The 144,179-nt window shown below is 35.6% G+C and overlaps 8 protein-coding genes, 1 long non-coding RNA gene and 3 pseudogenes across 34 annotated transcripts; 3 read left to right on the top strand and 9 right to left on the bottom strand.

The window, feature by feature from the left end:
* Positions 1–628: 628 nt before the first annotated feature.
* LOC122298785 (capping protein inhibiting regulator of actin dynamics-like) lies at positions 629–1,160 on the bottom strand. Its single transcript, XM_043108644.1, has 2 exons — positions 1,071–1,160; positions 629–946 (listed from the first exon to the last, which is right to left on the bottom strand). The coding sequence occupies exons 1-2, from the start codon at positions 1,158–1,160 to the stop codon at positions 629–631; spliced, it is 408 nt and encodes a 135-aa protein (XP_042964578.1).
* A 30,313-nt stretch (positions 1,161–31,473) lies between these two features.
* On the bottom strand, positions 31,474–34,431 carry LOC122299311 (probable inactive heme oxygenase 2, chloroplastic). Of its 3 annotated transcripts, none has more exons than XM_043109498.1 (4): positions 33,712–34,431; positions 33,139–33,362; positions 31,961–32,068; positions 31,474–31,862 (listed from the first exon to the last, which is right to left on the bottom strand). In XM_043109498.1, the coding sequence occupies exons 1-4, from the start codon at positions 34,247–34,249 to the stop codon at positions 31,770–31,772; spliced, it is 963 nt and encodes a 320-aa protein (XP_042965432.1). In that variant the 5' UTR covers positions 34,250–34,431; the 3' UTR covers positions 31,474–31,769. The 3 variants fall into 3 exon arrangements, 2 of the variants coding, with proteins under 2 accessions (XP_042965432.1, XP_042965433.1); XM_043109499.1 differs by having other exon boundaries at positions 33,143–33,362; XR_006239648.1 differs by lacking the exon at positions 31,474–31,862 and adding an exon at positions 32,407–32,507 and having other exon boundaries at positions 31,984–32,068.
* Positions 34,432–35,023: 592 nt separating this feature from the next.
* Positions 35,024–36,747, bottom strand: LOC122299314. 2 transcript variants are annotated; one of them, XR_006239651.1, is made up of 4 exons: positions 36,710–36,747; positions 36,004–36,088; positions 35,630–35,906; positions 35,024–35,544 (listed from the first exon to the last, which is right to left on the bottom strand). It is a non-coding gene; the product is annotated as an uncharacterized LOC122299314 (long non-coding RNA). The 2 variants fall into 2 exon arrangements; XR_006239650.1 differs by lacking the exon at positions 36,710–36,747 and having other exon boundaries at positions 36,004–36,262.
* Positions 35,026–35,111, bottom strand: LOC122300006 (annotated as a pseudogene).
* An 18,822-nt stretch (positions 36,748–55,569) lies between the features above and the next one.
* On the top strand, positions 55,570–59,118 carry LOC122299304. Its single transcript, XM_043109479.1, has one exon. The coding sequence runs from the start codon at positions 56,074–56,076 to the stop codon at positions 59,116–59,118; it is 3,045 nt and encodes a 1,014-aa protein (XP_042965413.1). The 5' UTR covers positions 55,570–56,073.
* Positions 59,119–66,255: 7,137 nt separating this feature from the next.
* LOC122299307 lies at positions 66,256–81,501 on the top strand. Of its 10 annotated transcripts, none has more exons than XM_043109489.1 (17): positions 66,256–66,401; positions 67,173–67,410; positions 67,702–67,782; positions 68,711–68,936; positions 69,028–69,054; positions 69,285–69,409; positions 69,526–69,586; positions 69,697–69,784; positions 71,065–71,279; positions 71,858–71,991; positions 72,177–72,376; positions 73,085–73,423; positions 73,529–73,630; positions 73,755–74,055; positions 74,953–75,128; positions 75,225–75,509; positions 80,764–81,156. In XM_043109489.1, exons 7-17 carry the CDS (start codon positions 69,567–69,569, stop codon positions 80,956–80,958), a joined length of 2,055 nt encoding a protein of 684 aa, XP_042965423.1. In that variant the 5' UTR covers positions 66,256–66,401; positions 67,173–67,410; positions 67,702–67,782; positions 68,711–68,936; positions 69,028–69,054; positions 69,285–69,409; positions 69,526–69,566; the 3' UTR covers positions 80,959–81,156. The 10 variants fall into 10 exon arrangements, 9 of the variants coding, with proteins under 9 accessions (XP_042965423.1, XP_042965421.1, XP_042965426.1 ...); XM_043109487.1 differs by having other exon boundaries at positions 66,357–66,507; XM_043109492.1 differs by lacking the exon at positions 66,256–66,401 and adding an exon at positions 81,163–81,501 and having other exon boundaries at positions 66,433–67,410; positions 80,764–80,980.
* Positions 76,119–85,213, bottom strand: LOC122299312 (probable inactive heme oxygenase 2, chloroplastic). Of its 2 annotated transcripts, XM_043109500.1 has the most exons (5): positions 84,489–85,213; positions 83,917–84,140; positions 82,666–82,773; positions 82,437–82,567; positions 76,119–76,369 (listed from the first exon to the last, which is right to left on the bottom strand). In XM_043109500.1, the coding sequence occupies exons 1-4, from the start codon at positions 85,024–85,026 to the stop codon at positions 82,475–82,477; spliced, it is 963 nt and encodes a 320-aa protein (XP_042965434.1). In that variant the 5' UTR covers positions 85,027–85,213; the 3' UTR covers positions 76,119–76,369; positions 82,437–82,474. The 2 variants fall into 2 exon arrangements, with proteins under 2 accessions (XP_042965434.1, XP_042965435.1); XM_043109501.1 differs by lacking the exons at positions 76,119–76,369; positions 82,437–82,567; positions 82,666–82,773 and adding an exon at positions 83,177–83,613.
* On the bottom strand, positions 76,119–120,383 carry LOC122299309 (probable inactive heme oxygenase 2, chloroplastic). 3 transcript variants are annotated; one of them, XM_043109496.1, is made up of 5 exons: positions 119,615–120,383; positions 119,034–119,257; positions 117,845–117,952; positions 117,612–117,742; positions 76,119–76,369 (listed from the first exon to the last, which is right to left on the bottom strand). In XM_043109496.1, the coding sequence occupies exons 1-4, from the start codon at positions 120,150–120,152 to the stop codon at positions 117,650–117,652; spliced, it is 963 nt and encodes a 320-aa protein (XP_042965430.1). In that variant the 5' UTR covers positions 120,153–120,383; the 3' UTR covers positions 76,119–76,369; positions 117,612–117,649. The 3 variants fall into 3 exon arrangements, with proteins under 3 accessions (XP_042965430.1, XP_042965431.1, XP_042965429.1); XM_043109497.1 differs by lacking the exon at positions 76,119–76,369 and adding an exon at positions 114,233–114,552; XM_043109495.1 differs by lacking the exon at positions 76,119–76,369 and having other exon boundaries at positions 117,310–117,742.
* On the bottom strand, positions 86,978–87,075 carry LOC122300005 (annotated as a pseudogene).
* LOC122299303 lies at positions 87,851–130,179 on the bottom strand. 10 transcript variants are annotated; one of them, XM_043109471.1, is made up of 10 exons: positions 129,146–130,177; positions 126,960–128,120; positions 125,643–126,785; positions 125,433–125,474; positions 123,991–124,067; positions 123,004–123,088; positions 122,823–122,906; positions 122,629–122,730; positions 122,445–122,543; positions 121,145–121,689 (listed from the first exon to the last, which is right to left on the bottom strand). In XM_043109471.1, the coding sequence occupies exons 1-10, from the start codon at positions 129,881–129,883 to the stop codon at positions 121,579–121,581; spliced, it is 3,642 nt and encodes a 1,213-aa protein (XP_042965405.1). In that variant the 5' UTR covers positions 129,884–130,177; the 3' UTR covers positions 121,145–121,578. The 10 variants fall into 10 exon arrangements, 6 of the variants coding, with proteins under 6 accessions (XP_042965406.1, XP_042965405.1, XP_042965410.1 ...); XM_043109476.1 differs by having other exon boundaries at positions 126,960–128,077; positions 129,146–129,282; XM_043109478.1 differs by having other exon boundaries at positions 126,960–128,073; positions 129,146–129,282.
* Positions 104,467–116,380, top strand: LOC122299306. Of its 2 annotated transcripts, XM_043109482.1 has the most exons (16): positions 104,469–105,447; positions 105,738–105,818; positions 106,899–107,124; positions 107,216–107,242; positions 107,470–107,582; positions 107,699–107,758; positions 107,869–107,956; positions 109,246–109,460; positions 110,043–110,176; positions 110,362–110,561; positions 111,533–111,871; positions 111,977–112,078; positions 112,201–112,501; positions 113,445–113,620; positions 113,860–114,000; positions 115,943–116,380. In XM_043109482.1, exons 1-16 carry the CDS (start codon positions 105,236–105,238, stop codon positions 116,123–116,125), a joined length of 2,598 nt encoding a protein of 865 aa, XP_042965416.1. In that variant the 5' UTR covers positions 104,469–105,235; the 3' UTR covers positions 116,126–116,380. The 2 variants fall into 2 exon arrangements, with proteins under 2 accessions (XP_042965417.1, XP_042965416.1); XM_043109483.1 differs by lacking the exon at positions 115,943–116,380 and having other exon boundaries at positions 104,467–105,447; positions 113,716–114,000.
* On the bottom strand, positions 121,965–122,039 carry LOC122300004 (annotated as a pseudogene).
* Positions 130,180–144,179: the final 14,000 nt, after the last annotated feature.

Below are 144,179 nucleotides of genomic sequence, written 5' to 3'. Positions count from 1 at the left end.
GAAAGCATGTGTTATTTTACATAATATGATCATTGAAGACGAACGTGATGATAGTGAGAGTCTGAACATTGAGTATGATCAACTTGATGATGATCTCCCGGAATTGTCACGCAATCATACAATTGAGCTTACGGACTTCATCCAGCGTCATCATTATATTAGAGATAGCTCGGCACATCATTAGCTCCAAGAAGATCTAATTGAACATCAATGGCTATTATATTCCCAACATATGCCATGTTGCATTCAAACTATGAGATTTCTTTCATGTTATTTACTTTTATGTTTGAGTTAATTTGCTTTGCATTTGTATTTCCTTCATGTTATTTACTTTTATGTTTGAGTTAATTTACTTTGCATTTGTATTTCCTTAATGTTATTAGTGACTATGTTAATGGTAAAACTCTTTTATTAATGTATTTCCTTGAGTATAATCGCGCAATCTATATTTGAAAATTTTATTTTTAATTATTTTTAAAATTACAATAACATATTACTTGCACAAAAATATTAAGGGACACTACAAAAAATGCTGAAAAATATTTACACATGCTTTTTACACATCTATCATTATTCAAAACATAAAATAAGAAATACAACTGGAAATGGTAATATTATCAATCAATATTCAATCTTTAGAAGTATTGCGTCTCGCCATGATTTCCCTCTGGAGTTGCTGGAAATATAACCGCTGCATTTCAGGCATGGCACTCACGTCCATCATCATAATGCGCTGATCTTGATCTTTCAATGCGAGCTCCACTTTCTGCGCCTCCAACCTCAGCCTTTCGTCCTCTTGACAAATTTTATTGAGCTCTTTTTCCCTCTCAATTACCATCTTCTCGGCCTCCAACCTCAGTCGTTCATCCTCATGGCGTAATTTTTTTTCCTCTTTTTCCTTGTCATACTCCAAATTCTCGGCCTTAAGGCGATAAAACTCTTTCTCCTAAGCGTGTGACTCCTCCAAAAGAGTATACTTCATCTTCCTGAGTTGGAAATTTTCCTCTGCCTTGGGCCTTTCGTTTTCCTTTCTCAGCTTTCCTTCCAATTGGTCGGTCCAATTCGATAACTTCATTCTCCATGACATTATCCCCCTCTATATCAAAAGCTGAATCAATTGTAGTGCCAGAACATTGAGTTGGGGTCAGGGATGGGGACATCGTCTTCATTCTCTTTGGATCCTCCTTTGTGGCGCGCCAAATCTACTTAGGTTGGTCCTTCAACAGGTGCCAACAATGCTCAAATTGGAAGGAGCATTTTTCTAGCGCTTGGTACATAACCTTGGCCTTGTCAAACTTGCATGGAAAAAAAACCAATGTTAAACCAATTAGGGGTGTAAACCGATGCGTCGGCGTCGGTTTCAGCGTCAAACCGAAACCCCACCGACGTGGAAAAACGACACAAATCTCGATCGAAACCGGCCGGAGAATGGGGAGGAAACCGTCGTCCTCGGTCTTGGCGTAACTCCGGTCGGTTCGTCGGCGTCATCGATTGCTGAGGGAGAGAGAGCGAGAGACAGCGATGAAGCCGCGGTGACTGAGATTTTTGAGAGACAGAGAGAGATAGAGAGAAAGCGAGAGAGACTGAGAGAGAGGAGGGGGGCGACGGAGCTGGCCTTGCGTGTGCCTTGAGAGAGAGAGAAAGCGAGAGAGAGAGGAGGGGGGCGGCGGCGACATTGATGTGTTAAAGAAGTTGAAGAAGAGAAACGGGGAAGAAGAGAAAGGGGACGGGCGCTGTGTTAACCCTAGGGTTAAACGGCGCCGTTCCTTTTATTATTTTTTTCAACTACTGAGTCCTAAAACGACGCCGTTTCACTTAAGTTTAAGTTAAACGGCGCCGTTCCATAAGTGATGTTTTTAATGCACAGGCTTTAAACGGCGCCGTTCCACTTAAATGAGTGAACCGGCGCCGTTTAGATAAGTATATTTTTTAAAAAAATATAAATATAAATAGTCGGCCGGTTCAGCAGTTTTTAGGGGGGTGAACTGCTGCCGAACCAACCGACTACGGTTTTGCATAAATAACACCGACGGCCGACCGGTTCCCTGCCGGTTTCGGCCAGTTCCGTGCGGCGGCGGTCAGTTGGAGTCGGCGACGGTCGGCGGGATCGGTTCCTGTACAACCCTAAACCAATGTAGGAGATAAGAAATTTTAGAGTAAAACAAGAAGGATTTCGAATTTTTACCTTGTCTTGGTCAGTCATGCCACTTTGATTTAACCCTTCAACTTGGGCTAGTTTCGCACAAAATTTGTTTGTAGCCTTTTGGATAACCGACCACGGATGAATTAAAGACTTTATTGTCTACTCATTTGTGGTTTCTTTAAATTGCTGGAAGTAATTAAAATTTTTTTTCCAAAGTTGGGAGGGTTTTTGATCTGTTCCTTGAACGATATCAAGGCTACAATTTAGCCAAGCGGAGACAAGTTGTGACGCCCCCAAATTCCGTTTGGGATTGGACGGATATTTGAAGCGTCGAGACATGCAACACCAGGTTACCTGCCCCCGTTCATGACATATAAGATGCAATGTTCCTAACATGCATCTAACATTATGCAATATTCGCAGCGGATAATTTTTTTCTTTAGCAATACTATGCACCAAATTGAAAATATCCCAAATGCTTAAAACATACTTCATACATAAAGATCCATTGAATAACTAAGATCACAACACTAGTCCAAAATAGTTATGATCCAAAAGTACTGGAGATGCAACTCCATCGTACAAGTAGTAATTTAACTACTATATTAACATTAACGAAGCACCGCCGTTCAGTCGACTGTGTCTATTTGGTCAGCTCCTGATCCTCCTTCAGGTCCTGTAACAAGATCTACCATTCGGGGGGAATGGTAGTTGGGACTACCACAGTGAGATTTGATTACAAATCTCAGCAAGTTAACAAAAAACTTCCACACAGACTAATGATGCATGGTTGACAGTAAAAGCATAAATGCATAATCAGATTCATAAGTAATTAAAGCATAACTTAGCGTACAACATAGCATAATTGACATAGCTTAAATTGAATCATAAACTGAACTTGACTTGACACGAACTTGATCTGAAACTTGACTTAGCATGAACTTGCTCTGAAACTTGAATTAACATGAAAAATACATACTCCACAGTTGTTGTGGCCCTATGTATTCTACGTGTAAATACATACTCCACAGTTGTTGTGGCCCCATGTATTCTACACAAACTTGACTTAACATTAAAAATACATACTCCACAGTTGTTGTGGCCCCATGTATTCTACATAAACTTGACTGAACATGAAAAATACATACTCCACAGTTGTTGTGGCTCCATGTATTCTATGTGTAAATACATACTCCATAGTTGTTGTGGCCCCATGTATTCTATGTGTAAATACATACTCCACAGTTGTTGTGGCCCCATGTATTCTACACAAACTTAATATGAAACGTGACTGGAATACGAAAGGATTGAAGCCCTGACGTAACATAACGTGACTTGAACATAACTTGAAATACATGACCAACTTGAGATAGAAACATTTTGTAACATGGCATACATACACAGTAGACTGCTAGTAAGTTAAAAGCTAACTTACCTCGATCTCCGCGTTTCTTATAAAACTTCAAGTGCGATCACGAGGAACTGTAATTAGTGATTCTAAAAGGTAGAACTAAATCACTAATAATTTGAAATATGGAAAATACTAATTTAAATAGTAAAATTTCCATTTTACTCTCTACATGTGGGAAAATGACCGTTGTACCCATAACTTAAGGATTTTACATACTAACTCCAAAAGTCACCAAAATTTACATGCCTCATGTAAATTTTATCCTCAATTCAAATATCAATTTAGAAAAATTTAAAACTAATCACAACTATTAAAACTCCATAGGGCCAAAATTCTCATATGCTATTTCTATTGATTTTTTTGTTTCCAACTTGTTTTGATCAACCTTTTGATCTATGACTTATAAATATGTGATTTTCAAACCAAACCATCACATGGTTTAAAAAGATGTCCTAAAACATATATAAGCTTCTAATTCAAGATCACATGGTTAAAAATTAACCAAAACATAAATTTAGCCAAGAACATCCACACTTTGGCTTATCTGAATATCTTTTTACATAAAATTTCATATCTTTGAAACTAACATCAAATATCTTCAAAATAATAATATAACATGTATATAATATGCTTAGGATCCTCCAATAAAATTATCAAAGTCATTAGAATAGGTTTAAACCACCAAAGAGTTAAACTTTCTCAAAACAGAAACTGTTTTTCCTCTTCCAGTTTCTAAGTTTCTAAATCTAAGAAAATCTTTCATCAAAACCTTTAATCATGCAAAAATCCTCAACCAATAGTCATATATACATGTTAACAATACTCCATAAAAATTTCGGACCAATATCTATCCATTAGCTTGGTCAAAAACTCCAAATTATAATATATTCTCCAGTTTATCTCCCAGAATGACCTTTCTATAGTTTACATAATATTTTACTGACCAAATGATCTTCAAATGGGGCAAATAAGATATCCATGTAAACTAGATTCAAAAAGGAACAACTTATATGAAGGAGACTTTATGATAAAACACTTACAAAAACTTCGAAATGGGCGTGTAAAAAAACTCCTAAAAGCTGTCCGAGAGAGAGTGTTTGATAATCTTTTATTGGAAGGTGTAATTGAAGATAAGTTCGTGGGTGCTGGCTGGAGACACTTATGGATGAGATAAGGGAGATGATAAGGCTGGAGTTGAGAGTTGAGTGTGGTTTTCTCCTACCCAAAATATCTATAAAAGATTATCTCAAAATATTCTATCCAATAATATCTATAAAAATCAGCTCAATATATTTTCCAAATGTGGAGTAGACTTGGAAGAGTAAGGTTGCTAAAATCTTTCCATATGTCCAAATAAAATTTCGCTAACCTAATTTGGATATTACACACTGTGATTTTGAAAACATTGTGCTTAGTACGTTTACCGAGGTTACTATTCACTCCAAAAATAAACGTAATAAACTTAGTACTGAAAAATCCCAAATATTCAATTAAGCCTATTGGTGTAGACTATAATGTATTCTGACACTTCTAACTATCTCAAATAATTAAAATCGCACTTCGGATACCATAGTAAATAGTAACACTAACTATGTAGTTAGACTAAAACCTATACGATTAATGGATTCGTGAAAACTTATGGGGTCTTCACGAGATTTCTAAAGTCAAAAGAAATTCCACAATTGAATTTCTAGCTGGCTGTTACAATCTCCCCTCTAAAAAAAAATTTCGTCCTCGAAATCGAAATAAGTAAGAAATAACAAGTTAAGGAATAGGTGTTGCTTACCAACCTGCTGTCTATCCCGTATATATTTGCCTTTGAGATTATGTTATTCCTTAACTCTTTTACTTTAATCAACAATTATATTATACTTCTTTCCACAAGGTTGGCCAAGTTGTATCGACACACTCTCCAAACCTAAAACTTCAAGTAAAAAAAATCTTCCGAAACTCTTCTTTAAAAAAATATAGGTGATATACTTTAAGTGTTCTTGCAAAATACCAAAATTAGTAAAGAATTCATCAAAATTAAACCGTTAACCTCTCTCTCTCTCTCTCTCTCTCTCTCTCTCTCTCTCTCTCTCTTTTAAACAAAATCGGTGGCCCTCTGTTTTAGACCAGACAACTCTGATCCGTATGATTTTTATAGGTTTTCTGTATCTGTCAGGCGCCGCATAGCTATGACACTACTTTGCTCTTCTGTAGTTGTCAGGCGCTGCAGCTATGATCCTACATTGCTCTTCTGTAATTTGTCAGGCGTCGCATAGCTATGACACTACTTTGTTCTTCTGTAGTTGTCAGGCACCGCAGCTATGATACTACATTGCTCTTGTCTCTTGTAGAGAAATGCTTCATAAGAGATGATTCGTCATAATTTTCTCTATAAAAGAATTATTCAGTTCATCTTCTTTCGCATCTCATCTTCTTCACTTTTCTGAAATTAGTCTGCATTCTTACTCTGCAATCTCTTTCTACTTACTCACTCTGCAATGGCTCAGCAATCTTCTCATTACCAAAACATGAGGTATTCTGCACCTCGTTCACCAATTGTTTATGCTTCTTCCGTAGGTGCTATTATGCAATCCAATAATGATCTGACTAATAAGTCAGATAATGAACTTATCTATGAGCTTGTGAGTCTCGGTACCCGATACTCATCAGCCATTGTCGCATATTCTCAGCGACTGCAATCCAGGACTGGTGGGGTTGACAAACTCCACGAGAATATATCTATCCTTCAGAGGCTTTTTATGGAATCCAACATGAAGATAGAAGCACTAAAGCGAGAGAACAGAGATTTAAAATCTTTGCTTAACTCTTCTTTTTGAGTGGCTACTCCTTTAGATAGGAAATGCATGCAGATTTTTGAAGAGCAAGAGCGTTTAAAGATTGAGGCAAAGAGCCTCAAATTTTTGTAATTTTGCTTTATGATAATAAAATAATACTTCACAAATATTCATATTTGTATTTCTATCTTCTGGTAAATGTTTTAAGTGCTCCATTTTATTTCTTTCAGGGATTTTCATATATATGACATGATCCAATAACTCATATAAATATGCATTTAATCATGCATATCCAAACTCTCAGTAATCTTCAAGTTAATAAAAACCTCAAGGAGTTCTACTGGTCTAGGACTAACTTACTTCTTTATAATCGCAACAATCAGTCCTCTTCCTAGGTGGTACTTCGATAACTGACCAGTTAATAACTTAAACTTGAGACTTTCTCTCTTATGATTGTCATAACTCTTCTATCCATCATGAGTTATCAATTATTCTAACTCTAAATGATTTGTTCCTAATGTTCACATAAATCCTCAAGACCAAGATTTTACTCCCCATATAATAGTCTTCAAAAGAAGATCGATCTATGTATACATAAAGGTAGTGCTTTGCCAGAAATCATTTACTGGCAGCGTGGTAATACTATTATCATAAATGAATCCTACCAAGGTTAAAGCTTCTCCTAATCAAATTACTCTACCAAACACAATTTCTATCGCATTCTCAGAATCAAAACAATTCTCCAAATATGTGGAATACCATTCATCAATCTTAAATATCTTTTCTTATATTACTAAAAGGTATTCTATATCTACATTGGTATGAACAATAATACTTCTAATGAAAATTGTTAGTCTTACCACTAGGGTAAAAATTCAGCTTCCAAGCTGAATTCTCAAGCACTACTACAATTAATAGAAACAATGACTCGTTTGAATCAAACAATGTACAATTTACCAATCCCAATAACTTGACCTACTCCAAAATACAATAATGCAATACTACCATCAATTGTAATCAGATCAACCTTAACTATATTTAACCACACATGGTCCTAGTAAAATACCAGTGATAATGCCAGCTCCTGCAGTTCTTGAGGCACCAGCATCTACGTCTCTCTGAGTGATAGCATATACTCTAATGAGTATGTGCACTTGCCGTAGTTGTGGATGTCTAAACACGTTAGTCAACAAACTTACCACCTCAGCTAATCCTCCATCCATCAGGGGATTCTCATTCTCTTAATTGTTATCTCCCTTAGGATTTCGAGGTATTCTACCACGAGTTATGTGTCCCTCCTTGAAACACATGAATACACATATTAAAACCACATACTACCTTTCATACCTTTAAGAAATTCAAGCCTAATGATGACTAAAATTTCAAGCATAATATTTGGTGCATTTTCGAAAGACATGTGGATTTACTGCCCAGAGACGTATTGCTCTGATACCACTCTGTGACGCCCCCCAATTCCGTTTGGGATTGGACGGATATTTGAAGCGTCGAGACATGCAACACCAGGTTACCTGCTCCCGTTCATGACATATAAGATGCAATGTTCCTAACATACATCTAACATTATACAATATTCGCAGCGGATAATTTTTTTCTTTAGCAATACTATGCACCAAATTGAAAATATCTCAAATGCTTAAAACATACTTCATACATAAAGATCCATTGAATAACTAAGATCACAACACTAGTCCAAAATAGTTATGATCCAAAAGTACTGGAGATGCAACTCCATCGTACAAGTAGTAATTTAACTACTATATTAACATTAACGACGCACCGTCGTTCAGTCGACTGTGTCTATTTGGTCAGCTCCTGATCCTCCTTCAGGTCCTGTAACAAGATCTACCATTCGGGGGGAATGGTAGTTGGGACTACCACAGTGAGATTTGATTACAAATCTCAGCAAGTTAACAAAAAACTTCCACACAGACTAATGATGCATGGTTGACAGTAAAAGCATAAATGCATAATCAAATTCATAAGTAATTAAAGCATAACTTAGCATATAACATAGCATAATTGACATAGCTTAAATTGAATCATAAACTGAACTTGACTTGACACGAACTTGATCTGAAACTTGACTTAGCATGAACTTGCTCTAAAACTTGAATTAACATGAAAAATACATACTCCACAGTTGTTGTGGCCCCATGTATTCTACGTGTAAATACATACTCCACAGTTGTTGTGACCCCATGTATTCTACACAAACTTGACTTAACATTAAAAATACATACTCCACAGTTGTTGTGACCCCATATATTCTATGTGTAAATACATACTTCACAGTTGTTGTGGTCCCATATATTCTGCACATCACTATGCAGTTAAATACATACTCCACAGTTGTTGTGGTCCCATGTATTCTACATAAACTTGACTGAACATGAAAAATACATACTCCACAGTTGTTGTGGCCCCATGTATTCTACACATCACTATGCAGTTAAATACATACTCCACAGTTGTTGTGGCCCCATGTATTCTACATAAACTTGACTTAACATGAAAAATACATACTCCATAGTTGTTGTGGCCCCATGTATTCTATGTGTAAATATATACTCCACAGTTGTTGTGGCCCCATGTATTCTACACAAACTTAATATGAAACGTGACTGGAATACGAAAGGATTGAAGCCCTGACGTAACATAACGTGACTTGAACATAACTTGAAATACATGACCAACTTGAGATAGAAACATTTTGTAACATGGCATAACATATAACAGACAACATATTTAACATGACATACTTGTAATGTACAGTAATACATGACAGAATATATTATGTAACAGATAAAAATTGATGACAGAATAAATTCTGTATAATAGACAATTACGTGATAACTTGGCATGGCATGACATATTTGATAACATACATACATACACTGTAGTTCCTTTACTTAGCACACATACACAGTAGACTGCTAGTAAGTTAAAAGCTAACTTTCCTCGATCTTCGCATTTCTTATAAAACTTCAAGTGTGATCACGAGGAACTGTAATTAGTGATTCTAAAAGGTAGAACTAAATCACTAATAATTTGAAATATGGAAAATACTAACTTAAATAGTAAAATTTCCATTTTACTCTCTACATGTGGGAAAATGACCGTTGTACCCATAACTTAAGGATTTTACATACTAACTCCAAAAGTCACCAAAATTTACATGCCTCATGTAAATTTTATCCTCAATTCAAATATCAATTTAAAAAAATTTAAAACTAATCACAACTATTAAAACTCCATAGGGCCGAAATTCTCATATGCTATTTCTATTGATTTTTTTTGTTTCCAACTTGTTTTGATCAACCTTTTGATCTATGACTTATAAATATGTGATCTTCAAACCAAACCATCACATGGTTTAAAAAGATGTCCTAAAACATATATAAGCTTCTAATTCAAGATCACATGGTTAAAAATTAACCAAAACATAAATTTAGCCAAGAACATCCACACTTTGGCTTATCTGAATATCTCTTTACATAAAATTTCATATCTTTGAAACTAACATCAAATATCTTCAAAATAATAATATAACATGTATATAAGATGCTTATGATCCTCCAATAAAATTATTAAAGTCATTAGAATAGGTTTAAACCACCAAAGAGTTAAACTTTCTCAAAACAGAAACTGTTTTTCCTCTTCCAGTTTCTAAGTTTCTAAATCTAAGAAAATCTTTCATCAAAACCTTTAATCATGCAAAAAGCCTCAACCAATAGTCATATATACATGTTAACAATACTCCATAAAAATTTCGTACCAATATCTATCCATTAGCTTGGTCAAAAACTCCAAATTATAATATATTCTCCAGTTTATCTCCCAGAATGACCTTTCTATAGTTTACACAATATGTGACTGACCAAATGATCTTCAAATGGGACAAATAAGATATCCATGTAAACTAGACTAAAAAAGGAACAACTTATATGAAGGAGACTTTATGATAAAACACTTACAAAAGCTTCGAAATGGGCGTGTAAAAGAACTCCTAAAAGCTGTCCGAGAGAGAGTGTTTGATAATCTTTTATTGGAAGGTGTAATTGAAGATAAGTTCGTGGGTGCTGGCTGGAGACACTTATGGACGAGATAAGGGAGATGATAAGGCTGGAGTTGAGAGTTGAGTGTGGTTTTCTCCTACCCAAAATATCTATAAAAGATTATCTCAAAATATTCTATCCAATAATATCTATAAAAATCAGCTCAATATATTTTCCAAATGTGGAGTAGACTTGGAAGAGTAAGGTTGCTAAAATCTTTCCATGTGTCCAAATAAAATTTCGCTAACCTAATTTGGATATTACACACTGTGATTTTGAAAACACTGTGCTTAGTACGTTTACCGAGGTTACTATTCACTCCAAAAATAAACGTAATAAACTTAGTACTGAAAAATCCTAAATATTCAATTAAGCCTATTGGTGTAGACTATAATGTATTCTGACACTTCTAACTATCTCAAATAATTAAAATCGCACTTCGGATACCATAGTAAATAGTAACACTAACTATGTAGTTAGACTAAAACCTATACGATTAATGGATTCGTGAAAACTTATGGGGTCTTCACGAGGTTCCTAAAGTCAAAAGAAATTTCACAATTGAATTTCTAGCTGGCTGTTACACAAGTAACTTGTCTTTTTCAGAGGTGAAATTCGCACCCCTGACTGATTTCCTAACGCCGATAGGCTCGTTAGGGGGTAGGGGTGGAGAGTCATCAAGGGTCAACGGAGAAGTTCCACTTTGCCCACCGTAAGTGGGGTCGAGTTGAGGATCTTGACTAAGGAGGTTGGTGAAGTACATATGTCCAGGGTCTTGTGAATCCATCTCTAAAAAAACATTTATATGTTAGAGCCCGTATCACTTTGAAGTTTGGTTTTTGATCAGGGCTCAGGAACCGAATGGGCACATCAAGAAAAGATTGCCACCCACTCATGGCTGCAACAACCGGTTCTCAGTACTTGTTGGCCGTCCTTGAGGAGATGGCAACAAATATTCCGTATCCCCATATGCGGTTTTCATCATCACAGCCGAGGGGGTTGAGTTTATACATGTGTTTCTCTATCACAACATAATACAAAACACCAACCAAACAGCATGCAAATCACAATAATTTATATAAGAGCATCTCCATCCGATTTATATTTATATATAATATATATTAATAAGAGAAAAGGTTCAGAATGGTGTAAATATTGACAGCATGCGTAAGTAAGGCGCCGAACATCGAATGGCTGCAAAACCCCACCTGAACCCCGATTGCCTTTTGTGGAAAGTACCACAAACTGCAATATGGTCATCTGAATGAGGATTACCCCGCCATATCGATGGGTCCCCTAATACACTTGTGAATTAACACGCACTATAACACCATCATCATAGCCTAATAACAGCTTCTCTCCCCCGAGATATATGAATAACTGCAAAGAATCCAACAAGATTGCACAAATTCAAGCAAACTAAAATATATAGTCCCAACCACAATACTATAAAAAAACAAGATTGTATTGATCATAAGAATAGGCAAGAGCTCTAGCTATACGATACATAGTGCAAATGGGGAATTCTTGCATGATTTTCTCAAGTGTGGAAGAAAGCAGCTTAAAAAGCTTAAATTAGGTAAAAGCATTAAAGACAACATGCGTCCGGGTTTCCTCTTTTAATGAAAATATTTCCTTTTACTTACTCAAAAAACAATGCTTATACAAGTGGAATTGAAGGAGGACAACAAATATACATTTATATAACTACATATGTTAACCTCCTAAAGCTGAAAATTTAATTGGCTCAAGTCTAAAAAGGGGCATATCAAGTGGGAAAAAACACAAACAAGTGTAGATCCTGTTCTTAATTGGCTCAAGTCCGAAAAGGGGCATATCAAGTTAAGGCAAATTTAATTGTATCAAGTCATGATTGATATGCTATTAAACAGGGCCACAGCCAACCAATCACATTTCAGAACTTCATTCCCATTGACAAGTATAGATCCTGTTCTATACTTGTGTAGATCACGTAAAAACCAACTCACCATTTAAGAGATTTTTGTAAACACAAAACCAGTTGCTGGAAACCATGCTCAGTCGATTATATATATATATATATATACATAGATGTTCGAGAAATGCACAAAAAAACATAGCAAAGCAACAAATATCATTAGAGTAAAAAAATCTGGATCTCGAACAGAAAAAATTGAACATCAATAACAAAACAGACCAATTACATCCGATCAATAAGAATAAGGAAACCAACTGCATGGTTCTTTCACCACAATTTAAAAGGAAAAAAATAACCGCAGCACAAGAACTACAAGGAAAAGAAAAGCAATGTGAATATTAAAGGAATATGCAAATTCAAAAAAAAAAAAAAAAAAAAAAAACAGGATCTACATTACTTATTGGTTTTATAGTAAGGAGTGTTTCAAGAATACATGAGTTTTGATATGTAGAACTCATACAACCTTGAAAGAGAGGAAGGAAAAAACAGAGATGACATAGAAAAAGAGAGCTAAGCTGTGATTTTGATTTTTTTATGGCTAGTCAACTGCTTTTACACATACACACTGAATTTAAAAAGTATAACCATTTCGTTTGACAAGCAGCACAGTCCTAAGTAAAGAAGAAATATACATGAAGAGGTTCCACAAGCATGTGTAATTAAAACAAAAGAAACCAAGAACTACAAAAGTAACCAAATCAAATTCATGAAACCAAGAACTACAAAAGAAACCAAGAACTACAATAAAAACAGAACATTAAACTACAAGGAAAAGCAACCGAAAAAGTGTAATTAAGATCCTTAATTACAAAGGTATGTGTAATTAAAACAAAAGAAACCAAGAACTACAAAAGTAACCAAATCAAATTCATGAAACCAAGAAGTACAAAAGAAACCAAGAACTACAATAAAAACAGAACATTAAACTACAAGGAAAAGCAACCGAAAAAGTGTAATTAAGATCCTTAATTACAAAGGTCCACAATATGGTTTCATGAACTCTTTCCACAAGCATGTGTAATTAAAACAAAAGAAACCAAGAACTAAAATAAAAACAGAACATTAAACTACAAGGAAAAGCAACCTTCAAAGTGTAATTAAGATCCTTAATTACAAAGGTCCACAATATCCAAAATGAACTCTTTCCACAAGCCTGTGTAATTAAAACAAAAGAAACCAAGAACTACAAAAGAAACCAAATCAAATTCATGAAATCAAGAACTACAAAAGAAACCAAGAACTACAATAAAAACAGAACATTAAACTATAAGGAAAAGCAACCTTCAAAGTGTAATTAAGATCCTTAATTACAAAGGTCCACAATATCCAAAATGAACTCTTTGCACAAGCATGTGTAATTAAAACAAAAGATACCAAGAACTACAAAAGAAACCAAGTCAAATTCATGAAACCAAGAACTACAAAAAAAAAAAAAAAACAGAACAAGAACTACAAAGAAAAGCAACCAAAAAAGTGTAATTAAAAGGCTTAATCATCAAGGTCCACAATATCCAAAATGAAGAGGTTCCACCAGTATGTGTTATCAATCAATCAAACCTCCATCTCAAAACATCATCACTGCCTATTTCAGTGCCATGTTTAGTGACTATAAATCCATGCATTTTATTCATGACAAATACATCACGCAATAACTTTTTCCTCTACCACACAACCAAGACATGAGATATATACTAAATAATCAAACAAGTAAATCTGCAGATCCAATTCTGAAAGAGAAAGATATCATATAGGATCTATTATCAGCTAACAAATTCCAACAGAATCACAAATGCATGTGATTTATAATAGCTCCATGTTATTCTTTGGATCCTCCCCTTTCCCTCGAGTTAAGGCATGGAAGAAAGCCAACAGAATCACAAAGTAACGCGCACAGAGAGAGAGAGAGAGAGAGAGAGAGAGAGAGAGAGAGAGAGAGAGAGAGAGAGAGAGAGAGAGAGAGAGAGAACCTGAATCAATATACCTGCAATTTGCCCCCAACACCGATATCAGCGAATGAGAAGAGCTGCGATAAAGAAATTGTTGAATCTAAGATTTCAAGATTTGTGTAATTATATATCTACACATGGATTTAACAAATGAATTCAAAGAATAAAGGAGTCTCAAGCTTAAGTTGTCTACACAATGGAGTCAAGCACATAAAGGAAACAAGCATGAGCAAGAAGGGAACAAGTTCACCTTAAAGTCATAGAGTAATGTTATAAATCTCTTAAAAATTCGAAATTAGGATTAAGGCTCAAAATTAATATTTTATCATAAAGCATTAAAATACATTTTTCACATGTGCATGAATATTTTAAAAATTAAATTTAAAAATTTTGAAAGATGATTGATAGTTATCTTTCACATGTGCATGCCTTGATTAAAGGGTTGAACTTTGAAAATATTAAAAATGATTGATTGTCATCTTTCACATGTGCATGTTTTATTTGAATATTTTCAAAAGTGATTGATACTTTTTTTGACTTATGCAAAAGGTAGATGATTTTGTTTGAAAATTTTGAAAAGTAAAGTGTGCTCCTTTTGTCATATGCAAAAAGTAAAAGATTGGATTTGAATTTTTTGAAAAGTAAAGTGTGCTCATTTTGTCATATGCCAAAAGTAAAAGATTAGGTTTGAAGTATTTGAAAAAATGAATGATGTTATCTCTTGACAATTGAAAAAGAAGAACTTTTTATTTGAATTTTTTGAAAAAGTGAATGATGTTGTCTTTGACATGTGAATCTTTTTAAATTTGAATATGAAGTCTCATATGTCTATAAATAGATCATTTGAGAGCTTCACATTTATAACATCCAGAGTATACAACATTCATTCAAAACTTTCATTCTCTCTTCTCTAAGCATTGAGCCTTAATCCTTGTTCATTTTGAGAGAAATATAGTTTACACTGTATTGTTCTTATTTCACTCATTGAGGAGTGTTTTCTGATCACCTACCCACTATCAGCTCTTGTATCAGTAAAAGGGTGTGTATAACCCTTGTGAGTGTAGAAAGTGTTCTACACAAGGAATAGTTGAATCACCACGTGTAAGGTGATTGCAAGTGTAGAGGGTGTTCTACACGGATCCTTTGTAGCGGTGTTGTTCAAAGGTGTAATAGGTTTCTATCTCCACCTGAATGAGGTTGAATAGTGAATTTGGGGATTCTCAAGGGGTAGCTTGAGGCTAGGACGTAGGCAGTGGGGCCGAACCTCGTTAACATACTGAGTTTGCTTCTCTCTTACCCTTACTCTTTATATTTATTACTGTTTCGTATTTTGTTTATATTTTATATTGTATATTTGATTTATAATTGTTATTTTTTTTAATACAACTCAATTCACCTCCCCTCTTGTGTTAGTCATCTGGGCAACAATTGGTATCAGAGTTAAGAGTTCTATTATAAGATTAACTATCTTTTAAGTTAAGATCTTATGGCTAACATTGCAGCTTCATTTGGTGAAGGTCAATCTAGCAGTCGGCCTCCACTCTTTTGTGGAGACAATTACTCATTCTGGAAAGTTAAAATGAAAATATCCTTCAGGCTCAAGGTCGAGAAATCTGGAAATGTATTGTAAATGGACCTTATATTCCAACAAAAGTAGTTGATGGAGTAAAGGTCAAAAAGGAAGAAGAAGAGTTTGATCGTGAAGACGATAGACTTTATACTTTGAATTTAACTGTTATAAATTTATTATTTAATGCTCTCAATGGAAATGAGTTTAATAGAATAATGATTTTCGCTGCGGCAAAAGAAATTTGGGATAACTTGGAAGTTACTTATGAAGGAACTTCGCAAGTCAATGAATAAAAAATTTATATTCTTACTCATGAATATGAAATGTTTAATATGAATGATGATGAATCTATTTCTAGTATGCACACTCGTTTTACTAACATTATAAACAGCTTGACAGCTCTTGGCAAAATTTATTCTAAGGTAGAGATAGTAAGAAAAATTCTCAACTCTCTACCAAAACGCTGGGAATCAAAAGTGACAGCGATTCTTGAAGCTAGAGACCTCAAGAAACTCGAAGTGAATGAACTCATCGGGTCACTTATCACCCATGAGTATACATTGAAAAGAGAAGAAGAAGAAGGAAAACCAAATAAGAGCTTGGCACTTAAAGCTGTTCCCCATGAAAGTGAAAGTGATGAAGATGAGAAAAATGACGACAAAGATGAAGAAGTTGCGATGATAATAAGAAGAATTCAGAGATTCTTAAAGAAAAATAAAACTCCTCCGAGGAAATCCTTCAAAAAGTTTTCCAAAAAAGATTCAGGTAAAAATGACACTTTAATTTGTTATAAATGCAATAAGCCTGGTCATATCAATTCAGATTGTCCTCTGCTAAATAAAGATCGAAACAAGGGCAAGAAAGCAATGAAAGCTACATGAGATGATGATTCAAGTAGTTCAGATAGTGAAGCAAGCAATGAAGAATCAACAAATCTTTGTCTTATGGCTAAAGATGACATTGAGGTAACAAATTTTGATAATATTGAAGATCTTTCATATGAAGAATTGCAAAATGTTTTAAAAGAGGTATATGAGGAATTTGAAAAATTGGGTATTAAGTATACTGCTTTGTAAAAGAAAAATTCTTATTTAAAAAACGAAATTGATATTTTAAGAAAAGAAAGTATCATTTTAAAAGATGAAAATCTTGAATTGAATAAGAAGAAAACTGATTTAGAAAATATTGTTGAAAACTTTACGAATAAAAAAAATTTTTTGAAAAACTTCTTGGTAGTCAAAGATGTGTTTTTGACAAGGCAGGTTTGGGATATATGCCAAAACAAAAATACAAACCTTATAAAATTTTTTTTGATAATCCTTCTATATCAAAGACCAATATTCAAAATTCTTTTCATAAAAATAATTTTTTCAAAAAGAGATATTATTATAATCATTCAAGTTCTTCATATATGTCACATGCTATTTACAATTTTTGTAATAGAAATGGTCATAATTATCATGCTTGTCTTATTAGAAGAAATCATACAATGACTATTAAGGTCATATGGGTACTTAAAAATCTTGTTTTTTCTAATACTAATAAATAAAGGACCCAAAAAACTTGGGTACCAAGAAAAATCATTTTAATTGTTCTTATAGGTATGCATAAAGTTATCCACAAGCAAAAACAAATAGTTTTTAGATAGTGGATGTTCAAGACACATGACGAGAGACAAGACTAAGTTCTTTGATCTTAGATCTAAAGAAGAAGGACACGTGACATTTGGAGACAACTCGAAATGGAAGATCGTGGGAATAGGTAAAATTGGTAATGAATCTTCTCTCATAATTGAAAATGTTCTACTTGTTGAAGGTCTAAAACATAATCTTTTGAGCATAAATCAATTATGTGATAAAGGATTTACAGTTACTTTCAAAATGGATAAGTGCATTATTTTGAATGATCATGATTGTAATATTTGTTTTATTGCTTTTAGAAGTAACAATGTTTATACAATCGATTTTGAAGAAATTAGCTCACAAGATGCTATTTACTTTTCAACTCAAAATGAAACTAGTTGGCTATGGCATAGAAGATTAGGTCATGCCAACATGGAACTTATTTCTAAACTTTCAAAAAATGATCTTGTGAGAGGTTTACCAAAAATAAATTTTCTTAAAGACAAAATTTGTGATGCATGCCAATTTGGTAAACAAGCAAAAACTTCTTTTAAAACCAAAAAATATATTTCCACTGCTAGATCATTGCAACTGATACACATGGATCTTTTTGGACCAAATAGAGTTGCAAGTCTAGGAGGAAAATATTATGCTTTTGTTATTGTTGATGATTTCTCTAGATATACTTGGGTCATCTTTCTTGTTTATAAAGATGAGGCACATAATGCCTTTACCAAGTTATGCAAGAGAATTCAAAATGAAAAGGGATATACTATTTCAAGTATCCGAAGTGATAGGGGAAAATAGTTTGTTAATAAAAATATTGAAACATTTTGTTATGAAAATAGTTTTGTGTATAATTTTTCTGCTCCTCGAACTCCTCAACAAAATAGGGTAGTAGAGAGGAAAAATAGATCTCTTTAAGAGATGGCAAGAACAATGCTCAATGAGAACAACTTGCCTAGTTATTTTTGAGCCGAAGCGGTAAGTACTGCATGTTATGTTATAAATAAAGTTATGTTAAGGTCTAAGTTAGATAAAACCCCCTATGAGCTTTGGAATGAGAAAAAGTCCAACATTGGTTACTTTCATGTATTTGGATGCAAATGTTTTATTTTGAATGACAGAGATAATTTAGGTAAGTTTGATGCAAAATCTGATGAATGTATCTTTCTCGGGTATTCTACTAATAGTAAAACTTATAGAGTATTCAATAAAAAGACTTTGACTGTACAAGAATCTATGCATGTAGTATTTGATGAATCTAATTCTCCACTCTCCAAGAAATCTATTGATGAAGAAACAGGAGGTATAAATGGCACGGAAAGTCCCGATCTCAACAAAGAGAACACAATAGAGGAAGTTCAACATGGAGCCATCAGGAAAGATCATCAAAATTTAATACAAGATGCAACCAAACAGTGGAAATTTGTGAAAGATCATCCAGTAGAACAAATTTTGGGAGAACCTTCACGAGGTGTAAGTACTCGATCATCTCTAAGAAATATTTGCAATCATACTGCTTTCCTATCTCAGATTGAACCCAAAAATATTGATGAATCACTTATTGATGAATCTTAGATTCTAGCTATGCAAGAAGAGTTGAATCAATTTGAAAGAAAAGAAATTTGGACACTTATTCCTAGACCCAAAAATCATATTATTATTGGAACAAAATGGGTTTTTAGAAACAAGAAAGATGAGTCCGGAATCATTACTAGAAATAAGGCTCGACTTGTAGCCCAAGGTTTTAATTAAGAAGAAAGAATCGATTATGATGAGACATATGCACCAGTCGCAAGATTAGAAGCTATTCGAATGCTACTTGCATATGCTTGTTATAAAGATTTCAAACTTTTTCAAATGGATATTAAAAGTGCTTTCTTAAATGGTTTTATAAATGAAGAGGTATATGTTGAGCAACCTCCAGGTTTTGAAAATCATATTTCCCCAAATCATGTTTTCAAACTCACAAAAGCACTATATGGACTCAAACAAGCTCCTAGAGCTTGGTACGAGAGACTCAGTGGTTTCTTGATTGAAAAAGGTTTTTTAAGAGGAAAAATCGACACAACTCTTTTCATTAAATATGAAAATGATGATATTCTTTTTATTCATATTTATGTTGATGATATAATATTCGGTGCTACTAATGAAAATATGTGTCAAGTTTTTGCTAAGACTATGCAGGAAGAATTTGAGATGAGCATGATGAGAGAACTTACATTCCTTCTCGGATTGCAAATTAAGCAAGTAAAAAGTGGGACATTCATCAATCAATCAAAATATATTAAGGAATTACTGAAAAAGTTTGGGATGGAAGGTGCTAAGGAAATTGGAACACCAATGAGCCCATCAACTAAACTTGATAAAGATGAATCCGGTAAGCCAGTTGACTCGAAGATATATCGAGGTATGATTGGTAGCTTATTATATTTAACAGCCAGTAGACCAGATATTATGTTTAGTGTGTGCTTATGTGCACGCTTTCAATCATCTCCAAAAGAATCACATTTAATTGCAGTTAAGCGCATTCTTAGATATCTTAGTGGTACAATTACCCTAGGGTTATGGTACCCTAAGCACACATCTTTCGATCTAATCAGTTACACAGATGAAGATTATGCTGGCTGTAAAATAGATCGAAAAAACACTAGTAGAGCATGTCATTTCTTAGGTCATGCACTAGTTTCCTGGTTTAGTAAAAAACAAAATTTTGTTGCACTATCTACTGCTGAGGCAGAATATGTTGCTACGGGTAGTTGTTGTGCTCAAATTCTCTACATGAAGCAACAACTCGAAGATTTTAAACTCATGTATAATCACATTCCAATCAAATGTGATAATACAAGTGCTATAAATCTTTCAAAGAACCCAATACAACATTCTAGAACTAAGCATATTGAAATAAGATATCATTTTCTTCGAGATCATGTGCAGAAAGGCGATATAGTACTAGAGTTCACAAACACACACGATCAGTTAGCAGATATTTTCACAAAACCTTTACCAGAAGATAGATTATGTATGATCAGAAGAGAAATATGTATGATACATGCTATGAATATCTCTTAAAAGATAGACCAGAGTCAATAAAAATAAAGAGAGATTTTTTTACATAAACTTGAGATTCTTAGCCTCATGTTTGAGACGCTCATTCTCTTCATACAATATCATATCATTCTTATTCATGGGAACTGGCAAGCGGAATGAAGAATCTAATAAAAATTTCAACTGTTTATTCTTCTTTCGAATGATTCATTCCCTTGTGTGAGACTGTTGAACAATTTGTTGAAGTACAACAATTTGTTCTTTAAGCTTTTCAACTTCATGATTTCTGACTTGTAGCTACTGAGAAAAAGCACAAATAGAGGAAGAGTAGCGAGTCCCAAGACTCACCAAGTCGTAGATAGCATCGGAATCTGACTTATTAGCCAAATTATTATTTTCTTGCTGCAACATGACACCAATGGCAGCTGCAGAAAGGACAGGAGGTTGAGATGCAGAATGCCTCATGGATGGATCTAGAGAAATGTTAGAAGAATGAGCCATTGAGAAAAGAATTGAAGGCTTAAAGCGAGAATGTTGAAAGAATGTAGATGAGTTATAGAGATGAGAAGAAAACTTGATGCGAATTGGATGAACTTTAAGACCGATTTTATAGAGATAGCATAAAGAACAAGATAAGCTATCATCAAGTCAAAGAGCAATGTGATTTTTTTTACCGATCGGTGAAAATGACATTTTTTTTAGAAACTCGGAGCCTTCAATCTCGTTTGTCAACAATATCAGGCGATCTTTTCAAATCTCCAACCACACTTGTCGGGTCACGGACGGATCCATCTTTTCAACTATCTACAGTTTCTACTAACGCACCGTTTTCTTCCGTCCATTTACTTGTTGCGAATCCTTTTTAATGATACCAAAAGGGGGAGAAGTGTTAGATTAGAACATTAACATTGTTTGAATTGCTAAACTTGTTATATATGCTTGGAATTATATTTATACTTTTGCTTGAAAAATTAACGCACATTTTCAGGGGGAGTTTAAGTATTAATACAGGCTTCAGGTTCTATCAAGTATTTGTCATCATCAAAAAGGGAGAGATTGTTGAATCTAAGGTTTCAAGATTTGTGTAATTATATATCTACACATGGATTTTGATGATAACAAATGAATTCAAAAAATAAATGAGTCTCAAGCTCAAGTTGTCTACACAATGGAGTCAAGCACATAAAGGAAACAAGCATGAGTAAGAAGGGAACAAGTTCACCTTAAAGTCATAGAGTAATGTTGTAAATCTCTTAAAAATTTGAAATTAGGATTAAGACTCAAAATTAATATTTTATCATAAAGCATTAAAATACATTTTCCACATGTGCATGAATATTTTGAAAATTAAATTTGAAAATTTTGAAAGATGATTGATAGTCATCTTTCACATGTGCATGCCTTGATTAAAGGGTTGAACTTTAAAAATATTAAAGATGATTGATTGTCATCTTTCACATGTGCATGTTTTATTTGAATATTTTCAAAAGTGATTGATGTTTTTTTCGACTTATGCAAAAGGTAGATGATTTTGTTTGAAAAATTTGAAAAGTAAAGTGTGCTCCTTTTGTTATATGCAAAAAGTAAAAGATTATGTTTGAATTTTTTGAAAAGTAAAGTGTGCTCATTTTGTCATATGCCAAAAGTAAAAGATTAGGTTTGAAGTATTTGAAAAAATGAATGATGTTGTCTCTTGACAATTGAAAAAGAAGAACCTTTTATTTGAATTTTTTGAAAAAGTGAATGATATTGTCTTTGACATGTGAATCTTTTTAAATTTGAATATGAAGTCTCATATGCCTATAAATAGATCATTTGAGAGCTTCACATTTATAACATCCAAAGCATACAACATTCATTCAAAGCTTTCATTCTCTCTTCTCTAAGCATTGAGCCTTAATCCTTGTTCATTTTGAGAGAAATATAGTTTGCGCTGTATTATTCTTATTTCACTCATTGATGAGTGTTTTCTGATAACCTACCCACTATCAGCTCTTGTATCAGTAAAAGGGTGTGTATAACCCTTGTGAGTGTAGAAAATGTTCTATACAAGGAATAGTTGAATCACCACGTGTAAGGTGATTGCAAGTGTAGATGGTGTTCTACACGGATCCTTTGTAGCGGTGTTGTTCAAATGTGTAATAGGTTTCTATCTCCACCTGAAGGAGGTTGAATAGTGAATTTGGGGATCCTCAAGGGGTAGCTTGAGGCGAGGACGTAGGCAGTGGGGCCAAACCTTGTTAACATACTGAGTTTGCTTCTCTCTTACACTTATTCTTTATATTTATTACTGTTTCATTTTTTGTTTATATTTTATATTGTATATTTGATTTATAATTGTTATTTTTTTTAATACGACTCAATTCACTTCCCCTCTTGTGTTAGTCATCTGGGCAACAGAAATAATTAGAGAAGAAATTTCAGCAAACACCTAATTAAATTCATTAAGCCGCGTACCTTGAAGAGAATTTTCAACTCTCACAGCTCTCTCATGGCGTCGGGAGGAAGAAAAAGGGGAAGAGAGAAACAGGAAAAAGAGAGAGAGGAAACAACCAGAGAAGAAAAATAGACCGATAATCGGGGAAGAAAAACAACCAGAGAAGAGAAATAGGAAATTTTTCTCTTACTTTATTTGGCGATTCACTCTGCAATCGATGGTGCTTGAAGTGTGAGGGAGGAAGCAAACCGTTTACCCTAGCGAGAGGGAAGAACACGCCGGATGGAAGGGGAGGAAACATGAGCCAAATACACGATGCGGATGTATAGTAGATCAACAAAGATGGGGAATTCCTGTACAGACCGGAAACATAGATCGCAAAATGGGAATCGGGATGTGGGGTGTTTTATTGCAAAACCCTAAATAAATCCCTAAATTATAGGGAAAACTTCCATATGCAGACCCGGATGGGGATGCTATAAGCTTCATATACCATTACCGAAACCCTCTCCCTCCCTCTCCTACCCTTTTCCTCTCTATAGTTTCTTACCACAATCTTAGCCATTTAAAACGAATTAAATCAGCCAATTCACTTCTTGACTTTTTATCTCTCATATGCAAGATGGTTACTACTGTTTTGGTTTTTATATCTTGCGATTTTGGCCCCAAATTAATCCATGTTTTGTTTTAGGTTTTGGATTTTGAAGCAGATGACTATTTCTGAGTTCTCAAAGAAGCTTCAAGAAGAATAGCTGTGGTTTTGGCAGCAATATAGAGGAAAATGGCATTTGGGCTTCTGCAAGGACTCTTTATTGGAAAAAGAAGAAGATGAATTTGAAACTTGATTACAGAAGAAACCTTGCAACTTCGGGCGGTGTATATAAGAATTTCGGCAACATAAAATAGTTGAAGAGATTTCAACTGAAGTGGAAGTTACAAGGAAGGGGGGGGTGTGGACGGACCAAGGTAGGGGGTGGGGGGAAACAAATATGGGTAGTAACTACCCTCTCAATCTCCTTCCAAGTTTATTTCAAGTTTTTTAATTTTTTTTATCATTTTTTAAGTATCTTTTTAACATTCTTAATTATTAAAAAAATTAAAAAAATATATAACTTTATTAATATTTATTTTTTTAATCATTAAATAAAATAAAAAATAAAAAAAATAAATAGAAGAAAAATAATAAATAAATAGTAATAAAGTATTAAACTTATCATTACCCAACAAATATACAGCAGAGAGAGAAAAGAATACTGAGAACGTGAGGGATTTTGCTTTTGATATACTGTGATGCAGTGTAAGACTTTACTAAGAGCATTCACATTGGCTTCATCAAAGTTATCTTCAAAATTTGATGAAAAGTACAAGTTTTTCATAAATCTAAAACCTTCCTATCCATAATCCCACATTGGATTAGCTATTGAATTCATCAAAATAATAATATAATATTATTTTTTTAATAATAATATTTTTTTTTTCATTTTTAGCAATTAAACTAACTATAGGTACATTAATAATTTAATTTTATACTTGGGGCTCACCATAAATCCAAAACTGAAATGAAACTAAGGTTGCAGGGGAAAAAAATGAGAGAGGAAAAATAAAGTACAACAGTTGGGAATTAAAATGTAGTAAAATAATTGGTTGATGAGTGTATAGTAACCCTTCAAATTTGAAGGAAACTATAGATTTACTGTAACTCAAAACTTCCCATTTCTCATTTGATGAATCCAATGCAGCTTTGATTTATACATATTCATCATTTTATACATTTGGTTTGGCTTTTGATGAAGCCAATGCCAATGCTCTAGAGGGTGTATGAACCGCAACTGGAATTTCCCTTCCAAAGAGGAACTCATCCGTAATATAATAATAACTGATTAAAAAAAATTAATTATTTAGGTATCAACAATATTCAGCATTAGTTTTAGACATTATCTTATGTTTTTGTCAAGTTTGATTGGTCGGAGTTTCGTCGGTGTTTAATGCAAGCACAAAAATGTCTTTATCTTGTTTTTGGCTCGTGTGGTTGGCTATCAAACTTAATGGTAAGCAAAAGATTATCTCCTTTGTGTCCCTAAACAGTACACATGCAGACTGCAGAGGGATGTGTACACAGCCATCAACGATAAGGAAATGACTTAAATAGCATTAAAAATCTTCGGAAAATGATATTATTACTACTCAACTACAACTTATCTATAATTTTTTTTGTATTTGATTTTTTTTTAATTTTTTATTTTACTTAATGATTAAGGAAGTGAGTATTAATAAAATTATATTTTTTTTAAATTTTTTCTTAATGATTAAGGATGTTAAAAAAATACTTAAAAGAAAATGAAATAAAAATAAAAAAATTTGAAATGCACATGAGGGGTAAATGGGTTGTAATGTGGTTGGTGGTGTATCATTGTCCAAAATCTTCTCCTTTCACGTCCCATCAGCTTCTCTTAAAAGTCATTGTCTCCAAGCATACTGTCCGAGAAAAAAGGAATGGAGAATGCTACACATCATCCTACGTCACACATTTTATATATTAAAATATTATTTTTTTATTTTTTATTTCATTTTATTTTTATTAAACTAATTGAATTATTCTATTTATCATCCATACACTATATATTTATTATAGAAAAAATGAAAAAAAAATTAAAATAAGTGTGGTGTGTGAAATGTGAGGATGACAAGGAAAATGATAGTGATTCCGCTGGGGGATCCCGTTAATTTGTCCTGCTCATTTTTTTTTTTTTTTTCGAAATTTTTTTTTACAGAAAAATTAAGAAAATGTTGTTTAATTATATTGTGAATTTTATTCATTTCTTCAAAATATTTAAAAGTGTTAAAAAAATATTTAAAAATGTTTTTTTTCATATTATTTTTTTAATACTTTTAAATATTTTTAAAAAAAATAATAAAATTCACAATATAATTAAATATAATTTTCTTAATCTTTCTGTTAAAAAAAAAAAAAAAAAAAAAAAGTTCAGCGCGACAAGTTAAGGGATCCCCCAGCGGGATCCCCAGCATTGTCCCCGAGAAAAAATGGCATCCTTGATCGACGTCGGGCTCAGAAAGTAATTACCACCGTCCTCGTGGTGTGAAATTTCAATTTACTTTTTAGCTCAAGTCCCTCGGGCGCCAGGTTGATATTTGTTAAATGGACGGTGAGAAGAGATTGATTTAGAAAAATGATAAATACACGTCACATTTTATAAATTATTATGTATGTATCATTTCTCATAGATTTAATTAGTAGCTTTGATGATATTGCAACCATATATAGATGGATAACATTGGAGTTGAACTCCCATCATTCCAATAGATTTCCAGCTATTCAGTGTACTTGTACGTAGGATTTCTCCTTCCAACCCCCCCACGGGGAGCGACACCCTTAATTTCCTTGCTTTGCTCGGAGTTTGGTTGCTCTGTTTTCTTCTCAAGTTTTACGCATGAGGCTAGATTTTGAGTTCTTTGGTATTTTTTTAAGAAAAATTCTACTCATAAGCCCATACACCACACACCATCCATTTTTTTAAATTTTTTTATTTTTTTATTTTATTAAATGTTTAGTATATGAATAATGAATAGAGAAATTGAATTAGTTTAAAAAGAATAAATCTAAAAAAAAATGTAAAAAAATTTAAAAAAATAATAAATATATGGTGTGTGGTGTATGAGGCTTATGAGTAGCAATGCTCTTTTTTTAATTGCTTCAATTGAATTTGAATAGTTTGGTGTTCATTTTTTTCTCTAGTGTTGAAAGCTAATATTTTTTATTCATACAAATGTTTCGATTATGGGAGATACGGAAGATCAGGATCAGGAATATCGGAGTCATTTTCTATGTTATTTCTTTAATTTCTATGCCTGCAGAAGATCAGGACAGTAAAATAGTACTAGATTGCCCACCTCAGTATTAAATTGTTCTATATATACATATATATATCATCATGTTTTCTACGAATAATTGGTCTTCATCCTGATCTAATTAATTTTCTGGGCTAGGTGGATAGCGCGCAGGTACCGCATCTTTCTCCAATGTTCTATTTAATTTTCTCGCCTTCATATATGTACGTAGAACACGTATGCAGCATGCTGATCTTCCCCAAAATGTTTTCCTTGAAGCCCTTTATTTTTGTTTTCTCTCTTTTGTTTTAATTTGTATCTCTGTTATCGAACTCTTTTATGCACATAGACGTGAACTTAATCAGGGTGGTGTTTGACTAATTTTCTTGGGGGCGGGGGTACTTCGTTTATTGCAGTGGTGGAGCTTGCCTGTACGTACGCTATGGGGAAGGTTCAGAAAAACCCGATGAGGTCCGATACAGAAGCATTCCTATTGGGTCGACGCGTACATATAATTACTTTGACTGAATATTTCATTGTGGCTTCGTTCATCGAATTTCTCCTTTATCCTTTTCTGAGAAGAACACTTCTAAGGGTGACTGATGAAGACTTACTTCCACGGCAGTCTGTTGTCCAATACGTAAAAGGGTAAATATTACTAAATCATTTTATAAAAAAATTATAGAATACAAATTTTAATTAAAATGTGCATAAAATCATGTATGTTGATCAAGAGTGAATTAGAGCAATATGAATTTGCATGTGTGCCCTTAATTCCCTATGGATTTCTTACAACATTAATCAAAAAGGGAGGAAGTAATTAGGAACAATGGGTTTCAGTACCTTCCGAGAATCTTGTACTGCTACTAAAGCCAGTGGGTATCAGTAACTTCCCAAACTTTTACTTTGCAGGCTTGCCTACTCGCTGCTCATGCTTGCTATTTTAGCAAAGATCGCGTTTATCTTACTGGATTCATTGGAATTTTTCAATAAGAGGTAAATATTACTCTTCACTCTTATAATGATGTTTCTATATCTGCTAGTTGAATTATGAAAATGTTATCTGTCTCTTTTTGATTGCATTTTTTTAATTATATATTTAAATTGAAAATAAACAATTGGTACAGATTTTTCATTCAATATACTTCGTTAGGAATGAAAGGTATATAGAAAAGAGGAATGTTACACATCATCCCATACCACACACTTTATATATTAAAATATTATTTTTTATTATTTTTTTATTTTTTTATTTCATTTTATTCTTATTAAATTAATTGAATTATTCTATTTTCCATCCACACACTACATATTTATTATAGAAAAAATGAAAAAAAATTAAAATAAATGTGATGTGTGAAGTGTGAGGATGATAAGAATAATTTTTCTATAGAAAAAGTGTGCACAGAAGACTTGCATATTTTATTCTCGTCGACTTTTCTGAGTAGTGACGTGACTACACATTCATCAAGTTGGAGAAGATGTAAGTTTAATTATTTACTATATTTTTAAAAAAATTCAATTTAATACCTCCGATACTATTTAATAATATGTAATTTATTATTTTTATCATTTTATTTAAATATATATTTACACATAAATATGTGTATTTAAATAGAATATTAAAAATGATAAATCATATATTGGTGTATAGTGTGAATATAATAAGTAGTATTTTTCATTTAATTAATAAGATAAAATATAAAATCAGAGTTAGAATTCAAAATCTCTTAGCTTAGAATCTCTATTTTGATATTACGTAAAATTATTATTTATTTAAAAATTCTAAACTTTGAAAAATAGATAAATTTAATTATTTATTATATATCAAGTATATGTGTAACATAGACTTCATCTAAATTGGCTTACATTAATAGAGAAGAATTTTCCTTACGAAGGTGTGGTTATAAAGTTCAAATGAGATATTTTATTAAAAATTAAATAAAATATTATTATAATATAATTTTATAATATTAATTTTATTTAAAAATTAAAAAAAATTATTTATTATATTTTATTTAAAAATTTTAAAAAATTATAATAATAGATAATTTATTTGCAAGTATTTTTACTGGCTTACATTATCAGTTGTGTATAGTCTCCTTCCTGAGCAGCGAAAGGACATAATCCTGAGATGGGATTTGTGGATATTCGTGATAGGCTTTTCCTTATATCTTCCGACGCTTATCGTCATCCACAGTATTGTTTATTATCTCCATCGATACCTTTCCAAGAGTGGTGAGAGTCCAAAGTCTGTGAACATGCAGAACATTCTCGGGCATTCTGCAGTTGAGTCCTTTTGTATCCCCTATCTTTGTAGTTTTATTCTTTTTTCGCTAGCTACAATGTAAATTCTGAATGATTTTTCATGTTTTGAAGGGCGTTGGTTTGATGTTCGTTATGGAGGTAGGGCTACAAACCCCCCTTTGATAAGTTTGGAATTAATGTTGTTACATTACAACCCCCTTTTGATAAGGCGGATTAATGGTAGTACAATCCTTCTAATCCAGGACCAGTTTGAAATACAAGCACTACAAGAGAATCATTTTGTTTCTAAATTTTCTATTTATGTTTAAATTTTCGTCCCTAAAGAGTATTAGAGACGAAAAATTTATATCTATTTATATCTCATTTTTCTGCTGTATACATTTTTTTTTTCTTCTCTTAACAGGAACGTTTTATAAGTCAACGGAAACAAACAATTAACATCGGACTTATCATTTACAATAAAAATATTCTAAAATATGCTTGGTAATATTCTAACATTTATATAAATAAATAAGTTGATAACATTTTCCCTAACTCCAGAGAAATTAGTATAGTTATCCTACTTAGAAGAAAATTGTTTATTTATTTAAATTGCCCTGTATCTTTGATTTAGTATTGTGTTTTGTAAATGGAGTAATTATTAAGTAGTTCCAGGGTACGGAGATGTAGTTCATAGGATGCCATGTCATTAAAAATGGTGTGTTGTGATACGTTGATAGTGCTATGACCATAATTTTTCCCGCACCAACTTCTATTTTACCAGGGGTTGCAGAATAGTTCTAATGCTTCTTGCAAACTGTTGGACATTAAGCAACTGTATGAGAATTCTTGGAAAGATTGAACTAGCCTTCGATTCTCTTCTTTATAATCGCCAACCCATGTTGATCATGCAGGTGCCACAGGCATGGACGGAGGATCCTGATTGGCAGCAGGAGAAGAAGATTGACCCAAAGCGGTCGAGCCATAAAAGATGGTTTCCCAGCAAATGGAAGGCAGATTATCAGTACAAGGACCCGTTGGAAAGTGTGAAGATTATTGACCAGTTTGTCATTGCAAGAGAGAATAGGCCAGCAGCTAGTACCAGCAAAATAGAAGAACCAACCTCATAGTTATGGTACAATTACTTGTTCTGACTATAAATGATGTCACGTCGATCAGCTCAATACTTATACAGAGCTTTCATGCAAACCCAGCCATGCAACTTAATCGCACTTTTATTTCACCTTTGGTCCTTGTTATCTCAAAGTTATCTTGTTCTACATGTTGTCAACTAGGAGTATGATCGAGTCTAATAACTCTTCATGTTCTGTTATAAAGAGCTTCAATCTCTAGTGACATATTTTGTATTGGTGTGGCTCCAACTTCCACCTTTGTTTCCGAATTGGTGAGATGCCAATCTCTTTAAGCATTAGTCAGATTCTAGCGTGAGATCATATAGTATGTACTTGAAGCGGTAGTCCTATCTATTTCCATGGCATGCTATCTCAAGCTGAAGCGATGGGATTCAGAAATGATTAGAACAAGGGATTGAACCCCTAAAGTGAACTGTAAAAATATAGTTCATGTGAGGAGTCCGTGGCATTGCCCAATGAGATTATATCACTGTGGATAGCAGCTATGTTTTGCTGAAGGAATTAACTCTGTTTTTTGGACAATATATAATGAAAAATGCTTTAAGCACAAAGCGATTCCATAAAAGTATAACCACAAACAGACCTAACTGGATATGGTACGTTACGTTAGCCCTATATCAAGGTGAACAAAAATAAAACCCAGCTCTTTTTGGGATAAGAATCTGGTATACCATATTGCAACAATGGCACCAAAAAAATTCACATTTCCCTAGCTAGTTTTGAAAGTTGAATTGGTACATATAAATATCACCATCGAGTGCAAGATCAAGATCAAATCTCCACCATCTTTTGAGAACTGTCATAGCCAAAAAGGTTGTCTTCTGAGGGTAACCCTAAGATGGGAAAATATAAAAAATTAAAAAAGAAAAAGAGAAAACAATAGAGGATGTGTGCCTAAGGTAAAAGCCCATTTGCAACACCTACAACGGAATTGTGAGGTCTGTTGTGAGGTAGGGATGGAATGGCAAAAAGGTAGATTGCAATTACAAGAGAACATGTATGTTTCCTGTTGAAATGGCTTTGTTATTCAGGAGATACAGTTTTACCTAAAAGCATTTGATTTTGGGGCACAACATCATAAACCCATTAAATGTTTAGCTCAAAACAGCAAGATTTTTCTCCCCTTAGTCCATTAGATAAAATATTATTAATGATTTCCAGTAGGCTTAACAGTAACTGAGAACTTGCTGGTCGAAATTATATAGTGATTCTGAAAGCTAAAAAGAATTGTCTCAGTAGTCAACATGGTAGTGATACAATAGATGTAACTTCAATAACCAAAGAGGATACCAGGAGCCATTCAGAAGAAGCTTTCTCGTACATGGAAATCAAAAATGCAATCTGATATAACTTTTTGATGGAATAACTTAGGTTATCAAGCTAATTGAAAAAGGTTGAAGGCAATAAAACATTATGAAAGTCGTTTAAATGATGCAGTACAGGATATCTATTCTGAACAAGTAAAAAAAAAAACTGAAACATAACCTCTTCAAAAACAATCATCTGTGGATTTTAAGATGACTTCATAAGATGATCAAGCGGACAATCTGCCCCAAAAACCGAAATGACTTTGTTGCTTCTTTTAAGCATTTGTTTTTCTCATCACGACTCCAGTGCTGCATTGAAGAATTTCAAACATCAACCAAAAAATAAAGAAATCCACCTACTTAAAGCTAATGCAAATTAATTTGGCATGACAAGCATTGGAATTAACCTCTCCAAGCATGTTCAGCTTCTCACGGACGCCACTCATCAACCCTGCCATATCCCCCTCCCATTTGTAAAACTCCATCTCCCTTCCTTCCAAGAGCTTCTTAGAAACCTAATAACCAATCAGTAAAATATATTTATATTCATGACCATGAGATATGTATCTTAATGCAAAGTTTAAATTAACGCTATCCACCAAACATTCAGTGAAAAGAAATACACATCAACTAAAAGTTAAGCAATTGCACAAGAGTCAACAAAGGACTTCTTTAAAATGTGGGATAAAGGAAACATTTGTATCAACGCCAGACAAATGAAAGAGCTCAACCCCGTCCAAAGCCTATAATTATTTTCAACACCTTCATTTGCTTATTTTTTGAGTTCCGAAGACAATCAAAATCCAGTAACCTATTAAGAGACCATGTCATCCACAAATTCGATCACATTTACCTGTATTCGTTTTTTTTTTTTTTTGGTTCATTTTTCTCCTCATAAATTGTTTAATGATCTCCAGGAAGTAACCATATTCCTCCACTGAAAAAATGCGAAGCCTGCAACATATATATAGGTCCAACGTAAAGATTCACAGATTCATTCTTCAATATTCAGAAGTTTTTTGTTCTATCACACCATAGGTAGCATTTCGCAATCAATGTTGGTTGATTTAATATGGTTTTCCAATTTTTTTTTCTTTGCTTAATCCAGTTAGAGCAGGTAGCTTTCTCATCCAGTTAGAGCAGGTAGCTTTCTCATCCAATTTCAATTTTTTGCACAATATATCTTAAAGTCAGCACATATTTCTAATGGAATTTTCTGCACGTGACATTCTGATTTGCTCATGAGGATCCCACAGAGCAGGGAAAAAACACCAAGGAAGAGAGAATAGGCCTCCCCACCCTGCGAAAAGAAATAGATGCTACTTTCATTGTCTTTCATACAGAGGTAGGCATAGCCTGCTTAACTGAATATTAGGATATGATTTTAGGATGTACAGATACAAAGACTACTCAGAAAAGCAATTAAAAAGGTTCAGTCTTGTATGAGAATCCGAGTCGAAAGTGATGGCATAAGGTTCAGAATCCGAAGTGCACAAGTGTCAGTACATAGTTGTATTCTATACAGGAACATCCCCAAATATTCCCGAAACTAGAAGTATAATTAAGAACATAAATTCACACGTACCTGCCTTGCTATCACCTGACCTCCTGCAATATGTGAAAAATATATGTTGTAGAAATGGCAAAGGAACAACGGGGCACTCTTCTCCGCAAGTTCGTTTAAATACTTGGCATAAGAAACTCCCGGATTGCTAGGTTCAGGAATCACAAAACCCTGTAATCTAATCCACTCTAGATCTTTTGCAAGACCTTCTGATCGTTCCAATCCAGTTTTTCTGAAATAGGCGTCTGTAATCAAATCAAGCATTAGATTCTCAAGAGATTTAAGAACCACCTATGCTTATGTTGTTGCGTCATTAAACGCCTAGGGATTCGATACGGAAATGCAGTAGAGAAACAGAACATAATCCCCGTTTTAGTCACATTCACAAGGGTTTGACGAATTCCCATTACGTTTACCCACAGGGCAAAATACCTTCTGAATAGGATTACTCATATAAGCCTCAAAAAGCTAGATTGCTCTGCTTTGCCAAGGAAGCATATGATAACCCATAACCCTCCAGGATAATAACAAGCAAACCTTACATCATAATTGGCTAAACAACTAGCATTGCAAGTTCAAAATAAAAGGACTCACAGGCAACGTCACTGGATTCGTCGACGATGCGCTCCACAGTGTCGAAGACGAGCTTGCTATCAACTAAATACTTGAGGTACCCGTCCAAGGTTGGCTCCCATGTCGCTCCACCAACACCACCATCATCATCATCTGATGCCAAATTACCCTCTCGTTCTTTACCGTCTTCACTAGATGAATCTTGGTCATCGTCATCGTTGCTGCCCTTGTTAACCCTTCGGAGTCTCATGGCAACGAACCTCATCTCTTCGGTGATGCCTTTACTCTCTCCTGGGTACAGCCTCCTGTATCTCTTCCTCCTCCTTTTCACCGGTGGAGCACTAGTCGTTGAAATCGCCGGAGAGGGAGAATAAGATGACGAAATGGACGAGGAATCAGAGCAACACAAAATTAGGGCTCTTCCGGTACCCATCCTCTTCTTGTTCTGCCCGTACATCGAATTCGCTGCAACTCTCGATGAATTCAACGGCGGTGGAGATGGTATTTGTCGTAGAGGAAGAAGAAGAACTTGTCGTATGACTGTCTCCATCAACCACATCGTTCTGGAGGTAAGCGGGAAAATGGTAGTCCGAATTCCGCTGACAGTGCCTGCCCGCCCGCAGTCTCAGGGCAAAACGCTAACGTCTATCGGAGTCGACGTGAATTTTACTCCGATTTCGAGCTTCACTTGTGTTCTGTCGTGGACTACTCTAGTTTGGTGTTTGAGTTGGGCTGTGCAACTTGAAATGGTGTTTTATACGAGGTTTATGCCCAGATAACATAATTCTAGGAAAACTCAAAATATAATGTTTTTTTTTAAATTATTTTATAACTCTATTAACAATACTACTAGTTTTCAAAATTTTGTTTAAGAATAGAAAAAATAATAATATTTTATTAAAATATTGAATTATTAATGCTAAGATGTGCAAGTTGAGCAAACTCCACTTTTACTCTACTTTTTTTTAAAGTAGAGTTTACTATAAAAAAAAATAAAAAAATTTAATTAATTAATTTTATTTAAATCTCATATTTCTCTTACATTTTGCAAATGGCTAGCAAAACTTATATATAACATTACTCAATTCTAAACTGTTAACTAATGTAATAAAATTTTATTTGACCGATATATTAGGCATTAATTGCTCATGGGTTGCATTTTATTTTTATAGTCCTATTGGTACCGATAGCAAAACCAATGAGTACATTTTTGTTTTTTATTTTATTTTTCTTTTCTTTTATCTATTTTTTGAAAATCTTTAAATAGTTATTTAAAAAAATACACAAATTCATTAATAATCATTTTCTTAATCATCAAAAATATTAAAAAAAAAGAAAAAAAAGAAGAAAAAACCCCAATCGGTCAAACTATCAAACCATCTGTCGGGAGATTGCCAACCATCTCTCCTTTCTAACAAAACAAAAATTTATTCGATATAATGGATAGCTACTGTATTCACAAAGAATCTCATGCAGGCCAGACCAAATCCACAAGTCCTGCTGTACTGACAAGTACATACAACATGAATTCCAATGGAGGATTGTATCTAACTTGCAAGAGGTGAGGGACATAGAGCATATAGTGATATTGAGCAGCCAACACTCAAATAGCAATGAAACTTACAGACTAAAAGACACTCATAAGTCATACCCAACTAAAAAACCCCTGCGATTATTTGGGCCTTTTGACTATTTTTTCTTCCTCTTTTTTTTGGTTTTCTTTTTAAATGACATGTTTATCAACGTCATACTTACAACAAGTTCACCAAATCCAGGATATGCAGACTCAATGGTTACTACTTCCATTTGGAAAGCCCTTCCCCCATAACCTTCAACAATTGGAGTTACCTTGGTCTGCAAAACAGTCACCAACTACCTCTTAAATTTACAGTGAAAGACACAAGGGAATAATACAATAATATAACTGGCAGTGGACTACCTCACAGAAACTGAGAACATCAAGCATCCCTTTCTTATGAAGGTGTCGAAAGAAGTCATTAAGCTCTATTAATCTAGGAGACCCACTTACTAGCTCCCCTATCTAAGAAACAATACAAGCTAAATGCTATTAATATCAATTCAGATCAACTTCAAGTACAAAAAAGGTTTGTCTCTGAAGACGATATACTAACAGTGGGGGCAGGGCGAAACACGAGGCCCATTCGCCAAGGCATGTCTGCTAGTTTGCTGCCAAAATGTGGGCAGCTATAGAACACCTGAAATCTGGGTAAAACATTGGTGTCATATAGAAATAATAATTTAAAGATGATAGAAGGATCTGCAATGTGCAAAAAATATTGATTGAAAGCATACCACTCCAATGGTGTTATTCACAAGGTTATCAACATTCTCTGCCTTGGCTTTATACAGCATCTGCTTGACAACCAACCCTCCCATGCTGCATACAGGAGAAACTCAATACACTAGAAAATAGATTATACACAAATACACACACGACATGTAATATATAGAAAGTTTCTGTGAAGTGGAAGTAAAATCAAAACCATGCTCTCTCTAGAAGAGTTAGAACTTCCAGAAGTGTGACAGGATTAGTTCATTTTCCATCTTCTACTAGTTCCACGTAAACTTTGGATAATGAGAAGGTTTTAAGTGAAAGTTGAAATTTGAAATTTGAATAAAATATTGTTAGAATATTAGTTTTTAATATTATTATTGTTTTGGGATTTGAAAAGTTGAATTGTTTATTATATTTTGTATGTGAATTTGAAAATGTTATAATGATGAGATGAGAAGAGATGAGATGAAACTATTTCACTATCCAAACGGGGCCTACTTATAGAATGACTTATCAGTGATTAAGTACACCAAATCCACTTGTTTGGGACATAAATCAACAGGAAACTTGAGGATGAAAATAAAACTAAGATGCTCATATGAAAGCGAGATCAATTTTAGATGTGAAACTTCCCTAAAATATGTTGTGTTACTGCATCAAAAGAAGGGGAAACAGAGAGAACTTTCAAGCTAGATGATCTTCTGTGCATGCACGTGTGTGCACCTTTCATAATGTGCATCTAATTGCAGGAAGTTAGCAACCTTAGCTCCTGAAAAAGCTTTTCAATTTTCATCATGTAAATAAGAACCCACAGTTAAAATTATGAACATGCAACGAATCACAAGGCAAGAAAGACTCCCGAATCAAATAATCATGTCACACATCAACACCAATCAAAGTGAAGAAAATGTCAAGACCATATATTAAGACCAAGCAAACAAAAGAATGTGAACTGGCTGGATTGAACCCATACTCTCCTTAATAAAAAAATAACAAAAACCTGGGAGTCACAAACACAACGGGTCGATTCCCCATGCCTGCAGCGACAAGCTTTTCAAATAGCATGGAGCTAACTTCTACACGCTTACAACGGAAGCAGATAAAAACAACCATTAGTAGGAAGTAAATTACATATATGTCAACAGCAAAATAGCAGTGGGAAGTTCTGAAAACCCGCTCCTTCTTCTTTAATTGTGAGATTCGTTCTACATGCCGTACCTCAATGACGTGTTTTAAAAGATATCCAGCGAATTTCAAAACAAGATGGATATTTTAAAGCTTACGATATTTTAAATATTTTGGAAATATTGATATATGATATTTCCAGTATTATTAGATAAGCTTGTTTTTAAAGTAACACAATTATAATATTTTGATGAGCTCTAAAAATATTATAATTGTGGGTAATTATTTAAATTAAATATTTTTAGTCATTTAAAAATATTACGAGATTTAACTTTACGTTGAAAACTCTCAATTAATTTAAATAATTTTATTCTCTTTGAGTAATTAACGAGACTTCATCATTTTAAATAATGATAAATTAATATTATTTTATAAACTTTAGTTTATAAAATAATATTCTATCTTAATTCCTCTCAGTGATTTATTTTAAATAAAACACTTACGTGTTTTCAAATCAGTTTTTAAACTCACCGTTAGATCATTTTGAAATTTCCAAAACGAATTACTTGAATTAAATACCCAAACCCCTCTCTTTTCCTCATTACTTTTCTCTTTTCTTTCTCTCTCCTCTCTCTCCCCTTGATTCCGACGTGCCTAGCCCCTCTATCACCGTAGCCTTCATCTCCTTCCAGCCGACGCCACCACCAGCCACCATGCTCCACCTCCACCACCGGCAACCTCCTTTCCCGCCAGCAAGCTTCTCCTCCCACCAGTGCACACCACGGCACACTCTCTCTTTTCTCATAGCATCTTTAGCCAAAATGTGTAAAAACCCATCCCTCTCCTCCATGCCGCCATACACAGCAGCCATGGCCTCACCGCTGGTCACCAGCTGACCCTCATCCTCCGGCCAACATTCCCTTCCACCGGTAAGCTCTCACGTGCTCTCTCCCTCTTCCTAGAGCAACTTGGCCAAAATGGGTTTCACACCCATTTCCTCCTCCTAGAGTTGCCATACACAGCCAAAATAGCCAACGAACACCACCAACGGCTTCACCACCTCATGGGCTTCCTATCCATAGTCTCCTTTCCCCTTACCTCTCTCTTTCTTCGATGGGTCTGTACACCCACACACACTCAATTGTACCACCGTGCACCGCCATGCATGGCTATCCACGACATCTCACCACCACCATCATGTTTCTCTCACCACCACGACCTTACCCAACCATTTTCATGTCCAACTGAGCTACACAACCCTCACTCTCCCCCACTCTCTCACGGCTTATCCTCTACTTCAAGGCCCAATCCGCCACCACAACTCCACCACACCTCTCTCAAGCTCTTCCATGCCTAGCCATGTTGTCTAGCCTATCCCCACCTCCCTCACTCACTCTCTTTCCTTCGGATGCACTGTTCACGACATGATGCCGCTGTGCTCCGCCACCTCAGACTACCACAAGGCCACCTTGAGCCTTTCCAAGACCACGCCTAGCTATTCCCAAACTCAAACCGCCACTTTACGTGGTGGACAGCCACTGTAGGCAGTGTTAACCGCCACGTACAACTCCTCTAACGTCTTGATCGTGACGGACAGCAAGCAATGCATGGGTTATCCCATTGACGATATAACCCTCTATCTCTCATTATTTATGTTAATATTAGTTTGTTGGTTAGAATGTAGACTGTGTAGTTAGTAATTGTGAAGTGAAGTGTAGTTGTGAAGTGTTGGGTTTGACTATGTAATGTGTTATGAAGTATGGGTGTGAAGTGTGCCGTAGTTGTGACACGACATACTATTGTGAAAGGAGTACACATGGCGTGTGCTCCGTGTCATGTAGCGATGCACCGTGTGATGTGCGTCGTGATAACAAGTGATATAGCGAAGGGAGTACGCATGGTGCGTACTCCATGTTGTGTAGCGATGCACCGAGAGGCATGTATCGTAGTAATGTGCGTCGTAGTGTGGATGAAAGAGAGTTCACGTGAATGTATTCTGTGCTATGTCGTGATACACCAGACGGCATGTCATGAAGGGTTAGATGGCGTAGCTGAGAAGCGTAGGGTGTGTGAGCAGTGTCAGGAACTGTGTAACAATGTCCCAAAGTAGCTGTGACATGGCTTGTAGTCCAAGGTGACGAGTGTCACCTTGTGGTTGACTTATGGCTAAGAGTATGTGTGAAGTGGTGGAAAAATATCTGAGAGTGCAGCGAAAGCATAGCGGGCGTCACGACGTGACTCAGGAATTGTCTCAAGCTACCTGATGTGACAGAGGTACATTTGTGGATGCAGTCCTCTACTGTCAAGTGTCATGATGAACTTGTACAGAGCTGGGAAGTAGGAAGAGTCCTATCGATCGGGATTGAGCAAGTTGATATCGAAGTATGGAGCTTGTTTATACAAGGGGGCATTCATTGGAATTATAAGTTGGTCTTAGGTGATAAAAGGGATAAGGTACATGTGCCTCTAGCTAGACACATGTGTCAGACAGGCTCACCATATATAATGGGTAATCTGTCTTCAGCATGGTTACATGGTGTTTTAGCTCTAGAGTTAACTTAAAGTCATGTAGCTTACCTGGATGAGAATGGGGATTTAGTATGAGTTAGGATACACGAAGGTAGTAATGGATAAGTTGTCTAGGATTGGGATGCGTGTCATGCGTTGACATGTGGTTAATAGAAGATTAAAACGGAGGTCTTAGTGTCTTAACCCTAAGGTGAATCACGGAGGTCCACTTTAAGGAATAAGACTCTGAAGGTTTTAGCATAGTAAATAGCCCGTAAGAGACTTGGGATGGATGGAGAGTGTTCCAAGTGAGGTATAGTTCTATTTTTAGTATAATTGCTTATGCATTAGATAGATGATGATGTAAGGTTATGTGTATACATGTAGGTTTCCATCTAATACGCACACGAATGAACTACATGCAATGAGTATGGCGTGAAGTCCAGGTAAGTATTGCGTTCATACTCTTCTAGAGTTTTCTTAAATAAATGAACATGAAAACGGAAGCTTTTTCTTTAAAATGAAAATGAAATGTTTTCTCTACGAGACATGCTTTACGAAAAAGAAAGCCGAGCATACGTTTTTAAGTATAAGTATGTAACAACCCTCCTTGGAAGCCCCTTTTCAAACACCCAAAGTATGTAAGTATATGCATGTGGATAGATGCTATAAGTAGTACGTATTGTATATATGTTTACGAAAAGGAAATGAAATGAAGCTTTAAAAAGATCCACGAACTGACATTTTTAAAATGAAAAGAAAGAAAACTGCTTTTAAAATGACTTTTAGGAAAAGAAAGAAAACTATTTTTTTAAAATGACTTTATGAATGAAATGAATTGAAGAACCGTAAGAATTGAATGAAAGAACTGTAAAGGACTAAATGGACTGAAAATGAAGGAAATGATTGTAAAGGAATGAATGGACTGAATGGATGATGTATGAAAATACGTAACGGCCACATAAACGGAATGGAAAAGGTACCAAAGGATTGGACTGGACAGATTGCAATGCCAGGTAAGTAAACTAGTAGTGCACCAAGTGCTGCACCCTGACAGAATAGATTCACAACCCGTGGCCATAGGCGGAATCAGGTCCAAAGACCACTAACCCCAGCACACAGGACGCAACAGTGTGCAATGGCCAATGAAAGCAATAAAAAAGAAAGAATATATGCATGTTAAGAAAGAATGCATGTATGTATGAAAAGATGTATGCATGAATGTATGCAAGAAAAGATGAATGCATGAATTTATGTATGCATGAATGCTTGCAAGAAAAGATTTATGCATGAAAAAACTCTTTAAGAAATGAAGGCAGCGAAGCGCGGGGAACTGTTTTAAGAAAGAAAACATGTTTTTAAAGAAAAACTGTAATATCCTAGTTTTACTACGTGAGTCTTTACGTCATTTTATTTTAATCCTTAAGTTAAATATTTTCAAGAAAAGATTTTATTAATTTATTAATTCAATTTATTTTATTTTAAGATGCGTGTGTGTTTTTATTTTATGTGAATTATTAAAATGAAATGAGAGCATATTTTTTTTTTATATCCTTAATATATATTTTTTTAAGTCCTTCACTTTGAATTAATTATGAATTGGCCCCTTTGAACTTACACCCTTGGATTAAAGTAGGTGTAAGATTTATTTTCTTAGGCTTAATCTAGGACGTCCAACATGCACCTCATGAAGATAAGCACTGACCACTTTTCATTTCCTAAGGAGCTTCCGTTGGTTAATGTGACGCCCCCAAATTTCGTTTGGGATCGGACGGACATTTGAAGCGTCGAGACATGCAACACAAGATTACCTGCCCCCGTTCATGACATATAAGATTCAATATTCCTAACATGCATCTAACATTATGCAATATTCGCAGCGGATAATTTTTTTTTTTAGCAATACTATGCACCAAACTAAAAATATCCCAAATACTTAAAACATACTTCATATATAAAGATCCATTGAATAACTAAGATCACAGCACTAGTCCAAAATAGTTATGATCCAAAAGTATTGGAAATTCAACTCCATCGTACAAGTAGTAATTTAACTACTATATTAGCATTAACGACGCACCGTCGTTCAGTCGATTGTGTCTACTTGGTCAGCTCCTGATCCTCCTTCAGGTCCTGTAACAAGATCTACCATTCGGGGGGAATGGTAGTTGGGACTACCACAGTGAGATTTGATTACAAATCTCAGCAAGTTAACAAAAAACTTCCACACAGGCTAATGATGCATGGATGACAGTAAAAGCATAAATGAATAATCAAATTCATAAGTAATTAAAGCATAACTTAGCGTACAACATTGCATAATTGACATAACTTAAATTGAAACATGAACTGAACTTGACTTGACATGAACTTGATCTGAAACTTGACTTAGCATGAACTTGCTCTGAAACTTGAATTAACATGAAAAATACATACTCCACAGTTGTTGTGGCCCCATGTATTATACGTGTAAATACATACTCCACAGTTGTTGTGGCCCCATGTATTCTACGCAAACTTGACTTAACATGAAAAATACATACTCCACAGTTGTTGTGACCCCATGTATTCTACGTGTAAATACATACTCCACAGTTGTTGTGGCCCCATGTATTCTACACATCACAATGCAGTTAAATACATACTCCACAGTTGTTGTGGCCCCATGTATTCTACACAAACTGAATGTACTCAAGATGAAACGTGACTGGAATATGAAAGGACTGAAGCCCTGACGTAACATAACGTGACTTGAACATAACTTGAAATACATGACCAACTTGAGATAAAAACATTTCGTAACATGGCATAACATATAATATACAACATATTTAACATGACATACTTGTAATGTACGGTAATACATGACTGAATATATTAGGTAACAGATAAAAATTGATGACAGAATAAATTCTGTATAATAGACAATTATGTGATAACTTGGCATGGTATGACATATATGATAACATACATACATACACTGTAGTTCTTTTACTTAGCACACATACACAGTAGACTGCTAGTAAGTTAAAAGCTAACTTACCTCGATCTCCACGTTTCTTATAAAACTTCAAGTGCGATCACGAGGAACTGTAATTAGTGATTTTAAAAGTTAGAACTAAATCACTAATAATTTGAAATATGAAAAATACTAACTTAAAGAGTAAAATTTCCATTTTACTCTCTACATGTGGGAAAATGACCGTTTTACCCATAACTTAAGGATTTTGCATACTAACTCCAAAAGTTTCTAAAATTTACATTCCTCATGTAAATTTTGTCCTAAACTTAAATATCAACTCAGAAAAATTTAAAACAAAACACAACTATGGAAAACACATTATGGCCGAAACATCCATAAGTCATTTCTCTTGATTTTTGTTGTAATTCCTTCCAACTTCAAAACTCATGCTTAAACCAAAATTTTGCAACAAACATCTTCCAATCCTAAGTTCAAAACCATACTTAAAACATCCATTTAGAAAAAACTAATAATCAACACCAAACTTTTTTGTAAAAAGATCCAAGCATTTAAATCACAAGTTTTGACCTTAAATCAAAACATCTCCAAGAATTTCAAAAATCAAATCTTACTTCTAACATATTCATAACATCATCCTAACATCAACCATGCTTTAAATCATCAAACTAAAGTCACCAAAATCATAAAATAACATTTGGAGTTTTTGGTTTTACACTTAATCCAAAAACAGAAACTTTTTCCTCAACTAGTTTTGATAAATCTCTTGATCAATGGCTTAAGAAGGTGAGATCTTCGAAATAAAGCATCACATGGTTTAATGATGTGTCTTAAATAGGATCCAATAATCAAACTTAAAATCACATAGCTAGAAAAAAAATAAACATGGATCTAATCCAAAAACATCAAATCTTAGGCCTAACCGAAATCCTCTTAAATAGAAAAATCATATATTTGAAACTAATACTAAATATCTCCAAAATAACATTCTAACATGAAAATAAGAGACTTAGGATCATCATATAAAAGTATCAAAGCCTTTAGAGTAAGATCAAATCTCGAAATATTCAAACTTTCTCCAAATAAAAACTGTTTCGCCACTTCCAGTTTTCAAGTTTCTAGATCTAAGAAAATCTATCATCAAAAGCTTTATTCATGCAGAAAAACCTCAATGAAAACTCTTAAACACATTCTAAGAACACTACATAAAATTTTCGGACCAAGATATGTCCATTAGATTGGTCAAAAACTCCAAAACATAACATACTCTCTAGATTCACGCCCAAAATGACCTTTTTATGGTTAAAAATATTTTTGACTGACCAAATGACCATGGAATGATACGAAAAATACATCTATGAAAACTAGACTCAAAGAGGAACAACTTTTATGAAGGAGTCATCGTGTGAAAATACTTACAAAGGGTTGAAAATCTCCACGCAAAAAGATCCAGAAATCTGCCCGAGAGAGCTCTTTTGGGTCTCTCTCTAAGAACGGGTGAAGAAATGATTAAAGTGAAGTAAGTGTGTCTTGCTCAACTCAAGACTTCTTTAGGGGAATTATTTGGACCTTAATGATCATTGAGTGGAGGTATACGTGTGACATGAAGTGAAGGATAGTGGGGGGCAAAGGACAAAAGCTATGGGGCATGGTGCTTGATGGGGTGGGTTCCTCCATACTAATTAGTGCAGCTTGAGGCAATGAATGATCTGCCAAGTGGGGGAGGAAACTTCTCTGAAGTCTTGCCAAGGTGGCCAAATTCGTGGGCCTTAGTGGGCCTCAATTTGGTTGATCAGATGAAAAAGATTTTGTATAGGTGTCATGATCTCACACCTTGATTTCCTTCACAATTCCATCTAATGGTTTCTCTTTGTGCCAAGTATCTAATACTATTCATTATGTGTGGTTAAGATCTTGCCAAGTGTCTAAATAAAATTTCGCTAACCTAATTTGGACATTACACACTGTGATTTTGAAAACACTGCGCTTAGTACGTTTACCGAGGTTACTATTCACTCCAAAAATATACGTAATAAACTTAGTACTGAAAAATCATAAATATTCAATTAAGCCTAGTGGTGTAGACTATAATATATTCTGACACTTCTAACTATCTCAAATAATTAAAATCGCATTTCTGGCACCATAGTGAGTGATAACACTAACTATGTTGACAGGCTAAAACATATGCGATTAGTCGATTCGTGTAAACTTAAAGAGTTTTCACGAGGTTCTTAAAGTCAAAAGGAATTCCACAATTAAATTTCTAGCGGACTGTTACAATCTCCCCTCCTAAAAAAAAAAGATTTCGTCCTCGAAATCGAAGTAAGTAAGAAAAAATAAGTTAAGGAATAGGTGTTGCTTACCAACTTGGTGTCTATCCCGTATATATTTGCTTTTGAGATTATGTCATTCCTTAACTCTTTTACTTAATCAACAATTATATTATACCTCTTTCCACAAGGTTGGCCAAGTTGTATGGAGACACTCTCCAAACCTAAAATTTTAAGTAAATAATCTTCTGAAACTCTTCTTTAGAAAAACATAGGCGATATATACTTTAAGTGTTCTTGTAAATACCAAAGTTAGTAGAGAATTCATCAAAATTAAGCCGTTATCCTCTCTCTCTCTCTCTCTCTCTTTTAAATGGGTGTCCCTCTGTTTTAGACCAGACAATTCTGATCCGCATGATTTTTATAGGTCTTCTGTAGCTGTCAGGCGCCGCATAGCTATGACACTACTTTGCTCTTTTGTAGTTGTCAGGCGCCGCAGCTATGATACTACATTGCTCTTCTGTAGTTGTCAAGCATCGCATAACTATGACACTACTTTGTTCTTCTGTAGTTGTCAGGCACCGCAGTTATGATACTACATTGCTCTTGTCTCTTGTAGAGAAATGCTTCACGAGAGATGATTCGTCATAATTTTCTCTATAAAAGAATTATTCAGTTCATCTTCTTTCGCATCTCATCTTCTTCACTTTTCTGAAATTAGTCTGTATTCTTACTCTGCAATCTCTTTCTGCTTACTCACTTTGCAATGGCTCAGCAATCTTCTCATTACCAAAACATGAGGTATTCTGCACCTCGTTTACTAGTTGTTTATGCTTCTTCCGTAGGTGCTATAATGCAATCCAATAATGATCTGACTAATAAGTCAGATAATGAACTTATCTGTGAGCTTGTGAGTCTCGGTACCCGATACTCATCAGCCATTGTCGCATATTCTCAGCGACTGCAATCCAGGACTAGTGGGGTTGACAAATTCCACGAGAATATTTCTATCCTTCAGAGGCTTCTTATGGAATCCAACATGAAGATAGAAGCACTAAAACGAGAGAACAGAGATTTAAAATCTTTGCTTAACTCTTCTTTTCAAGTGGCTACTCCTTTAGATAGGAAAGGCATGCAGATTTTTGAAGAGCAAGAGCGGTTAAAGATTGAGGCAAAGAGCCTTAAATTTCTGTAATTTTGCTTTATGATAATAAAATAATACTTCACAAATATTCATATTTGTGTTTCTATCTTCTGGTAGATGTTTTATGTGCTCCATTTTATTTCTTTCAGGGATTTTCATATATATGACATGATCCAATAACTCATATAAATATGCATTTAATCATGCATATCCAAACTCTCAGAAATTTTCAAGTTAATAAAAACCTCAAGGAGTTATACTGGTCTAGGACTAACTTACTTCTTTATAATCGCAACAATCAGTCCTCTTCCTAGGTGGTACTTCGATAACTGACCAATTAATAACTTAAACTTGAGACTTTCTCTCTTATGATTGTCATAACTCTTCTATCCATCATGAGTTATCAATTATTCTAACTCTACATGATTTGTTCCTAATGTTCACATAAATTCTCAAGACCAAGATTTTACTCCCCATATAATAGTCTTCAAAAGAAGATCGATCTATGTATCCATAAAGATAGTGCTTTGCCAGAAATCATTTACTGGCAGCGTGGTAATACTATTATCATAAATGAATCCTACTAACGTTAAAGCTTCTCCTAATCAAATTACTCTTCCAAACACAATTTCTATCGTATTCTCAGAATCAAAACAATTCTCCAAATATGTGGAATACCATTCATCAATCCTAAATATCATTTCTCATATTACTAAAAGGTATTCTATATCTACATTGGTATGAACAATAATACTTTTAATGAAAATTGTTACTCTTACCACTAGGGTAACAATTCAGCTTCCAAGCTTAATTCTCAAGCACTACCACAATTAATAAAAACAATGACTCGTTTGAATCAAACAATGTACAATTTATCAACCCCAATGACTTGACCTACTCCAAAATAACAATAATGCAATACTATCATCAATTGCAATCAGATCAACGTTAACTATGCTTAACCACATATAGGTCCTAGTAAAATACCAGTGACGATACTAGCTCCTGCAGTTCCTGGGGCGCCAGCATCTACGTCTCTCTGAGTGACAGCATATACTCTAATGGGTATGTGCACTTGTCGTAGTTGTGGATGTCTAAACACGTTGGTCAGTAAACTTACCACCTCAACTAATCCTTCATCCATTGGGAAATTCTGATCCTCTTGATTGTTATCTCCCTTAGGATTCCGAGGTATTCTATCACGAGTCATGTGTCCCTTCTTGAAATACACGAGTATATGTATTAAAACCACATACTACCTTTCATACCTTAAGAAATTCAAGCCTAATGTTTGGTGCATTTCTTAAGAACATGTAGATTTACTGCCCAGAGACGTATTGCTCTGATACCACCCTGTGACGCCCCCAAATTCCGTTTGGGATCGGACGGATATTTGAAGCGTCGAGACATACAACACAAGATTACCTGCCTCCGTTCATGACATATAAGATGCAATATTCCTAACATGCATCTAACATTATGCAATATTCGCAGCAGATAATTTTTTTTTTTAGCAATACTATGCACCAAACTAAAAATATCCCAAATACTTAAAACATACTTCATATATAAAGATCCATTGAATAACTAAGATCACAGCACTAGTCCAAAATAGTTATGATCCAAAAGTACTGGAGATGCAACTCCATCGTACAAGTAGTAATTTAACTACTATATTAACATTAACGACGCACCGTTGTTCAGTCGATTGTGTCTACTTGGTCAGCTCCTGATCCTCCTTTAGGTCCTGTAACAAGATCTACCATTCAGGGGGAATGGTAGTTGGGACTACCATAGTGAGATTTGATTACAAATCTCAGCAAGTTAACAAAAAACTTCCACACAGGCTAATGATACATGGATGACAGTAAAAGCATAAATGCATAATCAAATTCATAAGTAATTAAAGTATAACTTAGCATACAATATAGCATAATTGACATAACTTAAATTGAAACATGAACTGAACTTGACTTGACATGAACTTGATCTGAAACTTGACTTAGCATGAACTTGCTCTGAAACTTGAATTAACATGAAAAATACATACTCCACAGTGTTGTGGCCCCATGTATTCTACGTGTAAATACATACTCCACAATTGTTGTGGCCCCATGTATTCTACGCAAACTTGACTTAACATGAAAAATACATATTCCACAGTTGTTGTGGCCCCATGTATTCTACACATCACAATGCAGTTAAATACATACTCCACAGTTGTTGTGGCCCCATATATTCTACACTAACTGAATGTACTCAAGATGAAACGTGACTGGAATACGAAAGGACTGAAGCCCTGACGTAACATAACGTGACTTGAACATAACTTGAAATACACGACCAACTTGAGATAGAAACATTTCGTAACATGGCATAACATATAATAGACAACATATTTAACATGACATACTTGTAATGTATAGTAATACATGACAGAATATATTATGTAACAGATAAAAATTGATGACAGAATAAATTCTGTATAATAGACAATTACGTGATAACTTGGCATGGCATGACATATATGATAACATACATACATACACTATAGTTCTTTTACTTAGCACACATACACAGTAGATTGCTAGTAAGTTAAAAGCTAACTTACTTCGATCTCCGCGTTTCTTATAAAACTTCAAGTGCGATCACGAGGAACTGTAATTAGTGATTCTAAAAGTTAGAACTAAATCACTAATAATTTGAAATATGGAAAATACTAACTTAAAGAGTAAAATTTTCATTTTACTCTCTACATGTGGGAAAATGACCGTTTTACCCATAACTTAAGGATTTTGCATACTAACTCCAAAAGTTTCCAAAATTTACATTCCTCGTGTGAATTTTGTCCTAAACTTAAATATCAACTCAGAAAAATTTAAAACAAAACACAACTATGGAAAACACATTATGGCCGAAACATCCATAAGCCATTTCTCTTTATTTTTGTTGCAATTCCTTCCAACTTCAAAACTCATGCTTAAACCAAAATTTTGCAACAAACATCTTCCAATCCTAAGTTCAAAATCATACTTAAAACATCCATTTAGAAAAAGCTAATAATCAACACCAAACTTTTTTGTAAAAAGATCCAAGCTCACAAGTTTTGACCTTAAATCAAAACATCTCCAAGAATTTCAAAAATCAAATCTTACTTCTAACATATTCATAACATCATCCTAACATCAACCATGCTTTAAATCATCAAACTAAAGTCACCAAAATCATAAAATAACATTTGGAGTTTTTGGTTTTACACTTAGTTCAGAAACAGAAACTTTTTCCTCAACTAGTTTTGATAAATCTCTTGATCAATGGCTTAAGAAGGTGAGATCTTCGAAATAAAGCATCACATGGTTTAATGATGTGTCTTAAATAGGATCCAATCATCAAACTTAAAATCACATAGCTAGAAAAAAAATTAACATAGATCTAATCCAAAAATATCAAATCTTAGGCCTAACTGAAATCCTCTTGCATAGAAAAATCATATATTTGAAACTAATACTAAATATCTCCAAAATAACATTCTAACATGAAAATAAGAGACTTAGGATCATCATATAAAAGTATCAAAGCCTTTAGAGTAAGATCAAACCTCGAAATATTCAAACTTTCTCCAAATAAAAACTGTTTCGCCACTCCCAGTTTTCAAGTTTCTAGATCTAAGAAAATCTATCATCAAAAGCTTTAGTCAGGTAGAAAAACCTCAATGAAAACTCTTAAACACATGCTAAGAACACTCCATAAAATTTTCGGACCAAGATATGTCCATTAGATTGGTCAAAAACTCCAAAACATAACATACTCTCCAGATTCACGCCCAGAATGACCTTTCCATGGTTAAAAATATTTTTGACTGACCAAATGACCATGGAATGATACAAAAAATACATCTATGAAAACTAGACTAAAAAAGGAACAACTTTTATGAAGCAGTCATCGTGTGAAAATACTTATAAAGGGTTGAAAATCTCCACGCAAAAAGATCCAGAAATCTACCCGAGAGAGCTCTTTTGGGTCTCTCTCTAAGAACGGGTGAAGAAATGATTAAAGTGAAGTAAGTGTGTCTTGCACGACTCAAGAATTCTGTAGGGGAATTATTTGGACCTTAATGATCATTGAGTGGAGGTATACGTGTGACATGAAGTGAAGGATAGTGGGGGGCAAAGGACAAAAGCTACGGGGCATGGTGCTTGATGGGGTGGGTTCCTCCATACTATTGAGTGCAGTTTGAGGCAATGAATGATCTGCCAAGTGGGGGAGGTAACTTCTCTGAAGCCTTGCCAAGGTGGCCAAATTCGTGGGCCTTAGTGGGCCTCAATTTGGTTGATCAGATGAAAAAGATTTTGTATAGGTGTCATGATCTCACACCTTGATTTCCTTCACAATTCCATCTAATGGTTTCTCTTTGTGCAAAGTATCTAATACTATTCATTATGTGTAGTTAAGATCTTGCCAAGTGTCCAAATAAAATTTCGCTAACCTAATTTGGACATTACACACTGTGATTTTGAAAACACTGCGCTTAGTACGTTTACCGAGGTTACTATTCACTCCAAAAATAAACGTAATAAACTTAGTACTGAAAAATCCTAAATATTCAATTAAGCCTAGTGGTGTAGACTATAATGTATTCTGACACTTCTAACTATCTCAAATAATTAAAATCGCATTTCTGGCACCATAGTGAGTGATAATACTAACTATGTTGACAGGCTGAAACCTATGCGATTAGTCGATTCGTGTAAAATTACGGAGTTTTCACGAGGTTCTTAAAGTCAAAAGAAATTCTACAATTGAATTTCTAGCGGGCTGTTATAGTTAAAGAGCCAAAAGACTTGTAAGTCTTCTCACTTCTTCAAGCCATCGTACAACATCATTTCCTCTCCTTCTTCCTTCACTTTCTAGTTCAAGGGAAGAATCAAGACTTCTTTCCATCACCTAAACCATGTGAGCTCCTAAAAGAAATAAAGAAAGTTAATTTTTATTTTTTTTTAAACCGTGCCCTATATCTATTTCCTTACTACTTTGAGGTTTCTTATAGTTGGAATTTCCAAGTGTTATCATCTTTCAAGAAGTGAAGAAATTTGGGGTAAGGGTTCCTAACTCATTTTTTTTTTTAGTGTAAGTGATATATGGATTTTTTTTTTTTTTAAATAGATCAACCATCTTAAATATATATGAGAGGCTGTTTTAATATTCTATTTTGCATATATATATATATATATATATATATATATGTTTATGTTCTCTTTTAAGTGTAAATATATATGAGAGGTTGTTTTAATATTTTGTTTTGCATATATACATGTTTATGTTCTGTTTTAAGTGTAAATATATATAAGAGGCTATTTTAATATTTTGTTTTGCATATATACATGTTTATGTTCTGTTTTAAGTGTAAATATATATGAGAGGTTGTTTTAATATTCTGTTTTTGCATATATACATGTTTATGTTCTGTTTTAAGTGTAAATATATATGAGAGGCTGTTTTAATATTCTGTTTTTGCATATATATATGTTTATGTTCTGTTTTAAGTGTAAATATATATGAGAGGCTGTTTTAATATTCTGTTTTTGCATATATACATGTTTATGTTCTGTTTTAAGTGTAAATATATATGAGAGATTGTTTTAATGTTCTGTTTTATATATATATATATATATATATATATATATATATATATAATTATGTTCTGTTTTAAGTGATTAAATGTATATATGGAGCTGTTTTGATGTTGTGTTAACTAAGCTAATTATCTTCTTATGTTACTCTTGTAAGGATTAGTCGATATGGTAATTATTTGAAGTAACGTTAATGGTAGAAAACGACATTAGATTTATAATATTTTAGTTATCGTTAAAAGGAGGTCTAAAGGATGTTGGATGAGTATTAACACACTTGTTATTTATTGGATTAGGATTTTCTGAAGTTAAAGGGATTGCAGCGAATCGAGGTAAGTAGCTAAGACCATGCGCCCACGCCAAGTTCTCTTGTGGAAGAATATATCTCTATCTATTTCCAAATGTTCCTCTAATTAAAGAATAAATGAATTTATATTATATACAAGCCTTTCTTGGTAGTCCCTGTTAAGTATCATATCGATTATAATTGGTTGTATGTGTATATGGTAATGCATGCATGTAGATTCTAAGTCATGGAATTTTCATACATGCTTCTTGAAATAACTAAGGTTCTATTTATATGTAAGCATGACATGAAATTATATTTTTTCCAAAATAAATGCATATGCATCGGACTAAGGAAGATACTGAAGATGTTTGAATTCAAAGAAAAAAAAGGAATGAATTAATGTATGAAAATATGTAATGGCCATATGAAGGGAAAGGGTAATAAAGAAATGGGCAGATTGCAATGCCGGGTAAGTAGTACAGGTAGTGCACCCAGTGCTACTCCCTGACAGAAAGGGGTTCCTAACCTGTGGCTACGGGTGGAATACAGGTCCAATAGGACTGCTAACCCCAACACGCGGGGCATAATAGTGTGCTGGCCAAAAGAAAGTGAAAGATTAAATTAAGTGTATGCATGAAGATATGATATATAAGTATGTATGAAAATAAGATATAAAGAATTTGCATGAAAGTATGAAGTAAGTATATGCATGGTAGTAAGAAGTAAACATATGCATGAAGTTATAAAGAAAGTGTATGCATGGAAGTATTGTCAGAATTAGTATTGGTTTATGGATGCATGTTTTCAAAAGAAAATACTATATGCTTATTAAGTTAACGGCTTGGTGTACTGCTTACTGAGTATTAGACTCACTTTGTGTTTATATTTTAAGCGTCCAGGTACAGACGAATCTACTGAGGAGCTGAGTATTTCTGAGGAGGGAGGGGCCGACGTTTAGTAGTCCCTGGATAGTTTGGTTTCTTTCTGATGACGATATATGTTTCTTACGTTTTGATACTGGACCCCACACAGGGATGTTTTATTGAATTAACTTCTAGACAAGATACCTTCGGGTATAAGGTATATTTTATGATGGGGTGATGGAAACCCCTCCTACTTTAAGGTAATTTTCTTTTATAAGGACTGTAGGGACTGAGTCCCTTTTTGTTTAAAATAGTTATGTTAAATGAATGGATGACGGACTCTAAGAGTCTTTTGTAAAGGTATGTCTATTAGGTGTTTCTTTTAGTTAGAAATTAGAATTTATGCGTGATGCGTTCGAACCCGTCTCGTATTATTTTTTAAATAATAATAATAATACTAATAACAATATGGGCATTCATTTATAAATAAATTTACAGTTATAATAGGAAAAAGAACAGGTATGGGATCATGGTCTCGCTCTTGATAGGGTGGGGTTGTGACAAAAACCCCACCTCGCAACGTTTTTAAAATGAACAGCATGTCCTTGCATGATAAATACGATATGTATGTATGGAGTGATGAATGCATGACTGAAAACCTATGTTAATATATTAAACTGTATGAAATAATGCTTACAAGCCATCGACTCATTTTAGTTTTTATTCGTGCCCTCCCACGGACAAGACGAGCATGACGCATCAAGATGGGCACAGCCCAAGGGGAAGAGTACGAAAGTCTAGGCAAGATATTTTGTACAAAAAACCTTAATTATAAAATTTATTTTTTCTGCTGTAACCTTTTTTATTAAGAAAATGAATTTTATTTATAAATATGGATTCTTTTGTATCCTAGCATGAAAGGAAAATAAATTTTCAAAAATAATCATAATTCCCATCTATTTTTATTAAAATCATTTTGTAAAGGACCCATCACAAGGACGGGTGTTATAGAAGTACTACCAATTCCTTAGTTGGCCATATGTAGGAAATTTGAAGATCATTTTCACTATTAATAGTATCACATAGGATAGTCTAGATTGACTAGGATGACATTCATTAAAGATATATATTTTAGTCATGAAAACATTCCCCTCCATGAATTTCAGTTAATAGAAAGTATCAAAACTTAGGTAAAATCAGATAACAAAATTATCTGATGAGCTAAAACTTCACAACTCATGTGAAATAAAAAGAATCTCAAACTTCTTGCATATAAATTTGTTGGAAAACAATACGAAAACAAAGTATTGCAGAGAGACTTCAATCAACAACTTGTTTGATTGATTCTAAATGTTCTCTTGTTTACACTTCCAAACATACAGATATATAAAGATACTTTGTAACTCAAAACAGCATTAATCAAAAAACAACTTCTAAGATCAGCTAATAAACAACATAGTCTAAATATAATAAACTAGACTATTAATAGAGATTATTGAAAAACAGCAGCACACAACTCTTCAGCTTCAATAAAATTATATATGGGAGATTGTAGTGCATATAGTAACAAATTGTTGTTTTGAAAACTTATGTGAAAATTGTACTGTGTACTTAATGATTAAAATTTTTTCATTTCTTTTAAAGTTTTCAGAACAAAAAATAAGATTAGTTTTTTTTAATTGTATAATATTTTTATTCGGTTTTTCCTGTCTAATACAATATTTTAACTCAAATTATTTATTATTAGTTACAATTATTTCATCATTATTTATAGATATGAAAACTTACTAAATTAATATGAAAACTATCAAGAAATTGTTTAGGCAGCTAGTAGATGTGAAAATGTTGACAGTAATCGATCATCATGTCATTTTAGTAGTCTAAGGTCCCATTGTCAAATATATTTAATTCAAAATATAAGACTTTAACTTACAGCTTGTTTCAAAAATTAAAAATAAGCTCACAGTTACAGCTGGCCTTTGTAGGCGATCAGCACCTAATGCCGCGTTGACGTACTTTTAAGTATACTTGCATCGTCAGCAGCATGACGTGAAATTTCCCAGTTGGTTGAATTTTTCCAACCAAATTGGGGTTGTATTGCATGTATCTGTATCTACTAATTAATAATTATTTTTAATTATCGTCTTTTCTATATAAATATTTTAAAAATAATATTATATACAATTGTGAAAGGTATGAATATACTTTCGATCGTTAGCAATGCCAGCATGACGTGAAATTTCCCAGTTGTTTGAATTTTTTCAACTAAATTGGGGTTCTATTGCATGTATCTATATCTACTAATTAATAATTATTTTTAATTATCATCTTTTTTATGTATATATCTAAAAATAATAGTGATAGAATTGTAATTTTTTTTTTTTTATCATGTAACTGGAAATATAAAACATTGTTCACAACTATATCTACTAATTAATATTATAAAACTTAATTTAGAAAATATTTTAATTTAGAATTTTTTTAATAAATTAAATTTCATCATATTAAGAAAATAAAAATATATATAACAACTTTCAAATATAATATTTAAGCTGGAAGCCTGAACCGTTCGAAGTTTTTGAAGTTCAACTTATAATAATATTCCACGCAGATAATCCCAAGGGTCCTTCCTCGTAGGTAGCAAGGTGGTTGGTCACTCGGTCTGTTTCTTCAAGAAATTTGTAAGGAACCCCCCCCCCCCCCCCCCGATCGGCAGGATGGAGGACAGCGGGGTGGGGATTGATCGAGAGGGTTGGGGCTGGGACAAGGGAGCTGAAGACCGAAGGAGATGGAGTGATCTGGAGAGTTCTGAAACACTTAACTCTCTGCTGCAGGACGACGTCGTTCGGAGAGCAGGATGCATCGCTGGACGTAGGAGACCACACGCATGAACCTGCTGAAGCACTGCGTTTCATTTATATGAAACGCAGCGTTTGGGGAATGCTGTGATGCTTATCACATTTGCTTTTGTTATGTCATTTACTGTTATTTTATCTTTTATTTCACATGAGACAATTTCCGTTAGAATGTTAGCACTACATGTAAGGAGGAGGGAATGGAAGAACCATTCGGACAAACTTTATCAGAATATTCAGACTTGGAGGAAGGGTTGCCTCGAACAGACCCATGGCTATGAATGAATGAGCTTTCTTTTCCTTTCCATTGCTTCTCAGTTTCCATTCTATATTTTCCATTGGTGTTGTCTTGGGTTCGGTAGTTACAGCTCTTGAAGTCCAGGGAGTACTTAACATTTGGTATCCAGAGCCTTCATCCTGATGGCAGAGAATACACGCTCCAGGCAGCAGCAAGAGGCCCTCCAACGGCAGGTTGAGTTACAGGAAGAAGCCATGCACGAGGTCAATGGCAGGTTAGATCAAATAAATGAAACAGTAAATCAACTTAATGATATGCTAAGAACAATAATACAACATCAGAATGAACATGCCAATAGACACCTCATGGGTCGTGAGGAAGAACAGTTGGTTAATAGGGGCTTAAACACGAGGGGGGTCCGTTTGGATTTTCCCCACTTTGAGGGGGATAACCCAGCGGGTTGGGTTTTTAAAGCTACACAATATTTTGATTTTTATCAGACACCTCCTGCTCAAAGGTTGTTAATGGCCTCTCATAACATGACGGGCGAGGCTTTGGTTTGGTATCAAGATGGTGTTGAATCAGGCCAATTTACATCATGGGAAACCTTTGTGAGATCCTTGTTAATGCGTTTCGGACCAACGGCATATGATGACCCTATGGAGGCCCTCACACGCCTCAAACAAACCTCATCAGTAGCTGCCTATAAGTCACAGTTTGAGGCCTTGTCAAATCGCTTAAGGGGTTTGTCCGAACATCACAAGCTCAGTTGCTTTATGAGCGGGTTAAGGGATGAGATCCGTTTACCTATACGGATGCTCAACCCCATTAATATGGGCGCTGCTTTTGGCTTGGCCAAGATACAAGAGGAATACCTCTCAGCTGCAAGAAACACCCCCAGATCTGGGTTTGCCCAAACTGGAAGTTTTCAATCGTTTGGGCAACCGGTGGACACCACTTCTCGAAACTCTCGCTATATTACTCCCAAGAGAAGAATCCAATCAGCCGCAATGGATGAAAAGCGCCGGAAGGGCCTTTGCTATCATTGCGATGAAAAATGGAATCCAACTCACGTATGCAAAGCCCCAAGAGTTTACGTAATGCAGGCTGAGGAGGGAGGCCAGGTAGATGGGACGGGAGTGGAAGAAGAACAGGCGCTGGGTGTAACAGAGTTAGGGGGAACTTCAGCAACAGTACCACTGGAAACAGTGGAAAAAGAACCGGAGATATCACTCAATGCCATTTCTGGCACTCCGGGTAATAATACCATGCGGCTCCTAGGAAGAATCGGTCAAGCACATGTGGTCATTTTAATCGATTCAGGGAGCACTCATAACTTTATTGACACATCAGTAGCAGAGAAGGCAAAGATTGAGGTAGATACAACCCACCAGCTGAAAGTTCGAATAGCTAATGGCGACATCATCCAAACTGAAGGTTACTGCAGTAGAGTGAGAACCAACCTGCAAGGTACACAAATTAACCCTTCTTTTTATGTTTTATCTTTGGGAGGTTGTGACATTGTCTTGGGAGTGAGTTGGTTGATGACTTTGGGCCCTATTATTTGGGATTTTTCCGCTTTAACAATGCATTTCGAATATAAGGGGAAGAAAATCTGTTTGAAGGGGCTAAGCCCTTCCGGGTTATCTTTGGAGGGGAGTCATAAAGCCCTCTTACAATCCTTAAGGCGTGGGAGGGGAATATTTTTACAGCTGGTATGTAATATGCTGGATAACCAGCCCATTACAGTTCCTCAGGAGGTTCAGGAGATTTTGGATGATTTTCAGCAAGTTTTTGCAACACCTAAAGGGTTACCCCCCTTTAGAGCTCATGACCACAGAATCATCTTAAAAGAAGGCACTCAGCCTATTTCAACCAGACCATACCGCTACCCGCATTATCAAAAGGCCGAGATAGAGAAAATCATTTCTGAATTACTCTCTACTGGGGTAATACGACCCAGTAACAGTCCTTTTTCATCACCAGTTTTGTTAGTAAGGAAGGCGGATGGTAGTTGGCGTCTTTGTGTGGATTATAGGGCATTGAACAGGGAGACAGTTAAGGACAAGTTTCCCATTCCTGTCATTGACGAGTTATTGGATGAGTTATATGGTTCAATAGTTTTTTCTAAGCTGGATTTGCGCTCGGGTTATCACCAAATCCGAGTCACCCCGGAAGACGTATCTAAGACAGCTTTTAGAACACATGAGGGTCACTACGAGTTCCTCGTAATGCCTTTTGGATTGACCAATGCCCCATCCACGTTTCAGGGCCTTATGAACACCATATTTCGTCCATTTTTGAGGCAATTTGTGCTTGTATTTTTCGACGACATTCTGATTTATAGCAGGTCATGGAAGGAACACTTGGGTCACCTTCATCAGGTTTTGGAGGTGCTGAACAACCACAAACTCTATGCTAATATGTCAAAATGCAGATTTGGGTTACAGGAGATTGACTACTTGGGGCATGTTATCAGTTCAGAAGGAGTTAAGGCTGATGCTTCGAAAGTGGCATCAATGTTGGATTGGCCAGCACCCACTACTCTGAAATCCTTGCGTGGGTTTCTGGGCTTAACGGGCTATTATCGTAAGTTTATCAAACACTATGGCTTAATTGCAGCCCCACTCACTCAGTTGCTTAAGAAGAATGCATTCCTATGGACTGAAGAGGCCGAGAAGGCTTTTGGGGAGCTCAAAAAGGTTGTTTCCGAGCCCCCAGTCCTAAGGCTACCAGATTTTTCACACCCTTTCACTATTGAATGTGATGCAAGTGGAAAGGGTGTCGGTGCAGTTCTAATGCAATTCAACCAGCCCATCGCCTTCATGAGCAAGGTTTTAAAAGGCAAGGCCCTATTGCTTTCCACCTATGAGAAGGAATTTTTCGCGGTGGTTACAGCAGTTCAGAAATGGAGGCCTTATTTATTGGGCCAGTCCTTCATCATTAAGACAGACCAGCAGGCCTTGAAATATATTCTGGAACAAAGAGTGGCAACGGTAACTCAGCAAAAGTGGCTCACCAAATTACTCGGCTATGACTTCACTATTTCATACAAGAAAGGAAAAGAGAATAAGGTAGCCGACGCCCTGTCTCGAAAAATGGAGGACCAGATTAGCCCAGCGGGAGTGCTGGCCATGATTTCACTCCCTAACCCTGAATGGATTGAGGATCTCAAAGCCAGTTATAGAGACTCAGTGGAGATGGTGGATCTGATTACCAGAATTTAGAGTAACTCAAACCCACCAAAGGGCTTCCAGTTAAAACAGGGCTTGTTGCTAAAGAAGGGCAGAATGGTAATTGTTCCTGACTCTGAATTTAAGACCAGAATCTTGCACTATATTCACACGGACCCCTTAGCGGGGCATTCCGGGTACCTAAAAACGTATCAAAGGGCCAAAAGGGATTTCCTATGGAAAGGCATGAAGCGCGACATTAAGAAGCTGGTTAGGGAATGCCTAGTGTGCCAAGCTAATAAGAACGAGACGACTCATCCAGCGGGGTTACTACAACCCCTGCCCATTCCACAGCAGCCATGGACGGACATTTCAATGGACTTCATTGAAGGATTGCCGAAATCAAAGGGGTTCGAGGTGATATGGGTGGTGGTTGATCGCCTCACCAAATTTGGGCATTTCATACCCGTGAGCCACCCGTACACAGCTTCCACGCTGGCTGAATTGTTCATGAATAATGTGTTTAAGTTGCATGGCCTACCTAAGTCTATCGTATCGGACAAGGATCCAGTCTTTATGAGTAGTTTTTGGAAGGCTCTTTTTACCTTCCAAGGTTCCTCACTCAATTATAGCTCAGCCTATCATCCCCAGAGTGACGGCCAAACTGAAGCTCTTAACAAGTGTTTGGAGGGATATCTCAGGTGCTATGCAGGACAGAAACCAACCAAGTGGGCACAGTGGCTAGCCCTAACCGAATGGTGGTATAACACGTCTTACCATGCATCTACTAAACTCACCCCCTTTGAAGCCGTGTATGGCTACCCCCCTCCCCCACTCCTTTCTTATGTGCCAGGTACATCAGCTAATGATTCAGTTGACTAGTTACTACGCACACGGGAACAGACCCTTCAACTACTCAAGCAAAATTTACAACAAGCACAGCATCGCATGAAACATTATGCAGATAAGAAACGGGTGGAAAGACAATTTTCAGAGGGCGACTGGGTGTACCTGCGCCTACAACCATACCGGCAAAAATCCATAGCCACCAGACGCAATCTCAAACTCTCACTGAGATGGTACGGGCCTTTCCTAGTCACGAAGAAGATCGGAACGGTGGCGTACCGCCTGGATCTACCCACCACTGCACGGATCCACCCCACTTTTCACGTCTCATGCTTGAAGAAAAAAGTGGGTACCCACGTTCAGCCTCTGTCGACACTTCCTCCCGTCGATACACATGGGGAAGTCCTTCCGGAGCCGGAGAGCATCCTCGATCGCCGCATGCGACGCCACGGGAACCGATCCATCACCGAGATCCTGGTGAAATGGAATGGACTACCCACCGAAGATAGTACCTGGGAAAGCTTGTGGAATCTTAGGCACCTATACCCGCACCTTGTGGGCAAGGTGCTCTAAGAGGGGAGGCTTGTAAGGAACCCCCCCCCCCCCCCCCCGATCGGCAGGATGGAGGACAGCGGGGTGGGGATTGATCGAGAGGGTTGGGGCTGGGACGAGGGAGCTGAAGACCGAAGGAGATGGAGTGATCTGGAGAGTTCTGAAACACTTAACTCTCTGCTGCAGGACGACGTCGTTCGGAGAGCAGGATGCATCGCTGGACGTAGGAGACCACACGCATGAACCTGCTGAAGCACTGCGTTTCATTTATATGAAACGCAGCGTTTGGGGAATGCTGTGATGCTTATCACATTTGCTTTTGTTATGTCATTTACTGTTATTTTATCTTTTATTTCACATGAGACAATTTCCGTTAGAATGTTAGCACTACATGTAAGGAGGAGGGAATGGAAGAACCATTCGGACAAACTTTATCAGAATATTCAGACTTGGAGGAAGGGTTGCCTCGAACAGACCCATGGCTATGAATGAATGAGCTTTCTTTTCCTTTCCATTGCTTCTCAGTTTCCATTCTATATTTTCCATTGGTGTTGTCTTGGGTTCGGTAGTTACAGCTCTTGAAGTCCAGGGAGTACTTAACAAAATTAAAGTTGATGTTCTATTTGAACAAGAGTCAACTGCAATTTGCTAGGTAGAACAGGGATGTGCAATCAGGGGTAATCGGGCTGTACATGATAGCTTATGTGGAATAAAAATAAATAAAAAAGACAAAAGTAGGAAGGAAAAAACAAAGAAATAAAACTAGAACCAACGCAAACCTCTCTCTCTTTCTTCTTCCGTTTCCACCTTCAGTTGCCTTAGAGCAATCGCATATGCATTTGTATCTTTTGATTTTCTCTATAATTTGATAAAAGTTTTAGAGTTTTAAATAAAAACTCCACTCCATCCAAATCTCTAAAATGCAGTGTTTGTTTACAGGGTGTATAGAAATTTTCTATTTTTAAAAAATGATTGTACATCTCCAAATCACTTTTCTTATTCCTATCTTGTGTTTCTTTGCTCTGGATGGTTGGTGCTCTTTTCCATCTCCTTTCCCTCGCAACATCTTCAATCTGTCCACAACGACTGTAAGCCTCCTCCTCTCTCTATTTGGATTTCTTACAACATTTTGTCATTTTACTTAATCTTCAAATCCACCGTTCTTCTCCATGTCAAAAAGATCCATCACTTTTTATACCCAGCTTTCTCACATTCTTGCTCTCTACTCTATGCTCTGATCAAAACCTAGAAGCTGAGTTCACATAGATTAAACATGTATTCGTTTTTTTTTTTGTTTTTTTTTTTTTTTTTGGGTTTCAGTGTTCTTACTCTAATGTGTGGGTTTTGTGTTTTGAAATTAGGGTTTCACATATCATCTCCTTTGAGTGTTCGGTCTATATATGTGAATCCGATTATTCTAGAATGCATTTATAAGATTTGTTTTTGCTTTCGGATCTATTTTTTTTTTCTACTTGGCTGCTAGGAAATCTGTTCACATTCTCATTTTCTTACTGCTGTTTGATTGCTACAAAAATCTTGATGATTTTGCTCTTATTTTCTCACCGCTATTTGGTTGCTACGAAAATTTTAATGATTTTTCTGTGCTAATTTTCCTTCATAGACTATTTGGTTGTTACAACAATTTTGATTATTTTTCTATGCTAATTTTCCTTGATATATTGTTTGGTTGCTGTGAAAATCTTGATGATTTTTCTATACTGATTTTCCTTCATAGACTATTTGGTTGATGCGAAAAGGCTCTTGATTTTTCTGTGTTGAAAGTGTTGTGCTGGTGGAATTCGGATATTTCTCTCGTTTACATTGAAGATTTTGGGCTTTGTTTGAGGAATTAGTGAATCTTTTTTTTTTTTTTTTTTTGCATTTGTGTTTTGTCTGTATGTTTTTCGTTGTGTTGGGTGATCATAGATTTCGAGGGATATATTGCATTTTCTGCAAAATAATCACAAAATAGACACTTGTGCCTTTAAATATGATCACACCAAATAAACTTACAGCATTGGTAATTGGCACGATGTCTTGATGACTGTCCATCGGCCTCATAATTAAGAACAACATCCAACTCATCTTCAGATGATAAGTATGTGAGTAATTTGTAAAAGAAGATACGAGTCATGTGATAAAGGGAGTGTGAGATCAGGGAAGACTGTTGAATTTCAGTTCTTTAAATCAAATAAGACTTGAATTTGTGAGAATATGAACCGCCGTGCGGTGCACCACCCACCCAGATTTCTTCCCCTCTGGTCGGTGATCATCCCCACCAAATTTCACCTCCATTCGAGCCACCGTTAACCACTACGAGCTCCTCCAAGCCACGAAGTCTTTTCCCTCCAGCGCCGCCGTCGTTCCACCTCCGACCACCATCTCTTCACATCTTCATCACTTATCTCTTGCCGTCCTAAACCACCCATTTCCGGTTCCGATCCATCGCCGGAGCAGCCCTCACGACCACACTTTCTGTTTTGGGCTTTTTGACCTTCCACCGCTATTTTCACTGCCACCTACGGCTATCCCTCACTTCCACTAGTTTCATAAACACTTCTAAGATATTCCCTATCAATCTCAAGTTTTGGATCGTCCCCATTCAAAAGTGGGTATTTTACAACCCACGGCCACAATGCTTTTGCACTACTACGTTGCTTTTCTTTTGTCTTTTTGCAGCTTGTTGATCCTCCAAAAATTATTATATAGCACTGTAAGTATTTTCCAAACTTTCTTTTTAATTTAAATATTTTTTTGCTTTAACAATAAATTATGATTGGTTGGTAGTGTCGGACTGAGTCCAAGGAGTCGGGGGTCGGATGGATTTGAGAATGGAATTAATTATGTTTGGTTGATGTTGAGATTTATTGGATATTTTGTGTCTTAATATTTGCATTGCATAGTGCATGCATATTCATATTTAAAAAAAAAAATTGGATTTTCGTGTAATTGCATTGTACATGTGTTGGAACTTGAAAACTGGGCTTTCAAGCGAGAAATGATTTTTGGTATATGAGACCGATTGGATTGACTGGTTTGAGTCAGAGGCACGTGTAGGGATGGTGGTGAGCAGGAATGATGGTAGAGTCCCGCCTACAATTCCCGCCTACGGTGCACACGGCGTAGGGATGGTGGTAAGCAAGTATGGTGGTAGAGTCCCGCCTGTAATTCCTGTCTACGGTGCACGCATAGGGATGGTGGTAGAGTCCTGCCTACAGTGCTCTGATGGTTTGGTTAATGGGTCATTTTTTGAAAAGATAGCGAGATTGGTTTTTGGACCATTATCTGGGATAATGACGAGGTTATGTTTAAAAGAAATGTTTTGGGTCAAAATGAGATTTTTAACGTGCGTGCAAAATGTAGATTTTTGGGACATATCCATATGGCATCATGTTCATGCATATTGTTGTGGCATGAATATATTTTTATTTTGAGGTTTGTTTGGTTTATTACTTACCTGCAGTACCATTTTGATACCGTAGATTTTGATGCAGAGTTTGAGGAGGAGGAGGTTGAGCCCGAAAAGGCGGTTTCACCAGAGTATTGACTTGGAGTTGTTTTACGTTTGGAAAATTATTCTACTTGCTTTTATGTTATATAAATTTAGATTTGAAACGATGTTAAACTTGTAATATTGTGGTACACTTGTGTTTTAAGCGAATTTGTATTTAAATAAAATTCTGATACTTAGTTAAAAGACTTTATTATCTGTTGCGTTAATTTTATTATACACGTGATGTTTATACACACACTTGACACTTTGCGATGGGATTTGTGATCCATGTTGTCATCATTCCGACGCCTCGATTTTCACGTGTTCTTACGTGGGAGTTTGGGGGTCACATGATATACTATGATGCAGTGTAAGAGCACTAGTAGTGGGCTCAACAAAGTTAAATTTTAGCTAAAAAATAATCAAAGTATAAAATAAAGTGGTACAATAGGCTCAATAAATATATAGTGAATTTAATTTTTGGCTATATGGCTGGTTAAATTTATTGAGTAAAAGAGACTAGCCAAAATTTAAAGTCAATATTTTAATAGAACAGTAAAAGATTTATTGAGTCAATTATTTGGTGTTACAAAAGTGGCTATCTAAAATTTATAAAAATAAATTTTTTACCAGAATTTTAATTAAAATTTGTTGAGGCTACTACTAATGTTCTAAGACTTACTACAAGGGAGTATAATGTGTTAAAATATTATTAGTTACGGTTCAACAGGAATTTACCTTCCAAAGAGGAACGCATTTGTAATATAATAATGAGAAACGCTTCTGAATGGTCAATTTGTTATTGGTAAAATAACAGCCCTTTAATGATAATTAGACACGTCGGAATGTAGTTTAAATATACCTTACAGAAGAATACACCAGATCAAAACCCATAACCAATGAATTTCCCCTCCCCTGCCAATGTACCCCTCCCCCTCGCCCTCCCCTGCAATAAAAGAACAGTATCAAAATCTTTCTCACATCACGCCATGTTCAACACTATGTCCCAGCTTATCAACCTCAAAATTTTATTTGCGGAGATCATCAACCTCAAAATTGTTGTCAACTCTTTGCTTGAAACCACCCATAGTTTTTTTTTTTTTTTTTTAACAACCAAACTCCTTATCTTTCTTTATTTTCTCAAAATCAGATAACAAATGTAAAAACACTTACAGATAGAATAATCGAATGTATGGATCATGATTAAAGCTCCAAATGAAAGAATCACTCAGTTTTCCACAAATTTTTCTCACCCAACTACCATTATCCCAGCTAAGAAAGAACCCAATATTCTTTACCAGCCAATAGACTGCTCGACCAACATCTCTGGGTTGAAACTCATGCTAGGAAGCAAATATGGATGAGGATCTGACGTAGAAGAAGAAGATGGAAAACAATATTGGATTCTTGTAGGACGAGCTGATCGATGAGATGAAAATAGAGGAGCTTGATCAGTATTTGGTAACCATGAAAGAGATGAGAGTAAAGGCAACATATTAGTACTTGGGGATGCGAAACTCTGATGGAAGGTTGTTGATCAGGTGTAGACAAATGCATAATATGTAAAATTGAAAACTTACGTGGATAGCTGCTATTAGAGGACTGTTTATTGAATAAAAACAGTCAGATCGACTCGAAGGTTTTCTCTATAATAATAACTAATTAAAAAAATTAATTATTTAGGCATCAATAATAGGATAGTGTTAGAGCCACCATTAGGTTAAAAAAATAAATAAATAAATTATTTTTTAATATTTTAAAAAATATATAAATATTTATGATAATATTAAATAATTTTTTTAATTATTAAAAATAATAGAGAGAGACAACGGTGGTCCCAGCGGAAATCTCCTCCAAAGCAGTTTCCATCCACAATATTCAGCATTTGTCTTTCCGATGTAACGCTGATTAGATAGCCTCAACTATAGTCAACTCCGCAGTCCGACCGCCACCAAGTTACAGCCTTTTCCCACCCGACACGTCAGATATTATCTTGCGTATTTGTCAAGTTTTACACATTATCCTATGTTTTTGTCAAGTTTGATTGGTCGGACTTTCGTCGGTTTTTAATGCAAGCACAAAAATGTCTTCATCTTGTTTTTGGCTCGTGTGACTGGCTATCAAACTTAATGGCAAAGCAAAAGATTATCTCCTTTGTGTCCCTACACAGTACACATGCTCTGCATGTATTATGACAGCCTTCAACGAGAAGGAAATGACTTAAATAACATTAATCACCCCCTTTCACCCCCTTTCACGTCCCATCAGCTTCTCATAAAAGTCATCGTCTACAAGCATCCTGTCCGAGAAAAAATGGCATCCTTGATCGACGTCGGGCTCAGAAAGTAATTACCACCGTCCTCGTGGTGTGAAATTTCAATCCTACTTTTTAGCTCAAGTCCCCCGGGCCCCAGGTTGATATTCGTTAAATGGACGGTGAGGAGAGGTGGGTTTAATTAGTAGCTTTGATGATATTGCAACCATATATAGATGGATAACATTGGAGTTGAACTCCCATCATTCTAATAGATTTCCAGCTATTCGGGGCACTTGTACGTAGGATTTCTCCTCTTCCCCTTCCCCCTCCCGACAACGTTAATTTCCTTGCTTTGCTCAGAGTTTGGTTGCTCTGTTTCTTCTCAAGTTTTACACATGAGGCTAGATTTTGAGTTCTTTGGTGATTTTTTAATTGCTTCAATTGAATTTGAATACCTTGGTGTTTATTTTTTTCTCTAGTGTTGGAAGCTAATATTTTTTCTTCATACAAATGTTTCGATTATGGGAGACACGGAAGATCAGGATCAGGAATATCGGAGTCATTTTCTATGTTATTTCTTTAATTTCTATACCCGCAGAAGATCAGGACAGTAAAATAGTACTAGATTGCCCACGTCAGTATTAACTTGTTCTATATATACATATATATCATCATGTTTTCTACGAACAATTGGTCTTCATCCTGATCTAATTAATTTTCTGGGCTAGCTTGATAGCGCGCAGGTACTGCATCTTTCTCCAATGTTCTATTTAATTCTCTCGCCTTCATATATGTACGTAGAACACGTATGCAGCATGCTGATCTTCCCCATGTTTTCCTTGAAGCCCTTTATTTTTGTTTTTTCTTTTGTTTTAATTTGTATCTTTTTTTTAGACGTGAACTTAATCAGGGTTTTTGACTAATTTTCTTGGGGGCGGGGGGGTACTTCGTTTTTTGCAGTGGTGGAGCTTGCCTGTACGTACGCTATGGGGAAGGTTCAGAAAAACCCGATGAGGTCCGATACAGAAGCATTCCCATTAGGTCTACGGCGACTTACAATTAGTTTCACTGAATATTTCATTGTGGCTTCGTTCATCGAACTTCTCCTTCTTCCTTTTCTGAGAAAAACAATTCTAAGGGAGACTGATGAATACTTACTTCCACGGCAGTCTTTAATCAACCAATCCGAAAAAATCCGGTAAATATTACTAAATCATTTTGTTTCCGTTGTTAATTAATATATATATTTATACAAAAATTATAGAATACATATTTTATTATAAAATGTGCATAAAATCATGTATGTTGATCAAGAGTGAAGAACAATATGAATTTGCATGTGTGCCCTTAATACCTAATGGATTTCTTACAACATTAATAAAAAAGGGAGGAAGTAATTAGGAACAATTTGTTTCAGTACCTTCCGAGAATCTTGTTCTGCTAATAAAGCCAGTGGGAACCAGTAACTTCCCAAACCTTTACTTTGCAGGCTTGCCTACACTCTGCTCCTGCTTATTATTTTAAAGACCGCGTCTATCATACGGGATTCATTGGAATGGTTCAATAAGCGGTAAATATTACTCTTGCTCTTATAATGATGTTTCTATATCTGCTAGTTGTATTTTGAAAATGTTATCTGTCTCCTTGATTGCATTACTCTCCGCTAGGTTAAATTTTTTTTTTAAATTATTTTTTAATACTTTTAAATATTTTAAAATATATATAAAAAATTTATAATAATATTAAATAATTTTTTCTTAATTATTAAGAAAAAAATAAAAAACAAAAAAACAAAAAAAAGCTAACAATGAGTCAATGACCCCAGCGGGAGAGCATTTCCCATGAAAGGTATATAGAAAAAGTGCGCAGAAGACATATTTTGTTCTCATCGACTTTTCGGTGTCTTGACGTGACTACACATTAATCAAGTGGGAGAAGATGTAAGTTTAATTATTTACTATATTTTAAAAAATATTCTACTTAATATTTCTTAAACTACTTAATAATATGTAATTTATTTATCATTTTATTTAAATACACATATGTATTTAAATAAAATGATAAAAATAATAAATTATATATTGATATATAATGTGGGGATAATAAGTAACATTTTTCATTTAATTAATGAGATAAATTGTAGAATCAGAGTTAGAATTCAAAATCTCTAAACTTAGAATCTATACTCTGATATCACGTAAAATCACTACTTATTAAAAAAATTTAAATTTATGAAAAAAAAGATAAATTTAATTATTTATTATATATCAAGTAGATTTGAAACATAGACATCATCTAAATTGGCTTACATTAATAGAGAAGATATTTTCCTTAAGAATGTGTGGTTGTAGAGTTCAGATGTGATATTTTATTAAAAGTTGAAGAAAATATTATTATAATATTATTTTATTTTAAAATTTAAAAAAAATAAAATATTTATTGTATTTTATTTTAAAAAATTATAATAATTATATGAAATTAGATAATTTCGTTTACAGGTATTTTAACTGGCTTACATTAGCAGTTGTGTATAGTCTCCTTCCTGAGCAGCGGAAGGACATGATCATGAGATGGGATTTGTGGAAATTCGTGATAGGCTTTTCCTTCTGTCTTCCGACACTTTTCGTCATCCACAGTATTGTTTATTATCTCCATCGATACCTTTCCAAGAGTAGTGAGAGTCCAAAGTCTCCGAACATGCAGAACATTCTCGGGCATTCTGCAGTTGAGTCCTTTTGTGTCCTTCCCCTTTCTAGTTTTATTCTTTTCCCGCTAGCTACAATGTAAATTCTGAATGATTTTTCATGTTTTGAAGGACTTCGGTTTGCTCTTCGCTATTGAGGTAGGGCTACAAACCCCCCTTTGACAAGTTTGGAATTAATATTGTTACATTACAATCCTTCTAATCCAGGACCAGTTTGAAATACAAGCACTACAAGAGAATCATTTTGTTTCTAGATTTTTTATTTATGTTTAAATTTTCGTCCCTAAAGAGTGCTAGAGACGAAAAATTTATATCTATTTATATCTCATTTTTCTGCCATATACATTGTTTTTTCTTTCTCTTAACAGGATCGTTTTATAAGTCAACGGATACAAACAATTAACATCGGACTTGTCGGAATTGTCCCGTCATTCGTCGGACGTTTATGCTTTATTTCCATTGCGTTATATTCTATCCGCATGGAAATATCATTGTGAGTACAAATGTGCAAAGCATGTTCTATAATTGTTATATATATGTGACGAGAATTAGAATGTAATTAAAGCCGTATTTCCCGATGATCATCAACTAAGCTCTTCAGTTTTCCAGGTACTGGGCAAGATCATATTCGAAGCCCGATTTTAAAAAACATGGTTCGCTGGTATTCTGGGTACGTATATCTATGCCATCTTTTCTTATATGTTTGCGCCCGTGCAACGGTTCTTTTCTGTCACTCAGTGGCCTTTGTTCGGGTGGTGGCTAAGTATTGCGCGCATGCAGAATATCAACTGACCTATACAAAACTATATATGACCTCATGGTGTCAGTAAATATCTTCCAAGGTCGCTTTGACTTGCGCATTTTGCAGGTACAAGTACTTGTTTCCATTCGAATTTACTCTGACGTGAAATAATTATTTGTTCTAGATTATAAAATAATTCTAGCCATCTTCTATATATATTTTGTATATTAAGGTATGCATGCATGAGTGTGTGCGTGTATATATAAAACTACAATCTAATATTAGCCCACATTAATGGATCCCTAGTAATATCAATATTAGTAATTAACATTTCAGATTTCCGTCTTATTCTTGAGTACGTCCTCCCTATATTCTTATTTAATTCTTTGAGTTTCTATTTTTGCCAAAAGAAATGGTACTATTATCTCACAGGAAGTTTAAATAGTGAATTGAGTTGAAATGGGATGAGATGAGAGTTGAAAATTGAATAAAATATTTTTATAATATAATTTTTTAATATTATTCTTGTTTTAGAATTTGAAAAAAGTGAATTGTTTATTATATTTTATTTGAAAGTTTGAGAAAATTATAATGATTAAATAAAATTAGATGAGTTGAAAGTGCTTTTAAATCCAAACAAGACCTTAGATCTCGAGATTTGTTCATAAATATTGTCACTCAAAGCTCATTGAAGATTGGGTGATTAGACCCAATTTTTATTGTCTGATCATATGACACCATATGATTTTCGGTTAAGTCGTGTGTTCTTGAAAAAGAAACTGTTAGATCTAATCAAAATTTACACATTGGAATAATTATATCTCAGGCTTAATCTCTGCAATTGTTGACTTGTTTCACGAGTGTACTACGAAAGATAATGTAGAACCATACTCAAATACTCACAACCTAGACACTCTTTCAAGAGAGAACGAATTTTGAGAGAGTAATAGTGTTACTCTAGCCTCTGCCCTTGGAAGAGGTACTAAAACCCCTTTTATAAAAATATTTAGGTAACACACAGCTGGCCTTTATGGCCAGCCTTCATTGCGGTTATCCCAGGCGTAATGCTTGGTCATTGCCCTGGTAATTCTTTGCGTGAGGGGCTTGCCCACTAAGCGCGCTCCTCCACTCTTTGTTACATAAACAAACTGTCAAGCAGATATTTGCTGGCTTTATGTATATTATAGCCAGTTTTATTTAAATAGGAGTAGTGGAAATATCTTATTTGGATTATATCAACCTGATTTACAATCTTATAAGATTAGTACTCCTATTGGACTGCATGACTATCTAATACTACTTTATGCAGTGCGTGGAAAAAATTAACATACAATAAAATGGAGCATAACTTGTTTCTTTAAACCTTTGTGTAAGTATCAACACCACTCTCTCTCATATATATTCAGGCAGCTATGAATCAATCCCAAAATGGAGCTGATCAAGAGAATTTGTTGCATGATTTTAGTGGCAATGAAGAGTTGTGGCTTGACTTCGTGGCTGATACTGGTGATGGTGGGAGTTCAACATATACAGTGGCACGGCTGATTGCTGAGCCTCACATTTGTTTTGCTAGCCGCATCTTAAAACGCGGAGACTTGCTACTCATTGGAGGGGATCTTGCGTAAGTTGATGATATTTCTAGATCATAAAGTCATCAAAATCTGCAGAATCCATGTTTTAGGTTGAGACACCAGCTTCTTCAGAGAAAAAAAAAAAAAAAAAAAGAGGATCAAACGTTAAGCCATGCATTCGCTTAATTTGTTCTTTTACTAATTGTGGTAGGAATTATTTGCCATGCAAGTCAAACACTTCCTAGGATTTTCTGTCCTAAATTTACCACTTCTAAAAGATGGTAACAACCAACGTATATTAGGTCAGTATTTATCAAATTTTATCGTATATCATAATGTGACAAATGCTCAAACAGTAAAATCCTCAAAATTCAATTTTGTAACGTTAATGGTTGATATCTAAAACAAAAAATTACATGCATGGTAGAACAAGTACCGCCTCAAGCCACCTAATTTAGCATTGCAAGCTTTAATCACTCGAAGAGTTTTATGTTGGCCAAGGTTTGGAGTTTTGTTTCGGCGTCTTTGAGAATCATCCAATTCAAAATTTCTTTTGCAAGAAATATTTTTAGTCAAATAGGTTGCAAAATATTTTGCTGGTTTTATTTGAATTTTTCTTGTATTACAGGTATCCTAATCCGTCAAAGTCTACATATGAACAGCGCCTCCTTCGCCCTTTCGAGTATGCTTTTGGACCGCCTGTCAATTGTGAGGAGGATCATCGTGATGGACCTCAATGTTTCGTTATTCCCGGAAATCATGGTTGGTGTCAGTTGTATCTTGATTAGACTCTTTTGAGTTTGGATCTTTTCACCCACAAAAAAGAGGGTTTCTTTCTTTCCATATACACAATCTAAGTGTAATTTTTGTTATTCGAGGAGGGAGTTTTTTGACCTCAAGCTATGTTGTCATTCTTTGGTAATATTTTCTTAATTTTGGAGTAACAGATTGGATTGATGGACTTCGTACCTTTACAAAGTATATATGCGAGAAGAGGTGGTTGGGCGGGTGGTTTATGCCTCAAAAGACGACTTATTTCGCTTTGAAACTTCCTCAAAGATGGTGGATATTTGGTTTTGATCTTGCACTAGATGGTGATATCGATACCTACCAATTCCAATTCTTTTCAAAAATCGCAAGGGAAATGGTATTTTTTTGTTTCTTTCTCTTTGTTTGGAAATTATTTTTATTTCTTAGCTGCCTAAATATATACTTAGTAGTGCACATGCATGCATTTCTTGTATTACTGGTTGAGATTGCAAGGCTCTAATATCATTTGTAATGCTTAAGCCACATCTAGGTCAGATTTCAAAATGACTAGTCAATGGTTTAATTGAAACCCCATTGAAATAATTATAAAAAGCAATAACTTATCCCTCCCAAACAATGTGAGAATTACCTACACTTATCAATCAGTGTAAAATATCACACTGTCTATCCCTTAAATCTACCCCTTGGGTGAGAATCCCCATCACGAAACACCATGGGAGGTTAGAAGTCCTACCACGAGGGGGCTGAGAAGGCCACCGCCAGGGAGGGGGGGTGGTGTGACCCCCAAATGTACAAAGAAATAGAAAGAGGTTGATTTAATTATTTGTATTATATTCTTAACACCCTCTCTTCACGTATGAGGTGTGGGTCAAACTCTAATTCAATGAGTGTGCCAATACATAGAATATTTAATTAAATAGGATAAAGTATAGAGTCAGAGTTCGAACTCATGTAAAATCACTTCTCCCAAAAGTTTGAACTAATGGAAAGAAATAGATTTAATTATTTGTATTGTATTCTTAACACTCTTGAATCTTCTGCTAGCTGACTGAATATCTTCATTGTTAAACCATGTGTAATTAAGATCGAAAACAATGATTGTGTGATCGTTATGACGCACCAACCAGACTGGCTTGTTGATTGGTATGAAGGTGGAATTGATGTCGACAGAGAGAATCTCTCAAATCTTATATGCAAAACTTTGAAAGAAAGGTGTAAGCTTCGAATTGCTGGTGACATACATCACTATATGCGCCACTCAATGGTTGAACCGAATGATTCAGTTTATGCACAACATCTACTTGTAAATGGTTGTGGCGGAGCATTTTCCCATCCCACCCATGTATTTGGTGGTTTTAAAGAATCTCATGGGGTTTCCTATGAGTGCGGAGCTAGTTATCCAGACAAACAAACGTCGTGGAAGGTAATTTCTCTTACTTCTATGGATCCCTTGTCAATACCAATCTCAAGCTCATAAACATTTTATCTTTTGTTTCTTGGTCATAACTTTCCTTTTCATTGACGTCAGCTTGGATTTAAAAATATTGGGAAATTTAAAAGGGAGAATTGGAAGTTTGATTATGTTGCTGGCATTATCTACTATATGTTGGCCTTTTCTATGTTCCCACAGGTAAAGTACTTGTAATTAAAACTTGCCCTAAATTAATTAGGACATCTTTCTTCTCTCTGATCTCTTTCTCGATTTATTAAGAGTGCTTATCCATATGACTGATCTCTTGTTTTTTGGGGCCTAGTGTGAGCTTAATCACATCTTTGAAGTAGACTCCAAGTTGTTTTTCTTAAGGACTTGTTTCCGTACGTTGTGGAATGCTTTTATAGACATGCTGGAACACTCTTACGTTTCTCTAGGAGCCGTTATGCTGCTGCTACTTGTGGCATATAAATTTGCACCCTCCAAAGTTTCAAGGACGAAAAGGTTAGCGATGGCAATTCTTCACGTTTCTGCGCACCTAGTTGCAGCTCTAATTCTCATGTTGGCGTTGGAATTGGGTCTTGAGTTGTTTATCCGCCATAAACTATCAGCAACTACATCAGGTAGATTTCCCTAGCTGTTATCTATACGTACATATATATGACCGTCTATATAAATGAAACCAGAAAAACATCAGTAAATTAATTTTTCAAAGTCGATCAATGAAAAAATGTTTGTTTTATGGAATTTTTGTACAAATATTCTTGTGCATTTGTTTTGAAATAACCCGTTATGGCATGAGTTGGTTAAAAATAAGTCACTTTAATTTTTTCAAAACAAGACTTTAATTTAATTTTTTTTATCTTAAACAGTAATTAAGATTTTTATAATACAAATTATAGATTTTGTATGTAAAAAATATTTAAATTATTAATTAAAGAAAAAGGGAAAGAAGCAATTGGCAGCTCGTACTGGCGTTTGCCACATAAAGTGCATGCCCGGCCGGAGTGGTCTTTTTTTATAAAATTAGTATTTTTAAACGTAAAAATTATTTTTCTTACTAAAATTTTATTTTTCAATTCTTTGAAAAGATTAATTAATTTTTTAATAAATTAAAAGTTTCTACATACATAGAAATTTGTTAATCTATGAAACTACTGCTGCATGTGTCTTCGGTTCATGTGATAAGGTTTCATCAATGAGTTTTGTTACGTATAAGCGAATTTACATACCAATCTACTTACGACTATTACTGATTTTATATTTAAAATTCAAATTAGCATTATTTTCATTAAAGTCGACTTTCTGAGTAATCACATTGGATGAGTGAGCATATTTATGCGCAAAATCGCTTGCAACCAAATTTTTCCTTCATCATTTCATACGTAAAAATATATTTTTAAATAACCATGTTAGATTTTCAAAATCATAGGCATGTACTAGTTTCCTAATCTCAGCTGTTAGAGAAAGGGAGAATGAATATTTTTATTCCTTCAACAAATTTTGTATTTCTTAACCAGGTTATGAACACTCTTTACATGATCACCAGCAATATTTCGAATCCCCTGAAATTTGTCACTTTCCTCCTCCAAATGGCACAAGAGCAGGGATAGAAATGTTGTGGTTTTGCCATCTTTATCATGGGTGTGCCGAGATCATCATCAATCTCATGTCTCCAATATTTGATGTGCCAAAGGTAAGAGAAGTTCTCCTCCCTTTTAAGAAATCGACAATGCTAATTCCTCTTTTTCATTACTAAGACACATTCATTTGGATTAATATACGATATCAGTTTATGGCTGTCACGCGGAACAATATTTGCAAGAATGGGATGGCGTCTCTCTCTCGATCGGAGACCGTTTCTTATAATGTTTCTGTCTTCCTTTATTTCTGGCCCTTGACGACCTTTGTAATTTCCTATGTGATTGGATTCTACCTATGCATCTGCGTCAGCATGTTTAACTTGCACTACGACGAAGCCTTCTCCGCTCTTAGGATATCTGATTACAAGGGCTTCACAAGATTTCACATCAAACCTGACGGTGATCTTGAAGTTTTCACCCTTACAGTTGACAAGGTATTGATTCCTTTTAATTTGCATTTCAAAATCTATCTAGTGTTTTTCGTATGAAAAACTAATTTGTTATTAATTGAATTCCTATAAAAAGTACCCTTGGATAAAACCCTACCATGGAAAAATTTATAATAAAAATAAGAATCTCATGAAACAAAATGTTGTTTCTTGATAAATAACAAATTGAAAGGTAATTAAGAAAACAAATTGTATTTCTGAATATGATCAAGTTGTGCAATAATTGAATAAGCCTAGAGAAAGAATGAAAATACAATAAATAATATAAGTCAAAGATACAGCTAATTGATTTACATTATTTATAATAAGCTAAATATGATAGAGAATATGCTAGAATATCATGAATATATTCTATCATAAGTATGGTAATATTTAACACTCCCTCAAACTTAGAATAGTGATGACAATGCAATCTTGAGTTTGAAAATAAGATCATGTTGCCAACCAGGTTGATAGGAATCGGTGAAAATGCCAGCCATATGATCTTCTAATGAGGGTGGAACATAGAAGGAATGTGCCTTGTTGAAGATGATGTCAAATGAAGTGACAATCAATCTCAATATGCTTGGTGCGCTTAAGGAAAACATCGTTATAAGCAATATGAATAGCACTGCGATTATCATAGTAAATGGGAGTACAAGCAGTCTAAAGAGCACCTATGTCTATCGAAAGCCAACATAACCACAGAAGTTTAGAAATGGCATTAGCAAGTGCATGATATCATGCTTCGGTGCTAGAAGGGGCTATAATAGATTTTTTCTTACTATGCCACAAATCCAAGGAAGTCCCACATTGAAAACAGTAACTAGTGGTGGAGTATGGATCAATTAGATCACTAGCCCAATCTGCATTAGAATACACACATAGTTCAAGGGATGACTAAGAGAGAAATGACCACCATAAATAAAGTTCCCTTAACATAACACAGGATATGAAAAACAATATAATAACGACTAGAATGGGGATGCTCAGGAACTGTTTGACTGAGTGAACAACATAGCACATATCCAACCGTAAGTGATATTGTGAGGTAGATAAGACTGTCAAGCATTTGTAAAAAGTAGGATTTTGGATAAAGGCCCACCATTAGTTGCAAGGAGCTTAGCATTCATCTCAAATGGACTTATAGTTATTTTACTATATGTCAAACCAACCTTAGAAGAAAGAGCAGAAGCATATTTAGCCTCATAAAGATAATAACCTTCTGGACGAGAAATAAATTCAAGGCCAAGAAAATAGCCGAGCTCTCCAAAGTCCTTCATATCAAATTTTTGGCTAAGAAAATGTTGAAGAGCATTCACCTGATAATATATCATTAGTGATGATCGTACCGTCTACATATAAAAGAATAAGAATAGTACCTGCAACAATATTGCTAACAAGCAGTACAGAGTCATAGAACTAGGTACGAGTCCTTTTTGAGAGATTGTAAAGTTGAGTTTGACAAACTAAGCTCTATGAGGAGACTGTGAACTTAGAATTTCCTGCAAGAATCCACAACATGCTGTCCTCCCTTCCTAGCATCAACTTTGAACTATAAAGTCTTTCCCAAAAAAGCCTTAACATCATTCACTTCCCAATCATTAACATCTCTGATGACGATAACATTCCACTGAATATTATTTGTCAATGCAACAGAAAAACTTTCCTACAGTTGCATTTTGATCCCTTGCAATTCTGGAAAGAAAGGAAAAGTCAAGCTTAAGTGAAGAATCCCCACACCATAAGTCATGCCAGAAAAGTATCATCTTTCCATCACCTCCCTTCAATCTAATAAGATTTGAAACCCCCCCCCCCCCCCCCCCCCCCCCCCAACAAAAAAAAAGAATCATTTTCTAATGAACTTCCACCAGCTCACCCCCTGGGCCCCATACGCACTACTAGTATCTTTAGAACACCAACCTACCCCACAAACTACCATATTTTACATCAATAACATTTTTCCAAAAGGCATACTTTCCAAGTGGTATCTTTAAAACCATTTCCCAAGTAATGTTCTATAAAACAATCTTAAATTATTTTATCCCCAACCTACCACAATCAATCAGTTGACAAAATTTCTTCAAACTAATCAAATGGAACTTTTTTTCAACTCATTTACCACCCCATAAAAAATTCCGAAATAAACTCTCATTCTTCTTTCAACCCTTGCCGACAACGGAAAAAGAGATAAGAAATAAAGTGGGAATGTTAGACAAATTCCTCTACTGGATCACATGAAAATCCAAACTCACCCTCCTCATCCTCTAAATAGCAAATAGGACCCATTTGCATCTCAAAAAAATTATTCTTAGAAAAAGTATCTCCATTCTCCAACAAACCAACTACATCAATAGCCTGATTCTCCACCCCCTTATTCACAGCTATCTCATTCACCATCTTTACTCCTCCCTCCCTTACTTCCCTCCCTTACCCACCTGAAAGTTTTGAATAGAAAGAACTTCTTTATTCCCGCCCTACTACTTACTTGACCATCCGCAATGCTACTTACTTGACCATTCCTAATTCCAAACTGAGACCAAAGGTGAGAGCACAAACGCAGTCTCCAAAAGGCTTCCACCCTCGAGGGCCCTCCCAAACAAGTTACCTCCACCATCAAACCACTATGTGATGAACAAACCACACAAAACTTCGATCTCATACTATCTTGCAAAATGTCAGATTCCACACTCTTTGAATGATCATGAGATGACGTCGCTGTCGAGTTTATCATCGTTAGGGAACACCCATCCTCCTTGACTCCACCTATCACTCCTTTTTATACAAACAAACCACCAACAGCATTGTCGAACAACTGGATTTGGCATCCTTCTACTCTATCGGGCCAATAGATCTCAGAACCACCCTCTTTGCCGAGCCTTTTCTTGTCAGCAGACACCCATTAGGATCCCCTCCCTCCGTCGCACCCCTCTGTGGTGACAAACGAACTAGTGGCGCCAACAATGGCTTGGGTTGACCCTCAACCCTCCTCTCGAGCTCGAAAGAACCACATTGCTATCCTTGGGCTTCCAACAAATAGAACCCACTACCACAGCCTCCTCACTTGACCCACCCTTCTTCTCCTCTAGACTCTCTTTGTTATCTTGGGCTCCCATCTTTTGGCCCAAACCCATAATAAAACACAACTCTCCATCAACCTTATTTAATAAAAAGGCAATTTTATCCTTCCATCCCATTAATTCAGAATGTAAATGCCAAGTGTCCCTTCCACTTCTCCTATGTTTTCCAACACCTCGTAACTCCTACCATCACCATAATTCTGCCTGAGTTATGTCTGCCTACCATCATCCTCCTACCATCTTCCAGCGAGATAAACTCATTCATATACTTGGCACCTCCAAATCTCTCAGAGAATTACACTAGTTTCATCAATGGTGCTACATAAGAACCTCCACCAACCTTATCATCACCAAAATGTAGAGAAGTATCAACAATCAAATTGCTAATTGATTGATTTACAACCTGCCCAACCTTGGACGTACCTCTACCAACGTGATATGGGAGAATATGCTTGAATCAGATGTTCTATGATTGTGACATGCAAAGTCTATAAGTCGCAAATATATATATATATATATATATATATATATATATATATACCTAAGGTGACAGATAGGCCAGTAGAAGAGCAAATCATAATCTTATGAGTTAAGGCCTAAACATCAGTTGTAAAAAGATGAGTAGGTTGCAAGATGCACTCTCAAATATTAGAAAAGACTCAGAGGCAAAAGATGTAGAGGAAGCAACAACAACTGCTAGTTGATTGGACCTCAAGACTTGCTCTTGTTTCAAAACTTACAATAATTAGTGACTTGATGACCATAGCTCCAAATATATTTGCAAAAGAGTGACTAAGATGAGGCTATGAAGATGAACATTGGGATTCTTAGTGAAGCACTAGGTGAAGAAGTGGCCAACACCATATGAAGAGTGTGATTTCATGGTAGAATGACGACTCTCCTTATAGATAAGACTAGCTACAGCAATGTCCAAAGATGTAAAAGGAGTGCGATGCAAGAGAGAACCTCTTGTAGATTCAAAATCATAATGAATGGCTGTTAGAAAGTGCATGAATTGTCGATGGTTATGATATTGGACAAACAATTGTACATTCGTTGCACATATGAATTGTTGTTATGCAGAAGTCAACGGATCTCAAAGATTAGTAAGTTGATAATAAAGTTGAATAATGGACTAACTCAGTCCTTGATGCACCTGATAGAGTTTTGTCTCAATCTAAAACTAAAAGGATGCGTCTTGTGTTAATGAACCACGAGAGAATTATCTTACAATGAACATTATCTCAATCTTCCAAACAGTTTGGAAATACTTTAGCAGTTTCATTCAATACCTTTTTTTGATTTGGGAAGTTTCTCAAAAACATAGCACCATAATTTTGCCCTTTTAAGAACACGCACATAGTAGAAGCCCACATGTTATAATTGTAACCATGTAAAATAATCTCAATAGATGACTAACATCATTTTGGAGAGAATGAGATAGAACTAGGCTTTTTTTGGGCCAACAAGTCAATGGGACAAACAATCAACGGATGACGTGGCAGACATAGTGGTAGGCCAGTTTGTGGACTTGAGAGAATAGAAATATGATACTTAGGCTGGGTAGGGTATAGAATCTGAATGGCAAAGTGAAAAAAATAGAGGATGAGTCGCATGTGACACGTGACGCAAGTGGACGACAAGAAATCAAGAAGAACATAGGGAATCGATCTAGGGTGGTTGTTTGTGGAAATTCAATAATTGTATAAGCTCTATAGTGCGGCGTGAGAGCAAACCAAAGTCCACTTGTAGAAAATTATTTGCCAAGGGTCTATGCACCTTGGGATTAATCAGGAGTTTGTTCCCAAACACTTGGTGCTAATAAAAAAATAACAAAATGAAATGTAATTGAGAGATACTAACTTGTATTTATTTAAATTGCCCTGTAGCTTTGATTTAGTATTGTGTTTTGTAAATGGAGTAATTATTTAGTAGTTCCAGGGTACGGAGATGTAGTTCATAAGATGCCATGTCATTAAAAATGGTGTGTTGTGATACGTTGATAGTGCTATGACCATAATTTTTCCCGCACCAACTTCTCTTTTACCAGGGGTTGCAGAATAGTTCTAATGCTTCTTGCAAACTGTTGGACATTAAGCAACTGTATGAGAATTCTTGGAAAGATTGAACTAGCCTTCGATTCTCTTCTTTGTAATCGCCAACCCATGTTGATCATGTAGGTGCCACAGGCCTGGATGGAGGATCCTGATCGGCAGCAGGAGAAGAATATTGACCCAGAGCGGTCGAGCCATAAAAGATGGTTTCCCAGCAAATGGATGGCAGATTATCCGTACGAGGACCCGTTGGAAAGTGTGAAGATTATTGACCAGTTTGTCATTGGAAGAGAGAATAGGCCAGCAGCTAGTACCAAATAGAAGAACCAACCTCATAATTATGGTACAATTACTTGTTCAGACTATAAATGATGTCACGTCGATCAGGTCAATACTTGTACAGAGCTTTCATGCAAACCCAGCCATGCAACTTAATCGCACTTTTATTTCACAGTTATCTTGTTTTACATGTTGTCAACTAGGAGTATGATGGTGTCTAATAACTCTTCATGTTCTGTTATATAGAGATTCAATCCCAGGTGACATATTTTGTATTGGTGTGGCTCCAGCTTCCACCTTTGTCAGTCAGATTCTAGCGTGAGATCATATAGTATGTACTTGAAGCGGTAGTCCTATCTATTTCCATGGGCCATGGCATGCTATCTCAGGCTGAAGCGATGGGATTCAGAAATGATTAGAACAAGGGATTGAACCCTTAACGTGAACCGTAAAAATATAGTTCATGTGAGGAGTCCGTAGCATTGCCCAATGAGATTATATCACTGAGGATATCAGCTATGTTTTGCTAAAGGAATTAACTCTGTTTTTTGGACAATATATAATGAAAAATGCTTTAGGCACAAAGCGATTCTATAAAAGTATAACCATAAACGGACCTAACTTGATATGGTATGTTACGTTAGCCCTATATCAAGGTGAACAAAAATAAAACCCAGCTCTTTTTGGGATAAGAATCTGGTATACCATATCGCAACAATGGCACAAAAAAAAATTCACATTTCCCTAGCTAGTTTTGAAAGTTGAATTGGTACATATAAATATCACCATCGAGTGCAAGATCAAGATCGAATCTCCACCATCTTTTGAAATTGTCATAGCTAAAAAGGTGGTCTTCTGAGGCTAACCCTAAGATGGGAAAATATAAAAAATGAAAAAAGAAAAAGAGAAAACAATAGAGGATGTGTGCCTAAGGTAAACGCCCATTTGCAACACCTACAACAGAATTGTGACGTCTGTTGTGAGGTAGGGATGGAATGGCAAAAAGGTACATCGCAATTACAAGAGAACATGTATGTTTCCTGTTGAAATGGCTTTGTTATTCAGGAGATACAGTTTTACCTAAAAGCATTTGATTTTGGGGCACAACATCATAAACCCATTAAATGTTTAGCTCAAAACAACAAGATTTTTCTCCCCTTAGTCCATTAGATAAAATATTATTAATGATTTCCGGTAGGCTTAACAGTAACTGAGAACCTGCTGGTCGAAATTATATAGTGATTCTGAATGCTAAATAGAATTGTCTCAGTAGTCAACATGGTAGTGATACAATAGATGTAAATTCAATAACCAAAGAGGATACCAGGAGCCATTCAGAAGAAGCTCTCTTGTACATGGAAATAAAAAATGCAATCTGATAACTTTTCGATGGAATAACTTAGGTTATCAAGCTAATTGAAAAATGTTGAAGGCAATAAAACATTATGAAAGTCGTTCAAATGATGCGCAGGATATCTATTCTGAACAAGTAAAAAAAAAAAAAAAAAATGAAACATAACCTCTTCACAAACAATCATCTCTGGATTTTAAGGTGACTTCATAAGATGATCAAGCGGACAATCTGCCCCAAAAACCGAAATGACTTTGTTGCTTCTTTTAAGCATTTGTTTTTCTCATCACGACTCCAGTGCTGCATTGAAGAATTTCCAACATCAACCAAAAAATAAAGAAATCCACCGACTTAAAGCTAATGCAAATTAATTCGGCATGACAAGCATTGGAATTAACCTCTCCAAGCATGTTCAGCTTCTCACGGACGCCACTCATCAACCCTGGCACATCCCCCTCCCATCTGTAAAACTCCATCTCCCTTCCTTCTAGGAGCTTCTTAGAAACCTAATAACCAATCAGTAAAATATATTTATATTCATGAGCATGAGATATGTATCTTAATTACAAAGCTTAAATTAACGCTATCCGCCAAACATTCAGTGAAAAGAAATACGCATCAACTAAAAATTAAGCAATTGCACAAGAGTCAACAAAGGACTTCTTTAAAATTTGAGATAAAGAAAACATTGGGATCATAGACATCCACAAAAGTGAATGCCTATATGGAGATAAACTCCAGTAATACATCAAGCATGTATCAATGCCAGACAAATGAAAGAGCTCAACTGGTCCAAGGCCTATAATTATTTTCAACTCCTTCATTTGATTATTTTTTGAGTTCTGAAGACAATCAAAATCCAGTAACCAATTAAGAGACCATGTCATCCACAAATTCCATCACATATACCTGTATTCGTTTTTTTTTGTTTTTTTTTTTCCTTTTTTTGGTTCATTTTTCTCCTCAGAAATTGTTTAATAATCTCCAGGAAGTAACCATATTCCTCCACTGAAAAAATGCGAAGCCTGCAACATATATATAGGTCCAAGGTAAAGATTCACAGATTCATTCTTCAATATTCAGAAGTTTTTCGTTCTATCTCACCATAGGTAGCATTTCGCAATCAATGTTGGTTGATTTAATATGGTTTTCCAATTTTCTTTTTCTTTGCTTAATCCAGTTAGAGCAGGTAGCTTTCTCATCCAATTTCAATTTTTTGCACAATATATCTTAAAATCAGCACATATTTCTAATGGAATTTTCTGCACGAGACATTCTGATTTGCTCATGAGGATCCCACAGAGCAGGGAAAAAACACCAAGGAAGATAGAATAGGCCTCCCCACCCTGCAAAAAGAAATAGATGCTACTTTCATTGTCTTTCATACAGAGGTAGGCATAGCCTGCTTAACTGAATATTAGGATATGATTTTGGGATGTACACACAGACTACTCAGAAAAGCAATTAAAAAGGTTCAGTCTTGTATGAGAATCAAAGTCGAAAGTGATGGCATAAGGTCAGAATCAGAAGTGCACAAGTGTCAGTCCATAGTTTTATTCTATACAGGAACATAGTTTTATTCTATACAGGAACATCCCCAAATATTCCCGAAACTAGAAGTATAATTAAGAACATAAATTCACACGTACCTGCCTTGCTATCACCTGACCTCCTGCAATATGTGAAAAATATATGTTGTAGAAATGGCAAAGGAACAACGGGGCACTCTTCTCTGCAAGTTCGTTTAAATACTTGGCATAAGAAACTCCCGGATTGCTAGATTCAGGAATCACAAACCCCTGTAATCTAATCCACTCTAGATCTTTTGCAAGACCTTCTGATCGTTCCAATCCAGTTTTTCTGAAATAGGCGTCTGTAATCAAATCAAGCATTAGATTCTCACAAGATTTAGAACCACCTATGCTTATGCTGTTGCGTCATTAAACGCCTAGAGATTCGATTCGGAAATGCAGTAGAGAAACAGAACATAATCCCCGTTTTAGTCACATTCACAAGGGTTTGACGAATTCCCATTACGTTTACCCACAGGGCAAAATACCTTCCGAATAGAATTAATCATATAAGCCTCTAAAAGCTAGATTGCTCTGCTTTGCCAAGGAAGCATATGATAACCCATAACCCTCCAGGATAATAACAAGCAAACCTTACATCATAATTGGCTAAACAACTAGCATTGCAAGTTGAAAATAGAAGGACTCACAGGCAACGTCACTGGATTCATCGACGATGCGCTCCACAGTGTCGAAGACGAGCTTGCTATCAACTAAATACTTGAGGTACCCATCCAAGGTCGGCTCCCATGTCGCTCCACCAACACCACCATCATCATCATCTGATGCCAAATTACCCTCTCGTTCTTTACCGTCTTCACTAGATGAATCTTGGTCATCGTCATCGCTGCTTCCCTTGTTAACCCTTCGGAGTCTCATGGCAACGAACCTCATCTCTTCGGTGATGCCTTTACTCTCTCCTGGGTACAGCCTCCTGTATCTCTTCCTCCTCCTTTTCACCGGTGGAGCACTAGTCGTTGAAATCGCCGGAGAGGGAGAATAAGATGACGAAATGGACAAGGAATCAGAGCAACACAAAATTAGGGCTCTTCCGGTACCCATCTTCTTCTTGTTCTGCCCGTACATCGAATTCGCTGCAACTCTCGATGAACTCAACGGCGGTGGAGATGGTATTTGTCGTAGAGGAAGAAGAAGAGCTTGTCGTATGACTGTCTCCATCAACGACATCGTTCTGGAGGTAAGCGGGAAAATGGTAGCCCGAATTCCCCTGACAGTGCCTGCCCGCCCGCAGTCTCAGGGCAAAACGCTAACGTCTATCGGAGTCGACGTGAATTTACTCCGATTTCGAGCTTCACTTGTGTTCTGTCGTGGACTACTCTAGTTTGGTGTTTTGAGTTGGGCTGTGCAACTTGAAATGGTGTTTTATACGAGGTTTATGCCCAGAGAACATAATTCTAGGAAAACTCAAAATATAATGTTTTTTTTTAATTATTTTATAACTCTACTAACAATACTACTATTCTTCAAAATTTTGTTTAAAAATAGAAAAATTAATAATATTTTATTAAAATATTTAATTATTAATGCCAAGATGTGCAAGTTGAGCAAACTCTACTTTTATTCTGTTTTGTTTAAAAGAGTAATGCTACATATAATCGTAGAATGTACAAATGTCGTGTAATTGCTTTAAAAAAAAGTGAGGTCCATTATTAAAAAGTTAATTTTTTTTTTATGTAGATTTCATATTAATTTACTTTTTTTAAAAAGACTGCGTAGCGTTTACACAATCACGATTACAAATATTATTTCTCTTTTTAAAGTAGAGTCTACAATAAAAAAAAAAAATTAATTAATTATTTTTTTTAAATCTCATATTTCTCTTACATTTTGCAAATGGCGTGCACAACTTATCTATAACATTACTCAATTGTAAAATGTCAACTAATTACTCATGGGTTGCATTTTTATTTTTATAGCCCTATTGGTACCGATAGCAAAACCAATAAGTACATTTTTGTTTTTTATTTTCTTTTATCTAGTTTTTGAACATTTTTAAATATTTTTTTTAAAAAAATACACAAATTCATTAATAATCATTTTCTTAATCATCAAAAATATTTAAAAAAAAAAACAAACAAAAGAACCCCAATCGGTCAAACTATCAAACCATCAGTCAAACTATCGATTCACCTACCATTTCTCTTATTTTTAACCAAAAAAAAAAAAAAAGGAGGAAGATCGTAGTTAGTCACTGCACTGCCACCAAAGTAATAAGCACGAGCCATTGTTGCTTTCTCTTTTCAAGTAAATGCACCACCTTTGTATGCCTAATCAAAGTAGGCTTGCCGATATGAGTTGAGAAAAATAACAAGGACAAATGAATAAAACAAATGAACCATTAGGAGTGGAGCAAGCATACAGATGCGGCTGCCACCAAAGTAATCACAGTAGTTAAACTAATAAGGAAAAAAAAAATGTTAGGAATGAATAAAAACAGAGGAAACTGATCTGAGATTCTGAACATATATGATTTATTTACAAAAAAATTAGTTAAAAAAAATGTTGTGTATTGGACAATGATTAACAACACCATGTCCAAGGGCATCATCGTCTCAGGAGGTTTGAGTATTCTGATAAACAGGCTGCCAGACTTGCCCTATGAATTGTAATCAGAACTGTCAAAATTTGTCTTCTGCAGCTTCTATGCTTGTGTTTGTTCGTGTTAAACACACCACATTCAAAACCCAGCTCCAGAAGTTGGTCATGGTCACTTCGGCAAATTTTATGCCAAGAATTCATAACAAAAGCATCTCTTCATGTATAACGGGCTTTCATCTTTTGCAAAAACTCTAGTGTTTCTTTATATGAAGGATCAGAGCGGCTGATCGGTTTGCATGAATTAATATGATCGGTTGACTCTAAAACCTGAATGAAAGATATAAACATATAAGAGAAGGAATGATGAAGAGGGAGGTAAATCCTTTAAAACAGAATATAAGATTACAACATCTGCCCAGATCAATCCCCTAACAGATCATCTCAGAAAATGTTCAGCTGTACCAGCAGTGGATGCATCCTACCAATAATTTCATCCTAAATTAGTGATTTCATCTCCATAAGGTAGAAATTTTGAATTAACATAACACCATCTGCAACTCATCATAACACAGCTTCTTCAACATATTTATCAGTGCTTTGGTAAGACACACTACCCAAGCCCGAAGGCTGTTCCCATCTGTCGGGAGATTGCCAACCATCTCTCCTTTCTAACAAAACAAAAATTTATTCGATATAATGGATAGCTACTGTATTCACAAAGAATCTCATGCAGGCCAGACCAAATCCACAAGTCCTGCTGTACTGACAAGTACATACAACATGAATTCCAATGGAGGATTGTATCTAACTTGCAAGAGGTGAGGGACATAGAGCATCTATTGAGCAGCCAACACTCAAATAGCAATGAAACTTACAGACTAAAAGACACTCATACCCAACTAAAAAACCCCTGCGATTATTTGGGCCTTTTGACTATTTTTCTTCCTCTTTTTTTTGGTTTTCTTTTTAAATGACATGTTTATCAACGTCATACTTACAACAAGTTCACCAAATCCAGGATATGCAGACTCAATGGTTACTACTTCCATTCGGAAAGCCCTTCCCCCATAACCTTCAACAATTGGAGTTACCTTGGTCTGCAAAACAGTGCAAAACAGTCACCAACTACCTCTTAAATTTACAGTGAAAGACACAAGGGAATAATACAATAATATAACTGGCAGTGGACTACCTCGCAGAAACTGAGAACATCAAGCATCCCTTTCTTATGAAGGTGTCGAAAGAAGTCATTAAGCTCTATTAATCTAGGAGACGCACTTATTAGCTCCCCTATCTAAGAAACAATACAAGCTAAATGCTATTAATATCAATTCAGATCAACTTCAAGTACAAAAAAGGTTTGTCTCTGAAGACGATATACTAACAGTGGGGGCAGGGCGAAACACGAGGCCCATTCGCCAAGGCATGTCTGCTAGTTTGCTGCCAAAATGTGGGCAGCTATAGAACACCTGAAATCAGGGTAAAACATTGGTGTCATATAGAAATAATATTTTAAAGATGATAGAAGGATCTGCAATGTGCAAAAAATATTGTTGAAAGCATACCACTCCAATGGTGTTATTCACAAGGTTATCAACATTCTCTGCCTTGGCTTTATACAGCATCTGCTTGACAACCAACCCTCCCATGCTGCATACAGGAGAAACTCAATACACTAGAAAATAGATTATACACAAATACACACACGACCTGTAATATATAGAAAGTTTCTGTGAAGTGGAAGTAAAATCAAAACCATGCTCTCTCTAGAAGAGTTAGAACTTCCAGAAGTGTGACAGGATTAGTTCATTTTCCATCTTCTACTAGTTCCACGTAAACTTTGGATAATGAGAAGGTTTTAGGTGAAAGTTGAAATTTGAAATTTGAATAAAATATTGTTAGAATATTATTTTATAATATTATTATTGTTTTGGGATTTGAAAAGTTGAATTGTTTATTATATTTTGTATGTGAATTTGAAAAAGTTGTAATGATGAGATGAGAAGAGATAAGATGAAACTATTTCACTATCCAAACGGGGCCTACCCACTTGTTTGGGACATAAATCAACAGGAAACTTGAGGATGAAAATAAAACTAAAATGCTCATATGAAAGCGAGATCAATTTTAGATGTGAAACTTCCCTAAAATATGTTGTGTTACTGCATCAAAAGAAGGGGAAACAGAGAGAACTTTCAAGCTAGATGATCTTCTGTGCATGCACGTGTGTGCACCTTTCATAATGTGCATCTAATTGCAGGAAGTTAGCAACCTTAGCTCCTGAAAAACCTTTTCAATTTTCATCATGTAAATAAGAACCCACAGTTAAAATTATGAACATGCAACGAATCACAAGGCAAGAAAGACTCCCGAATCAAATAATCATGTCACACATCAACACCAATCAAAGTGAAGAAAATGTCAAGACCATATATTAAGACCAAGCAAACAAAAGAATGTGAACTGGCTGGATTGAACCCATACTCTCCTTAATAAAAAATAACAAAAACCTGGGAGTCACAAACACAAGGGATCGATTCCCAATGCCTGAAGCGACAAGCTTTTCAAATAGCATGGAGCTAACTTCCTACACGCCTACAACGGAAGTCGATAAAAACGACCTTTAGTAGGAAGTAAATTATATACAAGTCAACAGCCAAATAGCAGTGGGAAGTTGTGATAACCCGCTCACTCTTTTTCTTTAATTATGAGTTTTGTTCTACGTATCGTGCTTTAATAGCGTGTTTTAAAAAATATCCAACATATTTTAAAATAAAATAAATATTTTAAAACTTATAATATTTTAAATATTTTAAAAATATTTATATGTGATATTTTCAGTATTATTATATAAGATTATTTTTAAAATAACATATTTATAATATTTTGATAAGCTTTTATTAAAATATTATAATTGTGGGTAATTATTTAAAATAAATATTTTTAGTCATTTAAAATATTACGAGATTTAACTTTACGTTGAAAACTCTAAATTAATTTAAATGATTTTGTTCTCTTTGAGTAATTAACGAGACTTCATCATTTTAAATAATAATGAAGGAATATTATTTTATAAACTTTATTTTATAAAATAATATTCTATCTTAATTCCTCTCAGTGTTTTATTTTACGTGTTTTCAAATCAGTTTTTAAACTCACCGTTAGATCATTTTAAAGATACCGAAACGAACAACTTGGATTAAATACCCAAATTAACCTCTCTCTTTTCCTCGTTACTTTTCTCTTTTCTTTCTCTCTCCTCTCTCTCCCCTTGAACCCGATATGCCCAACCCCTTTGTCACTGTAGCCTCCATCTCCTTCCAGCCAGCACCACCACCAGCTGCCATGCTCCACCTCCACCACCGACAGCCTCCTTCCCCGCTGGCAAGCTTTTCCTCCCACCGGTGCACACCACGGCACACTCTCTCTCCTCTCACAGCATCTCTAGCCGAAATGGGTAAAAACTCATCCCTCTCCTCCACGCCATCGTACAAGGTAGCCATGGCCTCACCACTAGTCACCAGCTGACCCTCACACTCCAGCCAACCCTCACACTCCAGCCAACATTCCCTCCACCGACGAGCTCTCACATGCTCACTCTCTCCTCCTAGAGCAACTTGACCAAAATGGGTTTCACACATATTTCCTCCTCTTAGTACTGCTTTACACGGCCAAAATGGCCAACGAACACCACCAACGACTTCACCACCTTATGGGCTTCCTATCCATAGTCTCATTTCCCCTTACCTCTCTCTTTCTCCGATGGGTCTCTACACCCACATACACTCAGTTGCACCACCATGCACCGCCATGCATGACTATCTATGACATGTCACCACCACCATCATGTTCCTATCACCACCATGACCTTCCCCAACCATTTTCATATCCAACTGAGCTACACACAGCCCTCACTCTCCCCACTCTCTCACGTCTTATCCTCCACTTCAAGGCTCGATCCACCACTGTGAGCCACCTCCAGCCACCACCTCGCCACCACAGCTCCACCACACCTCTTTCAAGCTCTTCCATGCCTAGCCATGTTGTCCAGCCCATCCCCACCCACCTCACGCACTCTCTTACCTTCGAATGCACTATTCATGGCGTGATGCTGCTGTGCTCTGCCACCTCAGACCACCACAAGGCCACCTTGAGCCTTTCCAAGACCACGCCTAGCTATTCTTAAGCTCAAACTGCCACTTTAAGTGGTGGACAATCACTGTACGTGGTGTTAACTGGCACATACGACCTCTACGATGCATTGATCGTGTCGGGCAGCGAGCAACACATGGGTTATTCCGTCAACAATATAACCCCATATCTCTCATTATTTATGTTAATATAGTTGGTTGGTTGGACTGTAGACTGTGTAGTTAGTAATTGTGAAGTTCATTGTGTAGTTATGAAGTGAAGTGTAGTTGTGAAGTGTTGGGCTTGACTGTGTGATGTGCTGTGAAGTATGGGTGTGAGGTGTGCCGTAGTTGTGACACGACATACTGTTGTGAAGGGAGTATACGTGGCGTGTGCTCCGTGTTGTGTAGCGATGCACCGTATGATGTGCGTCGTGATAATAAGTGATGTAGCAAAGGGAGTACGCATGGTGCGTACTCCATCTTGTGTAGCAATGCACCGAGAGGCATGTATCATAGTGATGTGTGTCGTAGTGTGGATGGAAGAGAGTTCACATGAGTGTACTATGTGTTATGTAGTGATACACCGGACAGCATGTCACGAAGGGTTGGATGGCGTAGCTGAGAAGCATAAGGTGTGTGAGCAGTTTCGGGAACTGTGTAACAGTGTCCCAAAATAGCTGTGACATGGCCTATAGTTCAAGGTAATGGGTGTCGCCTTGTGATTGACTTATGGCTGAAAGTATGTGTGAAGTGGTGGAAAAATATCAGAGAGTGCAACGGAAACATAGCGAGCGTCGCGACGTGACTCGAAAATTGTCTCGAGCTACGTGATATGACAGAGGTGCATTTGTGGATACAATCCTCTCCTGTCAAGTGTCGGGATGAACTTGTATAAGGCTGGGAAGTAGGAAGAGTCCTATCGACCGGGTCTGAGTAAGTTGGTATCTGAATATAGAGCTTGTTTATACAAGCAGGCGTTCATTGGAATTATAAGTTGGTCTTAGGTAAGAAAAGGGATAAGGTACATGTACCTCTGACGAGACATGTCACCAAATATAATGCGTAATCTGTCCTCAGCATGGTTACATAGTATTTTAACTCCAGAGTTAGCTTAAAGTCATGTAGCCTGCCTAGATGAGAATGAGAATTTAGTATGAGCTAGGATACACGAAAATAGTAATGGGTAAGTTGTCTAGAATTGAAATATGTGACTTAGTCAGTCTGAGTCATGCATTGACATGTAGTTAATAGAAGATTAAGATAGAGGTCTTAGATTCTTAACCCTAAGATGAATCACGGAGGTTCACTTTAAGGAATAAGACCCCAAAGGTTTTAGCATAGTAAATGGCCCGTAAGAGCCCAGGGATGGATGAAGGGTGTTCCAAGTGAGGCATAGTTTTATTTTTAGTATAATTGCTTATGCATTAGATAGATGATGTAAAATTATGCGTATGCATGTAGATTGCCATCTAACACACACATGAATAGACTGCATGGAATGAGTATGGAATGAAGTCCAGATAAGTATTGTGTTCATACTCTTCTAGAGTTTTTTTAAATAAATGAACATGAAAACGGAAGCTTTTTCTTTAAAATGAAAATGAAATGTTTTTTCTACGCGACACGCTTTAAGAAAAAGAAAGCCAAGCATAATTTTTCAAGTATAAGTATGTAACGGCCCTCTTTGGTAGCTCCTTTTCACACACCCGAAGTATGTAAGCATATGCATGTGGATAGATGCTATAAGTGGTACATATTGTATATATGTTTACGAAAAGGAAACGAAATGAAGCTTTAAAAAGATGCACGAACTGACGTTTTTAAATGAAAAGAAAGAAAGCTGCTTTTAAAATGACTTTTAGGAAAATAAAGAAAACTATTTTTTTTAGATGACTTTATGAATGAAATGAACTGAAGAACCGTAAGAACTGTAAGAACTGAATGAAAGAACTGTAAGGACTGTAAGAACTATAAATGATTAAATGGGCTGAAAAGGAAAGAAATGACTGTAAAGGAATGAATGGACTAAATGGATGATGTATGAAAATTTTTAACGACCACATGAACGAAATGGAAAATATACAAAATGACTGAACTGGGCAGATTGTAATGCCGGGTAAGTAGTGCTGGTAATGCACCCAGTGCTACACCCTGACAAAATGGATTCCCACCCCGTGGTTATGTGCAGAATCAAATCCAAAAGACCGCTAACCTTAACACATGGGGCGCAACAGTGTGCAACGGCCAATGAAAGCAATAAGAAAGAAAGAATGTATGCATGTTAAGAAAGAATGCATATATGTATGAAAAGACGTATACACAAATATATGTAAGAAAAGACGAATGCATAAATGTATGTATGCATAAATGTATGTAAGAAAAGATGTATGCATGAAAAAAATCTTTAAAAAATAAAGGCAGCGAGGTGTGGGGAACTATTTTAAGAAAGAAAGCCTGTTTTTAAAGAAAAGCCTCACCTCGCAACATTTTTAAAACAAACAACATGTCCATGCATGATAAGTACGATATGTATGTATGGAGTAATGAATGTATAACTGAAAACCTATGTTAATATATTTTAACTGTATAAAGTAATGCTTACGAGCCACCAACTCATTTTAGTTTTTATGTGTGCCCTCCCACGAATAAGATGAGCATGAATCGTCAGGAAGGGCACAGCCCCAGGGGAAGAGTACGAAAGCCTAGGCAAGATATTTTGTACGAGAAACCTTAATTATAAAATTTATGTTTTCTATTATAACCTTTTTAATTAAGAAAATAAATTTTATTTATAAACATTGAGTCTTTTGTATCCTGGCATGAAAGGAAAAGAAATTTTCAAAAGGAACCGTAATTTCCGTCTATTTTTATTAAAAACATTTTGTAAAGGACCCACCACAAGGACGAGTGTTACAGAAGTACTGCAGATTCCTTAGTTGGCCATATGAAGGAAATCTGAAGATCATTTTCACTATTAATAGTATCACATAGGATAGACTAGATTGACTAGGATGACATTCATTAAAGATATATATTTTAGTCATGAAAGCATTCCCCTCCATGAATTTCAGTTAATAGAAAGTATGAAAACTTAGGTCAAATCAGATAACAAAATTATCTGATGAGCTAAAACTTCACAACTCATGTGAAATAAAAAGAATCTCAAACTTCTTGCATATAAATTTGTTGGAAAACAAAGTATTGCAGAGAGACTTCAATCAACAACTTGTTTGATTGATTTTAAATGTTCTCTTGTTTACACTTCCAAACATACAGATATATAAAGACACTTTGTAACTCACAACAGCATTAATCAAAAAACAACTTCTAAGATTAGCTAATAAACAGCATTGTCTAAATATAATAAACTCGGCTATTAATAGAGATTATTGAAAAACAACAGCACACAAGTCTTCAGCTGCAATAAAATTATATAGGGGAGATTGTAGTGCATATAGTAACAAATTGTTATTTTGAAAACTTATGTGAAAATTGTACTATATACTTAATTATTAATTTTTTTTTCAATTTCTTTTAAAGTTTTCAAAACAAAAAATAAGATTAATTTTTTTAATTATATAATATTTTTATTCAGTTTTTCCTGTCATATTTCTCAAGGTCTAATAAAATATTTTAACTCAAATTATTTATTACTATTTACAATTATTTCATCATGATTTATAGATATGAAAACTTACTAAATTAATATGAAAACTATCAAGAAATTGTTTAGGTAGCAAGTAGATGTGAAAATGTTGACAGTAATCGATCAACATGTCACTTTAGTAGTCTAAGGTCCAATTGACAAATATATTTAATTCAAAATATAAGATTTTAACTTACAGCTTGTTTCAAAAATTAAAAATAAGTTTACAGTTACAGCTGGCCTTCGTAGGCGATCAGTACCGAATGCCGCGTTGACGTACTTTTAAGTATACTTGCATCGTCAGCAGCATGACGTGAAATTTCCCAGTTGGTTGAATTTTTCCAACCAAATTGGGGTTCTATTGCATGTATCGGTATTTACTAATTAATAATTATTTTTAATTATCATCTTTTTTATGTATATATCTAAAAATAATAGTGATAGAATGGTAATTTTTTATTTTTTATCATGTAACTGGAAATATAAAACATTGTTCACAACTATATCTACTAATTAATATTATAAAACTTAATTTAGAAAATATTTTAATTTAGAATTTTTTTAATAAATGAAATTTCATCATATTAAGAAAATAAAAATATATATAACAACTTTCAAATATAATATTTAAGCTGGAAGCCTGAACCATTTGAAGTTTGTGAAGTTCAACTTATAATAATATTCCACGCAAATAATCCCAAGGGTCCTTCCTCGTAGGTAGCAAGGTGGTTGGTCACTCGGTCTGTTTCTTCAAGAAATTAAAGTTGATGTTCTATTTGAAGAAGAGTCAACTGCAATTTGCTAGGTAGAACAGGGATGTGCAATCGGGGGTAATCGGGCTGTACATGATAGCTTATGTGGAATAAAAATAAATAAAAAAGACAAAAGTAGAAAGGAAAAAACAAAGAAATAAAACTAGAACCAAGGCAAACCTCTCTCTCTTTCTTCTTCCGTTTCCACCTTCAGTTGCCTTAGAGCAATCGCATATGCATTTGTATCTTTTGATTTTCTCTATAATTTGATAAAAGTTTTAGAGTTTTAAATAAAAACTCCACTCTATCCAAATCCCTAAAATGCAGTGTTTGTTTACAGGGTGTATAGAAATTTCCCATTTTTAAAGAATGATTGTACATCTCCAAATCACTTGTCTTATTCCTATCTTGTGTTTCTTTGCTCTGGATGGTTGCTGCTCTTATCCATCCCCTTTCCCTCGCAACATCTTCAATCTATCCACAATGACTGTAAGCCTCCTCCTCTCTCTATTTGGATTTCTTACAACATTTTGTCCTTTTACTTAATCTTCAAATCCATTGTTCCTTTCCATGTCAAAAAGATCCGTCACTTTTTATACCCAGCTTTCTCACATTCTTGCTCTCTACTCTATGCTCTGATCAAAACCTAGAAGCTGAGTTCACATAGATTAAACATGTATTCGGTTTTTTTTTGTTTTTTTTGGGTTTCAGTGTTCTTACTCTAATGTGTGGGTTTTGTGTTTTGAAATTAGGGTTTCACATATCATCTCCTTTGAGTGTTCGGTCTATATATGTGAATCCGATTATTCTAGAATGCATTTATAAGATTTGTTTTTGCTTTTGGATCTATTTTTTTTTCTACTTGGCTGCTAGGAAATCTGTTCACATTCTCATTTTCTTACTGCTGTTTGATTGCTACAAAAATCTTGATGATTTTGCTCTTATTTTCTCACCGCTATTTGGTTGCTACGAAAATTTTAATGATTTTTCTGTGCTAATTTTCCTTCATAGACTATTTGGTTGTTACAAAAATTTTGATTATTTTTCTATGCTAATTTTCCTTGATAGACTGTTTGGTTGCTGTGAAAATCTTGATGATTTTTCTGTACTAATTTTCCTTCATAGACTATTTGGTTGATGCAAAAAGGCTCTTGATTTTTCTGTGCTGAAGGTGTTGTGCTGGTGGAATTCGGATATTTCTCTCGTTTACATTGAAGATTTTGGGCTTTGTTTAAGGAATTAGTGAATCTCTTTTTTTTTTTTTTTTTTTTTTTTTTTTTTTTTTTGCATTTGTGTTTTGTCTGTATGTTTTTCGTTGTGTTGGGTGAATTTATTGCATATCCAAATTTTGACCCCTTTAGATTCTTCATATCCAATTTTCTTTAGTAGCAAGTTTTAGCATTAATGTAGTCCTTGGCTGTATATCATTGAATATCTTTACAATTACTTTCTATTGCTTTTAATTTTTTGAGGCTCTAAGATTTGAATTGATTAATTCTTTATTAACTTTCCATTTGATTATGCTCAGTAGTCAGTACTAGATTCAATAAAATTTTGGGCTACCTTTTGTTGGTCTTACATTTCTGAAAATATCTTTGGATGAATATGAATATTTTTGTTGTCTCTGTTTTGATTATGCAATTAGGTACAATTTATATATGGTCTTAAGGATGGATACAATGCCAGTCTTTCTTTTTTGTGGGGGTACCCCACATTAAGTTATTGCTATCATTAATCTTGATTTTTGTGGTTGGGTTTTCTTTTCTTTTAATATTGTCAATTTGCTCTTTCTATATTGCTTTGATTATAATTAATTAATTAATTCTGCATAATTTTAATAATATTCGATCAGAAATGTCAAATGGTACTAATTATTATAATACCAATAAATTTTAGACTTATAAATGATGTTCGTTTTAGTGTAAATATAAATGACTCTTTTGTGCAATCAATGAACACTACTTGTTCAAATGCTTTCTTTTAAAAGTTGTAATTATCTATATACCTAATTCAAGTATTGTTTAGGTGACATATAGGTAGTTGATAAGAGGCAACTTGAATTGTGTAAATCCTAGAAACTTGAATATAATCCTGCACATAAGGGAGAATGAGATAATTCAGAACAAATGGTTTACATAGTTGCATTTGTTTTTTCCCCAAATTAATTTTTTAGCTACGTGCACTTTCATTGCTCTTTCCATGGGTAATTTATTCTATATTGTTGGGTCCTTTGCAATGTTTCATATCTCTCGAAGGAGAGGGACTGTTATTAGGCTATGATGATAGTGTTATAATGCAAGTTAATTCACAAGTATTAATAGGGCCTCATCGATATGGCGGGGTAATCCTCACCCAGATGGCCATATTGTAGTTTGAAGTACTTTCCACAAAAGGAAATAAGGATTTGGGTGGGATTTTGCTTATGCATGCTGTCAATATTTTCACCATTATGAACCTCATTTATTTATACATTTGATATAAATGTACCGGATGTGAATGCTCTTATTTAACATTATTGTGATTTTCATGCTTTGGTTGTTGTTTTGTGTAAATAATGTTAATTGTTCAATTCTGTTACATTACTTTGGACTGTGTCATTGCTTTGTGTTATGTTGTAATACAGAAGTAATGTGTAAATTAAACCCTCTCAGCTGTGATGATGACAAAACCTAGTGGGGATACATGAAATTTATGGTCATTTCCTCAATGGCTATGTAACCTGAACGACTAATAAGTAGTGGCAACTGGTTGTTGCAGCTATGAGAGGATGACCAAATTTCACAAATGTTACCCTTCGGTTCCTGAGCCGGCGATGGAAAAATCCCAAATTTCATAGTTACATGTCTAACATTTCAATATTTTTTTAGAGATGGATTCACAAGACTATGGAAGCATGTACTTCACCAACCTCCTAAGTCAAAATCCTCAACTTGACCTTACTTACGGTGGACAAAGTGAAAACTCTCTTATGACTGTTGATGACTCTCCACCCCTATCCCATAATGATCTTATCAGCGTTAGGAAATTAGTTAGGGATGCGAATTTCACCCCCAAAGAAGACAAGTTACTTGTCTCCGCATGGCTTAATTGTAGCATTGATGTCGTCTAGGAAACAGACCAAAAACACTCTCAACTTTGAAAATTTTTTTTTGAATATTTTCAGTAATTTAAAGAAACCACAAATGACCATACCATAAAGTCTTTAATATATCGGTAGTCGATTATTTAAAAGGTAACAAAAAAATTTTGTGCGAAACTAACCCAGGTTAAAGGGTAGAATTAAAGTGGCATGACCGAGCAAGACAATGTAGAATATCCATACTCTTACTTGTTTTACGCCAAATTAGTTTTTTTGTACATTGATTTAACATTAATGTTTTTCTTTACATGAAAGTTTGACAAGGCCAAGGTTATGTGCCAATCACTAAAGAAATGCTCCCTCTAGTTCGAGTATTGTTGGTACCTGTTGAACGACCAATGTAAATAGATTTGGCGTTCCACAAAAGAGGATCCAAAGTGAAAAAAAACGATGTTCCATCCTAGACCTCGACTCAATGTTCTTGTGCTATGGTAGATTCAATTTTTGATCTCAAGCAGAGAGAATGTGATAGATAATGACGTGATAGAATTGGACCGACCAATGGGAAGGAAAGCTAAGAAATGCAAACAAAAGGCCCAAGGTAGGCAATCAGAGGAAAATTTTGTACTCGGAAAGATCAAGTATGCGCTTTTGAAAAAGTCATGCACTTAGGGGAAAGAGTTTTTTTACCTCAAAGTCGAGAAGATGGAATATGATAAGGAAAAAAGAGGACAAGAAAATCCGTCTTGAGGATGAAAAAATGAGGTTGGAGGCTGAGAAGATGGAAAATGATCGGGAAAAAGAGCTAAATATTATCCATCAAGAGGACAAAAGAATGAGGCTGGAGGCGGAGAAACTAGAGCTTGCAAAGAAGGAAGTGGATCAACGCATTATAATAATGGACGTGAGTGCCATGCCAAGAATGCAGCAATTATATTTCCAGCAACTCCAGAGAGAAATCATGGCGAGACGCAATGCTACAGCAGATTTGGATTGATTAAATTTTTTCTATAAAAATTTTATTTATTTATTTTATGTTTCAAACAATGATGGATAAGTATATTATTGATACTAAGACATTTTATAGGATTTGGATTTTGTAAATTGATATTTTGAAATAAGAAAATTGGCCATTACAATTTCAGAAACTATTACAAATTATCTCAAATATAGTCACTACTAACATAAAGGAAATATGAATGGAAATTTGATTACCTCAAATATAGTTACTACTAACATGAAGGAAGTACAATTGAAAATTTGATAAACTCTAACATAGTCACTACCAACATGAAAGAAATACCATACTATAATGCGACATGTTTACTGTTTGGAATATAATAGCCATTGATGTTCAATTAGATCTGCTTAGAGTTGATGATAGGTCGAGTTGTCTCTAATATGATGATGACTCTGGATGAAGTCCGTAAGCTCAGTTGTATGATTGCCCTACAATTCCGGGACTTCATCATCAAGTTGATTATACTCAATGTTCGGATCCTCACTATCATCACGCTCATCTTCAATGATCATATTATGTAGAATAACACATACTTTCATTATATTTGTTAGTTCCTTAACTTTGAACATTCGGGAAGGTCCATAAATGATTACAAATCATTGTTGAAGTACCCTAAATGCACGCTCAACATCTTTTCTTACAGATTCTTGTGCTTTCACAAAATTTTTATTTTTATTCTCTTGTGGTGATAGAATCGTCTTTACAAAAATTTGTCACTTGGGATAAATACTATCCACAAGATAATACCCCATAGTGTAGTCATTACCATTGATTGTGTAATTGATTAGAAGAGCATGCCTTTTGGAAAGTTTCGTGAAAATAGAAGATCTTTTTAGCACCTTAATGTCATTATGTGAACCGGGCATGCCGAAAAATGCATGTCATATCCAGAGATCATATGAAGTAACTTCTTCTAAAATAATAGTTGGTTCACAAATGTGACTGGATTGCATACATTTCCAGCATGCGGGATAATTTTTCCACTTCAATGCATGCAATCAATGCTTTCCAACATTCCTAGGAAACCCTGTTGTTCACCAACCGCAAGCAATCAAGCAATATCATTGGCATTTGGAGACCGCAAATATTCATATGAAAAAACACTTACTATTGTCTCAGAGAATTTTTTGAGGCTCTCCATTGCAATGCTTTCACCAATATGTATGTATTCATCCATAAAATCTCTAGTAACCCCATATGCTAGCATTTTAAGTGTTAGGGTTATCTTTTGCATAGAAAATAAACTGCGTCTTCTGGCATTATCTCTTCTCTGGACGAAGTACGGCTTGTAAGACTCAACCTCATTTAGAATACGGAGAAATAGGGAACGACTCATTCAAAATCTTCTTCAAAATAGATTTCGAGGGATATATTGCATTTTCTGCAAAATAATCACAAAATAGACACTTGTGCCTTTAAATATGATCACACCAAATAAACTTACAGCATTGGTAATTGGCACGATGTCTTGATGACTGTCCATCGGCCTCATAATTAAGAACAACATCCAACTCATCTTCAGATGATAAGTATGTGAGTAATTTGTGAAAGAAGATACGAGTCATGTGATGAAGGGAGTGTGAGATCAGGGAAGACTGTTGAATTTCAGTTCTTTAAATCAAATAAGACTTGAATTTGTGAGAATATGAACCGCCGTGCGGTGCACCACCCACCCAGATTTCTTCCCCTCTGGTCGGTGATCATCCCCACCAAATTTCACCTCCATTCGAGTCACCGTTAACCACAACGAGCTCCTCCAAGCCACGAAGTCTTTTCCCTCCAGCGCCGCCGTCGTTCCACCTCCGACCACCATCTCTTCACATCTTCATCACTTATCTCTTGCCGTCCTAAACCACCCATTTCCGGTTCCGATCCATCGCCGGAGCAGCCCTCACGACCACACTTTCTGTTTTGGGCTTTTTGACCTTCCACCGCTATTTTCACTGCCACCTACGGCTATCCCTCACTTCCACTAGTTTCATAAACACTTCTAAGATATTCCCTATCAATCTCAAGTTTTGGATCGTCCCCATTCAAAAGTGGGTATTTTACAACCCACGGCCACAATACTTTTGCACTACTACGTTGCTTTTCTTTTGTCTTTTTGCAGCTTGTTGATCCTCCGAAAATTATTATATAGCACTGTAAGTATTTTCCAAACTTTCTTTTTAATTTAAATATTTTTTTGCTTTAACAATAAATTATGATTGGTTGGTAGTGTCGGACTGAGTCCAAGGAGTCGGGGGTCGGATGGATTTGAGAATGGAATTAATTATGTTTGGTTGATGTTGAGATTTATTGGATATTTTGTGTATTAATATTTGCATTGCATAGTGCATGCATATTCATATTTAAAAAGAAAAAATGGGTTTTCGTGTAATTGCATTGTACATGTGTTGGAACTTGAAAACTGGGCTTTCAAGCGAGAAATGATTTTTGGTATATGAGACCGATTGGATTGACTGGTTTGAGTCAGAGGCACGTGTAGGGATGGTGGTGAGCAGGGATGATGGTAGAGTCCCGCCTACAATTCCCGCCTACGGTGCACACGGCGTAGGGATGGTGGTAAGCAAGTATGGTGGTAGAGTCCCGCCTGTAATTCCTGTCTACGGTGCACGCATAGGGATGGTGGTAGAGTCCCGCCTACAGTGCTCTGATGGTTTGGTTAATAGGTCATTTTTTGAAAAGATAGCGAGATTGGTTTTTGGACCATTATCTGGGATAATGACGAGGTTATGTTTAAAAGAAATGTTTTGGGTCAAAATGAGATTTTTAACGTGCGTGCAAAATGTAGATTTTTGGGACATATCCATATGGCATCATGTTCATGCATATTGTTGTGGCATGAATATATTTTTATTTTGAGGTTTGTTTGGTTTATTACTTACCTGCAGTACCATTTTGATACCGTAGATTTTGATACAGAGTTTGAGGAGGAGGAGGCTGAGCCCGAAAAGGCGGTTTCACCAGAGTATTGACTTGGAGTTGTTTTTAGTTTGGAAAATTATTCTACTTGCTTTTATGTTATATAAATTTAGATTTGAAACAATCTTAAACTTGTAATATTTTGGTACACTTGTGTTTTAAGCGAATTTGTATTTAAATAAAATTCTGATACTTAGTTAAAAGACTTTATTATCTGTTGCGTTAATTTTATTATACATGTGATGTTTATACACACACTTGACACTTTGCGATGGGATTTGTGATCCATGTTGTCATCATCCCGACGCCTCGATTTTCACGTGTTCTTACGTGGGAGTTTGGGGGTCACATGATGTACTATGATGCAGTGTAAGAGCACTAGTAGTGGGCTCAACAAAGTTAAATTTTAGCTAAAAAATAAAGTGGTACAATAGGCTCAATAAATATATAGTGAATTTAATTTTTGGCTATATGGCTAGTTAAATTTATTGAATAAAAGAGACTAGCCAAAATTTAAAGTCAATATTTTAATAGAACAGTAAAAGATTTATTGAGTCGATTATTTGGTGTTACAAAAGTGGCTATCTAAAATTTATAAAAATAAATTTTTTACCAGAATTTTAATTAAAATTTGTTGAGGCTACTACTAATGTTCTAAGACTTACTACAAGGGAGTACAATGTGTTAAAATATTATTAGTTACGGTTAAACAGGAATTTACCTTCCAAAGAGGAACGCATTTGTAATATAATAATGAGAAACGCTTCTGAATGGTCAATCTGTTATTGGTAAAATAACAGCCCTTTAATGATAATTAGACACGTCGGCATGTAGTTTAAATATACCTTACAGAAGAATACACCAGATCAAAACCCATAACCAATGAATTTCCCCTCCCCTGCCAATGTACCCCTCCCCCTCGCCCTCCCCTGCCAAACTCCTTCTCTTTCTTTATTTTCTCAAAATCAGATAACAAATGTAAAAACACTTACAGATAGAACAACCGAATGTATGGATCATGATTAAAGCTCCAAATGAAAGAATCACTCAGTTTTCCACAAATTTTTCTCACCCAACTACCATTATCCCAGCTAAGAAAGAACCCAATATTCTTTACCAACCAATAGACTGCTCGACCAACATCTCTGGGTTGAAACCCATGCTAAGAAGCAAATATGGATGAGGATCTGACGTAGAAGAAGAAGATGGAAAACAATATTGGGCTCTTGTAGGACGAGCTGATCGATGAGATGAAAATAGAGGAGCTTGATCAGTATTTGGTAACCATGAAAGAGATGAGAGTAAAGGCAACATATTAGTACTTGGGGATGCGAAACTGTGATGGAAGGTTGTTGATCAGGTGTAGACAAATGCATAATATGTAAAATTGAAAACTTACGTGGATAGCTGCTATTAGAGGATTGTTTATTGAATAAAAACAGCCAGACCGACTCGAAGGTTTTCTCTATAATAATAACTAATTAAAAAAATTAATTATTTAGACATCAACAATAGGATAGCGTTAGAGCCACCATTAGGTTAAAAAAATAAATAAATAAATTATTTTTTAATATTTTAAAAAATATATAAATATTTATAATAATATTAAATAATTTTTTTAATTATTAAAAATAATAGAGAGAGACAACGGTGGTCCCAGCGGAAATCTCCTCCAAAGCAGTTTCCATCCACAATATTCAGCATTTGTCTTTCCGATGTAACGCTGATTAGATAGCCTCAACTATAGTCAACTCCGCAGTCCGACCGCCACCAAGTTACAGCCTTTTCCCACCCGACACGTCAGATATTATCTTGCGTATTTGTCAAGTTTTACACATTATCCTATGTTTTTGTCAAGTTTGATTGGTCGGACTTTCGTCGGTTTTTAATGCAAGCACAAAAATGTCTTCATCTTGTTTTTGGCTCGTGTGACTGGCTGTCAAACTTAAGAGAAATACTTTTTACAGTCAGTAGATATAGTTGGTGTGCAGTCGACTGTTAAAAAAAATTAATATGAGACTTACATGAAAAAAAAAATTATTTTTATAATTTTTTATAATTCATGTAGGTCTTCTTAAATATAAAAAAAAATTTTTATAATTTTTTTTATTTATTTCATATAACCGACTGTATCTTACGAGTGTATGTGGAAAAGCTTCAAACTTAATGGCAAAGCAAAAGATTATCTCCTCTGTGTCCCTACACAGTACACATGCTCTGCATGTATTATGACAGCCTTCAACGAGAAGGAAATGACTTAAATAACATTAATCACCCCCTTTCACCCCCTTTCACGTCCCATCAGCTTCTCATAAAAGTCATCGTCTCCAAGCATCCTGTCCGAGAAAAAATGGCATCCTTGATCGACGTCGGGCTCAGAAAGTAATTACCACGGTCCTCGTGGTGTGAAATTTCAATCTTACTTTTTAGCTCAAGTCCCCCGGGCCCCAGGTTGATATTTGTTAAATGGACGGTGAGGAGAGGTGGGTTTAATTAGTAGCTTTGATGATATTGCAACCATATATAGATGGATAACATTGGAGTTGAACTCCCATCATTCTAATAGATTTCCAGCTATTCGGGGCACTTGTACGTAGGATTTCTCCTCTTCCCCTTCCCCCTCCCGACAACGTTAATTTCCTTGCTTTGCTCAGAGTTTGGTTGCTCTGTTTCTTCTCAAGTTTTACACTTGAGGCTAGATTTTGAGTTCTTTGGTGATTTTTTAATTGCTTCAATTGAATTTGAATAGCTTGGTGTTTATTTTTTTCTCTAGTGTTGGAAGCTAATATTTTTTCTTCATACAAATGTTTCGATTATGGGAGACACGGAAGATCAGGATCAGGAATATCGGAGTCATTTTTTATGTTATTTCTTTAATTTCTATACCCGCAGAAGATCAGGACAGTAAAATAGTACTAGATTGCCCACGTCAGTATTAAATTGTTCTATATATACATATATATCATCATGTTTTCTACGAACAATTGGTCTTCATCCTGATCTAATTAATTTTCTGGGCTAGCTTGATAGCGCGCAGGTACTGCATCTTTCTCCAGTGTTCTATTTAATTCTCTCGCCTTCATATATGTACGTAGAACACGTATGCAGCATGCTGATCTTCCCCATGTTTTCCTTGAAGCCCTTTATTTTTGTTTTTTCTTTTGTTTTAATTTGTATCTTTTTTTTAGACGTGAACTTAATCAGGGTTTTTGACTAATTTTCTTGGGGGCGGGGGCGGGTACTTCGTTTATTGCAGTGGTGGAGCTTGCCTGTACGTACGCTATGGGGAAGGTTCAGAAAAACCCGATGAGGTCCGATACAGAAGCATTCCCATTTGGTCTACGGCGACTTACAATTAGTTTCACTGAGTATTTCATTGTGGCTTCGTTCATCGAACTTCTCCTTTTTCCTTTTCTGAGAAAAACAATTCTAAGGGAGACTGATGAATACTTACTTCCACGGCAGTCTTTAATCAACCAATCCGAAAAAATCCGGTAAATATTACTAAATCATTTTGTTTCCATTGTTACTTAATATATATATTTATACAAAAATTATAGAATACATATTTTAATTAAAATGTGCATAAAATCATATATGTTGATCAAGAGTGAAGAACAATATGAATTTGCATGTGTGCCCTTAATACCTTATGGATTTCTTACAACATTAATCAAAAAGGGAGGAAGTAATTAGGAACAATGGGTTTCAGTACCTTCTGAGAATCTTGTACCGCTAATAAAGCCAGTGGGAATCAGTAACTTCCCAAACTTTTACTTTGCAGGCTTGCCTACACTCTGCTCATGCTTACTATTTTAATGACCGCGTCTATCGTATGGGATTCATTGGAATGGTTCAATAAGCGGTAAATATTACTCTCGCTCTTATAATGATGTTTCTATATCTGCTAGTTGTATTATGAAAATGTTATCTGTCTCCTTGATTGCATTTTTTAACTGGATGGTGCTATTGCTACGGCTGGTGGCTTCCGCTAGATTATTATTTTTTTAATACTTTTAATTATTTTAAAAAAATATAAAAAATTTATAAATAAAAAAACAAAACAAAAAAGCTAATAATGACCCAGCGGGAGTCACCAGTGGTGGCCAAAGCGCATTTCCCATGAAAGGTATATAGAAAAAGTGCGCAGAAGACTTACATATTTTATTCTCATCTGTATTGACGTGACTACACATTAATCAAGTGGGAGAAGATGTAAGTTTAATTATTTACTATATTTAAAAAAAAATTCTACTTAATATTTCTTACACTACTTAATAACATATAATTTATTATTTTTATTATTTTATTTAAATATATATATTTACACATAAATATGTGTATTTAAATAGAATATTAAAAATAACAAATTATATATTAATATATAGTGTGGAGATAATAAGTAACATTTCTCATTCAATTAATGAGATAAATTGTAGAATCAGAGTTAGAATTCAAAATCTCTAAACTTAGAAACTATATTCTGATAATCACATAAAATCACAACTTATTTAAAAAATTTAAACTTACCAACAAAAAGATAAATTTAATTATTTATTATATATCAAGTAGATTTGTAACATATACACCATCTAAATTGGCTTACATTAATAGAGATGATATTTTCCTTACAAACGTGTGTTAATAAAGTAAGGAATTAGGCAGATAAAACCGATGGCTACCGCGCGGTCACTTTTTAACTGCGAATAAAGGAGAATATAGTGGGTATCGGCAACATGTAGAAATTTATTTTTATTTGGATACTGAGTTAAGAAGAGATGAGATTAAATATTTTATTAAAAATTGAATGAAATATTATTATAATATAATTTTATAATATTAATTTTATTTTAAAATTTTAAAAAATTGAGTTATTTATTATATTTTATTTAAAAATTTAAAAAAATTATAATAATTATGAGAGATTAGATAATTTCGTTTACAGGTATTTTAGCTGGCTTACATTAGCAGTTGTGTATAGTCTCCTTCCTGAGCAGCGGAAGGACATGATCATGAGAGGGGATTTGTGGATGTTCATGATAGGCTTTTCCTTCAGTCTTCCGACACTTATCGGCATCCACAGTATTGTTTATTATATCCATCGATACCTTTCCAAGAGTAGTGAGAGTCCAAAGTCTGTGAACATGCAGAACATTCTCGGGCATTCTGCAGTTGAGTCCTTTTGTATCCCTTCCCTTTCTAGTTTTATTCTTTTCCCGCTCGCTACAATGTAAATTCTGAATGATTTTTCATGTTTTGAAGGACTTCGGCTTGCTGTTCGTTATAGAGGTAGGGCTACAAACCCCCCTTTGATAATTTTGGAATTAATATTGTTACATTACAACCCCCCCTTGATAAGGCGGATTAATGGTAGTACAAGTTTGAAATACAAGCACTACAAGAGAATCATTTTGTTTCTAAATTTTCGTCCTAAAGAGTATTAGAGACAAAAAATTTATATCTATTTATATCTCATTTTCCTGCCATATACATAATTTTTTTTCTTATCTTAACAGGAACGTCGTATAAATCAACGGATACAAACAATTTACATCGGTATCCCGTCATTCGTCGGACATTTATGCTTTCTTATCATTGCGTTATATTCTATCATCATGGAAATATCATTGTGAGTACAAATGTGCAAAGCATGTTCTATAGTTGTTATATATATGTGACGAGAATTAGAATGTAATTAAAGCCGTATTTCCCGATGATCATCCACTAAGCTCTTCAGTTTTCCAGGTACTGGGGCAGATCATATTCGAAGCCCGATTTTAAAAACATGGTTCGCTGGTATTCTGGGTACGTATATATATGCCATCATTTCTTATATGTTTGCGCCCATGCAACAATTCTTTTCTGTCACTCAGTGGCCTTTGTTCGGGTTGTGGCTAAGTATTGCGCGCATGCAGAATATCAACTGACCTATACAAAACTATATATGACCTCATGGTGTCAGTAAATATCTTCCAAGGTCGCTTTGACTTGCGCATTTTGCAGGTACAAGGACTTGTTTCCATTCGAATTTACTCTGACGTGAAATAATTATTTGTTCTAGATTATAAAATAATTCTAGCCATCTTTTATATATATTTTGTATATTAATGTATGCATGCATGAGTGTGTGCGTGTATATATAAAACTACAATCTAATATTAGTCCACATTAATGGATCCCTAGTAATATCAATATTAGTAATTAACATTTCAGATTTCCTTCTTATCCTTGAGTACGTCCTCCCTATATTCTTGTTTAATTCTTTGAGTTTCTATTTTTGCCAACAGAAATGGTACTATCTCACGGAAAATTTAAATAGTGAATTGAGTTGAAATGAGATGAAATGAAAGTTGAAAATTGAATAAAATATTCTTATAATATAATTTTTTAATATTATTCTTATTTTAGAATTTGAAAAAATTGAATTGTTTATTATATTTTATTTGAAAGTTTGAGAAAATTATAATCATAATTAAATAAGATGAGATGAGTTGAGAGTGCTTTTAAATCCAAACAAGACCTTAGATCTCGAGTTTGTACATAAATATTGTCACTCAAAGCTCATTGAAGATTGGGTGATTAGACCCAATTTTTATTGTCTGATCATATGACACCATATGATTTTCGGTTAAGTCGTGTGTTCTTGAAAAAGAAACTGTTAGATCTAATCAAAATTTCCACATTGGAATAATTATATCTCCGGCTTAATCTCTGCAGTTGTTGACTTGTTTCACGAGTGTACTACGAAAGATAATGTAGAACCATACTCAAATACTCACAACCTAGACACTCTTTCAAGAGAGAACGAATTTTGAGAGAGTAATAGTGTTACTCTAGCCTCTGCCCTTGGAAGAGGTACTAAAAGTCTAAAACCCCTTTTATAAAAATATTTAGGTAACACACAGCTGGCCTTTATGGCCAGCCTTCATTGCGGTTATCCCAGGCGTAATGCTTGGTCATTGCCCTGGGTAATTCTTTGCTTGAGGGGCTTGCCCACTAAGCGCGCTCCTCCACTCTTTGTTACATAAACAAAACTGTTTAGCAGATATTTGCTGGCTTTATGTATATTATAGCCAGTTTTATTTAAATGGGAGTAGTGGAAATATCGTGTTTGGATTATATCAACCTGATTTACAATCTTATAAGATTAGTACTCCTATTGGACTGCATGACTATCTAATACTACTTTATGCAGTGTGTGGAAAAAATTAACATACAATAAAATGGAGCATAACTTGTTTCTTTAAACCTTTGTGTAAGCATCAGCACTACTCTCTCCCAAATATATTCAGGCAGCTATGAATCAAGCCCAAAATGGAGCTGATCAAGAGAATTTGTTGCATGATTTTAGTGGAAATGAAGAGTTGTGGGTTGACTTCATGGCTGATACTGGTGATGGTGGGAGTTCAACATATACTGTGGCACGGCTACTTGCTGAGCCTCACATTTGTTTTACTAGCCGCATCTTAAAACGCGGAGACTTGCTACTCATTGGAGGGGATCTTGCGTAAGTAGATGATATTTCTAGATCATAAGGTCTTCAAAACCTGCAGAATCCATGTTTTAGGTTGAGACACTAGCTTCTTCGGTATTTAAAATTTAAATAAAAAAAAAATCAAACATTAAGCCATGCATTCGCTTAATTTGTTCTTTTACTAATTGTGGTAGGAATTATTTGCCATGCAAGTCAAACACTTCCTAGGATTTTCTGTCCTTAATTTACCACTTCTAAAAGATGGTAACAACCAACATATATTAGGTCAGTATTTATCAAATTTTATCGTATATCATAACGTGACAAATGCTCAAACAGTAAAATCCTCAAAATTCAATTTTGTAACATTAATGGTTGATATCTAAAACAAAAAAATTACATGCATGGTAGAATAAGTACCTCCTCAAACAACCTAATTTAGCTTTGCAAGCTTTAATCACTAGAAGAGTTTTATGTTGGCCAAGGTTTGGAGTTTTGTTTTGGCGTATTTGAGATTAATCATCCAGTTCAAAATTTCTTTTGCAATGAATTCTTTTAGTCAAATAGGCTGCAATATATTTTGCTGGTTTTATTTGAATTTTTCTTGTATTACAGGTATCCTAATCCGTCAAAGTGTACATATGACCAGCGCCTCCTTCGTCCTTTCGAGTATGCTCTTGAGCCTCCTGTCAATTATGAGGAGGATCACCGTGATGGACCTCAATGTTTTGTTATTCCCGGAAATCATGGTTGGTTTCAGATGTATCTTGATTAGACTCTTTTGAGTTTGGATCTTTTCACCCACAAAAAAGAGGGTTTCTTTCTTTCCATATATACAATCTAAGTGTAATTTTTGTTATTCGAGGAGGGTGTTTTTTAACCTCAAGCTATGTTGTCATTCTTTGGTAATATTTTCTTAATTTTGGAGTAACAGATTGGATTGATGGTCTTCGTACCTTTACAAAGTATATATGCGAGAAGAGGTGGTTGGGCGGGTGGTTTATGCCTCAGAAGATGACTTATTTTGCTTTGAAACTTCCTCAAAGATGGTGGATATTTGGTTTTGATCTTGCACTAGATGGCGATATCGATACCTACCAATTCCAATTCTTTTCAAAAATCGCAAGGGAAATGGTATTTTTTTGTTTCTTTCTCTTTGTTTGGGAATTATTTTAATTTCTCAGCTGCCTAAGTATATACTTAGTAGTGCACTGCATGCATGCATTTCTTACATAGAGTCCAAAGTTATAGCTTCAATGGTTCTTAATTTCTTTTGGCCTACAATTAGAGTGCCTACAAGTGGGCAGTCACCGGCCATGTATTTTTTTTTAATAAATTTGCAGGTATATTTCTTGTGGATAAGGGTGTTTTATTTATTAATATCAGGTTAACCTGTAATATTTTAATTGAAATGTATGACACTTATTCGCACATCATTTTATTTTAATAACTTCCTTGTTAAAAGGTGGCACGACTCAAGTCTTATATTATTACTGGTTGAGATTGCTAGGCTCTAATATCATTTGTAATGCTTAGGCCACATCTAGGTCAAATTCCAAAATGACTAGTCAATAGTTTAATTGAAACCCTATTGAAATAATTATAAGAAGCAATAACTTCTCCCTCCCAAACAATTTGGGAATTACCTACACTTATCAATCAGTGTAAAATATCACACTGTCTATCCCTTAAATCTACCCCTTGGGTGAGAATCCCCATCACGAAACACCATGGGAGGTTAGAAGTCCTACCACGAGGCGGCCGAGAAGGCCCCCGCTTGGGAAGAGGGGGGTGGTGTGACCCCCCAAATGTACAAAGAGATAGAAAGAGGTTGATTTAATTATTTGTATTATATTCTTAACACTCTCTCTTCACGTGTGGGGTGTGGGTCAAACTCTAATTCAATGAGTGTGCCAATACATAGAATATTTAATCAAATAGGATAAAGTGTAGAGTCAGAGTTCGAACTCATGAAAAATCACTTCTCCCGAAAGTTTGAACTAATGGAAAGAAGTAGATTTAATTATTTGTATTGTGTTCTTAACACTCTTGAATCTTCTGCTAGCTGATTGAATATTTTCATTGTTAAACCATGTGTAATTAAGATCGAAAACAATGATTGTGTGATCGTTATGACGCACCAACCAGACTGGCTTGTTGATTGGTATGAAGGTGGAATTGATGTCGACAGAGAGAAACTCTCAAATCTTATCTGCAAAACTTTGAAAGAAAGGTGTAAGCTTCGAATTGCTGGTGACATACATCACTATATGCGCCACTCAATGGTTGAATCGAATGATTCAGTTTATGCACAACATCTACTTGTAAATGGTTGTGGCGGAGCATTTGCCCATCCCACCCATGTATTTGGTGGTTTTAAAGAATCTCATGGGGTTTTCTATGAGTGCGGAGCTAGTTATCCAGACAAACAAACGTCGTGGAAGGTAATTTCTCTTACCTCTATGGATCCCTTGTCAATACCAATCTCAAGTTCATAAACATTTTATCTTTTGTTTCTTGGTCATAACTTTCCTTTTCATTGACGTCAGCTTGGATTTAAAAATATTGGGAAATTTAAAAGGGAGAATTGGAAGTTTGATTATGTTGCTGGCATTATCTACTATATGTTGGCCTTTTCTATGTTCCCACAGGTAAAGAACTTGTAAATAAAACTTGCCCTAAATTAATTAGGACATCTTTCTTCTCTCTGATCTCTCTCGATTTATTAAAAGTGCTTATCCATATGACTGATCTCTTCTCTTTTGGGGCCTAGTGTGAGCTTAATCACATCTTTGAAGTAGACTCCAAGTTGGGTTTCTTAAGGACTTGTTTCCGTACGTTGTGGAATGCTTTTATAGACATGCTGGAACACTCTTACGTTTCTCTAGGAGCCGTTATGCTGCTGCTACTTGTGGCATATAAATTTGCACCCTCCAAAGTTTCAAGGACGAAAAGGTTAGCGACGGCAATTCTTCACGTTTCTGCACACCTAGTTGCAGCTCTAATTCTCATGTTGGCGTTGGAACTGGGCCTTGAGTTGTTTATCCGCCATAAACTATCAGCAACTACTTCGGGTAGGTTTCCCCAACTGTTATATATACATATATATGACCGTCTATATAAATGAAACCAGAAAAACGTCAGTAAATTAATTTTCAAAGTCGAACTGTATTATAATCGACGTACGTCCAAGCAGCTCTACGATCAATGAACCAGATAAAATGTTTGTTATATAGAATTTTTGTACAAATATTCTTGTGCATTTGTTTTGAAATAACCCGTTATGGCATGAGTTGGTTAAAATATAAGTCACTTTAATTTTTTCAAAACAAGACTTTAATTTAATTTAATTTTTTTTTACCTTAAACAGTAATTCATATTTTTATAATACGAATTATAGATTTTGTATGTAAAAAATATTTAAATTATTAATTAAAGAAAAAGGGAAAGAAGCAATTGGCAGCTCGTACTGGCGTTTGCCACATAAAGTGCATGCCCGGCCGGAGTGGTCTTTTTTTATAAAATTAGTATTTTTAAACGTAAAAATCATTTTTCCTACTAAAATTTTATTTTTCAATTCTTTGAAAAGATTAATTAATTTTTTAATAAATTAAAAGTTTCTACATACGTAGTAATCTATTAATCTGTGAAACTACTGCTGCATGTGTTTTTGGTTCATGTGATAAGGTTTCATCAATGAGTTTTGTTACGTTCAAGCGAATTTGCATACCAATCTGCATACTACTATTGCTGTTTTCATATTCAAAATGTAAATTGGTATCATTTTCATTAAAGTCTGACTTTCTGACTAATCATATTGGATGAGTGAGCGTATTGATGCGTAGAATCGCTTGTAACCATATTTTTCCTTCATCATTTCATACATAAAAATATATTATTAAAAAACCATGAGTTTTTCAAAATCATAGGCATGCACTAGTTCCCTAATCTCAGCTGTTTGAGAAAGGGAGAATGAATATTTTTACTCCTTCAACAAATTTTGTTTTTCTTAACCAGGTTATGAACACTCTTTACATGATCACCAGCAATATGTCGAATCCCCTGAAATTTGTCATTTTCCTCCTCCAAATGGCACAAGAGCAGCGATAGAAATGTTGTGGTTTCGCCATCTTTATCATGGGTGTGCCGAGATCATCATCAATCTCATGTCTCCAATATTTGATGTGCCAAAGGTAAGAGAAGTTCTCCTCCCTGTTTAAGAAATCGACAGATGCTTCCTCTTTTTCATTACTAAGACACATTCATTTGGACTAATATACGATATCAGTTCATGGCTGTCACGCGGAACAATATTTGCAAGAATGGGATGGCGTCTCTCTCTCGATCGGAGACCGTTTCTTATAATGTTTGTGTCTTCGTTTATTTCTGGCCCTTGACGACCTTTGTAATTTCCTATGTGATTGGATTCTAGCTATGCATCTGCGTCAGCATGTTTAACTTGCACTACGACGAAGCCTTCTCCGCTTTTAGGATATCTGATTACAAGGGCTTCACAAGATTTCACATCAAAGCTGACGGTGATCTTGAAGTTTTCACCCTTGCAGTTGACAAGGTATTGATTCCCTTTAATTTGCATTTCAAAATCTATCTAGTGTTTTTCGTATGAAAAACTAATTTGTTATTAATTGAATTCCTATAAAAAGTACCCTCGGATAAAAACCTACCATGGAAAAATTTATAATAAAAATTAGAATCTCATGAAACAAAATGTTGTTTCTTGATAAATAACAAATTGAAAGGTAATTAAGAAAACAAATTGTATTTCTGTATATGATCAAGTTGTGCAATAGAATGCCCTATTTATAATTGAATAAGTCTAGAGAAAGAATGAAAATACAATAAATAATATAAGTCAAAATACAGCTAATTGATTTACATTATTTATAATAAGCTAAATATGATAGAGAATATGCTAGAATATCATGAATATATTGTATCATAAGTATGGTAATATTTAACACTCCCTCAAGCTTATAATAGTGGTGACAATGTCATCTTGAGTTTGAAAATAAGACCATGTTGCCGACCAGGTCGATAGGACTCGGTGAAAATGCCAGCCAAATGATCTTCTAATGAGGGTGGAACATAGAAGGAATGTGCCTTGCTGAAGATGATATCAAATGAAATGACAATCAATCTCAATATACTTGATGTGCTTATGGAAAATATTATTATGAGCAATATGAATAGCATTGCGATTATCATAGTAAATGGGAGTACAAGCAATCTAAAGAGCACCTATGTCTATATATCAAAAGCCAATATAACCACAAAAGTTTAGAAATGACATTAGCAAGTGCATGATATTATGCTTCGGTGCTAGAATGGGCTATAATAGATTTTTTCTTACTATGCCACGAAACTAAGGAAGTCCCACGTTGAAAGTAGTAACTAGTGGTGGAGCGTGGATCAATTAGATCACTAGTCCAATCTGCATTAGAAATGCTTTAGAACACGAGAGAATTATCTTACAATGAACATTATCTCAATCTTCCAAACAGTTTGGAAATACTTTAGCAGTTTCATTCAATACCTTTTTTTGATTTGGGAAGTTTCTCAAAAACATAGCACCATAATTTTGCCCTTTTAAGAACACGCACATAGTAGAAGCCCACATGTTATAACTGTAACCATGTAAAATAATCTCAATAGATGACTAACATCATTTTGGAGAGAATGAGATACAACTAGGCTTTTTTTGGGCCAACAAGTCAATGGGACAAACAATCAACGGATGACGTGGCAGACATAGTGGTAGGCCAGTTTGTGGACTTGAGAGAATAGAAATATGATACCTGGGCTGGGTAGGGTATAGAATCTGAATGGCAAAGTGAAAAAAATAGAGGATGAGTCGCATGTGACACGTGACGCAAGTGGACGACAAGAAATCAAGAAGAACATAGGGAATCGATCTAGGGTGGTTGTTTGTGCAAATTCAATAACTTTATAAGCTCTATAGTGCGGCGTGAGAGCAAACCAATGTCCACTTGTAGAAAATTATTTGCCAAGGGTCTATGCACCTTGGGATTAATCAGGAGTTTGTTCCCAAACACTTGGTGCTAATAAAAAAATAACAAAATGAAATGTAATTGAGAGATAATAACTTGTATTTATTTAAATTGCCCTGTAGCTTTGATTTAGTATTGTGTTTTGTAAATGGAGTAATTATTTAGTAGTTCCAGGGTACGGAGATGTAGTTCATAGGATGCCATGTCATTAAAAATGGTGTGTTGTGATACGTTGATGGTGCTATGTCATCCGCACTCCAAAACTATTTACTAATTTTCCCTATGAATGAAATTTCCACCTACCCGTTTCACTTCCCGGACCATAATTTTTCCCACATGCATCACCTTCTATTTTACCAGGGGTTGGAGAATAGTTGTAATGCTTCTAACTGTTGGACATTAAGTAACTGTATGAGAATTCTTGGAAAGATTGAACTGGCCTTCGATTCTTTTCTTTGTAATCGCCAACCCATGTTGATCATGCAGGTGCCACAGGAATGGACGGAGGATCCTGATTGGCAGCAGGAGAAGAAGATTGACCCAGAGCGGTCGAGCCATAAAAGATGGTTTCCCAGCAAATGGATGGCAGATTATCCGTTCGAGGACCCGTTGGAAAGTGTGAAGATTATTGACCAGTTCGTCATTGGAAGAGAGAATAGGTCAGCCTAGTACCAGCAAAATAGAAGAACCAACCTCGTAATTACGGTACAACTACTTGTTCTATAAACAATGTCAAGTCGATCAGCTCAATACTTATACAGAGCTTTCATGCAAACCCAGCCACACAACTTAATTGCACTTTTATTTCACGTTTGGTCGTTGTTATCTTAGAGTTATCTTGTTTTACATGTTGTCAACTAGGAGTTATCTTAATTGCACTCTTCATGTTATAAAGAGCTTCAATCTCAAGTGACATATTTTGTATTGGTATGGCTCCAGCTTCCACCTTTGTTTCTGAATTGGTGAGATGCCAATCTCTTTAAGCGTTAGTCAGATTCTAGCGTGAGATCATATAGTATGTACTTGAAGCAATAGTCCTATATATTTCCATGGCATGCTATATATCTCAGGCTGAAGCAATGGGATTCAAAAATGATTCGAACACGGGATCGAAACCCTAATGAGATTATATTACTGAGGATATAAGCTATGTTTTGCTTAAGGACTTAAATCTGTTTTTTGGACAATATATAATGAAAAATGCTTTAGGCACAAGGAGATTCCATAAAAGTATACCCACAAACTAACCTAACTGCATGATTTAGTACCTTACGTTACCCCTATATCAAGGTGAACAAAAATAAAACCCGGCTCTTTTTGGGATAAGAATCTGGTATAACATACTGCAACAATGGCACCAAAATCACATTTCCCTAGCTAGTTTTGAAAGTTGAATCGGTACATATAAATATCACCATCGACTGCAAGATCAAGATCGAATCTCCACCATCTTTTGAGAACTGTCATAGCCAGAAAGGTTGCCTTCTGAGGCTATCCCTAAGATGGGAAAATATAAAAAAATGAAAAAAGAAAAAGAGAAACCAATAGAGGATGTGTGCCTAAGGTAAAAGCCCATTTGCAACACCTAGAACAGAATTGTGAGGTCTGTTGTGAGGTAGGGATGGAATGGCAAAAAGCAACATCGCAATTACAAGAGAACATGTATGATTCCTGTTGAAATGGCTTTGTTATTCAGGAGATACAGTTTTACCTAAAAGCATTTGATTTTGCGGCACAACATCATAAGCCCATTAAATGTTTAGTTCAAAACAACAGGATTTTTCTCCCCTTGGTCCATTAGATAAAATATTATTAATGATTTCCAGTAGGCTTAACAGTAACTGAGAACTTGCTGATCGAAATTATATAGTAATTCTGAATGCTAAAAAGAATTGTCTCAGTAGTCAACATGGTAGTGATACAATAGATGTAACTTCAATAACCAAAGAGGATACCAGGAGCCATTCAGAAGAAGCTTTCTCGTACATGGAAATCAAAAATGCAATCTGATATAACTTTTTGATGGAATAACTTAGGTTATCAAGCTAATTGAAAAAGGTTGAAGGCAATAAAACATTATGAAAGTCATTTAAATGATGCGCAGGTCCGCAGGATATCTATTCTGAACAAGTAAAAAAAAAAACTGAAACATAACCTCTTCACAAACAATCATCTGTGGATTTTAAGATGACTTCATAAGATGATCAAGCGGACAATCTGCCCCAAAAACCGAAATGACTTTGTTGCTTCTTTTAAGCATTTGTTTTTCTCATCACGACTCCAGTGCTGCATTGAAGAATTTCAAACATCAACCAAAAAATAAAGAAATCCACCTACCTACTTAAAGCTAATGCAAACTAATTAGGCATGACAGGCATTGGAATTAACCTCTCCAAGCATGTTCAGCTTCTCACGGACGCCACTCATCAACCCTGGCATATCCCCCTCCCATCTGTAAAACTCCATCTCCCTTCCTTCTAGGAGCTTCTTAGAAACCTAATAACCAATCAGTAAAATATATTTATATTCATGAGCATGAGATATGTATCTTAATTACAAAGTTTAAATTAACGCTATCCACCAAACATTCAGTGAAAAGAAATACACATCAACTAAAAATTAAGCAATTGCACAAGAGTCAACGAAGGACTTCTTTAAAATTTGAGATATAGGAAACATTGGGATCATACACATCCACAAAAGTGAATGCCTATAAGGAGATAAACTCCAGTGATACATCAAGCATGTATCAACGCCAGAAAAATGAAAGAGCTCAACCCCATCCAAAGCCTATAATTATTATCAACACCTTAATTTGATTATTTTTTGAGTTCCAAAGACAACCATGTCATCCACAAATTCCATCACATATACCTGTATTCATTTTTTTTTTTTTTGGTTCATTTTTCTCCTCATAAATTGTTTAATGATCTCCAGGAAGTAACCATATTCCTCCACTGAAAAAATCTGAAGCCTGCAACATATATATAGGTCCAAGGTAAAGATTCACAGATTCATTCTTCAATATTCGGAAGTTTTTCGTTCTATCTCATCATAGGTAGCATTTCGCAATCAATGTTGGTTGGTTTAAAATGGTTTCCCAATTTTTTTTTCTTTGCTTAATCCAGTTAGAGCAGGTAGCTTTCTTATCCAATTTCAATTTTTTGCACAATATATCTTAAAGTCAGCACATATTTCTAATGGAATTTTCTGCACGTGACATTCTGATTTGCTCATGAGCATCCCACAAAGCAGGGAAAAAACACCAAGGAAGAGAGAATAGACCTCCCCACCGTGCCAAAAGAAATAGATGCTACTTTCATTGTCGTTCATACAGAGGTAGGCATAGCCTGCTTAACTGAATATTAGGATATGATTTTGGGATGTACACACACAAGACTACTCAGAAAAGCAATTAAAAAGGTTCAGTCTTGTATGAGAATCCGAGTCGAAAGTGACGGCATAAGGTCAGAATCAGAAGTGCACAAGTGTCAGTCCATAGTTTTATTCTATACAGGAACATCCCCAAATATTCCCGAAACTAGAAGTATAATTAAGAACATAAATTCACACGTACCTGCCTTGCTATCACCTGACCTCCGGCAATATGTGAAAAGTATATGTTGTAGAAATGGCAAAGGAACAATGGGGCACTCTTCTCTGCAAGTTCGTTTAAATACTTGGCATAAGAAACTCCCGGATTACTAGGTTCAGGAATCACAAACCCCTGTAATCTAATCCACTCTAGATCTTTTGCAAGACCTTCTGATCGTTCCAATCCAGTTTTTCTGAAATAGGCGTCTGTAATCAAATCAAGCATTAGATTCTCACGAGATTTAAGAACCACCTATGCTTATGTTGTTGCAATGTTGCGTCATTAAACGCCTAGAGATTCGATACGGAAATGCAGTAGAGAAACAGAACATAATCCCCGTTTAAGTCACATTCACAAGGTTTTGACGAATTCCCATTACGTTTACCCACAGGGCAAAATACCTTCCGAATAGGATTACTCATATAAGCCTCTAAAAGCTAGATTGCTCTGCTTTGCCAAGGATGCATATGATAACCCATAACCCTCCAGGATAATAACAAGCAAACCTTACATCATAATTGGCTAAACAACTAGCATTGCAAGTTCAAAATAAAAGGACTCACAGGCAACGTCACTGGATTCGTCGACGATGCGCTCCACAGTGTCGAAGACGAGCTTGCTATCAACTAAATACTTGAGGAACCCGTCCAAGGTCGGCTCCCATGTCGCTCCACCAACACCACCATCATCATCATCTGATGCCAAATTACCCTCTCGTTCTTTACCGTCTTCACTAGATGAATCTTGGTCATCGTCATCGTTGCCGCCCTTGTTAACCCTTCGGAGTCTCATGGCAACGAACCTCATCTCTTCGGTGATGCCTTTACTCTCTCCTGGGTACAGCCTTCTGTATCTCTTCCTCCTCCTTTTCACCGGTGGAGCACTAGTCGTTGAAATCGCCGGAGAGGGAGAATAAGATGACGAAATGGACGAGGAATCAGAGCAACACAAAATTAGGGCTCTTCCGGTACCCATCTTCTTCTTGTTCTGCCCGTACATCGAATTCGCTGCAACTCTCGATGAACTCAACGGCGGTGGAGATGGTATTTGTCGTAGAGGAAGAAGAAGAGCTTGTCGAATGACTGTCTCCATCAACGACATCGTTCTGGAGGTAAGCGGGAAAATGGTAGTCCGAATTCCCCTGACAGTGCCTGCCCGCCCGCAGTCTCAGCGCAAAACGCTAACGTCTATTGGAGTCGACGTGAATTTACTCCGATTTCGAGCTACACTTGTGTTCTGTCGTGGACTACTCTAGTTTGGGGTTTGAGTTGGGCTGTGCAACATGAAATGGTGTTCTATACGAGGTTTATGCCCAGAAAACATAATTCCTAGGAAAACTTAAAATGTATAATGTTTTCTTAAGAATTATTTTATAACTCTACTAAAAATGCTACTATTTTTCAGAATTTTGTTTAAAATTAGAAGATAATAATATTTTTTTAAAATATTTAATTATTAATGCTAAGATGTGCAAGTTGAGCAAACTCCACTTTTACTAGTTTACTATAAAAAAATAAAAAAAAAAATTAATTATTATTTTTTATTTAAATCTCATATTTCTCTTACATTTTGCAAATGCTTGCGCAACTTATATATAACATTACTCAATTGTAAACTGTTAACTAATGTAATAAAATTTTATTTGACCGATATATTAGGCATTAATTGCACACGGGTTGCATTTTATTTTTATAGTCCTATTGGTACCGATAGCAAAACCAATAAGTACATTTTTGTTTTTTATTTTCTTTTATCTAGTTTTTGAACATCTTTAAATATTTTTTTTTTTAAAAATACACAAATTCATTAATAATCATTTTCTTAATCATCAAAAATATTAAAAAAAAAAAACAAAAGAAACCCCAATTGGTCAAACTATCAAACCATCAGTCAAACTATCGATTCACTTACCATTTCTCTTATTTTTAACCCAAAAAAAAAACAGGAAGATCGTAGTTAGTTACTGCACTACTGCCACCAAAGTAATAAGCACGAGCCATTGTTGCTTTCTCTTTTCAAGTAAATGCACCACCTTTGTATGCCTAATCAAAGTAGGCTTGCCGATATGAGTAAAGAAAAATAACAAGGACAAATGAATAAAACAAATGAACCATTGGGAGTGGAGCAAGCATACAGATGCGGCTGCCACCAAAGTAATCACAGTAGTTAAACTAATAAGGAAAAAAAAATGTTAGGAATGAATAAAAACAGAGGAAACTGATCTGAGATTCTGAACATATATGATTTATTTACAAAAAAATTAGTTAAAAAAAAATGTTGTGTATTGGACAATGATTAACAACACCATGTCCAAGGGCATCATCATCTCAGGAGGTTTGAGTATTCTGATAAACAGGCTGCCAGATTTGCCCTATGAATTGTAATCAGAACTGTCAAAGTTTGTCTTCTGCAGCTTCTATGCTTGTGTTTGGTTGTGTTAAACACCACATTCAAAACCCAGCTCCAGAAGTTGGTCATGGTCACTTCGGCAAATTTTATGCAAAGAATTCATAACAAAAGCATCTATTCATGTATAACGGGCTTTCATCTTTTGCAAAAACTCTAGTGTTTCTTTATATGAAGGATCAGATCGGCTGATCGGTTTGCATGAATTAATATGATCGGTTGACTCTAAAACCTGAATGAAAGATATAAACATATAAGAGAAGGAATGATGAAGAGGGAGGTAAATCCTTTAAAACAGAATTTAAGATTACAACATCTGCCCAGATCAATCCCCTAACAGATCATCTCAGAAAATGTTTAGCTGTGCCAGCAGTGGATGCATCCTACCAATAATTTCATCCTAAATATGTGATTTCATCTCCATAAGGTAGAAATTTTGAATTAACATAACACCATCTGCAACTCATCATAGCACAGCTTCTTCAACATATTTATCAGTGCTTTGGTAAAACACACTACCCAAGCCCGAAGGCTGTTCCCATCTGTCGGGAGATGCCAACCATCTCTCCTTTCTACCAAAACAAAAATTTATTCGATAATGGATAGCTACTGTATTCACAAAGAATCTCATGCAGGCCATATCAAATCCACAAGTCCTGCTGTACTGACAAGTACATACAACATGAATTCCAGTGGAGGATTGTATCTAACTTGCTAGAGGTGAGGGACATAGAGCATATAGTGATATTGAGCAGACAACACTAATAGCAATGAAACTTTATACTCATCCACAAATTTTTTTTTTCTTTTTTATTGGCACCAGTTGTCCAGGATGGTGTCCGGGACAGGCTAAAAGGCACTCATACCCAACTACAAAACCCCTACGATTATTTGGGCCTTTTGAATCTTTTTTCTTCCTCTTTTTTTTTTTTTTTTTTTTTTTTTTTTTCCCTTTTTAAATGGCATGTTTATCAACGTCATACTTACAACAAGTTCACCAAATCCAGGATATGCAGACTCAATGGGTACTACTTCCATTCGGAAAGCCCATCCTCCATAACCTTCAACAATTGGAGTTACCTTGGTCTGCAAAACAGTCACCAACTACCTCTTAAATTTACAGTGAAAGACACAAGGGAATAATACAATAATATAACTGGCAGTGGACTACCTCACAGAAACTGAGAACATCAAGCATCCCTTTCTTATGAAGGTGTCGAAAGAAGTCATTAAGCTCTATTAATCTAGGAGACCCACTTCTTAGCTCCCCTATCTAAGAAACAATACAAGCTAAATGCCATTAATATCAATTCAGATCAACTTCAAGTACAAAAAAAGTTTTGTCTCTGAAGACAATATACTAACAGTGGGGGCAGGGCGAAACACGAGGCCCATTCGCCAAGGCATGTCTGCTAGTTTGCTGCCAAAATGTGGGCAGCTATAGAACACCTGAAATCAGGGTAAAACATTGGCGTCATATAGAAATAATATTTTAAAGATGATAGAAGGATCTGCAATGTGCGAAAAATATTGATTGAAAGCATACCACTCCAATGGTGTTGTTCACAAGGTTATCAACATTCTCTGCCTTGGCTTTATACAGCATCTGCTTGACAACCAACCCTCCCATGCTGCATAACGGAGAAACTCAATACACTAGAAAATAGATTATACACATATACACACACGACATGTAATATATAGAAAGTTTCTGTGAAGTGGAAGTAAAATCAAAACCATGCTCTCTCTAGAAGAGTTAGAACTTCCAGAAGTGTGACAGGATTAGTTCATGTTCCATCTTCTACTAATTCCACATAAACTTTGGATAATGAGATGAGATGAGATGGTTTTAGGTGAAAGTTGAAATTTGAATAAAATATTGTTAGAATATTATTTTTTAATATTATTATTGTTTTGGGATTTGAAAAGTTGAATTGTTTATTATATTTTGTATGTGAATTTGGAAAAGTTGTAATGATGAGATAAGAAGAGATGAGATGAAACTATTTCACTATCCAAACGGGGCCTACTTATAGAATGACTTATCATTGATTAAGTACACCAAATTCACTTGTTTGGGACATAAATCAACAGGAAAATTGAGGATGAAAATGAAACTAAAGATGCCCATCTGAAAGCGAGATCAATTTAGATGTGAAACTTTCCTAAAGTATGTTATGTTACTGCATCAAAAGAAGGGAAACAAAAAGAAAAACTTTCCAACAAGACTATCTTTTGTGCATGCACGTATGTGCACCTTTCATAATGTGCATCTATTTGCAGGAAGTTAGCAACCGTAGCTCCTGAAAAACCTTTTCAATTCTCATCATGTAAATAAGAACCCACGGTTAAAATCATAACATGTAACGAATCACAGGAAAAGAAAGACTCCCTAATCAAATAATTATGTCACGCATCAACACCAATCAAAATGAAGAAAATGTCAAGACCATACAGTAAGACCAAGCAAACAAACGAATGTGCACAGGCTGGCATGAACCCACACTCTCCTTAATAAAGAAATAACAAAAACCTGTGTGTCACAAACACAACGGGTCGATTCCCAATGCCTGCAGCGACAAGCTTTTCAAATAGCATGGAGCTAACTTCCTACACATTTTACAACGGAAGCAGATAAAAACAACCATTAGTAGGAAATAAATTATATAAAGTCAACAGCAAAATAGCAGTGGGAACTGCAAATTCCTTAGGCGTCCATACAAAGAGAATCTAAAGATCATTTTCACTATTAATAGTATCACATAGGATGGTGTAGATTGACTAGGATGACATTCCTCAAAGATATATAGTTTAGTCATGAATACATTCCCCTCCATGAATTTCAGTTCATAAAAAGTATGAAAACTTAGGTCAAATCAGATTATTTTTTATACCTATCTTAGGTCAAGTAAGATAACAAAATTATCTGATGAGCTAAAACTTCACAACTCATGCAAAATAAAAACAATCTCAAACTTCTTGCATATAAATTATTTTTTTGATGAATAAATAAATATATTGATCAAAGAAAGGCAAAGCCAGTTACACAAGACTAATGCCCTAACTAAGTAGGCACATTAGAGACCAGAAAATCATGTAGGACCATGCCATTAAAATCCACAGCTATGGCCCAATTACAAAGAGTTCTGAAAAATAAAACTTTTAGTTCCTCTAAAGATCTTTCTTGGTCTTCAAAAGTCCTCTCATTGCGCTCCTGCCATAAGCACCACATAATGCATAAAGGAATCATCTTCCACATTGCTCTAATTGGTTGCCTTCCGCTTACATTTGGCCAACTCGCTAAAGCTGCCTTCACCCTCTTCGGCATAACCCATATCATGTCTAGTCGAGTAAATGACACTTTAAACCCCAACCCTACAACCTCTTTGGCCAAATGTAGGGTATTTACTCGGCTAAATGACACTTTAAACCCCAACCCTACAACCTCTTTGGCAATATGAGCTCTAACCAATCAAAACTGCCAATTGGCACACTTAACTACTTAATTATGGAAATTTACATCGTCAGTTAAGGTATGACAGTTATGACTGCACCACATGCCCAATTGTTCATCAATCTTAGGCCCCGCTTGGATAGTGAAAGTGTTTCATCTCATCTCATCTCATTTCATCATTTCAACTATTCAAAATTCCCACACAATATATAATAAACAATTCAACTTTTTCAAATTTCAAAACAATAATAATATTAAAAAATAATATTCTAATAATATTTTACTGAACTTTCAACTTTCATCTAAAACCATCTCATCTCACTATCCAAACCGCACTAATGGTCGGGTCTTAACTAAGAGTGAATAAAATGCAAGTTTTGGCATCTTAGAGTGCAAATTGAAAAAACGGTAGTGTTTGGTGGCACAAGATATAATTTTCCTATATTTTAAATTCCTAGTGACACCATATAATGTGCCTTAAACAACTCAAACGGCATAAAGATGCTTCTCAAGTGTCAGACCTGGAGAGGCACGCTAGCTCCAGACCATTTTGAAAGATTTGTCTGCACAAAACGACAATTGTGCTTTAGATGCTAAATAGGAAGACTTAAAGAAATAAAACTTCCATAATCAACAAGAGATTAAGGACACAAATTTTCAAAAGCTAACTAGCAACAAAATTATTTCTTTGTTAAAAGAAGAAATCAAATTACTATCTGACTCAAACAAACCTTGTATTTGATAGTAAACATACGAGCTTGAGGGAAGTCAGATGAAAGCCATTCACCTGGCCAAAATGTTCCTAGTTTCCCTGCTTCCTGATCAATCTTCTCCACCAAGCCAGATGTAGTTGAAGATTTGTTGTCAGCCATGCGCCAAGACCTATAAGCCCCACCACGGATTCCATGAATAAAAACAACATCTAGCAGAGGCGGTTCTGGCTGTGAGCCACTGTTAGATACATCAACAGAACTAGAGCAGTTATCATCATTTTGAGGTGGGTTTACAGGCGTAATCTCACTGGCAACTGTATTAGCCTCAGCCAAGGAGGATTTCTTCCTTCGAACAGTGTCTTCATCTACATCTTCAGGACACTTCCAATGAGGCATTTCAGGATTGATTAAAAATACCATGTCACCATATTGGGGACATTTCTTACTTTTGTTCGAAATGTCGGGAAGATTTCTATTTACAGAGTCTCTGTCAACTTCGTTATTGCAAAATATATTTAAAAGTGTGGCCCTAGCATAACTTTGTATCTTAAGGTCACTGCAACCCGGTATCTTTCCATTCGCACAATCTTCAAGCCAATTACACCAAGTTTCATCTGCCAGAACAAGCTTCTGAACTTTTGGAAGAAGTGAAAGGATTGTTAACAGCCGAGCAGCATGCCTACGAATGTGAGCTGTGGGCGGAACACGGACACTAGATGAATCATTTGAATCAGAAATAGCTGTTTCCACAGGACCATTTGGAACCCGTTCCTGTGCCTCTAATGTTTTAGATGCATCATAAGCTTCAATTGCAGCAAGTTTCTCATAATCATCACTTAACAGAAAACGTCTCAGCAAGCACAGAATGCCAAAAGCAGTTATTTTTTCCTGAAATGTGGAATCTTCAGCACTAATTTCAGTCAGTGCTTTGATCCCTTTAAGGGTTGCCAATGCAGAATCTGCTGCATCAAACTTAGCCAAACTATCTTTTTTAAGATTTTTAAGTGATCCCATGAAAGGTTCCAAAGACAGAAGATCTGCCAGTGGCAACACATCTACAGAACCAGTGGCCAGCTGGTTTCTGGCTAGATTAACAACAGAACCTGCTAATTGATTAGCAGTTTGTGCAGCAGAATGAACCTTAGATTGATCGATTTGAGTCTGCAAAATTTAGTAATTTCATGAATATTAAGAGAGATACTGAGAAAACAAATAACTTGCCAAAAAAATTTGAATAAAACCCACCGCAAATTAGAATTCAGGAAATGTAACGAGACAAAGTGTCCCCATGCAACATCATTTTTATGTCAAATAACTAAAAACGAGATCTCAAACCTTGACTTTGTCACTTTTAGGCTGACTGTTTTCTTTGACAGATGATGTCTTGGTGGAAGCCAGAATTTCAGATAGGATAATAGCTAACCACGCTTGAGAAATCGGTACAGTAGATGGTCCATAATCTTCAAGGATACAAGAAAGGATCTTTATGGCAGATGATTGTACAGTGTCAGAGGAATCTTTACCAAAAACCCAACGAAGCAATATACCAGACCACTTTTGACTCTCTTCAAGAGATAAATGCATGTCCCCAGTACAAAGCAATTCTAGTGCTTTTGCCAATGTGTCTTGCACATGCTTATGCATTGTCATTCGTTTAGCAGTGTCCCTCAGTAAATGAAGACCTTTCTCCATCACTATTTTTTTGGCCTTGTGGCTTCTCTCAACCGAAACCATAAAAGCAGACAAAGCAACCTGGGCTAAAGGAATGTCCTCATTTTTACTTGCCTGTGAAACAGTAGAAAGAAGACTATAACTCCAATCTGAAACAGAATCACTTAAGGACAGATTGCGATCCTCTAACAACAACCTAGCTACCAAACTCCCATGCCATTTCACAGATCTCTCAGGTGCCACTAAAGCAGTCATGACAGCCCGACCATCTTGATCCAGTTCTTCAATATGGGACCTATTCACCTCTGATGCCATTGCCCAATTTGCTAATGCCCATGTAGCAAAAGGTACAGCAACATGTTCACAATGCAAATCATCCCAGAGACCAGGAACAACAGCAGAAGCCAAATTCGTTTGCAGTAGTAAACCATCATGCCTATTTTGTAAGACAAAAACTTGAGAAGTGTGCCTAGTTGATTCCTCGTGACTAGCATCACAATGCCCCAACTTCATAAGTCCACTATTCCTGGACAGTCCCATAACACTAGTACCTCCAAGAATTTTAATCCCAATTCCTTTCAGTCCATTTCCGCCATCCTCATCATCTTCCTTTCTATCGGGCTCATCCAAATGCATTCCACCTTCCTCAACAACTTGAAGGGCTGCAGCAATATCTCCAGTTTCAGCATTCCCTGGTAAGGAGGACTGAAAAGATACCTTGTCTAAACTATCACAACTGGAGGTGACCATATCCATAATGGCAGCCACAAGCATGCTCCTGCCTTTCAAAGAATCAGAAACATCGAATGAACTACGTCTTGATTGCTGCTCCCAAAAATAGGCAATATATCAATTGTAAAAGAAGACCCAAAGTATCAAGACAACTGTGATAGGGATGATAGTTTGGTACAATCAAACAAAATAAAGAAATGACTGGAATGGTGATTAGGTGAATTCATTTGGAGAACAGTGAAGATTGAAGTGCAATATCATAGATTTTGTCCAGGCGCTCCATGTAATCCACCACCAGTGAAACATTTCTTAAAAACAGTACTGGACCACATTTGCAATTCACCCCCAAGCTCAACAAGCAACTCACGTTATCAATTAAAAAATTGGCCCTTTTCTTCATCTACTTTTTGATAGACAAATTCTTACTTTTATATATAAGCCAATTTAATGTATTTGCGACTAAAATTTTGATAGCTGTAAATTCAAGACTAGCATCGCAAGTGCTTTGTTTAAAACAGAAAAAATGAAGTAACGGTATATAGACCAATTCCATGGTCATAAAAGAAAACAAAAAAAAAAAAAAAAAAAAAGGAAGGAAAATGAAAGCATTTTTTTTTTTTTTTATTGGCACCGGGTATCCACGAAAAGCGACTAATCCACAGGCCCTCGACAAGCAAAAATGAAAGCATTTTCTACCCGGCCTCGGTCATATAGGACAATAAGATGATGCTGATACCTTTGTATTTCTGCAATCAGATAGTAACATTTCTGCCTGAAGAATAGTGCGACAACTATTCTAGACACTGAAAAGAAGCGCATGAAAGCATATGAAACAGGTATAGAATGCCAAGAATGCAGATTGTAACATTTCTGCCTGAAGAATAGTGCGACAACTATTCTAGACACTGAAAAGAAGCGCATGAAAGCATATGAAACAGGTATAGAATGCCAAGAATGCAATTTACAATTCACTAAGCTTCACTAGGGTGAAAGATTGAACTGACAAAATAAAACTTGCGTAGATTTTTCAATTATTCAACACACGCCCGGGTGTATTTGAGACTTATAGACATTATTATTTAACAGTTCAACGCAATATAGCCAAAAACACAACGCACCTGCTTCGACCGCTGAGGATGACACGAAGAAATGAACCTCAGGAGATTCGGAATTGCATGAGGCCTCCCAATCACAGTCGTGCACACATTAGGATCGGCAATCAAGTATGCCAGCGCTCTCGCCGACTCCGCTTGGGTCCCGCAACCATCCCTGGGCACCGCCACCGACTCGAGCAACCAATCTACGACAGCCCCGCCACCGGCCCCGACGATAGCGGCCCTACGGGACGTATTAGCGGCGGCAATGTCGGCGAGCAGAGCCGCGACCCTAAGCTCGAAGCCCGAGCGGACCTCATGATTGGCCGAGGACAAGACCGACCTCAGAGATTGCCATAGAATCGAGGCGGCCACACCGGTCTGCTTAACGTGATGGAAAAGCTTCTTGAAGGAGTCGCCGGACTTCTGTATGGCGTGCTCGGCACCGGCGTACAATGGATTGGGGGATTCGTGTTCGGACTTGTGGTCGGAGGAGAGAAGGGCGTAGGAGGCGACGAGAGCGGAAACGAAGGCAGCGGAGATGGCGAGGACCGAATTGCGAGAGAGGGAGCGGGTGGGGACAGGAGAGAGATGGTTGGCGTCGTGATCACGGTGGAGAATCGGCGGCTGTGGAACTTGATGGGTATTGATAAGATGGTTTGGGGGTTGAGCAGAGTTTTGGGATGGAGGACCGGAAGAAGAAAAGGGGCGAGGAAGAGGGAACCGAATACTTTGTCGGGTTCTGAAGCAGCAACGAAGCATAATTTCGGTTGCCTTTCAAATGAACGAACTACGATGCAGAGTTGCGGGGGCCGGCTGATTAATTTCTCGGGAAAATGAAGAGAGAGAGAGAGAGAGTAATGGTGAGTGGTGTTTCTTCGTTTAGTGGAATGTCTGGGGGAAGAAGAAGGTAGGAAAGTTGCAGGCTGTACGGCTAATTCCGATTGTAGCGAAGAAGGTGGTGAGGCTCAGAGAGAGAGAGAGAGAGAGAGAGAGAGATGGCGAGGTCAGTGGTCCACGCAGGGGAATTTCCTTCGGGAAGATGCGCACCTTTGTAATAAAGTGCTAAAATCGCAACTAATTGATACCCAGCAAAAAAGTTATTTCAGAAAAGATAAATCAAGAGAAATTAAGGATAATTGTGTACTAATGTATATATTAATTTAATATAATTAATTAAAAAATAAATTTTATTATAAAAAATATTAATTTAAATTTTAAATTTAAATAAATTAGTATTGACATATAAATTAGTATGTAACTTTACTTGTACGTAAGAAAATTTTTATAATTTTTATTTTAAAATTTAAAAAATGTTAGATTATTTTTTCTGAAGAGAGTACTACAACACTTAAATATAGACTCAAAGATGAAGCCAGTAAATACTCCAATGGCCCCATATTTCAAACTTAGTGTGCTGCAATCTTCTAAAAGTGATGAAGAGCGGGACTATATGAAAAATGTTTCGTATGCAAGTGTTGTTGGAAGCCATATGTATGTCATGGTGTGCACACAACCTAATATCTTCCAGGCGGTCAGCTTAGTTAGCCGATATATACATAATCCTGAAAAGACACATTAGCATGCAGCTAAATGGATTCTACGGTATATTCTAGAGACCTTAGACATTAGTTTGAAATTCAAGAAGAATAAAGATAGTCTAGTAACTAGATATGTTGACTCAGACTATGCAGGTGATCTTGACAAACGTTGGTCAACAACTGGATATGTGTTCACCATGGATGGGGGACCAGTCAGTTGGCGATCAACTTTTCAGTCTACTTGCACTATCATCTATGGAGGCTAAATACATGACTGTAACAGAAGCCGAGAAAAAAACCATTTGGTTACAAGGATTGGTAACAGATTTGAGTTTTAAGCAGCAAGAGGTTACCGTTTACTGTGACAGTCATAGTGCAATTCATCTGGCCAAGAATCAAGTATATCACTCTCGAACAAAACATATAGATACCCGTTTCTACTTCATACGTGAGATATTGGAAGAAGGGGACATTCTACTTCAGAAGACTGGCACTGACAATAATCTAGCAGATATGTTGACGAAAGTCGTCACTAGTATCAAGTTCCAACACTGCTTGGACTTGATTAATATCTCATACTGCTGAGCACCTACGAGTCCATTGGCACCTTAAGACGCATTTGATAGCGGAAATCTTTCATGGAAAAAACAAACGAATATTTTGATGAGGGGGTACAATGATGCAACATGTAGTATCTTAATATAGCACACTTGGGTGGAGTGGGTAATTGTTGTGGTCCATCCATGTAAACTGGAAATAATTGGGCATCTCTAACGTTTCTTCAGCTCATATGTGTCCCTCCACTATGTTATGTTCTATGGAGAGAGAAACTCAACCTCTCCTATAAATAAAAGAGGATTGCTGAAGAGAAAATCATCCAAGAAGAGGAGTTCACTTCTGAGTGTGAGTTTGTAGAGTGTCATTTAAGAGATAAAGAGTTGTTTTGAGAGAGTGTTTGTAATTTTGTACAAACATATTGAATATCAAGTTTCCACTCCAATAGACGTAGGCAAATTACCGAACCACTTAAATAATATATTTATCTATTGTGTGATTGTTTTCTAGGCGGCTTTGGGTACAATAATTGGTATTAGAGCTTCAGTTCGTGCTATCCAGAAAATTCTAGTTGATCGAAATCAACTTTTGATCACACCACAACGTTCCTTTCGTCAAGCTGGATCCGTTGCCGTAAACGGCATCGAAAATGAACACAGGGGGAGCTCGTACACGCCTTTAAAAGTCGGAGAGTGGACTTCACTCGCCTCAGTCGTAGCCAAAGGAAGAAGACGATTGAATCTCACGTGTCTCCATGCGCCCTAGGAGCTTTCTGTGCGTGTACAACATGCGCCCCCACACGCACAAGAATCTACCTGCTCTTGTACTCCAGATGCCCTGCTCAGCGCGTGTATCTCACGTGCCAGGTGATCAACATGGTCCATCTTTCTAGATCATTGTTGGGTTTGATCTAAGCTATTTGGAGTCCAATTTCAACGATCAAATAGTGCTTTTCAACTATTTGGATCATTCTGAACTCATCCGTACAGTTAGAATTTTGAAATTTGTTGTCTAAGTTTTCTAAATTCATATGGAAGTGTCTGGAAGAGATAGGAGCTCTGGAAATGCCAGTAGCTCTGGGCGTCAGTCCACAGTTTCAAATGCCAAGTTTGAAGTTGAGAAATTCGATGGAACAAGCAACCTCGACATGTAGCAGTGTGAAGTTATGCACGTTTTGATTCAACAAGAGTTGGATATTGCATTAGAAGAAAAACTAGATGATATGATGAAAATTATTAGAGGAAGCTTAATACTCAAGCTTGCAATACAATCCGGTTATGCCTTAACAAAAAACATAACTATTTTTTCATGAGAGAGACAAATACAAGAGAATTTTGGTAGAAATTGGAAGATAAATTCATGAAGAAGAGCATTGAGAGCCGTTTGCACTTGAAAAAAAAGCTTTTCAGATTCCAGTTTCGTGAAGGTATTTCTATGTCTGAACATCTAAATAGTTACAATTAAATTCTGGCTGATTTATTAAACTTGGATGTTGAAATCCAAGATGAAAATAAGGCTTTACTTTTGTTAAATTCTTTACCTGATACATATGAGTATTTAATTATTACACTACTGTATGTGAAGGAAAAGATCAGTTTTGACGATGTATCTAGTTCTTTAATTAGCAATGAGTACCGCAGAAAAGATAAGTAAATACACCTAAATACATCAAGTAAAGCATTAATAGCAAGGGGGAGACAACAGTCAAGGTATCCTGAAAAGAAGAAAGGTTTTCAATCAAAAACTTGGGTCACATCACATGGTTCATCAGTAAGAAGAAGACCCGCCAAAGATGAGTATGCCTTTTATTTCAACAAAGGATACTGGAGAAAGATTGTCCCAAACTGAAGGGACAATAGAAGAACCAACCTTCCACAGCCAATGTCACCAACAGAGATGAAGATCCAGACATTGCTCTGACAAGTTCATCATTCATTTGTCACTCTGAGGAATGGATTATGGATTCCGAATGTACCTATTACATGTGTCCTAATCGGGACTAGTTTACTGATTTCACAAAGATTAATGGTGGAGCAGTGCTTATGAGCAATGACAGTCCTTGTAAGACTCAAAGAATAGGTAGCATTCGGTTGAAGTTGCACGACAGAACTGTCAGGACCTTGACAAAAGTTCAGTATGTTTTGAACTTGTGGAAGAATCTCATCTCACTTGGATCTCTGAATTCAAAGGGATTTAGAATCACTATTGAAAATGGAATTCTCAAAGTGGTAATGGGAGTACAGGTGATTATGAAGGGCTTAAGGTGGGGAAATTTGTACTTCTTGCAAGGGAATACTATTGATGGAAGAGTTTCCATAGTCTATGAGAAGCTATATGAGACTGATGATGACACCACAGGCTTTGGCATATGTGCATGGGACATGCTGAAGAAAAAGCTTTGCAAACATTATTAAAGCAAGGCTTACTCAAAGGTGCTAAGACTGAAAAATTATCTTTTTGTGAGAAATGTGTATTGGGGAAGCAAATGCAGATTCAGTTTGGAACCGCATTCCACAATACACAGGGGATACTAAACTATGTACACTCCGATATTTGGGGACCTTCCATAAATGCATCTTTGGGAGGTAAGTATTGGTTTCTAACTTTTGTAAACGATTATTCTCGTCGTGTGTGGGTGTACACGATGAAGCATAAAGATGAAGTGTTGAAGATCTTCTTTGATTGGAAGAAAATGATCGAGATTCAAACCGGTAGAAAAATAAAGCGGGTTAGATCAGATAATAGAGGTGAGTACACTTTGGACTCCTTCATGAAAGTATGCCGGAGAGAGGGAATCGTCAGACACTTCATAGTACGAGGAACACCGCAACAAAACGGTGTGGCAGAATGGATGAACCGTACTTTGCTGGAGAAAGTATGGTGTATGTTAATGGATGCTGGATTCAGTAAACAATTTTGGGTTAAAGCTGTGACATATGTCTGCCACCTCATCAACCGATTACCTGCAGCTGCCAATGGCGGGAAGACTCTCATTGAAATGTGGAAAGGTACTCATGCTACCGATTATGACTCTTTACACATTTTTAGATGTCCTGCTTACTATCATACTTAATGAAGTAAGTTTGACCCTAGAGCCAAGAAAGTAAAATTCTTAGGCTTTAGTATTGGTGTAAAAGGATATAGACTCTAGTGTATAGAGTCTAAGAAGGTTATCATCCGTAAAGATGTAACATTCAACGAGTCTGAGATGCTTACGTCACATGAGCATAAAGACCCCAATGAAGGTAGTTATGATAGTGAAACACCTAATGATTCGCAAAAGGTGAAGTTTACCACTCAAAAGGATTCATGAGAAACAAATAGAGAACACAGACAAGAAGAGGTTGATAGTCTAGTCAAACTACCTCCAATACAACCTGAATCAATAGCAACTAATAGGCCGAGATGAGAGACACGTGTACCGGCACGTCTTGCAGACTATATGCATATGCAATATTGGCTGAAGGGGATGAGATCCCAACCACTTACAAATAAGTCATACAGTCATGTGAAAAAACTGAATGGACAAAGGTAATGAATAAAGAGATGCAGTCTCTTCATAAGAATCAGACATGGGAGCTTGTGCCACTTCCATAAGGAATGAAGTCAATTGGTTGTAAGTGGGTTTTTAACCAGAAAGACGATTAAGCCGCTAAAAATGGAGTGCGATACAAAGCTAGGTTAGTAGCCAAAGGCTATGCTCAGACAGAGGTAATTGACTACATTGAAGTATTCTCTCCTGTTGTGAAACATTCATCCATTTGGATATTCCTAACTTTGGTTGTATAATATGATCTTGAATTATTACAGCTTGACATGAAGAAAACCTTCTTATATGGTGATCTGGAGGAGAAGATTTATATGTCTCAACTAGAAGGCTTTAAAGAAGCTAAGAAAGAAAAATGGGTCTGCAGTTTGAAGAAGTCTCTATATGGGTTGAAGCAGTCACCCCGGTAATGGTACAAGCGTTTCGATCGCTTCATGATGGACTTAAAATACACTCGTTGCCAATACGATCACTGTGTGTATTTCAAACAACTTACAGATGGATCTTTCATATATTTACTTTTATATGTAAACGATATGCTCATTGCATGTAAAAGCAAGGTGTAGATAAATCGTTAAAAAGCTCAGCTAAGTCAAGAGTTTGAAATGAAAGATTTAGGAGAAGCACGAAAAATATTGGGGATGAAGATTAACAGAGATAGAGTGAAAGGTACAGTTCACTTTACTTAGAAGCAGTATCTAAATAGAGTACTACAACGCTTCAACATAGACTCGAAGATGAAGCCAATAAGTACTCCAATGAGCCCATATTTCAAACTTAGTGCGCTGCAATCTCCTAAAAGTGATAAAGAGCGGGACTATATGAAAAATGTCCCGTATGCAAATGTTGTTGGAAGCCTGATGTATGTCATGGTGTGCACACGACCTGATATCTCCCAAGCCGTCAGCTTAGTCAGCCGATATATGCATAATACTGGAAAGACACACTGGCATGCAGCTAAATGGATTCTACAATATATTCTAGGGACCGTAGATATTGGTTTGAAGTTCGAGAAGAGTAAATATAGTCTAATAACTGGATATGTTGATTCAGACTATGTAGGTGATTTTGACAAACATAAGTCGACAACTGGATGTGTGTTCACCATGACTGGGGGACCAGTCAATTGGCGATCAACTTTGTAGTTTACAATTGCACTATCATCTATAGTGGCTGAATACATGGCTGTAACAGAAGCCGTGAAAGAAATCATTTGGTTATGGAGATTGGTAACAGATTTGGGCTTAAAGTAGCAAGAGGTTATCGTTTACTCTGACAGTCAGAGTGCAATTTATCTGGCCAAGAATCAATTGTATCACTCTCAAACAAAACATATAGATGTTTGTTTCCACTTCGTACATGAGATATTGGAAGTGTAACTTCCATCCTTATGGTGGGACATTTTCAAAACGATTTTGATAAAAATCGACAGAAATTATGATTCCTTTTAAATTTCTTTTCCATTCATGTTAGGATACAAAAGACTCCATGTTATAAAAAAAATCGTTTTTTTTAATTAAAAGATTACAGCAGAAAATATTAAACTTTATAATTAAAGTTTCTCATACAAAACTCTTGCCTAGGCCTTCGCGCTATTCCTCTTGGGCTATGCCCATCCTGACCTGTCATGCTTATCTTGTCCCTAGGAGGGCACGCATAAAAACTAAAATGAGTCGATAACTCGTAAGCATTACTTCATAAAGTCAAAATATAATAACATATATTTTCAATCATGCATTTATCATTCCATACATACATATTGTACTTAGCATGCATACGTTTTTCTTTTCATTTTATAAACATTGCAAGGTAGAGCTTTTCTTTATAAACATGCTTTCTTCTTTTAAACAGTTCCCCACGCATCACTACCTTCATTTCTTAAAAAGTTTGTTCATGCATACATCTTTTTACGTACATTCATGCGTACATACATTCATACATTCATCTTTTCTTACTTACATACATTCATGCATTCCTTTCTTAATATGCATACGTTCATTCTTGTCACTTTCATTGACCATAGCACACTGTTACGCCTCGTGTGCTGGGGTTAGTTGTCTTTTGAACCTGATTCCGCCCGTGGCCACACGGGTTGGGAATCCATTCCGTCATGGTGCAACATTGGATGCACTACCAGTACTACTTACCTGGCATTGCAATCTGCCCCGTCCAATCCATTCATTGGTACCATTTCCATTCCAATCCATGTGGCCCTTACGTATTTTCATGCATCATATATTCAGTCTGTTCATTCTTTTTCAGTCATTTTCTTTCTTTTACAGTCCATTCTTTCATTTCAGTCCTTACAGTTCTTACATTTCTTACAGTTCTTACGGTTCTTCAGTTCTTACGGTTCATAAAAGTCATTTTTATGAAAATGATTTTCTTTCTTTTACTTTGTAAAAGTCGTTTTAAAAGAAGTTTCTTTCAGAGAAAATAGTTTTTTTTTTAAATTTTTAAATTTGTTTTAGAAAGAATTGAAAAAGTTGTTTTAGAAAGAATTATTTTACAAGAGAGAGTCATTTTAAAAAATTTAGTTTCCTTTCTTTTCATCACAATTTCAGTCCTTACAGTCCTTAACAGTTCTTACTTATCTTTTAAAGCTTCTTTTCATTTCTTTTCGTGAACATACATACATACAATACGTACTACTTATAGCATCCATTCACATGCATCAACATACATACTTTGGGTGCGTAAAAAGGGGCTGCCAAGGAGGGCCGCTACATATTTATACTTGAAAACTTACGTTTCGTTCTTTTTCTTTTGTAAAACGTGTCTCATGGAGAAAAGTTTCATTTTCCGTTTAGAGAAAAGCTTTCGTTCTCTTCTTCGTTTATATAAAGAAAAACTCTAGAAGAATATGAACGTAAAACACATAACCTTACGTCATCATCTATCTAATGCATAAGTAATTATTCTAAAAATAAAACTATGCCTCACTTGGAAAACTCTTCGTCCATCCCTAGGCTCTTACGTGCTATTTACTATGCTAAAACCTATGGGGTCTTAGTCCTTAAAGTGAACCTCCGTGATTCACCTTAGGGTTAAGACATTAAGACCTCCGTCTCATTCTTCTATTTCCACAATCATACGCATGATTTCGACCAACAAAGTCATGCGTCCCAATCTTAGACTATACACTCGTCACTACCTTCACGTATCCTATCCCATACTAAATCCTCATTCTCAACCAGTCAGGTTACATGAATTCAAGCCAACTTTGGGACTAGAACACCATGTAACCATGATCAGGATAGATTATCCATTACATATGGTAAACCTATTCGGCACACGTGTCGCGCCAGAGACACCTGTATCTCATCCCTTTTACCACCTAAGAGTAACTTATAAATCCAATGAATGCCCGTTTGTATAAACAAGCTCCATACTCCAATACCAACTTGTTCAGACCCGATCGATAGGACCCTTCCTACTTATCAGCCTTGTACAAGTTCATCTCAATACTTGATAGGAGAGGATTGCATCCACAAATATGCCTCTATCACGTCACGTAGGTCGAGACTAATCCCGAGTCACGTCACGACACCCATCATGCTTCCGCTGCACTCTCTGATATCTTTTCACCACTTACATATACTCTTAGTCATAGTCAAAGGTAACACCCGTCACCCTGAAATACAGGCCATATCACCACTGCTTCGGGACACTGTTCTACAATTCCCTTCACTTAACAAGAGGTCTGCATCTACAAATGCGCCTCTGTCATGTTATGCAGCTCAAGACAAATTCCCGAGTAACAGCACGATGCCCATCATGCTTCCACTGTACTCTCTGATACTATTTCACCACTTCACACTTACTTCCAACCACAAGTCAGCCTCAAGGAGACACCTGTCACCTTGGACTACAAGCACATCACCACTGTTTCGGGACACTGTTACACAGTTCCCGACGCTACACCATACACTCCACACTTCTCTGCTACGCTATCCAACCCTTCATGATACGCCATCCGGTGTATCACAACATAGCACAGAATACACTTACGTGAACTCTCTTCCATCCACACTACGACACACGTTGCTATGATACACACCTTACGGTGCATTGCTATGCGACGTGGAGTACACGCCACGCGTACTCCCATTCGCTACATCACTTAATATCACGACGCACAACACACGGTGCATCGCCATACAACACTCCCTTCATTCTTTGCCACACGTCACTACAACGCATGTCACACAGTGTGTCACTGCACTACACAAAGTATGCTCCACGTGTACTCCCTTCACACTTCACGCCTTATCACAACTACGACATCCATCTCATGCCCATGCTCACAACACAGTTCACAATACTACACAATCAAGCCCAACACTTCATAACTACACATCGAACTGCACAATTACTAACTACACAGTATGTAGTCCAATCAATCAACTACTTTAAATGTAAATAACTAGAGATAGAAGGTTATACCATTGACGGGATAACCCGTGTGTCGCTCGCTGCCCGTCACGATCAAAGCATCAGAGGAGTCGTACATGGCAGTGGCTATCCACCACATAAAGTGGCAGTTTGGGCTTGAGAATAGCTAGGCCTGGTCTTAGAAGGCTCAAGGTGGTCTCGTGCTGGTCAAAGGTGGTGGAGCATGGTGGCATCATGCCGTGAACAGTGAATCTGAAATGGAGATAGGGTGCTTGAGGTGGAGGAAGCCCATATAACTTCATGGAAACCTAGGGAGAGGTAGAGGAAGATGTGGTGGAGCTGTGGTAGTGAGGTGGTGGCCAAGCGGTGGTTTACGACGGCGGATCAGCCACTAGAAGTATAACTCGTGCCTTGGAGAGTGAGGGAGAGACAGAGCTGTGTACAGCTTCGTTGGACATGAAATTTGTTGGAGAAGGTCGTGGTGATGAGAGGAACAAGATGCTGGTAGTGAAACACTGTGGGTAGCCATGTATGGTGGTGCACAGCGGTGCAACCGAAACTAAGGTTGTGGAGACCCATCGGAGAAAGAGAGAGAGGTAGAGGAAGCCCATGATGTTATGAAGCTATTGATGGTGCTTGGTGGCTATTTCAACCATATATGCTGGTTCTAGGTGAAGGAAATGGGTGTAAAACCCATTTGCTTGGAGGGAGAAGGAGAGAGATGGGACTACGGGTGAAGCTCACCACCGGTGGGGTAGTGCTTGCCGGTGGGGGTGAGACACCGTGATGGGTGGTGACGCCGGCTGAAAGTACAACAAGCACGATGAAGAAGAGAGAGCACGGGCTGGACGTGCATGAGAGAGAGAGAGAGAGAGAGAGAGAGAGAGAGAGAGAGAGAGAGAGAGAGAGAGAGAGAGAGAGAGAGAGAGAAATGAAAAAGTGAAGGGAAAATGGTAGGAGCCTAGGTATTTAATCTAAGTTATTCGCTTCGGGATCCTCAAAATAATCTAACGATGAGTTTAAATACTGATTTGAAAACGCGTAAGTGTTTTATTAAGATAAAACACTTAAATAAAACATTGAGAGGAATTAAGATAGAATATTATTTTATAAACTAAAGTTTATAAAACAATATTTCTTCATCATTATTTAAAATGATAAAGTATCGTTAATTACTCAAATATGATAAAATCATTTAAATTAATTTTAGAGTTTTCAACGTAAAGTTAAATTTCTTAATATTTTAAAACAATTAAAATATTTGATTTAAGTAATTATCCACAATTATAATATTTTTAGAGCTCATTAAAATATTATAATTGTGTTACTTTAAAAACAAGTTTATCTAATAATACTAAATATCTCTTATAGATATTTCCATAATATTTAAAATATCTGTAAACTTTAAAATATCTATTTTACTTTGAAATCCACTGGATAACTTTTCGAACATGCCATCGAGGTACAACACGTAGGATAAGGCTCAGCACGTAGATCGAAGCTCGACACGTAGAATGAGGCTCAGCATGTAGACCGAAGTTTGACACGTAGATCGAGGCTTATACTTAAAGAAGAAGAAAGAAGGAATGGATATCACAGAAAGAATGGGACATTCTACTTCATAAGATTGACATTGAAGATAATCAAGTAGATATGTTGACGAAAGTCGTCACTGGGATCAAGTTCCAACACTGCTTGGACTTGATTAATATCTCATACTGCTGAGCACCTACGGGTGCATTGGCGCCTTAGGGCGTATTTGATAGCAGAAATCTTTTATGGAAAAAACAAACGAACATTTCGATGAGGGGGTGTAAACATTGGAAGGATGCAACATGTAATATCCTAGTATGGCACACTTAGGTGAAGGGGTGATTGTTATGGTCCACCCATGTGTACTGAAAATAATTGGGTATCTCCAGCGTTTCTCCAGATCATATGTGTCCCTCCACTATGTTATATTCTATTGAAGGAGAAGCTCAACCTTTCTTATAAATAGAAAAGGATTGCTGAAGAGAAAATCATCCAAAAAGAGGAGTTCGCTTTTGAGTGTAAGTTTGTAGAGTGCCATTTGAGAGATAGAGAGTTGTTTTGAGAGAGTGTTTGTAATTTTGTATAAACACATCGAATATCAAGTTTTCGCTCCAGTGGACGTAGGCAAATTGCCGAACCATTTAAATATTGTCTCTATTTATTGTGTGAGCGTTTTTTAGGCGGCCCTGGGCACAACAAGAAGAAGGTAGGAAAGTTGCAGGCTGTACGGCTAATTCCAATTGTAGCGAAGAAGGTGGTGAGGCTCAGAGAGAGAGAGAGATGGCGAGGTCAGTGGCCACGTAGGGGAATTTCCTTTGGGAAGATGCACACCTTTGTAATAAAGTGCTAAAATTGTAAGGAATTGATACCCAGCAAAAAAGTTATTTCAGAAAAGAAAAATCCAATTGCAAAAATAATTGCGTACTAATATATGCATTAATTTAATATGATTAGTCAAAAAATAAATTTTATTAAAAGGAATGCTAATTTAAATTTTGAATATGAATGAATTAGTATTGGTACGCAGATCAGTACGTGACTTTGCTTGTACGTAGTAAAGCCCTTATAATTTTTATTTTGGAATTTAAAAAATGTTGGATTATTTTTTTTATTTGAAATTTTGAAAAATTTATAATGATTAGTTTGAAAATATTGTAATGATTAGTTTGAAAATATTTGTATTTGAATGATATTTAGAAAAGAAATAAAATAAGATAAGATGAGATGAGATTGAATTTTTTTCTAAACATTCACCATGTGCTAAATAATATAAAATTGTAAGATGAGATGAGAGCGTCTTTGGTCTTTTGATAAATTCTTGTTGAGTTTTATTGAATATGATGCAGTTACTGCTCCCTAAGAAATCCAGTCCTCTTTTGAGCCTCTTTGGCTCCAGTTTCATGATATGCCTTTTGCTGGCATGAACAAACGTATAAGTGAGAATTTAGTTGCCACAATTGGCAAAGTCATAATGGTTGACATAAATGAATGTGGATCAAGCTGGGGCAAGTCTTTAAGAGTGAAAGTTCTACTTGATATTACGAAACCTCTAGCAAGAGGAAGATTTTTAAATATTGGTGATAAAAGGTTTTAGATTTCTTTCAAATATGAAAGGTTTCCAACATTTTGTTTCCATTGTGGTACTATTAAGCATGCAAACCAGAAGTGTTCTAAGATGGGAGGCCAAAGGAAATATGCTGATAGTCTACTAAATCAATATGGCCCTTGGTTACAAGCAAGTCCATTGTCCAGGTCACATAGGCATTAGGAAGGTGCAAAACCGACGGGTTAGTCCAGTGAGACAGGGTAGGGAAGCTCCAATGAGGTGTTGCTTGGCATGGACAAAAATGGAAAGGATTCTTCGATCATTGAAGAAACGGGTACAGTTTCCCTTGATCCCTTAAAACTAGGCAATGTTGATATAGTAGAATCTACATTTGGAAGAATTCTAAGGAAGGAGATCGGGGACTTGTCACAAAAGGAATCTTTTGCTAATAAGGAAAACCTTCCATATATGCCTCCACAAGTTAATGCTAGATAATTTATTTATGAGATGTCAGGTTAGAGAAAGATAGTTGATATTTCTAAGCAAATAGGGCATTTATTTGAATTTATGGCTAGTGATGGGCAGGATAAGGTTGAAGAGGTATGCTCCGAGAAATTTGGTGATAATCCTAAAGGCAAATGCCTGTGCAAATAGGTCTCTCTCTTGAACTTACTGGGAGAATAGATAGGTGTGCTGTCAACCTATTTCTCCCACATCAAAGGCTGCTTAGACTAGTAGGTAGAAAACCTTATCCAATTGGAAAAGAAAGTCTAGGAGTGGTATTGTGAATATTTCCAATGGCAATCTAGACTCAACCAATGTCATTTGAAAGATCATGGGGGTCCAAGGAAAAGGAGTTTTGAGGACAAAGAAGGGACGGTTAATGGCATTAAAAAACCAAAGCACCAGGTGCTTACTAAAGTGAGTAACCTAAATGGATTGGCAGTAGTTGCTCAACAGATTGTAAAATTATTTCTATTATAAAATAGATTTAATAGATTTTATGAAACTACATCAATTTGTAAATTTATTTTGTATAATCTTTTTGTATCAATAACAGTTCTCATATATATATATAGTTATCCAGCACTTTATGTCTTCTTGAAGATCATATGAATCTTAGCGAGGGGTGCTTGAATCATAATCGAGAATCCTAACTCCAACAAAAATGATATATTTTATATTTGAATTAAAGGGATAATAATTTATAGAACATGCATTCATCTTGGCCTTACTAAATACATTTAGAAGGTGTCAACATATTAAAAATCAACACTTTCATGATTAAGATAAATTAACAATCATGATTAGTACGCTATAATCTTATCAAATAAAATAATTAATTCGACCATTGACTACCGTCTTACCATAAGTACTTTATAGTTTATTAACAATTTTGATTTAGATATTCCATATATTAGGCTGGTTTAGATATTTGGAATATTTTAAAATTCTGTAAATAGTAATGAAATGATTTGAATTAAGATATTTTATTAAGTTTTGATAAAAGAGTAAGAAAATATAGAGTAAAAATATTATAAAGTTAAATAATTATTTGAATATAATTTTTTAATATTAATTTGTTTTAAAATTTCAAGAATTGTATTGAATCTTGTGTTTTTTTTTTTTTTTTTTAAATTTAGAAAAGTTATATTGGTTCAGTGTTGGGATAATGCTTAGGTAATAATTAGATGAAAAAGTTAAAAATTTAAAATTTAAAAGTATTTTGTATTTGACTGATTTTTAAGAATATAATTATGAGCAATTTTAAAAATTTTATATTTCATCTTTGTATCCGAACATCACCTTAATCTCACTAGATGCACTTAGGTCATATATTTGATAACAATGTCAGGACTTTGTATGAATGAATAATGCCGAATCAAAAAACAATAACGCATTCAAAACAAACAATTTTATTAAAATATTTCTCATGAATTT

This window comes from Carya illinoinensis, chromosome 16, assembly GCF_018687715.1.
Source record: "Carya illinoinensis cultivar Pawnee chromosome 16, C.illinoinensisPawnee_v1, whole genome shotgun sequence".
In the NCBI taxonomy this organism is placed as follows: domain Eukaryota; kingdom Viridiplantae; phylum Streptophyta; class Magnoliopsida; order Fagales; family Juglandaceae; genus Carya; species Carya illinoinensis.
This window is presented reverse-complemented; position numbering and strand designations above follow the sequence as displayed.

Excerpts from the sequence above, each read along its gene's own strand:
- LOC122298785 (XM_043108644.1), bottom strand. The coding sequence starts at position 1,160 with ATGTCCCCATCCCTGACCCCAACTCAATGTTCTGGCACTACAATTGAT. Across the intron at positions 947-1,070 it reads ATAATGTCATGGAGAATGAA|GAGAAAGAGTTTTATCGCCT; the intron begins GTTATCGAATTG and ends TCACACGCTTAG.
- LOC122299311 (XM_043109498.1), bottom strand. The coding sequence starts at position 34,249 with ATGTGGTTGATGGAGACAGTCATACGACAAGTTCTTCTTCTTCCTCTA. Across the intron at positions 32,069-33,138 it reads GTCAGGTGATAGCAAGGCAG|GTTTCTAAGAAGCTCTTGGA; the intron begins GTACGTGTGAAT and ends ATTGGTTATTAG. Across the intron at positions 31,863-31,960 it reads AGCTGAACATGCTTGGAGAG|CACTGGAGTCGTGATGAGAA; the intron begins GTTAATTCCAAT and ends TCTTCAATGCAG.
- LOC122299304 (XM_043109479.1), top strand. The coding sequence starts at position 56,074 with ATGGCAGAGAATACACGCTCCAGGCAGCAGCAAGAGGCCCTCCAACGG.
- LOC122299307 (XM_043109492.1), top strand. The coding sequence starts at position 69,567 with ATGGTTCGCTGGTATTCTGG. Across the intron at positions 69,587-69,696 it reads ATGGTTCGCTGGTATTCTGG|AATATCAACTGACCTATACA; the intron begins GTACGTATATCT and ends GCGCGCATGCAG. Across the intron at positions 74,056-74,952 it reads ACTATCAGCAACTACATCAG|GTTATGAACACTCTTTACAT; the intron begins GTAGATTTCCCT and ends TTTCTTAACCAG.
- LOC122299312 (XM_043109500.1), bottom strand. The coding sequence starts at position 85,026 with ATGTCGTTGATGGAGACAGTCATACGACAAGCTCTTCTTCTTCCTCTA. Across the intron at positions 84,141-84,488 it reads TGAATCCAGTGACGTTGCCT|ACGCCTATTTCAGAAAAACT; the intron begins GTGAGTCCTTCT and ends ATTTGATTACAG. Across the intron at positions 82,774-83,916 it reads GTCAGGTGATAGCAAGGCAG|GTTTCTAAGAAGCTCCTAGA; the intron begins GTACGTGTGAAT and ends ATTGGTTATTAG.
- LOC122299306 (XM_043109482.1), top strand. The coding sequence starts at position 105,236 with ATGGGGAAGGTTCAGAAAAACCCGATGAGGTCCGATACAGAAGCATTC. Across the intron at positions 110,177-110,361 it reads TGTTATTCCCGGAAATCATG|ATTGGATTGATGGTCTTCGT; the intron begins GTTGGTTTCAGA and ends TTGGAGTAACAG. Across the intron at positions 111,872-111,976 it reads ACAAACAAACGTCGTGGAAG|CTTGGATTTAAAAATATTGG; the intron begins GTAATTTCTCTT and ends CATTGACGTCAG.
- LOC122299309 (XM_043109496.1), bottom strand. The coding sequence starts at position 120,152 with ATGTCGTTGATGGAGACAGTCATTCGACAAGCTCTTCTTCTTCCTCTA. Across the intron at positions 117,953-119,033 it reads GTCAGGTGATAGCAAGGCAG|GTTTCTAAGAAGCTCCTAGA; the intron begins GTACGTGTGAAT and ends ATTGGTTATTAG. Across the intron at positions 117,743-117,844 it reads AGCTGAACATGCTTGGAGAG|CACTGGAGTCGTGATGAGAA; the intron begins GTTAATTCCAAT and ends TCTTCAATGCAG.
- LOC122299303 (XM_043109471.1), bottom strand. The coding sequence starts at position 129,883 with ATGCTTCGTTGCTGCTTCAGAACCCGACAAAGTATTCGGTTCCCTCTT. Across the intron at positions 128,121-129,145 it reads ATCCTCAGCGGTCGAAGCAG|CAATCAAGACGTAGTTCATT; the intron begins GTGCGTTGTGTT and ends TTTTGGGAGCAG. Across the intron at positions 121,690-122,444 it reads CTGGATTTGGTGAACTTGTT|GTTTTAGAGTCAACCGATCA; the intron begins GTAAGTATGACG and ends TCTTTCATTCAG.